Source organism: Miscanthus floridulus, chromosome 5 (assembly GCF_019320115.1).
Source record: "Miscanthus floridulus cultivar M001 chromosome 5, ASM1932011v1, whole genome shotgun sequence".
NCBI classification, from domain to species: domain Eukaryota; kingdom Viridiplantae; phylum Streptophyta; class Magnoliopsida; order Poales; family Poaceae; genus Miscanthus; species Miscanthus floridulus.
This window is the reverse complement of record NC_089584.1, coordinates 16,112,066-16,222,407: the sequence shown is the minus strand read 5'-3', so window position 1 is coordinate 16,222,407 and position 110,342 is coordinate 16,112,066. Positions and strand designations below refer to the sequence as shown.

Here is a 110,342-nt window from a genome sequence, read left to right as displayed (position 1 = left end):
TTGGACAATTATTACCAAATACAAACGTAATGCTACAGTACACTACGTCGCCACAGTGACGGCGCCAACTTTGGCCAACTAAACAAGGGCTCAGTACTCTACTCAGTTCAGTTCGTTGCCCTCTGAACTCCTGTTCACTAATGTACTCCGTATCTGATTAGCATCAAATACGTAATGTGATAAGGCTATCAGAGCATCATATATAATTTGAATCTCGGTCCAGATTTCAATGGGTCCTTTTTAGGGATGAAAACGGATCGGATACGGACGGATATCACCGATATTACATTTGTTTTCATATTTCTGTCCGGATTCGGATTCGAATACGGATAGTGTCAACTATGTCGGATAGGATACGATTGGATATCGACATCATAAATATGCGATTTGAGTATTCGGATATGGATACGGTATCGGATATTGGATATCCGGACTCGGATACGGACAGATCTCAACCCCTCTAAACGGATTCGGTTTCGAATACGGTCGGAAAATATCCGTACCGTTTTCATCCCTAGTCCTTTTAGGGCTTCTTCTCTCTGTAGTCATGGCGTCTAAAGCAAGCTCTGGCTGCTCAATGCATGAAGGATATGTTTGATGAGCTATGACTAATTCAAGAGTTTGTTTAATTCCACTAGTGCTAATAATTAGTAGCTAAAATAAATACTAGTAAATCCAAACAAGGCTGTTAATAGAGCAGCTAACTACTCCATCCATTCTAAATTATAACACGCTTTAGCGTTTCCAGATACATTCCTTTTTACTATATATCCTAGATTAAGTGTACACCTAAGTGCATAGCCAAACTATGTATCCAAAAACCCAAAACATTTTATAATTTGAAATGGAGGAAGATTTAGCTAAAGGGTTATTCACTATTAGTTTCTTAAGTAGGTTTGGGACTACTAATAGGTTTGAGCTTCTCCATCCATCAATTAGGGCCTTGTTTAGATGCTATCTAAATTCCAAGTTTTTTTACTCTCTCTCCATCACATCAATTTTTAGCCGTTTGCATGGAGTATTAAATGTAGGTAAAAAAATAACTAATTACACAGTTTAGTTGGAAATCATGAGATGAATCTTTTGAGCCTAGTTGGTCCACGATTGGACAATATTTACCAAATAAGATGAAAATAGTACTATTCATCGGGTTCACTTTTTTTGCAAAGTGAACGAGGCCTAGCAATCTATTAGCATGTGGACCCAAACAACCCTGACTAATAATTAGCTAGCTAACTATTAGTACTAGTAAAATCCAAACATACCATCTCTAACTAAAAATTAGTCCGCTAAAATTAAGCAAGCTAAAACAGTTATGGAATGTTGATATATAGATCTCTAGTGTCGGTGTTTTGAGTTACCACCGACGAGTAAATTTCTAGTATTGCGCGTTTAGTTTAGATGGTGTGCTTAGAGGACACGAGGTTTATACTGGCTCGGGCAGTAAGTCCCTACGTCCAGTTTGTCGCTGCTGCTCGTGTTACTAGCACTGAAAGTTTGTAGTAGGGGTTACAAACAGGCGAGAGAGAGAGAGACATGTCCTAAGTCTCTAGTGAAATGAGTGAAAGGGTGTTGAGAGCTCGGTTGCTGCTCTTGTGTGTGTCTGGATCTGATCGGTTCGGGGTCGGATCGGATCGGTCCTCGATGGGTCGATCACTTCCATGGGACGCCCTGCTTTCCCTTTTATAGGCCAAGAGAAAGCATGGGTTACAGCGGAGGAAAAGAGAAGAATGAGAGGGGGGGAGAGAGAGAGAGAGAGAAAGTCCTTCAGGATTGTCGGGTCCTTCTTATCCTTCATGCAGGTCCCGCCGACCTTGTAGATGTCAACAGGGACAGCTCCACGTCGTGGCCCTGTCCGTCACTAGCGCCATGCGTAGGCATCGTCTGTCGGTCATGGTGTTCCATTCTATCACAGCGGATGTCGTGGTAAGCTGACGCGCCTGTTAGTGTTCGTACGGGAGTTAGGCATAACAGCACCGGTACGCCCGACACTATTCTTGATGTGAATCCTCAGGCATGGCCCATCATGGCCACGGGTTACATTGGAGCATGTCGGTCTCTTCCTTGGTGTTAGAGCTTTGACCTAGGCCCATATGCCTGGACCTAGAGTGGTTGGCGGTGGTATGGGACCTCGTCGAACGAGCCGGAGCCCACGGCCTCAGGGTCAGGCGAGGCAAAGCACAAACCCAAGGGTCGGACAAGGCGGAGCCTATGGCCTTAGGGTCGGGCGAGGCGAAGCCCATAGCCTTGGGGTCAGGCGAAGCGGAGTCCACGGCCCCGGGGTTGGGCGAGGCGGAGCCCTCCCCTAGAGGTCGGACGAGGCGGAGCATGAGCACCTAGGGGTCAATTGGAGCTGTAATCGCACTCTTGACTGCTCAGATGAATCAATGTTGATGACCATTAGCTCCTCCTCTTCAGGTACCCTAATATTGGTGCTTGACAGTAGCCCCTAAGCCTGTAGAGGAGTAGAATACTTCTTCGAAGGCTTTTTCGAATGGGAGGACTCTGAGGGCCTTGGCCTTCTTTCATCACCAACGGCATGTCCTTCCCTTTCGTTGTGATTGGAACCTTCGGGGGTCTGTTGTTCTGCGATCACGCATTCGGTCTCCTTGTAAGTCCAACTTTCCTCGAGCCCCCGCGCATAGCAGGGGTCTAGTCGAGGGTCGTCTCATCTTTGTGATCGTCACCCCGCCCGTGGTTTTCGCAACCAGAGGGGTTGAGCTAACGTCACTTGCCTCGATGGCTCAAGTGACGCGCTCAGTGAGCTCGCTAACGGGCATGTACGAGTGGAATCTGGGTCCGTCGTTTGTGACGGGTCGACATAGCCCTCATGTGGCATTCCATTGCTCCTTAACTCACCTCTTGGTAGATGCCTAAGTCATTCCGGAGACCGACTCAGGTGGCCCGCTAGCCTCCCCTCGATGGAGATTATGTGGGCTTGGCTCGAGGTTAGGATCAAACGAGAAGGTCAAGATGACCCTATCCACTTCTGAGCGGGTCGGGCAAGGACGCTGGGGCTCATCTACGTTTTCTCCCCTGGCTCTGTTTGATGCAAGGCGGTCTCGAGCCCTTCATGGGCCGGCCTTCGAACCTCGGTCTGTTGGATTCTCGAGTTGGGGTCGGGCGGCTCAAGCCCTCGATCCCCGTTAGGCTCAGTAGGGGCCAACCGAGTTTCATGCATCACTCCATCCATGGTTTCCGCAACCGGAGGGGTTGAGCTAACGACTCTTGCCTCGATGGCTCGAGTGTCGCACTCGGTAAGCTCGCTAACGGGTATGTCCGAGTAGAATCTGGGTCTATCATTCATGATGGGGTCGGCATAGCCCTCATGTGGCATTCCACTATTCCTTAACCCGCCTCTTGGCAGATGCCCGAGTCATTCCAGAGACCAACTCAGGTGGCCCGCTTGCCTCTCCTCGATGGAGATTCTGTGGGCTTGGCTCGAGGTTAGGATCGAATGAGAAGGTCGAGATGACCTTGTCCGCTTCTGAGCGGGTCGAGCAAGGGCCACTGGGGCTCATCTGTATTTTCTCCCCTAGCTCTATTTGACGCGAGACAGCCTCGAGCCCTTCGTGGGCCAGCCTTCAAACCTCGGTCAGTCGCCGCTCATATCGAATAAGACGATTACCGCTTCGTGACGCAGCACGAAGCGTTGTGATGCAATAATTGCATATGCGATGCTTGGATGTATGTGATGAATGTATGGATTAATGTATGAATGCGTACATGAGAATAGATGAATGAATGGTCATACATTAAAAAAGTAGAACGGGGGTTGGTAAAGTTAACTCGATGGCTCAAGTGACGGAATCGGGGAGCTCTTATCGGATATGTTTGAGTGGGATCTAGGTCCATCGTTCATGATGGAGTCGACATAACCCACCTAGAGCATCGTGCTGCTCTTTACCCATCTCTCGGCAGCGGCCCACGCCATCTGATCGACTTGGGCGACCTGCTGGCCTCTCCTCGATGGAGATTCCGCAGGTGGGCCCCTCTAAACCTTTCCAGGGAAGACGGAGGCTAAGCTCAAGGTGCGGGGACAAAACTTTGATCATGCTGGTGAGCAAAAATGTCATAGCCACTGGGGCATAGGTTTCTTGCGGTCCGACTAGTTTACTCAGAGTTTGTTTTCGCACACCTTGCCTCTAGGTTTTAACATCAGAAAGGGTCGGGCATAGAGAATGTCTACCGAATAGACACTCTTGCCAGCCCCCCGAGTGAGGCCTGACCCCTTGCTGTTGCTAGGGTCGAGGGCTTGATAGCAAAATTAATAAGAGAAAACGTGCGTAAATTAAGGGTGACCCATCTCTCGGCAGCGGTCCAAACTGTCCGATCGACTTGGGTGACCCGTTGGCACAGAACTTACCTTGATGGCATGAGTGATGGGTTCATGGGGCTCTTACCGGATATGTCCGAGTGGAATCTGGATCCGTCGTTCATGACGGTGTCAGAATAACCCGCATGGGGCATCCTACTGCTCCTTACCCATCTCTCGGTAGCGGCCAAGCCCCCTAAGAATAACCCACATGGGGCATCCTACTTGTGTGACCCGCTGACATAGGACTTACCTATGGAGATAGAGGATGAGATCATCCTCCCTAAGAAATTAGTTAGGCAGATACGCCAGACGGCGAACTTGTATTAAGTGGACAAGCTCTTAAATTTTGTTATGGCGTAACATATTTTTAGCCCTTCTCCCCTTTTCGTATAAAAAGGTTAGTGTGTTTCGACCCTTTCCGTCATTAAGGCCATAAAGCTCGAGGTGCGGGTGAACAAACTCTAATCCCGCTGGTGAGCAAAAACACCATAGCCACTGGGACGTAGGTTTCTTACAGTCCGACCAGTTTTACTCAGCGTTCGTTTCTGCAACCCTAGCTTGTAGGTCTCAACATGAGAGAGTCGGGAATGGAGAATGTTTGCTAGGTGGACATACTCTTAGACGCGTACTAACTCTTTTTGTAGTTAAGGCCTAAAAAGCTTTGGGTGCAGAAAAAACTCTGATCATGCTGGTGAGCAAAAATGTTGCAACCACTGGGGCGTAGGTTTCTTGTAGTCTGACCAGTTTTACTCAGTGTTCGTTTCCGCGACCCTCTCTTTTGGGTCTTAACGTGAGAAAGGGTCGGGCGTAGAGAATGTCTACCGGATAGATATGCTCTTATTAACCCCCGAGTGAGAAAGGGTCGGGTGTCACTAAAGATCAGGGAGTCAATAGCAAAACTGATAAGAGAAGTGTGCGTATATTAAGGGTAAAAGCGACATAGCTGCTCGATGTTTCAGGCATTGACGAAGACTTCACCGTCAATGGTCTTGAGCATGTTGGTGCCTGGTCGGAGCACCTCCACGATAACGTATGGTCCCTCCCACATTAGAGAGAGCTTTGTGGTGGTTCTTGTTGTTCTAGACGAGGCGAAGCACCAGGTCCCCGACGTTGAAGACCCAACCCCACACTCGACGGCTATGGTACTGGTGTAACGTTTGCTGGTACCTAGCCGAGCGGAGGAGGGAAACGTCGCGCGCTTCATCTAGCTGGTCCATGGCATCCTCGAGGGATGCCTTGGCTCCCTGTTTATCATACGCTCTGACCCTTAGTGCTCTATAGTTGAGGTCAGTCGGGAGGACAGCCTCAGAACCGTAGACCATGAAGAATGGCGTGTAGCTGGTGGCCTGGCTAGGGGTCGTCCATAGGCTCCAAAGCATCGCGGGAAGTTTCATGACCCATCATCCGCCAAACTTATTCAACTAGTTGAAGATCCTAGGCTTGAGGCCTTGTAGGACCATGTCGTTCACGTGCTCGACCTGCCCATTCGTGCGGGGGTGAGCCACGGTGGCCCAATCGATGGAGAATCAGAGGAACTTTTTTCCAGTGAACTATGTGCCGTTGTCCGTGATAATAGAGTTCGGGACTCCAAATCGATGGACGATGTCAAGGAAGAATAGCACAGCTTGCTCGGACTTGATCGTGGAGATCAGTCGAGCCTCTACCTACTTTGTAAACTTGTCTACGGTGACAAGCAAGTGCGTATAGCCCCTAAGCGCCCCTTTGAGAGGTCCAACTAGATCGAGCCCCCAGACCACAAACAGCCACGTGATGGGGATCATCTGGAGTGCTTGGGCCAGCAGGTGGGTTTGTTGAGCATAGTATTGATACCCTTCATAGGTGCGCACAATATGTTCAGCGTCAGCTACCACAGTCGGCCAGTAGAAGCCTTGTCGAAACATGTTTCCGACCAGGGTTCTAGGCACGGCATGGTGACCGCAGACCCCACCGTGGATATCACCCAGCAGCTGCTTCCCTTGTTCGATGGGGATGCAGCGCTGTAGGACCCTAGTGTGGCTTCGCCTATAGAGCTTGCCATCAATAATGGCAAAGGACTTGGCGCGATGTGCGAGCCACCGAGCCTCCATTTTGTCCATCGACAGCACCTCATGGAGGAGGTAGTCGAGGCAAGGCGCCCTCTAGTTAGCCAAAGCGTCGGACTCTATCATTGGATCCTCGTCAAGCTCTATGACTTCAGGATAGGACGGAGCCGATGGCTGGTTAGCCCCTGAGCCTAGGGCAGGCGGCTGTCACCGACTTGTTCTATCTCCTCGTAGCAGACCGAGGGTTTGTACTGATCGCTGGTGAAGACGCCTGTCGGCACTGGCTCTTGGCCAAACGCCACTTTCGCCAGTGCGTTGGCCACCTCATTGAGACGCCTCAGGATGTGATTGAGCTCGAGACCGTTGAACTTGTCCTCCGGCTGGTGGACTTCTCGATAATACATAGCTATCTTGGTGTTGTGGTAGCTTGATTCCTTCATGACTTAGTCGATGACCAGCTGGGAGTCACCCTAGACGTCAAGCCGTCGGATACCTAACTCGATGGCGATGCGCAGGCCGTTGACGAGCGCCTCATATTTGGCCACATTATTGGAGGAGGGGAAATGGATGTGAACCATGTACCTCATGCGTACCTCGAGGGGCAAAACGAAGACTAGTGTAACACCCCGGCCCAGGGCTTAATAGGATTATTAGGATACTCGTACCAATAAGTTGGAACTTTTTTTCCGAAAGCCCATCTCTTAAGAACTCCAAGGTTAAGCGTGCTTGGCCTGGAGCGATGGGTGACCGACCGGGAAGTCCTTTCCAGATGCGTATGAGTGAGGACAAAGTGCACAGAAAAGATTTGTGTGGGTCTGTGAGGGCAGTCTATATCCTAGAAAAGCTGCCAGATGTAAGCGGGCCTGGCCTTGGAGAGGCGGGACGTTACAGAATGATATCAGAGCCGACTCTCACGGTTTCATGGGCGCGTGTGTCGTAGTTGCGCAGGCATGGTGCGCATGGCTGGTGTGGATCCGACGTGGTCACACAGCATGGCACATGCGCTGGCACTGGACACACGGACGTGGCTAAGAGGGGATGTTCCTGGCTTGGGATTGATCGACGAGGACGTCGATCTCTTAAGGGGGTGAGGATGTAACACACTGGCCCAGGGCTTAATAGGATTATTAGGATACTCATACTAATAAGTTGCAACTTCTTTTCTGGAAGCCCATCTCTTAAGAACTCCAAGGTTAAGCGTGCTTGGCCTGAAGCGATGGGTGACGGACCGGGAAGTCATTCTCGGGTGCGCATGAGTGAGGATAAAGTGCACAGAAAAGACTTGTGTGGGTCTGTGAGAGCAGTCTATATCCTAGAAAAGCTGCTAGATATAAGCAGGCCCGACCTTGTAGAGGCGGGACATTACAACTAGCCCCGCGCTGGCGCCTTTCTTCATCAGCGATCCATCGAAGTACATCGTCTAGTACTCCTGGTCGATGACTGCTGGTGGCATTTGGATCTCGGTCCACTCTGTAATGAAATCAGCTAGTACTTGGGACTTGATGGCCGTCCGGGGGGCATATGAAATGCCTTGACCCATTAGCTCGAGTGCCCACTTTGGCGATTCTTCCTATGACATCCCTATTTTGGACTACCTCACCGAGAGGGAAGGACGTCACGACCATCACTGGATGTGACTCGAAGTAGTGACACAACTTACTTTTGGCGATGAGGATGGCGTATAGGAGTTTTTAGATTTGGGGGTAGCAGGTCTTAAAATAGGACAAGACCTCGCTAATGTAGTATACGAGACGCTGCACTTCGATGGTGTGTCGCTCTACAGTCAGGGTGGCACTGACCACTTGCGTGGTGGCCATGATATAGAGCAGAAGTGGTTCCCCGTCGGTCAGGGGGACCAGGACAGGGGCCTTCGTCAGAAGGTGCTTGACCATGTCAAGTGCCTCTTGGGCCTCGGGCGTCCATTCAAAATGGTCGGCCTTCTTTAGGAGCCGATAGAGGAGGAGATCTCGTTTGCCAATGCATGAGATAAAAGTGGCTAAGTGCGGTGAGGCATCCTGTAACTCGATGTACCCCCTTTATGTTCTGAACCAGGCCTATCCTCATGATGGCCGAGATCTTCTTTGGGTTGGCTTCGATGCCACGCTCAGAAACGATAAAACCTAGCAGCATACCCCTTGGGACCCCAAAAACACACTTCTCATGGTTGAGCTTGATGCCGTTTGCTCGGAGTTTCACGAAGGTCTGTTCTAGGTCGGCTATGACCTGGTCAACCCGTTTGGATTTGACCATGATGTCATCCACGTAGGCCTCAAATGTTTGCCCGATAAGGTCCCCGAAACACTTAAGCATGCAACGCTGGTACGTAGCCCCCACGTTTTAGACCAAACGACATTATAACGTAGCAGAACGATCTGAATGGGGTGATAAAAGATGTCGCGAGCTGGTCAGACTCTTTCATCATGATTTGATGGTACACGGAGTACGCGTCAAGGAAGCAAAGGGTTTCGCATCCTGAGGTCGAGTTGACTACTTGGTCTATGCATGGCAAAGGAAATAGATCCTTTGGACACGTTTTGTTGAGACCCATGCAGTCAACACACATTCTCTATTTCCCACTCTTTTTCGCACCAGAATAGGATTGGCTAACCACTTGGGGTGGTATACTTCCTTGATGAACCCGACCGCTAAAAGCTTCGCAATCTCCTCGCTGATGGCCCTATGCTTTTCCTCATCAAAAAAACACAAGCGCTGCTTCACCAGCGTGGAGCCTGGCCTGATCTTCAAGGCATGCTCGGCTACTTCTCTCGGAATGCCCGACATGTCTGAGGGTCTCCACACAAAGATATCTCTGTTGGCATAGAGGAAATCGATGAGCGCGCTTTCCTATTTGGAGGAAAGCGTGGTGCCAATGCGTACTACTTTACCCTTAGAACCATTGGTGTCTGTGAGGACCTCCTTGGCACCCTCTATAGGCTCAAAAGACCGAGCTAACCGCTTGGGGTCGGGTGCTTCTTCGGTGACCTCCTTCCTGATGCCAGCAAGCTCCTTGGAGGCGACGATTGCCGTGGCGTGTTCGCAGCACTCGACCTCGCACTCGTAGGCACGCTGGAAGGAGGTGCCGATGGTGATGACCCCGTACAGTCCCGGCATCTTTAGCTTCAGATAGGTGTAGTTGGGGACGGCCATGAACTTCGCGTAGTATGGACATCCTAGGATGGCATGGTAGGTTCCATGGAACCCGACCACCTCAAAGGTAAGGGTCTCCGTCCTATAATTGGATGGATCCCTGAAGGTGATGGACAGATCAATCTGCCCGAGTGGCACAGCTTGCTTTCCAAGCACGATGCCGTGGAAAGACGCCCTGGTCGATCGGACATGCGCTCGGTCGATGCCCATGGCGTCGAGCATTTCAACGTACATGATGTTGAGGCCACTGCCTCCATCCATCAGTACCTTGGTGAGCCGCTTTGTGCCGATGATCGGGTCAACCATGAGCGAATATAGTCCTAACTACGGGACGCTTTCTGGGTGGTCGGCCCGATCAAAGGTTATGACAGACTCCGACCATCGGAGGAAGGAAGGCGCGGCTGGCTCGGTCGTATAGACCTCACAACATGCAAGCTTCTGGCGGTGCTTGGAGTCATAGGCCGCCGACCCTCCAAAGATCATGAGGTAGCCATCTAGTGTCGAAAAGGTACCGTCTTTCCCCTCGGTGTTGTCGACGACCGGCTTGGGGTCCCCCCTATGCTCTCTCTTATTGGAGCCTCCGGGCAAGAACCGCTTCATGAGGCTACAGTCCTTGTATAGATGCTTGATGGGAAAGGCATGGTTTGGGCATGGCCCTTCGAGCAGTTTCTCGAAGTGGTTCGGGGTACCCTCGGTGGGCTTCCGACACCCCTTACGGTCGGCGGTGGCCACGAGCGAGCCCTCGCGCCACTATTTATTCTTCTTCTTGCTGGGATGGTTGGAGGCACCTTTGCCGGCATCCTCATCCTGCTTCACCTTACCCTTGAGGCGGTCGAAGATTGCTTCGACCGCCTCCTCGCCCGAGGCGTGGCTGGTGGCGATGTCGAGAAGCTCCTTGGTGGTTTGTGGGCCCTTACGTCCCAGCTTATGGACTAAGGACTTGTAGGTGGTCCTAGATAGGAAAGCTCCTATGACGTCGGCATCGGCAACGTTGGGCAGCTCGTTGCACTGTCGGGAGAAGCATTGGATGTACCCACGAAGGGTTTCCCAGCCTTCCATCGATAGTTTTTGAGATCCCATAGGTTCCCAAGACGTGCGTATGTGCCCTAGAAGTTTCCCACAAAGATCTCTTTTAGGTCCGCCCAACTTTGGATTCTGTTGGACAGAAGGTGTTCCAACCATGTTCGTGCTGAATCGGCCTTGAACAATGGAAGGTTGCAAATAGTGAAATCATCATTATCCGCTCCACCGGCTTGGCAAGCAAGTCAATAATCCTCGAGCCATAGTCTGGGGTTCGTTTTCCTAGAGTATTTCAGGATATTGGTCGGCGGTTGATACCATGGTGGGAAGACAACATTGAGGATATGTTGGCTAAAGGCCTAAGGTCCCGACAAGTTGGGGCTTGGGCTTCGATCCTCGCCGCTATCATAGTGTCCGCCATAATGAGGGTAGTAGCCGTGGCTAGCCCCCTCCCTCGTATCACCGTGGGCACACCTACGGGCATCGAGGGTGTCACGCGCATCACGGTGGCGACCGAGATGCTCACGCACGGGGACCACAGTGCACAGCCTGTCGCCTTGTGGCGCCTGGTGGGCTGATGTGTCCTTGTCGGGTTGCTCTGAGGGCGTGCACTGGCTAGAGTCAAGCTCGCATCATCAAGGACAATGAGCTCTCGATCTGCTGCACCGCTGCACGCTCGAGTAGTGTGTGAATCTCGAGATGGGCCCGATGATCCTCGAGCGTCGTGGGCCTCAGAAGCACCTGGACAAGGCCACCACAGCAGTGATGTTCTGGCTCGCCCGGGTGAAGTGCTGGGAGGGCTTCATCGTCCTCGATGATCCTCCGATTCATGTCGCAGGCTATGGCGCGCGCGCCCACCGTCTCCGTGGCGCTCGATCTCTCGCTCGAGCTCCGCACGTTCCTGCTTGAGCTGGAGTCATGCTTCCTCAAGCTCTTAGTGCCTGGACCTTCAGCTGCTCCACCCACAGGCGAGGCAGGGCCCCTGCATCCACTTCGGCCTCATCGTCAAGGTCATTCATTGGGGTAGCCTCTTCCTCATGCATGGTTTTGACGTGTCCCTCGGGGGTACCTGTCATGAAATATTCATGAGAGGGGTGATGGCTCCCCCTGCTGGAGTCAGAGCCGGAGGACGACTCCGACTCTCTTGCAAGGAGGTCATAGAAATATTCCGTGACATATTCGGTCATCCCCATGAACTCGTCGTTCATGGGGGATGGAGGAGTGCGTTGCGCCACAGGTGGCCAATGGTCTCTGCGGCGTTGCAGAGACCGGACGGGAGCGCTGTCGGGGCGCTCCAGATGAGGTATTCCGGAGAGAGCGGCTCTCCTCCGGTAAGCTGTGCCATGACATTGGCGAACGAGAAGGTGAGGTAGCGTAGGTCCTCCCAGGATGGTCGGGGTCTTAGGAAGGCACCGAGCTGGCGCTCTAACCTCATGTAGTCAAAGCCGAGGAGCTGATCGCTCCCGGGGGGCGAGCCTCCGAAGCGTACAGCTGCAACTCCTCAAGCGCCTCAGCAATCGCATCGAGGCTGGCGGAGTGGAGAGGTTGGACGGCGACGGGAGCCTACGTCAACTCTCCCTCCGTTGTGACGATGTCCCCAAAGCGCACGTTCGCGCCCGGGACCTAGCTTGCGCCGTGACTGGCCATCCAAGACCTGAAGTGGACGTCGAGACGCACAAAAGGCCCTTACCTGGTGTGCCAACTATCGGTGTTTCAAGTTACCACCGACGAGTAAATTTCTAGTATTGCACGTCTGGCTCGGATGGTGTGCTTAGAGGACACAATGTTTATACAGGTTCGGGCAAAAAGTCCCTGCATCTAGTTTGTCGCTGCTGCTCATGTTACTAGCACTGAAAGTTTATAGTAGGATTTACAAACAGGCGAGAGAGGGACATGTCCCAAGTCTCTAGTGAAAGGAGTGAAAGAATGCTGAGAGCTCGGTTGCTGCTCTTGTGTGTGTCTGGATCTGATTGGTTCAGGGTCGAATCGGATCGGTCCTCGATGGGTCGATCACTTCCATGGGACGCCTTGCTTTTCTTTTTACAGGTCAAGGAAAAGCACGGGTTACAGCGGAGGAAAAGAGAAGAATGAGAGGGAGAGAGAGAGGAAGTCCTTCAGGATCGCCGGGTCCTTATCCTTCATGCGGGTCTCGCCGACCATGTAGATGTCAACAAGGATAGCTCCACGTCGCGGCCTTGTCCGCCACTGGCGCCATGCGTAGGCGTCGTCTGTCGGTCATGGCGTTCCATTCCGTCGTAGCGAACGTCGTGGTGAGCTGACGCGCCTATCAGTGTTCGTACGGGGGTTAGGCAGAACAGCACCGGTACGTTCGGCGTTGTTCTTGATGTGAATCCTCCGGCATGGCCACAGGTTACATCGGGGCGTGCCGGTCTCTTCCTTGGTGTCAGAGCTTTGACCCAGATCCATACGACTGGACCTAGAGTGGTTGGCGGCGGTACGGGACCCCGTCGGACAACCCGGAGCCCGCGGCCTCGGGGTCGGGCGAGGCGGAGCCCTCTCCCAGAGGTCGGGCAAGACGGAGCGCAAACCCAAGGGTCGGGCGAGGCGGAGCCCCGCGGCCTTGGGGTCGGGCGAAGCGGAGGCCGCGGCCCCGGGGTCGGACGAGGCGGAGCCCGCACACCTGAGGGTCTTTTGGAGCTATAGTTGCGCTCTTAACTACTCAGATGAATCAATGTTGATGACCATTAGCTCATCCTTTTCGGATACCCTAGTATTAGTTTCCGACACTTAGCCAAGGATTAGCGTGCCCTCAATTTTTTGTATCTCTCTCACCTAGATTATCCCCATCTTCAGTTCCTCTCTCCCATATATGAGGTAAAAGTGACTTTTCTCAGCTATTAGCCCTCGATAGCCAACTGATGGCCTAGCAACTAGTTGAGCTCTTAGATAAAAATTGCCCCTTCATTCCAAATTATAAGACGTTTTAACATTTTTAGATATATTCTTTTCATTACATATGTGAACTTAGTGTATATCAAATACATAGTAAAAACTATGTATCTAGAAAAGTCAAAATGTCATATGTAGATTCAAAAAAAAAATGTCATATGTATCTAGCAGCACCAAGCAAGGCTCCTAGGAGCGGCACCAAACGAAAGCTAAGACCTCAAACTGGCCCTGAGTCATCCTTCTATCTTACGGAAGAGAATAAAGAGTCTGTTTGGAATGCATGATTTCTGCACCAAATTCACAGCAAGCAGGGAAGATTTTTTTTTTTGATCAGTTCAAGAATTTAACTGCGCAGCTGATCTTCAGGGTGCCACACCAGTGCGTGCCGGATTGGCACCATGTCCCAGATTTTCAACGTGCATTCGAAATCTAGATCTAGATCTCTTTTAGTTTTTTCCCTCTTCGGATTTGAGTCGCGGTCTTCTCGCATTGCACAGACGAGAGTAAGACTTCCACTAACACCCTTCCCTAGACCCCGCATAGAGCGGAAGCTCTCTGCACTGGATACGCCCTTTTTCGATTCATGACCTCAACTCGGGCGCCTGTTTCATTTCGTCAGTGAAACGCACTTGCATAAACACTCACCAGTTTTCTTGCCACAATAACACTGCTTGGAACAGAACTGACAGATTGTAACTGCGCTTCCGTTCTGCTCACATGTTCTTATTTTCCAGAACAAGCAGGAGTTCTGGTCACATGGTTATTCAGAAAACCAGAATGGGATTGCCAACTCGGTTCAGACACCATCATCGATGTTCAGAAATCACCTGGTCCTGGTGTCATGATCTCTTCTGATGCATGGGCAGCGCTGCAGATACGTCACCGGCCGCAAAGCACAAAACAAACCCGTTTCCGGCTGTCATCCCGCCACCCGGGCATCCACTCATCCATTCGCCTGCTCCCGTCCACAGAGAAGAGAGAACCATCAGCTGCATCGCTGAAAGCATATTCGACGTTGCTTTCGCTGCACAGACGTCTCATGGGAAACTACACTGCGTGGCGGCATGGTGCAGTGCCGGCCACTGAAAAGCCATAAAATATCCTGCTTCTCACAACGAAGTAGAGAGAGATCTTTGTTGGGCACAGGTCGGTTAGGCATCACAATCCGCAGCATTCGGATTGAGCAAAACTGCAGGCTAGGCTGATGAAGGAAACATAAGATTGTTTACTGTTTGCAAAAACACCAGCTTCTCATCAGTAGTTCAGTACCAGGATGCAAGCAGGAATCAGTCGAAATGACGCACATATGAGTGCATCAATCATGAATACAGCAACCACATCATGTTCTGATTCAATCTCTGATGAAAGCGAGACAGGAACATTAAAACGGTTAAGGCAATCATTAAAAGGACAGACCCAGTGCCGGAGGCTCCCATATGAGTGAGGTCTGGTGAAGGGAAAAACCAAGGCAAGCCTTCCCCCGCAAAATCTGCGAAGAGGCTGCTTCGAACCCGCGACCTGGTGACTCAGTGAGACAGCTCTCACCACTGCATCAGCCCTTCCAAACCTCAAATAATTTTCGAAATCGACAACACGATTCCAAACCTCAAAATCATAGGTAGCCATCAACATTATTACGAACCTGGTCATCTGAATATACACAGAATCTTAACTAGCCAGCTTTCAGATAGTCAAGGAAGATCACCAATAGTGATGTACTTGTGTGACAGAGGTACAGAGGGGAATCAACAGAGGTAGGAGGGTAACTTTTGCCTAAATCACCAACTCTTATGGGGAAAAAGGAATTCTCAACTCATAAGCTACATGTTTAGCAGCAAATATGATGGCTCTTACTGATCCATGACACCACCTGTTACATTCCAGTATCTCATGGTATGAGCACAAGATTGTTGTCACCAAAATGTGGGGGCCTCATGCACACCTGAACTTCATGCTCCTCTGGTCCAACGCGGTGCTTTGGGACCATGATTTCCAGTCCAGTTCCTGTCTCATCATAATACGCCTCAATCTTCGCGTCTTCTGGAATCCGTGTGGCCAGAGGTATCTCTCTCACAAACTCACCGGGAGGGCAGTGCTCTGGGAAAGGGTCCGTCAGCTTGAACGTCCTGTCGTGTCTCTTGATGTAGGGCATCCGGGCAGTGCTCACGCATGTTATCTTCACGATGCCATGCGTCAGCGTGTTCCTCCAGGACACCTTGACGCTGTGTGGATCGGAGAAAAGCATGCTCACCACGATTAAGTACCCTTCCTCATCCTCGTATATCGTCTTGGCAGCAGTGACAGGCCCGCTTGCATGCTTGGCCACACCAGTGAACTCGTGCATCCATGATGGCTCGCCGGTGTGAGCTTCTACCTCTTGCTCTCTGTCAGAACAAGAATTGTTTGCCATCACACAGTCCTCCTCTACACCATGGCCAAAGAAATCCTTGCGGCGTTTGGCACATTTTGGTGAAAGGTCCATCCCATCGTCTGATGATGGTGGAGTTGAAAGGTTGAGACCTGAACCGTTCAATCCCTTCTTATGGCTACGAGATCCATGTGTGGCACTCTTTGCTGCCGGTGGATGTGGCCTGTCAAGTTCAAAATCAGTGCTGGGAAGATTCCTCCATGACTCAAAGTCGCTGGCTTCAGATGGTATTGAGAAATTAAGTTCCCTGCCTGTCAGTTCAGCCCACCTCTTCAAGTCTGCCTCAGGAACTGCTGACAAATTTGGTGAGCCCACGATCTCAATCCCATGAAGGCACTGCGGGTTCGACAGCCCACGGTAGTGCTTTCGCTGCATACGGTGTGACCTGGCAAAGCCCTTATCGGCACTGAACGGGAAAGATGGCTCCCCATGCTTGGAATGCCCATTCATAAAGCTCCGGAGCTGCATCTTCCCAAGGGCATTGTCAGGCCGCTCCTTGAAAACCCACATGTACATGTTCTCCATGTCATGCTGCACCAGGAAGACATCAAGGCGGAGATCAGACTTGTCGAAGCCCGAGATGCTACCGGATGGGTCTCGCGTCACCTTCCCCTTTGGCTTCTCCACAAGTGCAGGCTTGAAGTAGTGATTAAAGAAGAACCATGCACCCCAGATGCTGTCTCCTCTCTTAGCACACTTCCTCGCGCCGACACCAATAGTGGCACTGCCATTGCCGTTGCCGTTACCCGTCGACTTTGGAAGTGTAAGTGCAACCTCGGACTCATAGTTGTGTGTTCCAAGAGTGACATCAAGTATGTCGAACGTGTCGAGGCTCCATGACGGAGGCGGTGGTGAAGGATCTGCAGAGAGTGGGAGGTTGATGTCCGGCGGGCCTGGGTGCAGCCGACTCACGCCGCGGAATGATGAAGAGTTCCCGGTCACCACCACTTACCAACCCCAACCCCATTGGTAGCAGTGCCGCCGCCACCCGAGGACTCGGCGGAGGCCGGGTGCGAGCCAGCAGGGTCCATGGAGAGGAGCGTGCAGGGGTGGCTGTTACTGTTCTCCATGGAGAGGGAGGTGAGGAGGGGCTCCCCCATGGAGAGCTCCCTCCTCTCCTTCTCCTTCGTCCTACCTATTTTTGCCTGCTTCTCTGCTATACCGACTGCCTCTCCTCTCCCTCGTCTCCCTGCTCTGTCACCACCTACTGGCTCCTGCCCCTTCTCGCCTGGTGCGCCAATCAGCGTTCAGCACATCCATGGGAGGCACACGGGTTCCCTCACACAGCCTCGCCTCATAAAAGAGGCAACTTTCCACCACCAACAGATAGATCCAGATTGGCGATGAGAAATCCTCCCGTCGGAATAAAACTGAGATCTTTCAGCCCAATCCAACGGCAGCAGCCCTGAAAACGGATGGAATTCAAAGTTATTTAAACGCTCGTCAAATTCACACTGGTAACAACTAGTATTACACAGGATGACAGGAACCAAAATCTAAACCGCGGGGACCAAATGAAAAATCACTCTTTTTTATCAGTAACAACTAGGGATTTCTCCCACAACAATTCTATCTTCTCTTTACCAAATTGCAACTTAGGAAGAAGATTTCCTCAGACCAAAGCAGATAAGACCTCGAGAACTCCATTACCCGCCCAGAAATTGTCACAGGAGTGCTAAGGAAGATGTAATAGATGGGAAAAAGCAAAAACGCGAGGAGGAGGTTGGGGGTAGAGGAAGAGGAACAGAAGGCCATCCTCTGATCTAACCTTGGGGAAGGGAAGAAGAGCCCACCGCAGGTCCCCTTGTTTCCCGGGGAGAAAATCTCTCCTGCGGGTGCTGTGGCAGCCTCCGCCCGAGCTCTCGCCGGCTGACGGGGGAGAAGAGGGAGAGCGGAAGGGAAGGCAAGGGAGGGCCCAGAGAAGAAGGGAGAGCGAGCCAACAGGGGTCTGGCCCGTCAACGGGTTCGGGTCCGCTAGTCCATTGCGGGTCGCAACCTGCAACCGCGTTCGTCGTATTTCCACCCTTTCCCTAGCTTCTCCTCCAGAGTAGATTTTTTAACACTTTTTTAAACTAATTTTAAATTCAACTATTGTTTTTTTTCTTCAAAACTAACACTTTTAGCTACGCCTATGGTCATGGCGTGGCGAAATGCATGTGCCAGCGTCATGCATGGTGACGCGGCAGGAGGATGACGTGGCGATAACCTGGAGTCTGCTGACCGATGACATGGCAGGGTCTACCGCGTCATCGAACTTGGCGCGGCAGTAACGTGCCACGGCTCATGGCACGGCAGGACCTAGACGCAGATAGAAGATCGACTGCTGTCGGTGAGGATCGGCAGCGACGCGACCATGGACCCCGGCTTCCTCGACCCCTCGCCGGTGGGCTCCGACCAGGTGCTCCAGCCCGACATGAGGTCGCACAGCAAGGTCGACTACTACGCGTCTAACCAGGGTGTCTTCTTCGACGATTTCGTGGCGGCGATGACCAAGCTCGGGAGGATCGGGGTCAAGACACTGGTCACCGGCGGCGAGATACGCCGGGACTAACGGTTCCTGAACTAGTTCCTAGTTAATCTCGTCGGCAGTGCTGCTGCGACGCATTGAAACGAATATGAAGCAAATAAATGAAGTCCGTGCGTAAGTTGACAAGCTGCCACATAATATTTTCATTGGTTCGACATAAGTTCGATATAACATAACCAACTAAGCCTGCAAGTTTCAGACGTCAATATTCGTTCGACCTAACAAACTAAGACCTAGGAGTAAGAATCCCTCGCACGCCTCTGTCTCTTCGGATTTGTTGGCAACACATTAGGAGTATAGCCAATGTCGGTGTGGTAGCGTTGCCGGTGCGTACGGCTCGTACCCTGCAAGTATATGATATGCATGATTAATTATAATTTTTATGATTGTTAGTTAATGGAGCCCACGTATTTAAAGAAACTACCTTTGTTAGTACTTATGAGGCTCCTTGGGTACCAAGCGGGGCACCATCTAGCTGAGACATACCGATCTCGTCCTGCGGCCAATCATTCCACTGGTGGTGCTGTCTACGGAAGCCCGGGGGGTCGTCGTCGTCGTCCTCGGTTGCAGGGTCCTTCCCAGCGCTATGATGTGGTGGTGTACGCACTGCAAAAGTGGCACCTGTCACCGACTGGTATCCTCAAAGAGCCAGAAGACGTGTCACCCAACCACGCCGGGACTGCCAGTTCCACCCAAGGATTGTCCATGCAGCTTAGCTTATGAGCTAGCTTCCTACAGCTCTTCTTCACCTTCTGCATAAATAGACGTTAAAGTTAGTGCATTTTCCAAACGCATATACACTAAAGAAATATTTTTGAACAGACAAGTTTATGTTTACCTTCACAAAAGCCTCTAGAACGCTGCCCTCTAGACTCGTGAAGCCGCAACGCTGCTTCGCTGGACATCATTGACAATTATGTCGCCTAGTTACAGAAACGCGGTTGGACAGTTTTAGTAAACATACTTAATACCAAATGGAATAACAAATTATATCATTCAAGTATCTTACCACGTATCTTTGAAGCGGGGCTCTCTGTAGCTATGTGTCGGCCCTAGTGGCAACGTCGTACACATCTTCGATCACATCTTCCTCTGAGTCCTCGTCAATCGCCTCCTCAGTGTACGGGGGCTTGATATGTGTCCTCGTAGACCTGTGAAGCCACCGCATAGGTACTCGTCGAAGGTGTGTTGGTCGTGTGGGGGACCCACATGGATCGGCTGCCGTTCCCTGTTCTGCCACAAGTGAATGTACGCGTTGTGTATCACGCGATAATCATTGATCTTGTACCTCTTCCTATGGTCATACCTGCAATAAAATGATGTTAGTTGTACCACACACACCTCTGAATTGTAGATTTGTTATTAATCGATAACGCACACGTGTAATTCTTAGTTGGTGGAGTAAAGTTGTGGTGGGTAGCATGTCATTCTTTCAAACTGTCTGCAGACCCTAATGGGCAAGTGAATCTCGACCACGTGGAAGAAAATAAGAGGGACATTGCAGCGATACTCGTCTGACTCATCTCTAGTGATAGGACTCAGATAGTACTCGAGCTCCGGAGCATCCCAAGAACACCAATGCACCTGAACATTTCGTAATTGAGTTAGGTTGTAATATAGTGTACATCGAACAAGACACATGTATGATAGTAAAGAGAGCATAACTTGGTGCTGTGTTAGGACGTCGAGACCATGCGTGTACTCCCTGTACTTGTGCCTCGTATTCCCTCTAACTAACTCTGCTTCCGTCTAGATATACAGAGCTGTAGGGAGTGTATCATGCCCGTTCCATTGCTGCATTGAACAAGATAATGAATTAACCATTAATAATTTCATCATATGTAACTTCCTCGAAGAATATAGTGAACCAAAGTACTTACCGGTAAACCAGTATTAAGGGGACCTCCCAACGGGCCATCGTTCCCAACACTAAATCTGGAGTAGGTAGGAGCAACCCCTAAGGTTCGCATACCCTGAGGCGCGACAACAGGCAATGCATAGCTATCGATACGTCCATGCCAGAACTACGCTACCCTAGTTGTACGCTGCTATGTTCTCCTACGGTCGACGTAATATGTCAAGAAAGATCCAGCTGATGGTGTTGCTAGAGGCGTCTAGGAAGAGGAAAGCACCAAGAAAGTGCCAGAGCCACACTCTAGCGAACCTGTCGATCTGAGCCTCCTCAGTCTATGGGTCCAAGTAATCAAAGCGCTTCTGTGACGATGAAACACCAGAACTTTTCTTGAAATTCATCAAAGAAAATGAGACCTGATGGCTACAAGAAAGCAATGCAAGTATTAAATAGGCTTAAATTGCTCACTTATTTTTCTTTGAAACCTCGTCGTCCGGTGGAAGAAAGCTAGTGAACTGAGCCACCAGCTCCCTTCAGTGATCGTTGTCAACTATACCCTATCACTAGAAGTCCTCCCAACCGAAGGCCAAAGGTAGCCTTCATGTCCTATATGATCAAGGTCATCTCGACACAAGGTAGGTGGAACGTGTGGGTCTCAGGCCTCCACCTATTATAAGAATTGAACGACTGCTAGTTGACTCAAATTTGTTATAAGAATGTTTACGTACAAAGAAGGCACTCGCACCCTGTCTACTGCTACAGTAAGTAGTGCTGGGTCAAGGGGCAGGAAGACCATAGTTGACAACATGGACTATGCTCGAGGAAGCTAGCAAACCATATATACAACGCGTAACGCTCGTCCCACTGGTGCACCATGTGTGCGTGCGAGGCCTCAAAGGAGGCAAGGCCACCTCTGCATCGGTGTCACTCAAGATGTGTGCTCGATGTTGGTCGTCATACTCTACCTCAAGAATGGGATACAACAGGTGCTGCGTGGGAGGGGACATCCTGTTACAAATTGATAAACAAAGGGTTAGAGTATTCAAATTAACAATATTCAAATTAACATTATGTAGCATTGTAAAATTTGAACTACTTGTTATGAAATACGAACACAATATGAAAGCACATGTATATATTCAAAGTAACATTAACAAACATATTAAACAACTTCACTAGAAAAATAAGCATTTGACGAAACATCATCAAGTCATCCAAATCGACATATCACGCACTACTAAGTACCGACACTTGAAAACTAGTATCTATACCCAAAATCCCTAACTATAAACTAAATAATAAATACCTAATCAATCCCTAAACCCAAAATTCTAACTAACAGTAACCTAAACCCTAACTACCTAACCAAACCTTAACTATACTACAATACACAACCTCAAACCTAAAAACTATCTACCTAAATAAACAAATTCACTAACCTAACCATCCTAAATCACTAACCCTAACTATCCTAAATCACTAACTATACTAAATCACTAACTATTCTAACTATCCTAGAACCCTAACTATCCTAAATCACTAACCTAACTATCCTAAATCAATAACAATCATAATAACATAAAATCAAGAGAGAGCTACCTTGATATGAACGGGCGGTCGGCGGCCGTGATGCGCCGACATTCGTGGCGTGGTCGGCGCGGGCGCTGCACGACGGGCGCGTGCTGCCGCGGCGGGCGCGGGCGGGCGGCCGTCGGGGCAGCGGGCGCTGCGCGGCGTGCGGGCGGGCGGGCTGGCGTGCGGGCTGGCTTGCGTGTGGGCGGGCGGGCTCGCTCACGATATTTATCTGGTGCTGCCACGCCATGCGTCGTGGCGCATCACTACCGCGCCAAGATCGGTGGTATGGCAAATCTGGCCACATCACCGGTCAGCAATCTCGGTCGTCGCCACGTCATCCTCCTACCACGCCATCCATACATAGCGCGACACAGGTATTTCGTCGCGCCAATGAAAATAGGCCGTGGCCAAAAGTGTTAGTTTTGAAGAAAAAAACAGTGTTAAATTTAAAATTAGTTTACTAAAAAGTGTTAAAAATATATAAAAAATCTCCAAGGAAAGGAAAGGCGCAGGTGTCCTTGGCTGGATCCTCGCTAATTTTTTCTTCACAAGTAAAAAGATGAATGAGTAGATGCAGCTGGGCGTGAACTAAAATCGTGATCTCTTCTTTAGCCACATGACGTAGTAGACGTACCATCGTTAACTTAAAAAGAAGACAGTGCCTGTTTGTTTTAAGGTGGTTTTATCTTTCTTTGTTTTCGTTAGGGCCTCTTTGGATCACCTACAACTATTATATTACAACTAAAGTTTAGCGGAGAGGCTAGCGCCATATGGACACCCGTGTCCAGATGTGCTCGTACTAATAGGCGGGAGACTACGCCGCACTCCTGAAAGGAGACCGTGCTGCCTGTTTTTGCGCCCCATTGCATGGATCCCACACTACTTCCCACCCTGACCATCGCGCTCGCTCTGTTTCACGTGCGCAGTGCGGGAATTGTGCCCCACTGCTCACGCTGGGCGTGTTTGGTTCACTTCCCAGCCCAGCCTAGCTCGCATCAGCCAGCCAGGCCCCCTTTGGCTAGGCTGAGCGCATGCAAGGGGTGGTTGTTTGGTTGGCTAGCTCCCAGCAGCCTGGTCACATGCAGCCGGTGTTTGGTTCCCTGAACCTGCATCAGATTCAAATTAAGAGGATGCAGGAACCATGTTTGGTTGCCTGCATAGAAGCTGGTGGAGTTACCACTTTGATTTAGTGGTAAGGTTACCACCAGCAAGTCCAAAGTTTGCTACAACACTTTGTTTGCAATGAATATTACATCATTTTGGAAAGCTAAATTAAAATTACTAAAGCCCGGACTAATATTATTACACCCTCCACTAAAAATTACATCATTTTGCTACAACACTTTGTTTGCAATGAATATTACATCCTTCTTTGCAATGCATACCGCATGCTCCACTACGAACACGCCATCGACTTCATTTTTTCTTCAGCTTTTAGACCATGGAATGACAAACAAAAAATTAAAGTTCATCAATGACATAAGGCATGTGCTTAGTATAATAAATCAAAACATCATTGGCATAAGGCATGTGCTCAGTATATATAAAAAAACCTCATCATTAGCACAAGGCATGTGCTTAGTTTTAAAAAACGTCATCATTGGCATTAGACAAAAGCTCATATTGAAATGGTCACATCATTGACAAACAAGATCAGATTAGTTCTCAGATCATCAAGTTCACATCAATGTCAACACAGGCAAAAAGAGATGCACCAGCTAGGTAAAGAATGCAGGCTCAGGTATAAGAAAACAAGCATCACAGGCAATGGACATGTGCTCAGATATAAGAAAACAAACATCACAGGCAATAAGACAAGTGCTTAGAATGAAATTGTGCAAATCACAGGCACAGGCTAGTGCCCATATCAAGTTCAGAACCACAAGGTTCACATCATTGGCAATGGACTCATGGTTGATCTAGGTTGTAGGTGCAGGGTTATCTAAGACACTAACTATATGTTAGTGTTAGTAAGTAAGCTATGTAAGATCAGATCAACTGCACAAAAGAGAAGGTCAACCCACTACACATCCACCAGCTGTAGTTAGGTATGCACAAAAGAGGCACTGCACAAAAGGATCAACCCCAAGCTGTAAAGCCTTCACATGTAGTAGTTCTTGGCCAAGTAGGTCCTTAGCCATAGCTCATGGTGGGAGTCAGACATCTTGACAAAAGCTGAACCCAAGGCCTTGTTGTCCAGCAGATGGCCATAAGCACACATCAGTGCTTCTTCAGTGAAGCCTGGCACAAACATAACAGCACCATACAGCTCAGGGTGGGAATCCTCAACCTTGGTCGACCTAATAGCATCAGCAACATCCTTCACTGCCTCTGCCATGCCAGTGAACAGAACAACATCCTCTTCTACCAGCATGGATCTCTTTCTCTTGTTACCAACTCCTCCCTCACTCTTGGTATCCTCAGAGTCACAGTCTTGCCACTGTTCAGGATCTCAGTCTTCAGTGAGCTCTCAGCACAGTCTTATGGTGTGCCAAGTGGCTCATTAGAGCCCATAGCCCACTTGCCTGTTGCTTGACCATTGGCAAAGATGACCATCATCTGCTTGTAGTGTTGTATGGGCTTGTTGAGCAGTGGAGCATCATTGGGGTGGTCCTACATAATGAACTGTCCCTTGTTAGCCATAATGACAAAATGTTTTAAAGAGTCATCTAACAAATCAAGTTGTAGTATCATAGGTTCTTGCTCACCTTGGTATGACCATTGTAGTGTTCCTCCTCAAGAACAATCATGTAGTTGTCCTCATCCCACTGAGCTCCACTAAGGTCTCTCAGCTTGGACAGTTTCACCCACCTCTGCCTCCACTTCCTCAGGTGGTTGTACACCTAGGTACCACTAACTTCATGACCACAGAACTCTTGCAGGGCCTTTGCCACCTTGTTCAGGTGCACTTCTTTGAAGCCCTTATCAGTCCTCACTCCAGTGGTAATGAGCTGGCACATCTGCTTTAGCACAAAGGCAGACATGGGCTCAGTCCACCTTAGAGAGGTCCTCTGCTGAGCAGGTTCCTGTGATGCTGGTATGAAACCAGTCACATCATCCCCAGCAACCACATTGTCACCAGCCAAAAGACCACCATCCAGTCCAGGGAACACAAGCTCATCAGCAGCCATCATCTCCTCAGCCATAGCCTAATTCATCATTGCACATGCCTAGAGCCTCAGCACAGGTGTTTTGTATCACAGAAAAAAACATCATTGCACATGCCCAAAGTCTCAGATCAAGTGTAGTATCACAGAAAAAAACATCATTGCACATGCCCAAAGCCTCAGATCAAGTGTAGTATCACAGAAAAAACATCATTGTACATGCCCAAGGCCTCACATCAAGTGTAGTATCACAGAAAAAAAAACATCATTGCACATGCCCAAAGCCTCAGATCAAGTGTAGTATCACAGAAAAAACATCATTGCACATGCCCAAAGCCTCAGATCAAGTGTAGTATCACAGAAAAAAAAATATCATTGCACATGCCCAAAGCCTCAGATCAAGTGTAGTATCACAGAAAAAAAACATCATTGCTATTGCCCAAAGTCTCAGATCAAGTGTAGTATCATAGAAAAAAAGCATCATTGCTATTGCCCAAAGTCTCAGATCAAGTATAGTATCACAGAAAAAAACATCATTGCTATTGCCCAAAGTCTCAGATCAAGTGTAGTATCATAGAAAAAAAACATCATTGCTATTGCCCAAAGTCTCAGATCAAGTGTAGAATCACAGGAAAAAACCAACATCTGTCCATGAATAAAATGAATTACAGGCAACTTAATGATACATAATAGAACTCTAGATTCTAGAAAGACCCCTATTAGCCCACATGTGATTAACCCATTCATCCCTCTGAAGTGCCCAGGCAGCATTGTCATCCATATGAGCAGGATGGGGCTGACTATTTGTGTCATTTGGTACCCAAGAGAACTCTTCTGGAATAACCTCATCAACCCCAAAACTAAGGATCTAGTTATGCATTATACAACATGCAAGCACAAGCTTGATTTGTGTCCTTAAGTGATGGAATGGTTTGTTGGTGTCAATGATGCGAAAACGATTCTTCAGAGCCCCAAATGCCCTTTCTACAGTTACTCTCAAACTAGAGTGCCTCAAATTGTACAACTCTTTTGGGTTGGTTGGGTAGTTTCTATTCCCATATTCTTTAAGATGGTACCTACAACCTCGATAAGGAGGAAGAAATCTAGGCCGACAAGCATATCCAACATCTACTAAGAAGAATTTGCCTAAAACAAATATGGAGTTCAATTAGATTCATCATTTTGCAGTTACATTTGCTTCTTATTATCACAGTTGATTTAATTACCTGGTGGAACCCTCAACCCATCCTCTCTCTGTAATGCATCAGCAAGAATTGTGGCATCATGAGCTGATCCCTCCCAACCAGCCAACACATAGGTAAATTTCAAGTCAAAGCTAACTGCTGCTAGCACATTTTGTGTGGAGGCATTCTTTCTACCCCTAAATGCAGCTTGCATCTTGGTTGGAACTTTGGCAAATACATGAGTCCCATCAATGGCCCTAATGCAGTCCTACATGGCATCCAAAATTGCATAGTAAATTGATATGAGCTAATGCAACAATATCCTAGCAGCTATATGACAGGTTTTTTTTACCTTAAAGTAAGGATACCATCTATGGCTGTTGCTAATCTTTACTAGTGTCTCATTGCTTGGAGGTCTAATCATCTCTTGTCTAAGCTCACCAATAGCATACAACACATCTTTAAAATGGCGGTGGACTATCTCTATAGACCTTCTCCAGTTTTGCTTTACAACTCTAAATCGTTGGTTATGACCAACAATATGGAGAAACATTGCAACTTGCTCTTCAACACAAGAATTTATGTTGTCAGCAAGTAGCTTCTTCTCCCTAAGCAAGTTGCACAAACTAAAAAAGGGTGCCCTTCTCATTCTAAGCATGTTCACACACTCTATATCATTGTAGTTGTAAATTAAGTTCAAGTTCCTTTGGTGCTCCTTATCCCTAATGCTCATTGGACCATAACTGATCTGAGGCCGCTGACTCTGTAGCATTCTAAGTCTAGCAAACAGCAGGGCATACATAGCAGTGATAAGAGCAGTAGCACGAGCAAAAAGAATGCGTCTCTTCTCTTCCAAGTCCATCTAGAAAAAATGAATGGAATTTAAGGACAAATGCTCAGAATGACAATGTCATCATCATGGACTTGGACAAAAGCTTAGAAAAAGGATTCATCATATACTAGAACATGCTAAAAATAAGACTTTCATCATCACAAACTAGGGTAAAAGGCATCATCATAGACTAAGGCAATAGCTCAGGACAAAAGGAATCATCACAGACTTAAACAATAGCTCAGACAAAATGGCAACTTCATATACTTGCTCATAATCTCACAAAGTAGGACATGCATCCGAATCCAAGAACGCAGGACTCACTATCGCACGGTACAGATTAGGGGAGAGGCGAGAGGGGGAGTAGATATACAAAATACCCACGTCAACAAGCAGTAGCACCAGCAAAAGCCCAACCCAGCAGGTGAGGGAGCTCAGATCTACAAGCACACAAGCAAAGAAAAGAGGATTAGCATACACAAAATAGGATTTTTACTTGAAAAAACAAGAAAACAAAATGAGACCTAAGAACAAGGATCCATATCGCAATAATAGCCAAGAAATCAGATCTGGTGTGCCTGCAGCGAGATCAACAAACAATGGTGACCTAGGGTTTCAAATCACATAGAAAAATGGAGAAAGAGGAGGGGGAAAAGTCACTTGCTTTGAGAGGACACAAATCCACGGCACCTGCAACAAATCGAGATAGAGGGTAGGCATTAGGAGGCCACGAATCCATCAAGAACACCGAGGGGAGGAGGAACAGGAGGTGGAGCTTACCGGCGGTGTAGACGGGGAGCGACAAGAAGAAGAAGAGAGGGAGGCGACAGGAGGGAAGATATATAGGCGGTGAATGGCGGGAACGGGGGAGGTAACCCTAGGATCTTCGCGCCATCTCCCCGCGCATCGAATCGCTAGGCGCGCGAGCTCACGGGAGCACGGAGCGAGCCAGGCTGAAGAAAAACGGCCGATTTGGGCGTTCCTCGTGAGCCAGGCCAGGAGAGGGCTTTTGCACGAGCGAAGCCTGGGTTGGGAGGGTGGCCAGGGAACCAAACATGAGCAGGCTGCATCCGGAGAGCCTGGTTTGCCCTTATGCGGGCAACCAAACACGCCCGCTGCTTCCCACGATGACTGTCGCGCCCGCACACGGAAAACAACGTGGGTCCCAACCACATGCCCCGCCTGTGGATGTGCGTCACGGATGAGTCTGCCGGCCTCAGGCACCCGCACAGTGACCCACGGTGGTGCCCCCAACAACTACAGCAGGCGGTTGCAATAGGTGGGTCCCATTAAAATATGTGCAACACCAGATCTACTTTACAACATCCAGATAAAACACCTGCAGCATACGTCTGAAACACTTGCAAACAACTAAAACACATGTTTAGCCATTGCAAACATATGCAACATCTAGATGAAACACTCGCAACATATGTATTAAACACCTAAAATACTTGAAATATACGCTTGCAATATGTATGTATATGCATATATATAAAACATCTAGATCTATTTTTGCAACATCCAGATGAAACACTTGAAACATATGCTTGCAACATGAAACGACATACACTTGCAACATGCGTATATAGCCATTGCAACATATGCAACATCTAACTGAAACACTTAAAATGAACGTCTGAAACACCTAAAACACGGCATCACCAGCGGCCACAACCCATTGTGACAGGAAGCTCGAGTCGGTGGTGGCGTGGCTCCCTGTTGTGGTAGAACCGCCTAATCTAATGCCTCCCAGGAGTACTTGTCTTCCATTAGACACTAAGTACTCAAGGAAAGACACTAAATTACGCAGTTCCGTCGAGCACACCCCAAGGCAGAACCCGAAAATCCACAATTTTCCATCAGGATCACAAATGAGAGAATAAAGCTTACAACGTTTAGCCATTTCTTACATCACTTTTTATGCAACATCAGAGGATAATATTTATTATTTATAATAGCGGAATATGATCATGTTATCAGAGTTATGAATAGTTTAATTTAACAGCGGAATATAAGCATGTGATCAGAATTACAGCGGCAATAAATATCTAGTCATGACATGATGAAGCACTGATATATAAGCTATGACAACAGATTATGCAACTTATATTTCTAAAAACATTTAGTAAGAGTTATAAATAAAAACTATGATCGCAGCGTAAATGAATCCCCTCTGAGCCCACCAGGAGAAATCCACACACAAAAGTCATCTCTAGCATCCGCCTGTCACCTGCAACAGGGTAGAACAAACCCTGAGTACTCAATTGTACTCCACAAGACTTATCCGTTAGGAGAAAAGAAAATACTCCAAGGATATACAAGGTTATCTGGCTTGTGGGGTTATTGCATCTACAAGAGCATTACTAAACGTATATCCTTATATTCAATTTTATTAGCAGTCATCATTAGTTCATTAACTAACTATACCTATGCTACTTTCAAGCAAGTGGTAAGCAATCAGAATTATTTTATCATCTTTCAACTTCCAGTTCTTACTACGGTGCTAGATTGTAGATAAGTCGTATCGGATCACCCGATGATTCATGAACCAATGTATCCCAGCTGGGTACCCTGAAACATACACCCCGCTTGTACCCTAGGTACAAGCAAGGCCAACCCACTACCCTCCTATCATGGGGTCCCCATCCCCGTCCAAACTTAGACTCTAAGCCCTCGCTCCTAAGTCCCAAACTCAGTGCGGTGCTTAGACCTCCACCATCCTCGTCTCCAATCAGTCGGTCCGGAAAGAACCAGAACCCATGACAAGAGAGCAATGAGTCTTCGCACGCCCATACACAAGTATGTGTTCAGGATAATAAGTCTGTGACCTACATAGAACCCAATGCAATGGCCGATCCTTAACCGACACATGCGGAACAAATGCAATCCGAGCCTCGCTCGAATGCCAAACCAAGTCTAGATCCAAAGTATTATTTCGTCTAGTCTCCAATTATCATTCATATATATTCCAGGTGCTAATAATATAGTAACAACAATAATATATTTCCTATCTCTCGCAAGTGACAGGCAATCACTCGACTTTCTACTGGAGTCATGTAGTATAGCAATCTATACGATCCTGTCATACTACTAGGACTCATAGGATATATATATATATATAGAAAAGTAAGGGTTATGCACCGGGGCTTGCCTGGGTAATATATTTCATTTATTTGATTTACTATATATTCAAACTAGGGATCATTTGCTATCTTAGCAATTTAATTACTCTTTAGCTACAAAAACACCTGATAACACTTCTAATCTACTGCGAAATTTTTAGAGCTAACACTATCACCGATTTATCGCGGAAATACCTACAAGTTTTTGTCTTAACAATATTAAGCATGTTAAAATAATTAGAGCAACCATAAAAATATCCAGAACCTATGCGAACAAAATACCCTATTAGATAGATCATGATTTTAGAAACTTAACAAAATTGGTTTGGTATTTTTGTGATTTTTTCTACACTTTTTGGCGGATTTATGAAGTTTCTGCAAATAAGAAAAAGAAAAATGAAATTTCCTCCAGGCACTGGGCTACGCGGCCAGCCCGCAGCCGTGGTAGCCCATGCAGACGCATGGCCCAAGTGGGGGCAAGGCACGTGCGTGGCCATAGGCCGTGGCCCATGGCGTGGCGAGCGTGGCCCAACGCGGCACAGGCGTGAGCGGCCTAGACGGGGCAGACGGCGGCCCAGCAAGCCGGCCCATGCGGCCAAGGCAAGGCGGCCATGGCACTTTTGCACGAAGGCCCTTGAACTTTTACTTAATCAACCCGCAAGACATTACACACTATGTAACACTATTTACATGAGTCACGGATTTGCATTGGGAACCCTAGAAAAGCCTCTATTTCATTTTCTCACCTTCTCTCTTCTTTAGCTCATACACAAAGGAGCAGAGGACGCCACGCTCTGGCCGATTCTTGCTGGAGGGGTGGCTGCCTAGCGGCGCAGGAGCAGCAGTAGACCCGGCCGTGCTCGCGGGCGCTGGTGGCATGGCCAGTGGTGGCCCGAGACATCCTGCCATGCACGCATGCGGGCAGCCGCTCGGCGACGGCGGCGCAGCCATGACGGGGGCGCTGCGGCCCACGACAGCAGAGGTGGAGCAGCTTGTGGCAATGCAGGGGCCACAATCGAGCTCGAGCCTGGCCACGGCGCGGACCGAGGCACGACACGGCACGGTGGCCACACGTGACCATGACAGGGGAGGCAGCAATCGATCTCTGACCGAGGAAGGTCGTGGTGGTGGAGAGAGACACACCGATGAGCCTCGCGGTGGCCGGCCGCATCGCCTGCTGCTCGCGGAGTGGCCGTAGGTGCTTGCAGCTAGCCGGCCACGCACATGGTGGCGTGTAGAGGCCGCTGCCGCGACACCAGCAAGGCAGGCCGAGCGGCGGCGAGGGAGGCGCTCGGGAGGGCAGCGCGGTGGGGCTACAGGATCCACATGGGGCCGTGGGGGCTCACGTGTGCCGGGTGCGCTCGTGAGGGGATCGGGCGACGGGCAGTGTGGCCATTGTGGGTGTTGTGGGGCGCGGGAGAGAAAGCGGCATATGCAAGTAGGGAGGGAGGGATAGCAAGCAGCGTCTCCGCAACCATCGAGCTCGGTCCCTTCCTCAATAACGCGTGAGTCATACCGGTGAGGTAGGTGAGATGAGTGGCTGAGAGCGAGCGCTGTAGTGACCGAACAGCAACGGACAAGAGCACCTCCTGGCGCGTGCGCGCGGATGGCATTACGGTCGACAACATCTACGCACGAGTTTTAAAGCGAACGAAAAACTACTAACGATCACGATTGAGGTTCAACTAATTCCATGTCTCTAAAGTTGATCTTATTAGCTATCTAATGGAGCAATCCACACAACAAAAGGACCACCCGAGAGGAAGATAGGAGGATGCCAAGATGGGTTCGTCAAGCTAGGCGTTGGTTCATGAACCGAGCAGTAATTCACGGTCCGCAACGCGTTCTAACGAAGTTAGGCAATTTCTACGAGAGTGCCCCATCGCCACCTCGACCTACACCGCTCTCAAGTGCTCATTTCGACACAACTGACGGTGCAAAAACATGGAGTTGATGTTTAGAAAATTTTTGTGGAAATTTAAATGTCGAAGTAGCATTGTCTATCATCTTCTAAACTTGCGCTCCAAATTTTATTCAAGTACTAAATACAAGTTATATTTTATTTTGTTTATAAAAATTGCTTCCGTGCCACTGCTTAGAACTACTTATTCTACTCTTCGCGTTAGGATTTTTCATCAACACATATAGGCATTTACGTAACTAACTCACTATATTAATAGATCTATCTCGCATGCCATAATCTCAGTGCTAAGTGAGCTCATAGCACCAGAGGTGTTACACCTGTCATGGTGTCTCCGGCCACCGGCGGCCTTCTCCGGGTGGTGTCAGGGTGGTGGTGGCGTGGTGAACACCGCGGCCGCGACGGGCAAGGCGGAGTGGGGGTGCGCGCGGCGGGGGAGGCATGACAATGAGGTGGAGTGGGGTGGCGTTGCGCAGGATGGCCGTGGCGGCGAGGTGGAGTGGGGCAGGCGGGTGGCCGCACGGCGTGGTGAAGCCGCGACGGGCAAGGTGGAGTGGGGAGATATTTTTTTTGAGAAAGAGAGACGAGAAAGACGTAGAGGTGAGCAGGCAAGCCTGTTGGGCCGGTAGCGCGGCGCAGGCCCGGGAAGGCACATGTCTAAACGGATGGACGCCCGCGTCTAAGCATTATCGAAAGTTTAGGTGATTAATGTTTGGTCTAGTGTTATTTGAATACAGGACTAAAAGTGGAGAGTACAGTGGATAAAGACATCTTTTAGTCCATATTAGTCCACATTTATCAACTAATAAACTAAAAATTAGTTTATTTTTAGTCTATCTGTTTGGATACCTAGGTCTAAAGTTTAGGTAACTAAAGCTTAGTCTATGGTATCCAAACAAGCCCTTACATAGGTCCAGTATTTTAGTCGCCGAAATGGTTTTGGACTTCCAATCGATGGTAAAAAAAATCACATCAACAATATAGAGGTTTGGGAAGAGAATTGGCTAAATATATTTTATTGCCACATATTGCAGGGAGGGTTAGGGCATAGTGCGGCTTTCCAGTGTTGGACGCTTGAGTAGGGTGGCATCGATGGCATGTGGAAGGGTAGGAGATGCATAATAGTAAGAGTAGTATGGACAAGTCTAAGTTAGGATGGTGAGAGCTAGCGAGAATGCCACTCGGGATAGAAGCATAATCACACCGTGTAGGAGTTGAGATGATGATACTAACAAAGAAGTCGATAGATGTGAATAAATGTAGAATAAATATCAATAGTAATGGACTGATTTGGACGTTCGAATTGTGATCTCACTAACCATGGGTGACAACGATTCGAGGCACTTGCAAACTTAGCACCTTCCATTATCTAAGGTTGCATCATTCTATTATTCATATTTTGTAAAATAAAATTTGACCTTAGCTTTGTTGAGATATTTATTACAGAAAAAATTATCAAAAAAGTTTCTTTATCTGCTTTACTAGGAAAAAGTGAACGAAAAAAGAGCCAAGATGTATACTGCCGTTCTTGGTAGGAAGGAGAGAAAATGGAGCAGAACGAGTACGCGTACGTAGAGTATGACCTAAATTGCGGAAATAATACGCTCTGCACGCTTCACCCACGTCGCCCGCGTCATTGGGTCCGTGCACCCCACGCCTCACCCGCCCGCGCGCGTTGCTTGCTCTTGTCCGCGCCCTCATCCACCTCGCCCATCTCGCAAGGGGGAGGCAGGGGAGGGATGCGCCTGCACCTATGGCCATTCCACCTCGCACCGCCGGCAGGAAGGGAAGGCATGCACCACCGCAGTTCCCCACCAGGTAGGCCGTGACATCTAGAGACGTTGTGTTTCAAGTATTTCAGTCGTTTTCAGACATGTTGCAAGCCTATGTTTTCAAGTGTTTCAGTTGTTTGATACATATGTTTTTCAAGTGTTTCATCTGGATGTTGCATATGTTGCTATAGCTATACACATATCTTTCAAGCGTATGTTTCAAATGTTTCATTTCCAAACTTATATTGCAAGTGTTTTCATCTGGATGTTGCAAAAGTAGATCTGGATATTGCATATGTTTCTATGGCTATACACACAAGTTTCAAGAGCATGTTTGAAGTGTTTCATCTGTTTTCAGACGTATCTTACAAGTGTTTTATCTAGATGTTGCATAGGTTGCAAATGACTATGTTGCAAATATATGTTCTGAATGTTTCGTATGTTTCAAGCATATGTTGCAATAATTGTTTCATCTGAGTATTACAAAAGTAGATCTAGATGTAGGTGTGGACGAAGCCTACGCTCTTGGTGGTCCAACTGCTGCGGCTCCCTGGTGTGGCGACGATGGAGCCCGCGGATACGAGAGCGGCCGGGATGGGATGCCATGATGGATTGGCTGGGATGTGGAGCGGGATGGGCACAGGCGCGGCACATCGGGCGGTATGGGACGCAGGTCTCCATGATGCGTGCGTCGCGGCAAGCGCGGGAAGCTCTGTCTAGATGGACGCTGCCTCTGGAGTGGGGATGGACATGGGGCGTGCATTGGCGCGTGGTTCTGGCGTGGCGCAAGCGCAGGAGCAGTCGTCCTGTTCTGTAGCACTACTTCAACAGTACTTTTCAACGAACGAACAATATTTTTCTCTCACAACAAATCAACATAGGCATCAGTATAAGCCAAATTTCAGCGAAACGGACACCACGTCTGGACGTCCGAGCGCTAGTCGCTCCGTTTAAATTGTAAAAGACAAGAAAGAGAAAAAATACATTACGTATGACTAAAATAAATAAATCACATTGGTTCGTTTCTTGTAACCCTCTAAAGCATTGCTCTCGGGGGTTAAAATGGTAGGACACAACTTCTTTTTAGACTAAAACCATAGCGGTTAAATTAGCATGGCACCTGGTTTTAGTCGATGCAAAACAGTGGGACAATCAACCAGATCGACAAAACATATTATAAAAAAGTTAGAAGTCTAGAATCCACGTCGACAAAGCCCCACCGCCGTATCAGCCAAATGTTGAAGGCTACTTTATAAGCAACTTTTCAGTCGTCGATTAGTAACAAAAGATTGAACTGAAGGAAGACTTCAAAAGGAAAAAAAAACTAAACACTTTGCTAGCTCGCTAATCTCTACTATAATGAATCAATCAAAATTATACTAGATCTTCCCAAGAAAACGTATCCCGCTGAAAACCTCCAACCATTTTACACCCAAAAAAATACACACAGTAATTCATCTTATTTAAAATCAAGAGCTAATAAAACACCCAAACTTATCCGACGGCTGACGTCGAATGTGTGATGCTAGGCCCTTCATCCCACGCACGCAGGCTTCAAACGCAGACACCGCGCAACGCATCCAGGGTTCGATTCCCTGCCTGTCCCGCGCCCCCGCGTCCATTTTTTACTTTCTTCCGAAAAGATAACGCTCGGGCCGCCTCCCTAGCTGTCGTCGGCTCGATCGCGTGCCCCTCCTTCCCCAGCGCCGCAACTCCTCCCTCCTCCGCCTTCCCAGAATCGTGACTCCTCGGATTCCCAGATCACAAACCCACACGAGACCTCTCCTCACCCACAGCTCCGGTCGCGCCTGCCCTGGCGCGCCGCGGATGACGAGGCCTCTGTGCCGGCGGTTGCCGACGTGAGGCAGGCGGCGCCTAGCAAGGGCGCGTTCATCAGGGTGCGGAAGTGGCAGTGGGGGAGGAGAGCGGCGGAACTTCGACAACGCCGAGGCCGCCGCGATGGCCTATGACTAGGCGGCCGTGTCTGCCTAGGGCTCCGTCGCCGCGCTCAACTTCCCCGTGGAGTGCGCGCAGGAGTCACTCCGAGTGCTCGCGCTGGGCGGTGGCGGGGCTGGTGCCTCCGCGGGAGGCTCGCCCGCGCTGGCGCTCAAGTCCTGACACTCCAAGAGGAAGCGGCGCAAGAAATCCGAGCTTCTGGTGGCGGCGGCGTCAGCGAACGACGCGGTGTCGAGCACGAGCAAGGTCAAGAACGCCGCCGCCGCCGCGGCAGCTGAGCAGCAGCGCTTCGTCGTGGAGCTGGAGGACCTCGGTGCTGAGTACCTGGAGGAGCTCCTCAGAATCTCCGAGAGCTAGCTATGTGATCACCGCGCGTCAGCAGAATTCAAAGGTAGCTTGGGCCATGGGGAATGAATCTTGAATGCAATGTCCAAATCCCCTTTAGTTGTTGTTATCAATGAGGGGCATCATATTTCATTTAGAAGTGTTGTGATTTAGTAGTGCTAGCTAGCATAACCAAATACCAAAACTTCCCTACAAAATACCCTTGCTTGCTTTCCACCGGCTGGGAAAAGAGAAAAGGTACACAAGTTCAATTTGATTGCCTATCTGAAATCCAATGTGCACTCAGAGTAAGCAGATCGAAGTTCCACACCTGCCATTTGCTATCGTATGCACAGATTGCTGAACAGTATCCGCTTACATACAAGTGACAAGTGATGAGCAATTTGATGTCTATCCTAATCCAATTTGATGTCAGGTTGCCCAATCAAGGATGGGATCTCTCGCCGATCCGTACGTGATACGCTATGTCTCCGACCTGCCCCTGCCATTCTGCTCCGTGTTCATGTTCAGGTGCGACCCGTGCGCTAATTTATTGATTATTATCAAGCTACCCGTTCGATTTTTGCTGTTTATACACTGTGTTTCTGCACTATTGTCTTTGTTCAGTTGTGCGATTGGACATGGTTCCAATTGTGTAGTAGTCTCGCGTATTGCATCATTGCATGAGATTGTAATGGTTGGTTAATGGAATTTGGAATTGTTGGGGGAATATAAAGTAATATTGAGAGACTGGTGTAGGGGTGGGATTTAGTGATCGAAGTAATGTTTTGGTTTCTCTGCAGATACTTCACTTCCTTGCAAAGTGAGTGCTTCCATGTATGTGTGCTTCTTCTCAGATGTGAACATGGTTATCTCGGTACCTATGGGGAGTGGGAAGACAGTACTGTTTCAAACTCTGCGTTCTGAGGCTCCTCTCAAGGTTCCTTTCGCCAGATTGGTGGTTCAATTTAAATAAAGGAACTTTGAAAACAGTATGCTGATTCTGAATGCCATTTTACAACAATAAATTAAAAGGTGAATAACACAATTTACTTTGAGGATTTTGTGGAGTACTCCCAATAAATTAACTATAAGCAGGCTAAATACTAAGGTGGTGGAGAGAGGAGAGAGGGCTCTAAGCTTACTATGTCTTATTAAAATGGTTTCTATCACAAAGATTAGGTATTTTTATCTTTTACCTTTGGTTTCAATGCAGTGTCCTATTAATTCCTCCCGTCTTTAATTGATGCGCAGGTATTTTTATCTTTTACCTTTGGTTTCATTAGTTTTGTTTGTGATTTATTTTAGTTTTGTGATTCATCAGTTGATTTATTTTCTTGCAAGACATAGTACAGTGCCCATGCTAACGCTACGGTGGTGTCTAGAAAATAAATCACAAAACTAAAATAAATCAACTGATGAAAGAAACGTTTTCCTGGGGAGATCTAGTATAATTTTGATTGGTCAATTATAGTAGAGATACTACAGCCATCAGATCCAAGATACGATGATTCAGAATGTTTATTATTTTACCTTGCCCTTTTCAGTTCCACTCCTTTCATCACTGAATCTGATCTCTGCCTACCCTTCTCACCTCCTTTTCTTTCCAGCTGACAGAGAGTAGTCGCTGCATACATATTTGCCTGAAGCAAATGGTGACTGTATCCTTCTTGCTTCTTGCTATTCATGTCAAGTGACTCCATTAACAGAAACTTTATCTCTGTTTTTTTTTGCGGTAAAAATTGGAGGGAACAAGACCTGATCTGAAAGCCGAGCATCAACACCGAAAACCGAAAAGCTTTGTACGCACAAAAAAGTATCCACTTATATATGATTTTATTTTCTTTCACCCATGGAAGAGCTATATATTCAGTATTCCCTGGTATTACAGTACAACCACACTGTTATTGCCACCTGATAAGAGCCATGGCACAGTACAAGTGTACAACCACACTGGTTACTCTGTGACAGTGAGGTTCGTCTGGAGCATTACGCGGTTTTCGCCTTGGACAGGACCTTCTTCCTCTGGGCGAGCATGTAACGGTACAAGTATGGGAATCCTGAGAGCCAAAAGAAGCAGAAGCAGCAGTGTGTCATGTCAGATCCTACTTTGCTTGGATGAAGACATAGAGATAGAGACGGAGGGGCACCTGGAATATAGAGACTGGTTAATCCAGCACAGATGTAGAAGGATCTCCCCTGCAAATTAAAGTTGTTGCCAAGATAGGTCAAACTCGTTACCCAGTTGAGCAGTTGAGCTTGAGCAACATGGGCTTCTGGTTTCTTCAGTTCACTTACCTTCATGTGAGGCATGGCAGTGAAGATTAAGCCGACCTCACTGATAAGCCCAATAGGATACAGTACAGTGAACGTGGAGTACCTTCAAAAGGTTGGGAAAATAACAGGTAGTGATTCAATTTAAACAGAAATTGCAAAAGGGTGTATCACGATTTCTTTCAAGTCTCTGTGGAACAGTGGGATGGATGTATTCAGAACTTGTACCAACCTGAGCCATAGGAGCCAGAAAGGTGTAATTCCAAATGCCTCCTTCAAACCAAAGAAAGAATATCTGATGACCTGCAATCCACAGCAGTAAAGTATACTCTGAAATGGAGGCGGCACTATGTTTTGACATTAATATCATCATGAGAAACTTCACAACATGCAACTTTTTTTCTTCTATTTTTTACTTTAGGAACTCAGGGGTACTGAAGGTGATATATATACTCAACATCTGTTGCAGTTAGTATGTACGTACCTCAGTGATGGACCAGCTTAGGACCAAGGAAGTAACGAGGACATGAGACTGTGTCTGCAACGCAAACAACGTGCACATTGATCATACAGTATTCTTGAGAACCCAGCCAAGTAACTGTTTACTTAGGACTTGTTTGGATGTATGTGTATCCACCTCAATCCACATGTGTTGGAGTGGAATGGAATGGAATTTAGTTTAATTACACTCCAATCCACTTCAACACATGTGGATTGAGATGAATACATGCACATCCAAACAAGACCTTAGTTGGGATATATATACAACAAAAGTAAACTGAAGAAAACAGAGCAGCCGTGCCTAAGATGCACTCGTGCTGTCTTATCTGTGGCTGTCCCATGGTCAGAAGCAAAACATAACTAACATTCTAGTTTAGGAGTTGAACAAATCACTATGTTTTCTTTATTCAGCATGCCCTTTTAAAACCAGAACTTGTGTAATATGAAAGATCAAGAGCTGATGCTACCTCAGGAAAACTCCACACGATGTACCAGGTAACTAAGATCCTTCCGCAAACTTGTGGAAGAGTTGCACTGATTGGAGATCTCACAAGACCTTTGAGCAGTTCAACATATAATTCAATTTTTTCAAAAAAGTAATACAAGAGTTAATTTCTGAAAATTACTACTTTCATGTTGAAATCTTTGAGGGATTATTTTCATGCAAAAAGTCAGTTCTGATAAAGACTGCATTCAATAACTAGAATATCATGACTAACATGGATAGTGAAAATATAAACATAAATGGGAGAGAAAGAAGAACCTCTTACCTATAATAGAATGAGGAATCTGCGCTACCAGCGACGCCATCACCAGTGAAATTCAAATTACTTAGTAAATTAGCACGGTTAGGTTGATACAAGGAATTCCACAAAGTTTCTTGTAGGACCACAGAGGTATAAGTGTGTAACAACTAAATTGAAAGATTGTATATAAACTCTCTTCCTATTGTTAATAAAGAAATGGATAAAATGCTTCAGGCAGACTTGTTCTCCAAATGCTGGATAACATTTATCTTCATGAGGCAACATGTGCAATTCAACTTGCAAATGCAATGTACTTTTTTCTCTGAGAATCATTTTTTCTCACTGGGTTTTCGGATGAAGTTTTAATGAGACATGTGCATATAGTGGTAATGAGGAATTATAATCCTAGTCCATTGTACGTGGGCTCTTACCAAACTCTTAGACCTTGGTAGGACTATATATGTTGTAATCATCAATATTCAGAGAAATAAAGAATAGTCTCTCTATCCTATGTCTATGTGTTCTCTACTTTCATTTAATATGTTGATCATGAGTGACTGAGGGAAAGATCCTAACCGCTGGCATGAAAATTTGTGTATCTATTTTACCAATACATGCTTGGTCATGTTCATCACGTATTATATGCAACATTTGCTTTTTCCAAAAATGTTTATCACATGTATTAATGATTGAAACAGATAGATTTCCATTGACTAATTTAAACATCTAAGTGTGCCCGTTGGACAATCTTGGTAGCAAAATATGTAGCTGATACAATAAAAGTTGCATAGTGCTTTTTCTTGGCTCTGGTCTTTGTGTTTAATTTTAATGTTTAGATCCATTTGCAGTGTTCGGCTGAGCAACAAGCCGGCTTGTTCGGCTTCTTTTTTCAGCCGGAGCAGTGTTTTTCTCTCACAACATTCCGTTATGAACAGTGCTTTCCAGCATAAACAATAAAACTTTCATACCAGCCGAACACTGCCAATGTACAGATACAAGAAGCACACATCTGGTTATTGTTGTGTAGTGATAAGAGTATGCATATAAAGAAGTTCATTGTTTAGATCCATTGTTTTTTTTTGTTTTTAAATTAGTGAATTTAATTGTACGATGCTCTTCTCTATTAATACATGCCCGACAAATTTCTTGCTCGTGACTTTTCAGAAAAATATAAATAAGTTTATCTTGAATTGTATCTGTCCAAGTGACAAGTGTTACCCAGCAATAGCACATATTCCAGACATAACGCGTTACATGAACCGTGGGCTAAAGATGGCCATGAATAAATTGGTAGGATTGATACAATTCGAAATAAGACTAGAAATCAATGAATCTATTTATGGAATGATAATTTTCACCATTGCTCCTCGAACTTGTTTCATATTCTTATCTAGGTCCGGGTACTCTCAATCAGTGGTTCTTAAACTTGTCTTATGTTTTCATTGAGGTGCTGATACACTTAAACGAATTTTTAGCAGCCTAAAACTTGCTAATTGTACAATATGAAGTCTAAACATTCACTTGTGTTAAACTATCCACATGGTGACATGATATGCTGACTATGTGATAATGCGGCCTTGACATGTGGGGGCAAAGGCTGTTGAAAACATTGAATCCATTTCGAAATGACTATCGAGAAGAGAGAGTTTGAAATTATAGACTTGTGATCTTCTGTATAATTACATTAAGATGTTCGATAAAACATGCGACTAGGCTAACATTAGTTTACCTCTGCTATGGCAGCAGTCTGTGAAAACAGAAGTGGCAGCTTGACAGCAGCATAGACGGCCTCATGGCCACCGCCTAACAGCGCCAAGATTGCGTGGTATAGCACCTGCAACCTGCAGAATTCAAATCCAAGAACCCAAATCAAACCAACAGGAGGCCCATGTCCAATCCAAGAGAGACCTGATCAGGAACTGAAAATAGGCAGATCTACTACTAACCATCCGAAGAAGGTAACCCAGTTGTACAGGGAGAGGTAGAGCCACCGAACCACCGACCCGTCGTCACCTGCCATTGAAGAATTGCAGGGAGGAAGACACTGAGGTCGTGGCTTTAAGGTAGTGGCTTTGACCTAAAACATATGAATCAGACGCATCAAAAACTGATATTAGTTGGTCAGTGCAAAGTGGCAGTAACTGTCGTTGCTGCTACTGCTTACCAGCCACCACCTAGGCACCCACGCAAAAAATCCAAGCATATTATGACCTGCAAATTTCCTCTGAACAGCTGGTAGCATATAGTACAATACAACTTATTTATCTAAAAAAGTTCTTTTCTTTTCTTTATTTATCTGTTTTGTATTTCTTCAGATACCAATATGTATAGTCAACTAGTCATATGTGAACTTGTGAAAAGGGTTAACACCACGCTTTTCTTAGCTGAGTCACTGATGACTGATCAGGAAAGTAACATCGATATTCAAGACGACTCAAGTTTGATTCAAAACTCAGGTTGGTTATAAGAAAAGAAAATGCGCAGTCCATGAAGAATAAGCTGAAAAACATGTAGTGGCAGCTTGTTTTTCAGCTTGTTTTTTCAGCTTCTCTTATAATCAGCGGTCCTGTTCGCTTCTCTTATAATTCGTCTTTTTCAGCTTGTTTTTTCATCCGGAACAGTGTTTTCTCTCTCACAACAAATCAGCCGGTCACCAGCCATGTAGCTAAGGCGCGTTAGGAAGAGGGCACTCGTCAACAGCTCTAGAAGCAATAAAAGCATTACTCAACTGCCAAGTGCCAGCAAGTAGTTCACAGGAAATAAACCAGCTCTCAGCTAGAAGCTTACTGTTCTTCTTTAAAATCACAAGATGATCCAGGATAATCCTGCAGTATATGAACACTCAAATGAACACACTTAAACCAGTTCCATGCACACTCCAACATTGGTTTTTTTGGCACAAAACATCATGACTGATTTTTACATGCTGATATAACCCTCCCAAGTCCCAAATCGATGCGTTATAGTTCGAGCATTTCCTCTTTGACATTAACCAAATTTTGCAGTGTCATAAGTCGTTGAGCATGTGGCCTATTTGTGCCACGTGGCTAGACAACCATCATGAGTCCATGAAAACCCAGATAGACAACATTAGCCTGTTCACTTGCTCGTATACGATCATGGATTATAAGCTGGAACAACATTTTTTCTCTCACACCAAACCAACCAGCAGTAAATAATCCACGATCATTTACGGCCTGCCGAACAGGCTGATTGTAAGAAATATTTAGGTACTGATATCAAACAAGCCGGACTTGACCCTCATGAAGTCCAGTAATTGAAGTCGAGACTAGTGATCAAGGTTGTTATGATTTTGATCCAATCATTAAACCTTACGACATTACAATCCTATCAAGCAAAACGATATCGATCCTATGATGTATTGTAGATTTTGTAATATCTTGATCTTATATGAAACTTCCATATAATCCCATAAGAATGATAGGATCTTGATCCTATCATACTACATAACAATTGACATAAAAAAAACCTTTTTAAATGATTTGGATGACAAAATGCTATTTAAAGCTAAGGTGTATTGAAAATAATAATGTAAATAATTTGAGTTAAACTTTAAAATGTTAGTTAGATCAATAAATATCAATATTATAGACTTCAATCTTTATGACATATTAGAAATCTTATAAAAATATATTTTGTAGAATCTGATAGGATTTGAATATTACGATATTATTCTATGATCTATTGGGCAAAAAAAAAAGATTGTACCTAGGATCCCAATTTTAATATAAACTTTTGCTATGGTTAGACTAATTGTGAGTAAAAAATAACAAAGTTTGAATTTTGAAATGCATGCCTTATATATTTAGGATGGAGGAATATTTATTATAAAGAAGAGAAAGGGGTGTGAGTTGTGACTATGATTATGTGATTCAGTCTAAAACGATCAAATTTCAGCGAGATTTATCCATTTCGGTGAGGCCGAAACAAGATCACATCGGTAAACAATTTAGACCAAATTTGATTTTTTTTTTTTTTACTTTAGTCTAGAGTTCATACAAGCCCATAAGTCCGTGCTGCAATAGATGGGTTCGCAATTTCGATGAATCTGCGAGGTAGCCGGCAGCAATGAAGTAAATATGTGAGGTAACCGGCAGCAATGAAGTAAAGCCACCAGAGACCGCTCGCACCAGAGAGGGACACAACGGTATAGATGGTGTCCGGTGGCACCAGAGAGGGACACAGCGGCATAGTTGGGATCCGGTGGCCTTCGGAGGGCGCGACAGGAGGGGAAAAAAAAATTCTATGCGACACCATCGCATAGAATCCTCTGTGCGACACCGCTACACCGTCGCATAGATTTTTTTTTTTTTTCCGATGGGAATCAGCGGATTGGGAAAATCTATTGCAATCAGTGATTGTGTTTCAACTATATAAGGTGGCAGACGTTAACATGTGGGCCAGGCTGAGGCCTGAGGGCTTTTGCAATCTAAATCCCCGGTGCCGAATGATATTAATTTCCTCCCAAAAAGAGATATTAAAATGACACTTATCTCAGCTTCTCAATAGAAAATAAGTTCACTACAAAAAGTGATACATCAACTACTATAGCTAGAGCATGATAATGTTCCTGGCACTGGATAATAATCAATCATATATTGTTTGCTAGAAACAAGAGAACACTACCAGTTGAGAGAAGGATGCGAAACCAAAGTTCGGCTAGGCGGCGCCTACTCGGCGACTACGCGCGCCTAGTCGCTGGGCGAAGCCCGTCGCCGCGACTAGGGGCATAGTCGCGCATCGCGGCGCTAGGCGGAGCTAGGCGGCGCGTGGGCGCGCTAGGCGGGCGCGGACGTGGCGCGTAGGCGCGCGAGATGAGCGCGAGCTCGAGGGCGGCCAGTTTTGGCGCGCCAAATCGGAGCGCGGGAGGAATTCCCGCGCGGCCACGAGACCCAGCCGCGGGAGGATTAGAAGGGAGCGCGGCGCCATTCGCTCGTCCCCACCTTTGCTCCTCCCGCCGGTCCTCCTCTGCTCCTCCCACCGCTCCTCCTCCTCTACTCCTCCCGTCGGTCCTGCTCCTCCCGCCGGTCCTGCTCCTCCTCTGCTCCTCCCCTGCTCGTCCAAGGTCGTCCCCTGCTTGTCCCCGACTCGCGCGTCGCCGGTCCTGCTCGTCGTCGACTCGCCGCCGCCGTCCTGTTCGTCCTCGACTGGAACCCCTCCCCGCCGGCCACCCAAAGTCCCCAAGGTGAGCTCCCTTCCCTCCCATGCTCCTCTCCCCTCCCATGCCGGCAGCTCCTCCCCTGCTCATCTCCCTTGTATTTGAATTCATTGGTGAACTCTTGAATTTAAATGTAGGATGTCGACAAAACAAGGTGTTTCTGCACCAGATGCAACAGGAACTGAGGCAACTAATCTCTTGAAAAGGAACTCAGATGATGTTGGATGGGAATATGGTGTTCTTGTTAATGCTAGCAACAAGGACAAGGTGAAGTGCAAGCTCTGTGACAAGGAGATGAGAGGAGGGATTCATAGGTTGAAGGAGCATTTGGCTCATGAAGGAAAGAATGTAAAGAAATGCACAGCAAGAACACCACAGGCTATGGAGGCTAAAGAGAAGTGCAAGAAGGCACTAGCTGATGCAAAAAGGAAGAGGGAGGAGAAGACTGTTCGTGAGCTAGAAATTAGAGAGGAAGTTCATATATCTAGGGTTGGAACAGATTCAGATGAAGTCACCTGTGTTGGAAGTTCAGAGCCCCACAAATTAGGACCCATTGACAAATGGACACGTGCTATTGATCCTAAAGCTACCAAGTCTGATTCTTTGAAGCAACAACAACTGAACAAGGAACTTTGGAAAGAAAGAACCAATGAGGTGCATAAGTACATTGCAAGATGGGCCTATACACATGGTAAATTGCTAGTATACTATGCTGTTTTTATATTTCAAAGTTCATTATATGTTGTTTTCCTGTACTGAACACTAATTATGCTTCTTTCAATGTTGTGTTGGCAGGAATTGCTTTCAATGCATGCGATAATGATGAGTTCAAGCAAATGTGCGAAGCAATTGGACAGTTTGGTCCAGGACTTGTACCTCCAACTCAGGATGCACTGCGAGGGAAGTTGCTGGAAGAAGAATATAAAAGAACCAAGAGTTTGCTGCAGGAGCGTGAAGCCGAGAAGATGAAAAATGGGTGTTCTATTATGACTGATGCTTGGTCAGATAGGAAGAGGAGAAGCATAATGAATCTGTGCACCAATTGTGCTGATGGAACCTCCTTCATCAGCTCTAAGGAGATGTCACATGTCTCACATACCAGTGAGGTCATCTTTGATCTTGTGGACAAAGCAATTGAAGAGATTGGTCCAGACAATGTGGTGCAAGTAGTGACTGACAATGCCTCTAACAACATGGGAGCAAAGAGGCTATTGGAAGAGAAGAGACCACACATATTTTGGACCTCTTGTGCAGCTCACACAATCAACCTTATGCTCCAAGGAATTGGCAACATGACTCGGTTCAAGAAAGTGGTTGACCAAGCAAAGGCATTTACCATATTTGTCTATGGCCACACAAGGACATTGGAGTGCTTGAGATACTTCACAGAGGGGAAAGAGGTAGTGATGCCAGGAGTGACTAGGTTTGCTTCAAACTTTCTCACTTTGAGTAGCATGCAAGAGAAGAAGGACCAGTTAAGGAAGATGGTGGTTCATAGTAGGTGGGACTCATTGAAGGATGTGAAATCAAAGAATGGAAAAGAGGCAACAACAACTATATTGAGTCCAAGCTTTTGGAAGGATGTGAAGCTAACATTGACTGTTTTTGAGCCATTGGTCAAAGTCCTTCGTTTGGTTGATGGGGATGTGAGGACATCCATGGGTTTCCTTTATGGAGAACTACTAAAGGCAAAGAGACAGATCAAAGAGGCCTTTGGAAATGTTGAGGCTCGGTTCAAGGATGTAATAGCTGTTATTGACAAGAAGATGAATGGAAGACTTGATTCTCCATTGCATTTGACAGCCTATTTGCTGAATCCTCACTATAGCTATAGTGACCCATCAATCTTTGATCAGCCCAAAATATCAGAAGGGTTTATAGCTTGTGTTGAGAAATTTTATTATCATGATGAGGACATGCAGCATCAGGCTGCCAACATTGAACTAAAGAAGTTTCAGAATAGAGAAGGACCCTTTAGCAAGAAGCTTGCTAGGACTTTTGAAAACTTTGATTACAACCCAGGTAGAGGTACTTCCTATAAGCTTACATGGCTCATGGATGTTTGTTGTTTGCTGTTTTCTAAACTAATAGATGTGTTTTTTTTTATTTTAGCATCATGGTGGAGACTGTATGGATATGAAACAGCAGCTTTACAGAAGATGGTTACAAGGATCCTATCTTTGACATCAAGCCCTTCTGGTTGTGAAAGAAATTGAAGTGGGTTTGAAGGAGTTAGTACCTATCTATTATGAACATTTCAGTTTTAGCAGCATTACAATTAAATTGTAGAACTGAGAATGCTCTTTTTAAATTATAGATACACACTAAGAAGAGGAATATGCTTACTACAACCCGCCTCAACAAGCTGGTGTATATCCAATTCAACTCCAAGCTACTTAGTAAGAGACAAAAGATCAAGTCAAACAAAATCACTGATGTTCTCTTGTCTAGTGATACAACTGAAGCTCAAGGTTTTCTCTAAGAGGGTGGGGATGATTGTGCATTAGTTGACTTTAGAGATGGGGAGGAAGATGAGATGGAAGGTACAGGGATACCTTAGTCTATCATTGGAGAGGCAGTGGGAGCAGATGAACAGCTTCAGCTGCGTAGAAGTGCAAGAGTGAGGGAGCTCTATGAAGGAGAAGAATTTGAGTTTGAAGAAGAAGAGTATGACGATGAGGATGTGTACTACAATGAAGAAGAAATATGATCTGGACCATCTCCATTTAGTAGTGAAGCCTTTTGTGATGTCCTGGTCTTATGAACTGTAGCTATGTCACTTTGTGTCTGTGTGTCTTTTTTTGTGATTTGTGAGACCTGAACTAAGAACTATGTGCTTGTGTTGTCCTTAATTTATAAATTATGTTGTGTACTTGTATTACTGTCCTATCCACTTGTATTGTAATTACCAGCTGCTGATATAGTGTGCTCATGGATGGGAGGCTGCTGAAATCATCCAGATAAGTCACAACTTAGTGTTTTCTATTTTTTTATGAACAACTAGCTGTCTATTGACTAATTTACTAACTACTAGCTGTCAAAATATGTTGCAGGAGCTAGAAACATGTAAGAGTAAGCCAGCTAGGAATCAGATATGTCTACTTGTCCTCTTTTTATATTTACTATGACTCATATATAACAGTTATATACTTATATACATATATAGTGTTATATATATATATATATAAATATAAATATAAAATTTATGGCTATATTGCCAAAACGCCTAGGACCGAGCCGACTAGGCGCTAGGCAATGGGTCAACGCCTAGATTTCACCTAGCGCCTAGTTGAACTTTGTGCGAAACACATTGCCATATAATCAACATGGAAATTCACCCAATTGGGGGTGATTTGGAGCAAATTACAATTTAACCATGCAACAGCTGATAGCTGAAATGATTCCGGTACAACACATTACACGTATGGGGCAGTTCATATGAAGAGCTCCATTCTAATAATATCCCCAATCACTAGATTCTACCGGAAATGTCGAAAACTTGAGCCGTGAGGCACATTCTAACATCACACAAACCATTCTACAGAGCCCTTGAGCAGCATTACGCCGCTTTGGCCTTTGATAGTGCCTTCTTCCTCTGTGAGAGCATGTAACGGTACATGTGCGGACTTCCTGCGGTGGTCCAAAGTGAAACAAAGCACCTTCTTATAAGACACTAATGCAAATAGCAAAATGGAGGTCGGTTGAGGGGGAAGGCTTACCTGGAACATAAATCAGGAGGGCAAGAATAGATGTATAGAAGTAATCGTATGAGAAGTTCCATTTGTTGGGCATCCTAAGACAGTATTTCTCCGATGCCTGAAATTGGTCCACAAAAAAAATAGTTAAAAACGATAGTTATAAGCTGAACAACATGTGGACCTTTTCAGTTTTCTAGTAAGATCAGTGTACCTTCATATAAGTCAAGGCAATGTAGATCAGACCAACTTCACTAGAGATACCAGTAGGATACAACAACATAAAGGTGCTGTACCTGCAGACAATCAGTATGCAAAAACACTTTTAGGGGAAACTTCAATGACAAAGGTGGTAAGATTATTCTCCAGATTTGGAGCAAATCCAAATTTACCTAAGCCACAATAACCAGGAAGGTGCAAAGCCAAATGCCTCCTTCATTCCAAAGAAAGAGTATCTGATGATCTGCAAGAAACCAGAAATTCCTATTAAGATTACTTTGAAATTCAGACCATAACAAAATTTACTCTAGGTTTTATAGCAACATATAATAAAGTACTGAATTCAATGGTAATTAACGTGAGTAATTTAGAGCATTACATCAAGTAATTTGTACCTCAGTGATAGACCAGCTTATGACCAGGGTAGTAACAAGAAGATGTGACTGGGTCTGCAAAACAAGGTTCACACTGTCAAGAAATAATACAATTGTTTACTCACAATAGAAAAAAATTGAAATAGGATGCAATATCCTTTTCTAATGTGCCTGGTGTAGAAACTTGTACAATGCGTACTCATAGTTGCTTATTCCATTATCGGACTTGAAAATTAAATAATTGGCTAACCTAAACTTAGTCCAAAAAGTCACAAAATTTAGCAAATGCTTTTAAACCTAGAACCGTGTCATAAGTCAAGGCCCCAGCAACACGCCAACACATTGATATGTATCTAATCTAAAATACGAAATTACAAAATGGAAACTCTAAAGTTCATGAACAAATTAAGACGTATTCCTAAAATAAATGGATGTCATATATGAAAACATAAAGACTTGCTAGTGATGATACCTCAGGAAAACTCCACAAGACACCCCATGTAAGGAACAACCTGGATCCAATCTGTGGAAGAGTTGCAGAGACCGGAGACCTCACCAACCCTATAAAGAAGACAAACTTACCAGAATAGTGACAAAAAAGCAATACCGCAATAGTGAAGAAAGCATATTTTTCTTATATCTAACCCTCCTCGGAAACTTTCTGATAAATAAAATGTCTGATGTGTTCAAGATCTAGACTGATGTTTGTGTATCATACTGTTTTGAGTAGACGGACTTATAACAAGAAAAAGGGATACATGTCCACCAACATCACCGTACCTACAAGCCCATGAAGAATCTGAAGCACCAACATCGCCACCACCAGAAAAACACAGAAAGGTCAGTTAGTACCTCACAATCTTCATGTGGGTAAAACATGGACTTGAACTACGGCACTAGAAATTTCAGAGTTTATCTAGCACAGCAAAAACATACTAGGGCCCGTTTGTATCCTTAGAATTCAATTCATTCTAATAATTACAATTTAGACATAGATTAATTAAGCTAATATAGTTGTATATGGAATATATTTGTATATTTATTGTTAGGCATACAAGGGACATACCTATATGTTGCATTTCTATTGTAGGGAAGTGAGTTGAAGAGTGTGCTATAAGTTAGAGAATAGAATTACAGCATAGTGATCTATAGAATCCATTTCCATCTCTCTCCTTATGAATTTGAGATAGGCTTATTTGTGAGCTTGGGAAAGTTATGGAATGTCAAATTCCAAGCCAAATAGCCTAATCCATTACGTAGATTTCAATTTCTCCAAAATGAAGGGATCCAAACGACCCCTTACTGAATTTGAACCAGTGCAAGATTTTGCTGCAACCATAAGTTGCTGCAACCATAAGTAGAATTTATGTAATTGCACACATCCAGCCTGTTCGCTTGGTCATATTTGGCTTATAAGCCATGGTTTATCAGCCGACGAACAATATTTTTCTCTCACACCAAACCCGCCAACAGTACTTTTAGCCATGGCTTATAAGCCAAACCAGCCCAAACGAACAGGACGCCTAGTTAATTAGCAGTTCTTCCTACCAAGAACCACAAGACAATTTTGCTTGTAGTATCCTTACTCAAACTTTAAAGCAGTAATCATTCCTGTTAGGATAGATCCATGCTTCATGAGCTGAGCAAAAATATGAAATTGGGCCAACTTTACAGCTTTACTGTGACCAAGCAAACTGAAGTGCACTACCAAAGCACTGCTAAATAAAAATGGGTGCGGAAAAAGAACCAGCTGACCTCCATGACGGCGGCTGTCTGCGCGAACTGCAGCGGCCTCTCGACGGCGGCGTAGACGGCCTTGTGCCCGCTCTCCCGCAGCGTCAGGACCGCGTAGTACAGGACCTGCGCCCTGCGACACCCCCAGATCAAAGAAACACCGAATCAAAACCCAGACACGGCCAACGGAGCAAGAGGAGGAAGATCCATCCGGAACCCAAGAAGAACAGATGAGCACGCAGCGGGGGCAAAGGCAACGGACCATCCGAACAAGACGACCCAGTTGTAGACGGAGAGGTAGAGCCGCCGCACCGCCGAGCCGACGCCCGCCATCGCCGGAGCCGCGGTGAGGACTGAGGAGGGAGAAGACGCCGGGACGGGACTGGGGTGGGCTTGGCTACTCTGACCAGGCTCCTGAGCTGTGCTACTGCTGATCTAGTACAAGCAGAGACGCCACACGCATCAGATCAGATGGCATGAAATATAGCTTCGGCGTCTCCGCGGTGGTCTGCACACGACACGGATTGAGAGTCCGATTCGATCTGGCAGCGGCGGGCCAACCACTGCCCGGACTGAATTTGGTATTGAATTGGAATCGGATCGGGACGGATGGACGACAGGTTAGCTGGTGGGCAGCGGGAGTTATTGCCGCTGCAGCTGCGTAACTGCCAGCCCGCCGCCGGCGCCAATTCCATCCGTGTGACCAGCGAATCTCTTCAGCTGTGGTGTCGGTTTACTTTGAGAGAAAAATACTATTAATTGGTTTGGGTCTGTTTGGTTCTAAATAAGTCATCTATTTATAAGTTAAAAAGTAAAATAAGTGATTTATTTTGTCAAACACCACCAACTTATAAGTCATTCCTGCTTATAAGTTTTAAGTTGGTTTATCCCTACTTAAAACTTATAAGTCACCCTTTTCTGCGTGGGGGCCATACTTTTAATGAGTTTATAAGTCATCTACAACCAAACAAACATGGGCCTTGTTTAGATGCCATCCAAATTCTAAGTTTTTTCACTCTCTCTCCATCACATCAATTTTTAGCCACTTGCATGGAGTATTAAATGTAGGTAAAAAAAAATAACTAATTGCACAGTTTAGTTCGAAATCACGAGATGAATCTTTTGAGACTAGTTGGTCCACGATTGGACAATATTTGTCAAATAAGACGAAAGTGCTACTATTCATCGGATTGAAATTTTTTCACAATCTAAACGAGGCCATGACTTATAAATCACTGGTTTTCAGTCACCTAACTTAATAAGTCACCTGACTTATGGAAACCAAACGGGCCTTTAATACCACCAAACGAACATGTTTCTATTTTCTTTCCTTTTCAGTTCTCCAAGAAAAGGTACATTTTTTATCCATCGGCAGTCGTCAATCTTTAATATATCAGTCACGGTAACCCTGTGACCAAAACAGTAGCTGCTGTTTGATCCAGAGCTCCAGCTGATTTTTCACCTCAATTCTGGGAGAAAAGCGGAGTGTGCAGATGCCTAAAGAGTATTAACTGAAACAAAAATGTTGTGATGAAGCATGGTATATAAAACTGTTCACGTCTGCAGCCGCGAGTCATTTAGTTATGCCGAACAGACGCAAGGGAAACATCAAACATTCGAGTAGCTTTCCAAGTGACGATAAAACCGTTCAGCTAACTCAACTGTCAACAATTAGCTCAACTAACTGGGAAGAAGACAGTTCGGTTAGCATGCCCATCGCACTTCTTTTGCAACAAATTATCACACATCTTTAGAACTCACAAAGTAATGTTACATGATCTGCCTAGCCAAATAAGCACACCGACAACACAGACCAACGTACTCTATGTCTCTATCTGTAAATTACTTCCTTGGCTTTCAGCTGTATAGCCTGTATGAGGTACTGGATTACCCCAAACATTGTAGACTAATTGGGATTCGGTAGAAATGCGAGTTTCTATAATGCAGCGGAGAGGATCCCCAGTTCGACGCAGAGGGGTTCGAGCCCTTCCTCTTCCAACAAGGAAAGGGCTGCCAGGCCATAGTAAGAATGGTAGATGTCTGGTGTCCGATCATCTGGGAATTTTGTGACCTCCATACTGTTGCAACAGTGAACGAGTTATCTGAGAATGTGATCAAGGCATTAAGCTGACAGAAGAGATTTGAGATCAATTACAGGTGACTGGCAGGTGAGCAAAAATCCCCGCAGAGCACAGCTATCGATCAAGCGATAAGCACCAAAGATCTTCAAGACACCTCCAACCCTGTACAGTGAAATTAAAAGCAAGAAAATTACTCAGGTCTTGTTCACTTGTCACATAACTAGTACATAGATTGCAAATTGAGGTATCACTGGGCTTATTTATTCTCCCTTGGAATCCTCCATTAGTCGCTTGTCTCTACACAAGTGGTAGAGGAATCAGTTTGTAAGGTTTTTTACCATTGGGTGAAGGCGATCCAGTTATACTTTTTTTTATTCTGCCAATGTTGATTTCAGATAAATGGTAACATGAATGAAAATGCATGGCATCAAAATACTGCATTTATCCAGCATGGGTAAAGAAAAAATTGACATGTTAATGTAGTAGAATAGTATAGATAAGAAAAGATAAGAAATAATGGTCCCTCGGCTGTCCTGCACAGGTAAACATTAAGCTTACCAGCATACTCACTCACTATGGCTAGATGTAGAAGAAGATATTGAGAACAACTCGCGCACACACACAGTACGAGCCCAGCGCTGGCTGAAAGCTCTGCTTCAAGATATGGCAAACTGAACTGCCTTCACTGAGTTGCAGTGAAAAATTATATGTACAACTCTACCCATCTAATCCTAGTACAAAGAAATGTCAGGCTGCAGTGACTAGATGTGACAACAGGGCTGACTTTGACGTCTGCCCCTGCTGTGGCTACAGTGCGACAGAGGAGCCTTTCGGCGTCTGTCCCTGCCGCGGCTACAGTGCAGCAGCAGGGGAGCCTTTTCGGCGCCTGCTGTAACACCCTCGGTGTTACCGCTTAAACAACTTGCTAAACTATGTCATGAGCATCATGTTTATGTGTCAATGCATATGGTAAAGTGTGTAGATCAATTTCCGTACTCAAAACGATCGACAAAAGTACTAAATGAAAGTTGATTCAATAGTCATGTTATATCACTTAGGGTTTAAAACCATTTTTTATTAAACAAAAATACTATAGAACATATATGTGACACTTAAATAAAGTTGGAAGTACAAACTTGGTAAATAACAATGTAACTTTAACTTTTGGAAAATAAATGTTGTTAACTAGTGTTTTGGGAGCTCTAAAATCAAACTTGACGTTAAGATAAGCTCTTTTCGTTAAGTCGGCAAACACTTTGAACTATTGTTAAAATACCATTTTGGCAAATTATATTGAGCAAAATAGTTAAATAGTGCTTAAATATTTTGCTCCCACGGATTAGTATAAGGTATGGACTCTGGCATGAAGTATTTGTTGGTTGAGGTTAGCAAGATTTAGATCTATTAAAAATTGCGACAAAAGAGTTAATGGTTACTTGGTCCTACCTGAAAACCTTAACATTTCTAAGTATGAAGGGTGGTAGACAATGCTATTTTGGCATTTAATTTATAACAAAAATATTTAAACACTAGTTACATGTTTTGGTATTGTTGATTGCATCAAAGTGAGTGCTTGAGCATGGTATAGGTCTATATTTGTGTTGGATGTCACGTTGTCCGCTCTAAAATTGCCCTAACTTCACTAGAACGCGCTGTCGGGGTTGTGTCGGGTTTTGTTTGTGAACCGACATTTTGCGCAACGAGCTCATGTTGGCATCCTTCTATTCCCCTCTCTTGTTGCTCTCGAGCCATGTCGATGGCTTTGCTAGGTCGCTAGTCATCTTGATTTTAGGATAGGGGAATTAGTTGTGCCTCAATTGTGATCGTTGGTAGTTTTTGCTTCGCTTTAAAATGCGTGCACGTCACCTATAGCAGTCGTTCGGACTGGGTTCGCGGTCACCGCAGGCACAGCGTGGTGGCGCCGAGGTCACGTTGCGACCATGCTATGAACGTCGACCGCGCGTGCGCCAGGCCCGTGCCTGTGCACCCAGGTCTGGCGTGGCCCGACCTGGTTGGTAGTGGTCTGGTCACCCCGCCGCGGTGTGCGCGCGCCAACGCCAGCCACCGAGCCGTGCGCGGGGCGGTGGCTGTCACCGTCTTGCCGACATGGCGCTCGTCTCGCCCTTCATCCTACCTACCGCGTCGAATCTTTGGACATGTGTCGCTGCCGCCGCGCCTCGGTCGTCGACCTCGGTCGCTGTGATGAGGAGATGCTTCCCTGCCTCGCCGCAAGCCGACGCTAGTGAGCTCATTGGGGGTGTTGCCGCTCCACTCAAACGCGTCGTGCCAAGCCCATAAAATGTCGCCCTGCTCATGTGTTCGTGCTACCATCATCAAATGGAGCCGCCCCATCTTAATCCGCTCGCCCATGCTCAGGTCCACTCTCCACAGCAGGGTCATGGCTAGAGCTCTGCTGTTTCGCCCTCCAATTGCCTAGCGCCAGTGACTTTGTTGTTCAATTCCTCGCTCTCGCAGGAAGCTTAGGAAGTAGGCTAGCCGTATACTTCCCCTCAAGCTCAGTTATGCCCTATCGACCAACAATTTGGTGTTTCGCTCGCCACCGGCCGTGGGCGCCGCCGAATCGGTTGGTTGGGAGGTAAGGCATGTAGTAGTGGTAGCAGTTCGATTGCTTGTAACCCTGAGCTCACCTTGACTTCCCCTATCTGGTGCTCGCACTGTTTTGGCCAGGGTGCTCGTCATCGGTGGGGTGACGCTCCAGTGTCCTTCGCAAAGCGCCGCCACCTTGCTCGGTCGCTCGTGGCCAGACCGCCGTAGCGCTCTCTAGCTTCAACCATCAGTAGGGTGTGGACCACGGTGAGCTATGGATGCTCCTCCGCCATCTCTACCTTTCCGTGAGGGCGTAGGCTCGCCGGAACAGTCGTGTCACCGCCACGGATCACCGCTCGCCGCTGCAGCCCATGATAGGGCGTCTCTGAGTCCCTAACCGTCGTCCATCCTTGCGTGTTTAGCTATAGATGGTGGTCGGCCACTCACTTCCGTTGTATCGAGCCTAGTTTGCCTAGTGTTACCGCCTTGTGTCGTTGGCCGCCGTGCCAGCGCGCGTGGGGATCCCAGGGACCTCCCCATGGTAAAGGCGAAGACATCCGAGGGTATAATTGCTAGATTACTGATAGTAGGAATAGTGCTCATAGTAGTCATGTTATTATGTAGAAGTAGGGGGGTTTTCTGCAAAGCCGCCGTCGCGTGCAGACGCCTCGGCCTTGGGCCATTGCTGGGCCACACGACGCGCAAGCAGCCGCGCCACGCTGGACTGTCACGCCTGAAGGGTCGCTGCTGGCCCTATCCTTTTTCTAATGTATTTTCTAATTTAGTTTCTAAGGTAAACTTGTAAATTCAATATAAAATTGTGTAGTTAACCAAAAATTGTGAAACCAATTTTGTTAGGTTTCTAAAGTCATGACCTATCTGCTAATGTATTTTGTTCACTTAGTTTCATAGAATTTTCAAAAGTAGACTAATTAATTTGAAGCACTTAAAATGGGTAAAACATGAATTTGTAGGAATTATTGTGATGAATTGGTAGTAGTATTGGCCCTGAAATTTTTACAGTAGATTCCTAACATTATTAGGTGCTCACTATAATTTTTGTAGCTCCATAGGAATTAGTTTGTTAAGGTAACTAAATGAGCTCTAGTACAAAAATATATATTTAATCAATCAAATGTCAAAAATAATTGAGGGTTTGTAGAACGAAAACATTTTCCAAAAACAAGCCCTACTTGGCGATGTGGATACGTAGACTAGTACGTTAGTTATTAAGCTAGCTTGTTAGCTCGCGGAGCGTAATCATATTATAGAGTTGCAGCTACCATTGATTAATTGCATCTCTACGTTGCATCCACGTATATCATAATAGGAACAACGATGGATCGTAGAGATGACCAAAGTAGCGAAAAAGATGATGCCTTGATGATCGTGTCACCATGATGGAATGCAACCCCTATTATTCTGAACTTTTGGTTATATCTTACCTAGGCAAGCCCCGGTGCATAACCCCTATTATTCTAAACTTTATTTTATATTTGTGCATTAAGTTTTAAGAAGTTGAATGAAAACCCACTTGCATATATATATATCCTTATCCTAGGAGTCTTACTAGTAGGACAGGATCATGTAGATTGCTATGTTATAAGACTCTGATAGAAGTCGAGTGATTGATGCCACTCATGAGAGATAGGAAATATATTAGTATTGTTATTATATTACTATCACATGGAATATATATATATGAATGATAAATGGGAGACCGGGCGGAATGGTACTTTGGATCTGGACTTGGTTTGGCATTCGAGTGAGGCTCAGATTGCATTTGTTCTGCCTGTGTTGATTGAGGACCGTCCGTTGCATTGGATTCTAGTCAGGTCACAGACTTATTATCCTGAGCACATACTTTCTTATGGGAGCGGGAAGGCTCATTACTCTCTTGTCATGGGTTCGACTCTTTCTGGACTGACTGATTCGAGGCAGGGATGGTGGAGGTCTAAGCACCACGCTGAGTCTGGGACTCAGGTGTGGGGGCTTGGAGTCCAAGTTTGGACGGGAACCTAGACCCATTGACAGGAGAGTGGTGGGTTGATCCTACTTGTGTCTGGGGTACAAGTGGGGCATGTGTTTTGGGGTACCAACTAGGATACATTGGTTCACGAATTGCCATGTGATACGGTATGACTTGGCTACGATCTAGCACCGTAGTAAGGACTGGAATATGAAAGATGGTAAAATGGTTCTGATTGCTTACCACATGCTTGAAAGTAGCATAGGTGCTTACATAGAATGGTTAGTTAATGAACTAAAGATGACTGCTAATAAAATTGAATATAAGGATGCATGCTTAGTAATGCTTCCTGTAGATGCAATAACCCATAAGCCAGATAGCCTTGCATATCCTTGGAGTCTTTTTTTCTCTTGATGGGTAAGCCTTGTGGAGTACAATTGAGTACTCAAGGTTTGTTCTACCCTGTTGTAGGTGATAGGAACATGTGGAGCTGACACTTGTGAAGTGAAAACCTCCTGGTGGGCTCAGTGAGGATTTCCTTAACGTTGTGGACATAGAGTTTATTTGAAACTTTTACCCAAAATGTTTTACAATGGAAAAACTTATAACCTGTTATGATGTATATAATGGATCATAATGTTAATGTTTAACTTGTCATTAAATGATTTATTTTCCGCTGAAACTCTAATAACATAGTTATATTCCGCTGTTATAAACAATAAATATTATACTCTAGTGTTGCATGAAAAGTGATGTAAGAAATAGCTAAAATATTGTAAGCTTTATTCTTCCATTTAGGATCCTATTGAAAAATATGGATTTTTGGGTTCTCCCATGTGGTGTGCTTGACAAAAATGTCTGATGTAGCTCACCTTCGGGGTGCTTAGTGTCTAGTGGAAGACAAGCGCCTCCGTAAGTGAGTTATTTCGGGCGGTTCTGCCATAGGTGGTATCAGAGCTGTAAATAGGGAAATAAAGCTTCAAGATCCTTTTCTAAACAAAAATTTGACAACCTATTTTTGCAAAAAGTTAGGGCATTAAACCATGAAGTATATAAGTAGCCCTATTGCTATAGTTAAGCATTCGGAATAGGCTTAACCAGGCTTTCTCTGGTGGACTGACTCTCACGTAGTATATGATATTTATGTTGGTCGCGCTAGTACTGTTTTAAGTCGTTGTAACCGTATTGCTGGTAGATGCGCCCTTCATAGATGTCACGTGAGTCATATGGTGCACGACTGACTTATCCCTGTTCAGGAGTTATTGTGGCACTTTGGCTTTGTGCTCTGCGTTTGCCTGTGGTTCACGCCTGTCGTGACCCGTGTCTCCCTGTACTCTTTTCTGCGCTCTTGTCTGACCCTTGTCCTATAGCCGTGTTAGTCATTAATGGCCTCGAACATCGCTCACCTCGAACACGCAAAAAATTTGGTTAATTCATTCGTAGTGATCCCATGTAGGAACCTTGGTGGACTGCGCCAGGACCACTGACCGCTCTGCCATTATAAGCAGGGTTTGGCCTAGCCATTGGTACCACCACCCGATGCACTCCAGCTCGTGCTTGACAATGGCACCACGCTCATCCCGCTTGACCTTGTACACCCACTTTAGGCCAATCGGATGACATCCTAGTGGTGGATCGATGAGCTCCCAAGTCTTGTTTTCCTCGATCGCCTTCATCTCCTCCAGCATCAACCATCGCTAATTTGCATCATGCTCGGCCAGCACGAATGTGGGTGGTTCCTCTGCACTGACGAGAAGCAACTCTAGGTCATTGAGCATTCGACCTGTCAAGCCTGAGGACCCTGTGTCGCCAATGATGTCATCTAGCCTGCAGAACTGCACCTCCTCACCATTGTGGAAGACATCCACGAACTCAGTGATGTCGCTTGAAGGTGAGGCGAACTCGATTGGCATCGATGAAGTCACCTATTCAACTATTCTACTGGAGTGGTCGGCACAGCACCTAGAGTGCTTGACACCCTAGCTGCAGTGCTTGGCACTACTCCTAGACCGCTCATCACCACTCCTGGAGTGGTTGGCACCACTGTAGGAGTGCTCGGCACAAGTTTTGGAGTGATCAGCACCACTACAAGACTTCTTGGCTCAACTACGCTGCAAGACCTCTTGGCTCAACTATGGGAGCATTTGGCACCACTGTAGGACCACTCGACACCACTCCTGGAGTGCTCAGCACCCCTCCCAAAGTGCTCGACACCACCCCAAGAGTGCTTGGCTCTATTACTAGAGTGGTCGGCACCTTCTCTCCAGCGTCTCCACCACCGTGGATGACCAAGTGCTCAACGACGAAGGTGCTGGTGAAGCCACCAGCTTCCCCCGTGCCCAGACTGTCCCAGTCCTAGGCCACCTTCTCATCGAACACGACGTCGCGCGAGACAACCACCTTGACTCCACGTGGGTCGTAGATCTGGTACGCCTTGGTGCCCTCCTCATAGTCCAGGAGCACCATCGACGTGCTTCTATCTTCTAGCTTGCCGAGGTGAGGCTTGGTGTTCCTCACATGGCCGACGCAGCCAAATGTCTTGAGGAAGGACACATTCGGCTTGTGTCCATGCCAAGCCTCGAATGACGTCTTGCCCTTCAGGGCCTTGGTGGGTGCATGGTTGAGGATGAACACCGCCATGGTCACCACCTTGAAAGTGCATCTAGCCCCCTTAGTGGTGAAAGGATCAAGATGCCCAAGAGGGGGGGTGAATTGGGCTAATTCTAAATTTTCTTGCAATAATTAAAGCCTACGGTTATCTCAATTAACCCCTTGTGCCTAGAAAAGTGTTTCTATTAATCTAACGCACAAAAGACTTGCAACCTATGTTCCAAACTTACTCTAGCAAGGCAATTCTATGAATGTAACAAGTATTGAATTGCTCAAGGTAAATACTCAAAGTAAATAGGGAGAGAGAGAGAGGAACGCGGCGATGTTTTGCCAAGGTATCGGAGAGTCACCACTCCCCACTAGTCCTCGTTGGAGCACCCGCGCAAGGGTGTAGCTCCCCCTTGATCCGCGCAAGGATCAAGTGCTCTCTACGGGTTGATTCTTCGACACTCCATCGCGGTGAATCACCTAAAACCGCTCACAACTTGAGTTGGGTCACCCACAAGCTCCGTCGGGTGATCACTAAGCTTCTAATCACCACCAAGCCATCTAGGTGATGGCAATCACCAAGAGTAACAAGCACGAACTCTCACTTGACCACGCGAAGCCTTATGAGAACGGTGGATGCACACTTTGCTACTCTTGATTCACTAATGAGGCTACTCTCTTGGATTCTCAAATCTCAATCACCTCACTAGGACCTTGCTCTTCTTGGCACTCACAAACGTGTTTCTCAACTGTTGGAATGAGCAAAAGTGACTCCACACATGAGTGGAGCTTGTATTTATAAGGCAGCCTGAAAAACGAACCGTTATGTGCCTCTGCGGGGTGACCGGACGCTCTAGTCATGTTGACCGGACGCTCCGGTCAATTCAACCCACACACCAGTGTTTAAGTGTTGATCGGATGCTAGCAGGGTCCGATCACCACTGACCAGACGCGTTCGGTCGCATTAAACCCTCACTGGAACCTTATTGTACTCGACCGGACGCTGAACCCCTAGGGTTCGGTCAATACTGATCGGTCGCGTCTGGTTGTAGAATTCCTTCTCTGGAACCTTACTGGAGTCGACCGGACACTAGTCCTTAGTGTCTGGTCACTCGACCACTCAGCGTCTGGTCGCACCGAATGCAATCTCCTTGATCAAATGAACTGACCGGACCCTGCGACCAGCGTTCGGTCGCACTAGAGCCAGCGTTCGGTCAGCATTTGACCCTCCATTCACTTCCAACTCTCGATCATATGTGAATGAAGTTTGCTCCAAAGGATCATAGGGCTGTTGTGGAGCTACCTAGTGCTAGTTTTAACAAGTGTGCACCACACCTAACTCACTAGACTTATCAAGATCAAGCTACCCATCCATACCACCCTTAATAGTACGGCCAAAGGAAAAATAAGGTCCTAAACTATTCTAAGTGTCTCTCCAATACCAATCGACACTTAGAACTAGTCATCCTTAACCTTGTCGTCTATCCTTTGAAAACTAAAACGATTTCCATCGTAGGGGCATGACCACCTCGATTGCCCAATTGATCTCCATTATCATGACCTAACTTAATTGCCTCTGCAAAACACATGTTAGTCATAGTAATCTTGTATTGTCATTAACCACCGAAACCCAACAAGGGGCCTAGATGCTTTCAATCTCCCTCTTTTTGATGATTGATGATAATACCACCTCGAGTATGTGAAAGAGTGAGGTTTTTGACATGCTTGGTTCATATAAGCTTTTGTCAATAAGAACAAAGTAGTTAAGCAAGCTTATATGACCCAAGCCAACATAATGTACTCAAAGGATATGAAATAAGCATAAGTACAAGTAATAAAGCTCATTTGTATTGGAGTAAAGCATGGAAGCAAAAGCAAATGAGCATAATACATGTGATATGACATAAATAATTCAAAGTAGAGAGCACACATGTCATATATCACAATCACGTAGATATCACTATCACATAGATATAATAGTATGCATGAAGGTAAACACACGAATGCATAAAAGTAATAGTATATCACACAAATAAAACTCCAAATGTATATAATAGACTAATAGCTAAGCAAGCTCCCCCTGAGTCTGCATACTCGAACCCTCTCCCCCTTTGGTGTCAAACACCAAAACCTAAGGGTCGGCCGGTGAGGCTACAGCGGACGAGCCGGGCGCTGAGGTACGAGGGGCAAGCTAGAACTAGGCGCCATCATCATCTGACCCTGAGCTCTATACTGACTGACCCTCTATGGCTGGAAGCGTCGCTGAAGCGGTCTAGGTCTGAGCTAGGGCAGTTGCTACCTGGGATGCTGCTGGTATGTCTGTCGTAGGATCTGAAGATGCGACAGAAGAAGGGAGCCTCTGAGTAGTCACGACGATAGGAGCTGCTGTAGAAGGACCGGGGTCATACATATGTGGCGGTGTAGGCATCCCTGTCAACTCGCTAAAAGATGCTCCAAGACTCCTGGAGACTGACGTGTCAGGCACAAATAGCGAGGGTGACTGATCCGGTGTGAAACTTGTCTGAAGTGGTGTGAAACGCGGGGCTAACACTAGCGAGGATAACCACTAGGACACCTATACTATGGGAGAAGCAAACAGAGCTAGAGGCTATCCCTGACTCTAAAGCCCACTAGGTTGTACTGCTGGAGTCATCATAGTGGTAGTAGGCTATCCAATCTAGGGCAAAAGCTATGGCTATGGGGCCCCAATGGCTGTCACTACATGCTACATGAATCCCAAAAGTTGCTGCTGCATGAGTAACTGCTACTGCTGCTACTGGAGGACCTGCTGTTGTCGCTAGAACTCATTCTGACAAGCCTAAAACTGTGCAAAGTTGGCAGCGGTCTCCTGAGCCTATCTAGCCTGATCCTACTGCATCCGCTCAAGGATAGCAATCAAAGCGGGGTCCATCTACGGGGTAGGTGGAGCTGAGCTAGAACTATCGGCCTCTGCATCATGTCTGCGTGGAGGCATCTGAGGAATAGGCAGCCATCATCCGAACTGTCACTAGACTCGCTCCTCTCCTCTTGAGCCTTAAGCTGCTCCTCCTCAGTAGCGGCTATGCCTCTGATAATCTCGTCCCGCTGAGCTACAGACTCTGGTACATCTGGACGACGGCGAGGCTAAGTGGGTGCCTGTGGTGTGCTATGCCTGATCTTTTGTGCCATGTTATAAGCTGGAAACTCTGTGGTGGCACCTCTGTACTCTGCAACCATCTCTGGTGTCCTAACTTGCATAGCCTTGAGAATAAGAAATGTGATCCAATGTGCATATGGAAGCTACCTGCGACCCTTGAAGCCCTCAGCTATAGTATCCTCCATCTCTGATAGAAGGAGGTCCCAAATATCGAACACTATCTGCTACATCAGGGCATTGAGGAGCCAAAGCTGGAGGCGAGTCAAACCCTCTCTGTATCCCATCCTGGGAAGTAGTGTCCTCCTAATGATAGCCTCTAGCACTCTAGCTGTGGGAGTAAGGTCACTGGGGTTCCTCCTCGACCCCTCACCAAAGGGCTCCTTGAAGCAATGGTGCACAAGATCAGTAGGGGGAACCAAACCACCATGAGGACGCCTGGGAGGCTCTTGCTATCCATAACATACCACATGTAACCTGACAGGCTGCTCCTATAGCCTCAGTATCTCCCTAGCCCTCTGACTCATCATCCTATAGTCTTTACCTCTGAATGCAAAGTGTATAAAGTTATGCTGTGGGTCAATGTAGAGCGAAGCATAGAACTGCCAAACCCAAGATGGTACATACAATCTTATCTAGCCAATCAGATCTGTTAGCCCCGACAGATATGCAAGGTAGGGGCGAATGTGCTCTCTAGCTGCTGTGACTATAGCCTCTATGCTGCAGACTCTCTAAGATCTGAAGACTGCTCCACTGTTCAGATAGGCATTATATAAATCCTCCTGTAGTGGCATGTAGAAACCCTCTGCTGCTCTCTCATCCCTTCTGGGTGGAAACCACACATCAAACTCCATGAAGCGAAGCTGCTGAACCTACTTGGCCGTGGCGGCCCTCAAGTCAAGGTGGGTCACTAGAGACGGACCCTGTGGTCTAGGCAGTGGACGAGATCCCCTCCGCTGTGTCGATGGCCTTGGTGAGACTAGAACATGGGAACAACTAGAGCGGCGTAGCTATGGCTAGGGTGCCTACTTGATCTCCTCGGCCTCCTTGGCCTACTGGCCCTCCTCACCCTCCTGAGGCTGCTATGACTGCTGTCCCTCCTATGTCTCCTGAGTTGGCTAAGGCTCTGCTAGTGGGGGCTGCTACTGTGACTCTTGCTGTGACTCCCCCTGAGGCTGAGGATCCACAATGGGAAGACGTCGTCCTACCATCATGATAGTCCTAGATGGACTACCATGAAGATGCTCAATCTGCTTAAGTCTGCCCTATGCCTCTGGTGACAGATGATCTGCAATGACAACTCCACTGCGGACACCTCTCTCGGCATGCTCTGCGGCCTCAGCAACTGCTGCTGCTCTCGCTGTCTCTGCATCAGGGTACTTGTGCTTCTTTGATGTAGTCTTCTTCGTCACCTTGCCATTAGGACTTATAGGCAGGCGAGGCAGAGGCCTCCGATCATCATCTCCTAGACCACCACCAATATTCTTGGTGCGAGCCATTTGATCTGACTAGAACCACTACCGCTGACAAGATCAACTATCCACTGACACTTTTGAGGCTTGGCCTCGATCCATACTCACGAGCTTGGCTTTGAGTTGACTAACAACTACCACTGACACCTCAACGACACCGACTCGTTGCACGACGGAATAGAAGGATATACAAGTAAATACGATATATCTAATAGATGCAAAATCCTATAAGAGCAAGCAATGTAGGTACAAAATTGAATCGACTGGCTTGCTACCTGACGAAACAACGATCTGAAGAAAAGGAGAGAAGCTTCACATGGGGGAACCACCGAATCTAGGGTTAGGGTTGGCGGTGAGCAGTTAATCGATAGACCTGGATGCAATGGAGAACAAAGCTTTGAAATTGATTTAGGTTACGAGCGAGGCAATGTGGGTTAGGAGCTAGGTCAAGGGCAATGGCATTAGGTCAGACCCTTACCGATGCTGGATGTGGACGGTAGAGAGGCGGCTCTAGACCATGGCAGTGCAGGCCACGGCGCGGGACCTCAACAACGCTAGAACGAAGACACGATGGTGTGCTGGGTGGCGCAGAGCAGGGCGCGGTGATGCTGCGAGCACCGGCGGCGATTGTGGCATGGGGAGCTACGGTGGTGGCGCAGAAGGCGGCGATGGCACGGTGGCTCAGGAGCGCGGCTTGGTCGAGAGGCGCGCGTGAGAGGCGGTGGTGGAGCTAGGCAGCGCAACGGCTAGGGCTTGCGGCAGCTCGGGACAAGGGAGGCACGGCGATTAGGGTAAATGCGCGACAGGATTAGGTAAATAAGGGTCCCTTGACATGACAGAGAAGGAAATAGGAAAGAAACCTGATGCCGCATGATATCTACTGACCGGACGCTCTAGTGGTAGCGACTGAATGCTACCACCCAGCGTCCGGTCGATTCTAGAGAGGTCCAATTCCTCTGGAATCACGACCGGATGCATCCGGTGGACACCGACCGGACGCAGCCAGAGTCCGGTCAACTTAGCCTTCATCTTCTTCACACGACCAGACATAGAGACGTCATCTGACCAGACGCTGAAAGACAGAGTCTGATCACTCCTTCGTAGCGAGTTCACCTCCTGTGAACTGACCGAACGTTGGACAACAGAGTCCGGTGCAGCGTCCGGTCACTCTTTTCTAGCAAAACTTCAATGTTCCTTCGCGCTGCCTGTTCCCAATCAAGTCCCAACTTGAATAAGATCCAAATAAATACCAATTAAGACTGATGTGAGTGACCTCTCTCAAACCCTCAAGTTTTTCAAAATATTTTGCCTTAGGCTATAATTCTTTTTATGAAAATAATAAAAGGGCAACTGGAACAAAATGACAAAACAACATTCATGCATATGCAATACTTGTAAGTAAATCTAGTTGCTTGTCAAGTTTGATCCAAGGTTAAGCTTCTTCACACGCTTTTCGGCGGTTATCTTAACCATGTTAGACAAGCCCTATATGCATTACCAAAAATTAAACAAGTTGTATATTACAATGAATGCAAGGGACAATACAAGCTCATCTTTTAGTGAAGTTATTAAAATCAAGTACATTAAGCTCATTCCGCAATCTATAAAATGTAGCCTCATCTAGCGGTTTAGTGAAGATATCCGCTAATTGATCTTTGGTTCTTACACCTTCTAGTGATATATCATTTTTAGCAACATGATCTCTTAGAAAGTGATGGCGGATATCTATGTGTTTGGTGCGAGAGTGTTGAATCGGATTATTTGCCAGTTTTACCGTACTTTCATTGTCGCACAAAAGAGGTACCTTTTCTAGAACTATACCATAGTCTAGTAAAGTTTGTTTCATATATAATATTTGTGCACAACAAGCACCCGCGGTAATATATTCCGCTTCGGTGGTGGATAAAGCCACACTATTTTGCTTCTTGGAGGACCATGACACAAGTGATCTACCAAGCAAATGGCACCCTCCGGATGTGCTTTTTCTATCAACTTTGCAACCGGCATAATCCGAATCGGAATAGCCAACTAATTCAAATATAGCTCCTTTGGGATACCAAAGACCAATGCTTGGTGTGTGCTTAAGATACCTAAGGATTCTTTTTACAATAATTAAATGTGTTTTCTTAGGATTAGCTTGAAATCTAGCACACATACACACACTAAACATGATGTTGGGCCTAGATGCTTTCAATATAACAAGCTACCAATCATGGAACAGTAGAGAGTTTGATCAACCGGGTTACCTCTTTTTGCTATCTCTCTTGTATGGCTTGTTCTTGAACTTATCATTCTTGGGCTTTCTTCGATACTCCATCGCGGTGAATCACCCAAAACCGCTCACAACTTGAGTTGGGTCACCCACAAGCTCCACCGGGTGATCACCAAGCTTCCAATCACCACCAAGCCATCTAGGTGATAGCGATCACCAAGAGTAACAAGCACAAACTCTCACTTGACCACGTGAAGCCTAATGAGAACGGTGGATGCGCACTTTGCTACTCTTGATTCACTAATGAGGCTACTCTCTTGGATTCTCAAATCTCAATCACCTCACTAGGATCTTGCTCTTCTTGGCACTCACAAACGTGTTTCTCAGCTGTTGGAATGAGCAAAAGTGACTCCACACACGAGTGGAGCTTCTATTTATAAGGCAGCCTGAAAAACGAACCGTTATGTGCCTCTGCGGGGTGACCGGACGCTCCGGTCATGTTGACCGGACGCTTCGGTCAGTTCAACCCACACACCAGTGTTTAAGTGTTGACCGGACGTTGGCAGGGTCCGATCACCACTGACCGGACGCGTCCGATCGCATTAAACCTTCACTAGAACCTTATTGTACTCGACCGGACGCTGAACCCCTAAGGTCCGATCAATACTGACCGGTCGCGTCCGGTCGCTAAATTCCTTCTCTGGAACCTTACTAGAGTCGATCGGACACTGGTCCTCAGCGTCGCACCGAACGCAATCTCCTTGATCAAATGAACTGACCGGACCCTACGGCCTGCGTCCGGTCGCACCGGAGCCAGCGTCCGATCAGCATTTGACCCTCCATTCACTTCCAACTCTTGATCATATGTGAATGAAGTTTGCTCTAAAGGATCATAGGGCTGTTGTGGAGCTACCTAGTGCTAGTTTTAATAAGTGTGCACCACACCTAACTCACTAGACTCATCTAGGTCAAGCTATCCATCCATACCCCCCTTAATAGTACGGCCAAAGGAAAAACAAGGTCCTAAACTACTCTAAGTGTCTCTCCAACTCCAATCGACACTTAGAACTAGTCATCCTTAACCTTGTCGTCTATCCTTTGAAAACCAAAACGATTTCCATTATAGGGGCATGACCACCTCGATTGCCCAATTGATCTCCATTACCATGACCTAACTTAATTGCCTCTGCAAAACACACGTTAGTCATAGTAATCTTGTATTGTCATTAACCACCGAAACCCAACAAGGGGCCTAGATGCTTTCAAGTGGGTTTTGGATGATTGAATAACAACGTGATTAAAGGTCTAACCCATTTGCTAAGTGTGGACAGGTAATAGGTTATCTCACAGGTACTTAATAAAAGCCAAAATGATGTGTTGTTATCTCACAGGTAATAGCAAGGAAAGGCTTCGAGGTACTAAGCAAGGGTGAAGGGCAAGCGATGGCTTGGCGGCCGAAGAACCTAGCTAGGGTGAAGAAGAAAGTACTTGCATTTAGTTGAGGTACTAATCAAGCTAAGATGGTCATATTGATGTGGAGGATCAAATCTATATTGGACAAAGTATTGGAAGTGACTTGATGCATTTGGAGTTATTCATATTTGATGAATGGAATCAAGTCACGTGCTAAGATGGCTATGCTCAAGTAAAAAGATCAATATCAACATGTTGGCACCCTTGATGAAGATTGAAAGAGACGGCACCAATTCGAAAGAGATCAACTCAAGCGATATAAATTCGTTTTTCATTTGAATTTGAGTTAATAGGAATGTCGTATTATTAAGAGGGATGTATCATATTGATAGATGATTATTCATAAGTGCTCATGCCAATCCATATGAGTTTTGAGTGTTTAAGAGATAAAAGAGCTAACTTGTTTTTTGTTGGTTTGGCATGATACCGGACGTGTCCGGTATTTGCCCAACCATGGTAAAATACTTGGTGTTCTCGGGTTGGTTCGTTGGGAGTTTCGACGTGAGTTGGGAGTTCCGATGATCGGGAGTTCTGGCAATCGTCGGGAGTTTCGACATCTTGTGCTTAACTGACTTAGAGAGTTGACTACCTGGTCACACCGGACGTGTCTGGTATTCTACCGGACGTGTCTAGTATAGTAGGGCAGAGCTCAACGGCTAGTTTTCAAATGAGCTGAGGGTCAGGAGTTCCGGCATTCGTTGGGAGTTCTAACACCTTGCATACTATAACTCAGTTACCGTTGGTGCAGTTCAAGTCATACCGGACGCATACCGGACATGTCCGGTATTGCCCAACGGCTACATAATGGCTATAAATACCCCCAAGCCTCCACCTTTGGAGGCTGTTGATTTTGCTGATCCTCTAGCATGTTTTTGAGCTTTGCCAACTCTCCTAAACCCTCTCTTAGTGAGTATGTGATCCAAATTGCCAAATCCATTAGTGGATTGAGAGAAATTCAAAAAGAGAGCAATCCAACCACTTGAGCACTTGTGCATATTGTCAATCTTGTGATTTGCATTTGTTACTCTTGGACTCTTTGGTCCTAGATGGTTAGGCATCGCCAGAGAGCACCCAAGAGATTGTGGTGTATCTCGAAAAGTTCGTAACGATCGATTCCGTTATCTTGGAATCAACTAGTGGAAGGAGAAAAATGAGTTGGAAAAGACTCTGGCTAGAGTGACCTTCGTGGTACTTGGGTGCGTGGTTCATCAAGGTTGACAGCCTTCAGAGCCTTAACCATGGTCGGCTCTACTGCTGGAGGGGTCCGCACCGTTGTTGGAGTGCTTAGCACCCCATCTAGAGTGGTCGGCTCTGATGTTGAAGTGCTTGGCACCCCCTCTGTAGCCCTCAGAGCCTTCCCGTGCTCTTCCACCGCCATCACATCTCCCTTCTCCTTGTCCTCAATGTCGTGCAGAGCACAGAACATCGCCATTAAGAGAGTGGCTTCATCATCATCATCATCTGCCTGCGCTAGATGAGCCTTAGCCTTCTTCTCCTGCTTGCGATTTGGGCACTCATTTGCCTAATGGCCTGTCTTCCCGCAGCACTGATAGGCGTTGGGTCGACCTTCTTCTTTTTCTTCTTCTCTAAAGAAGCCTTGCTGCAGCGCTTGCCATCGCCACTGCAGCTGGAGGAAGCTTCCCCGGACTTCTTCACCTTCATTCGAGCAGCCCACTCCTTCTCTGTCAGCAGCAGCTTGCCGCTATCCGTCGTTTCTGTCGCCTGCTCCAGACGCTCGTCCATCGCCCACAGACGGCCTGTCACATCCTCAATGGTGAGGGTGGACAAGTCCAGCATCTCTCTATAGAGAGAGCGGTCAGTATATACTTCACCGGCACGGAGTGGAGGTACTTGGAGACCGCTTCTTCTTCGTCGATGGTGACACCGTGGCTCCTCAGCTTGCTGATGAGCGATTACAGGCGAAGGGAGAAGTCCTCCACTGACTCACCATCCTTGAACTTGAGGTTGGTGTACTCCTGCTTCAGCAGCTGGGCCGTCGCCTTCTTTGCGCGGTCGGAGCTGACGCGCATCGCTGTAATGGCCTCCCACGCCTCCTTAGCAGAGTTCTTCACCCCTAATGGCTCTCTGTACTCCGTCAGCACAGCAGCGAGGATGGCCTCCAACGCTAACATGTCGTCTTCTTCATTGTCGGTGCCCTTGTCAATGGCATTCTAGAGCCGTCGGGCTCTGAGCTTGACCTTCATGGTCACTGCCCACTCGCTATAGTTGGTGCGAGTCAGCGTCGGCCATCTAGTGTCGCTGACGTTCCGCACCGTGCGCACGACGACCTCCTGTCATGGTTGGGCAGCCACTAGCGCCGCTGTTGTCGCCCATCTCTGAACCGTCCGTCATCGTCAGCGGTTAGTCCGATGACGATGCTTGTACGGTTCTGATACTACTTGTTGGTCCCTCTGCTGCTCTGCACAGGTAAGCAGTAAGCTTACCAGCACACTCACTCACTATGACTAGAGGTAGAAGAAGATATTGAGAACATTTCACACACACAGCACAAGCCCAGCGCTGGTGAAAGCTATGCTTCTGGATGTGGCAAACTGAACTGCCTTCACTGAGTTGCAGTGGAAAGCTATATATACAACTCTACCTATCTAATCCTAGTACACAAACATGTCAGACGGTCATGCTGCTATAGTGACTAGATGTGACAGTAGGGCTGACTTTGACGCCTACCCCTGCTGTGGCTACGTGCGGCAGAGGAGCCTTTCGGCGTCTGCCCCTGCCGTGGCTACAGTGCAGCGGCAGGGGAGCCCTTTTGGCAGTAGATTACTTTACAACAAATTTCTTATTGCTACAGAATCACATGAGATGGCACGAGAGAGGGGGCGCGTTTGGATCGCGTCCGCAGTTTGCCACAATGTGCCACAGTTTCCGTGCCAAAGTTTCGCGGGCGTTTGGTGCATGGCCGGACTTGCGGCATGCCACACCTCTTGCCACAAGCACTCAGTTGATTTTTTATGCCGTAATCTGCCTAACATGCGGCGGACAAATCAGCCGCCGAACTTTTGGCGTGGCCGCATGTGTGGTGTGGCAAACTGCGGACGCAATCCAAACGCGCCCTAATTGCGGAGACATGGTTCAGCACAAGTTCAACTTGAAGACACCATTCGAGGAGCATGCATATGTTGATTGACGTTGAATCTCTTAAGTTAGATGCCAAATCAGCTTGAATGAAGCCCATTAGATGGAGGGCTGCAACAGCACAAAAAGTTCCTCCACCTGACTCGCTAACACAAAGACATACAATGAGAACCTAAAAGACCCATTGGCCAGTGGCAAGCAAAAAATAAGTTCTCCAAATGAAGATGATAAATATGTACAGTAACACATAAAAAGGTCAAATGAAATTGCTTACCATGAGATTCAGAACCAGGAACCATACCAAAGCCTCCATCATATGACTGCATATGATAACAACAAGAATTAGGCAATAGGCATTGCAGCTGTATGTATCTCAATGCAAAATGTGGCGTATTCTAAATTTTCGGAAATCAACCTGGCAGTTAAGATTGTATTCCTTTGCCTTTAACTTGTCCATTCCTGTCCAGTCATCTAGCATTGAGCAGATTGCAGCTGCAACGACACATCATATGCTAGTTAGATCAATAAAAAATCAAATTATAGTATTATACTGATGTAAATAAAGGACAGTGCTCCTCACCTGCACAGTATACAAAGCGAAGGTCTGTTTCTGCACCAATATGAGTAGGCATGAAGCTACAAAAAGATGCTTGTCAAAAAAAGCCAATGCATTAATTAAACAAGAGACAGTATTCATAAAAAGGAAGTCTCCTAGGCTGACTACCAACCAACCAAAATCTCACTGATAAGCAAGATCACATGCAACAACAGCATCTATAGCATTTGCGTTTACTCATAGCATAGCATCTTTAACATTCTGCCCAAACAGGATCACTAAGGCCGAAAGTGTAAAGATATGTAAAAGTGGCATTTAGTAATGTATAAAGTATGTCTCAACAAGAGAACATGACTTAGGAGTAGCAACAATTGAGCCCAGCAATGAACAAAGTAGTAATCATATAAGGTTCGGAAACCCTAATATAATTAGGGATGTGAACAATTACACGATGATACAAAAATCACAATGGAGCAAGTAAGGCGCGTGAAACTTTTATCTTCAACTGTAAGCAGATCTACAGATGCAGAAGCAGAGATACTTCGAGGACCAATTTGCAAGTATAATGGCCATGATATGGGAATAAATGCGTACCTTCCATCTGGCTGCTGGAGCTTTTTCAAAGACAATTGCCCTATTTGCTTGGCTAATAAGCTATGGCTGAAAGTACTGTTGACTGATTTGTTGTGAGATAAAAATATTGTTCGTTGACTAAAAAAAGGTACGGCTTATAAGCCAAGCGAACAGGACAAATAGAAGTGCCTTGCAGTCAATACTTGCTAGATCGTAGCCTATAATCTTGAGGATAGCAAGGGCAGAATAAGTGCTTGCAAGATGACTAACATCGCGGCAAGGATCCTGAAACAGAGCGTGCTTTAATATTTGAAACTATCATAAAAACACACACACACACAAACATGAAAACGTGTATAAAAGGTAGAATCAGCATTTGCCACCCATACCTTCACATTAGGCAAGGGAAATTGAAGTTGATCTAGAACCACAGAATCCATAGAACAAACCTAGAAACAATGTTACATAGCGAGAATATTACAGTTGAAAATACGAACTTTAGCTACCATGGTAGTTATTTTTAACAATGTACAAAGAAACTTACCAACACCTATATCATCATTTGCCTCAGGATGAACTTGAAAAGACAAAACCCATTTGGCTATTTCATCCTTGTTAATCTAAAGAGAAAAAAAGAGACGCACAACTTCTCAGATCACTACATTACTTCTTACTGAAGAGTCAAGGTATCAAAGAGTACTACAAGCTGCATTTCACTCCTTTAGCAGACTATGCCAAACCTGAGGGTACCATGGTAAGCAATAAAAAGACTAGCATAAACTTAACCGGTAACCATATAAGCAGCAGCCAACTGTACGAAAGCATTTAGACAACTGCCCAAACTGCCTAGATAGAGACGAGCACAATTTAGACTATGAGCTCCGCATTAAGGGCACCAGCGCCACTTGGCTACTGCACCGTCAACATCACATAGGTTTTGGGCTCCAACTCTCCTAAAGACAGAAATATAGTACTTACATTTTATATGGAACAAAACAACGGTGAATATAACTGTGACATGTACATGACAAGAAGAGTTATACCCCCTACTAGTCTGTCGCCTCTAACTCCCTTGAGTAGATTAATAGATTAATTAATTATAGGTCAGATGTTAACATCACTCATAAAAACATTGAGAAGTCCGCTATCCCTCCATAAGTGAATTCTGCTATCCCTGTATTTGCATCCTCCTGCATTTATCATTATGAATACTACTTGTGCTTACCAGCATGAATTCTTCAACTACTTTATTAATACTATACTTACACCCGTTGCCCCAACTGAACGAAATTTAATAGCGTTAGACAGAGGGCTGCGATTCTATCAGCTTTACTTGTCACGGGCTTGGTATGTTACTCTTCTTCCTCATTGTCCCAGGTACTCCCTTGCTAACCAGCCTACCATCTAAAAGCTACTCTCCTAAATAAGTACAAATTCCCTACTTTTCCAAAGGAAATACGTGTTTAGGACGAGAATGTTACAATTCTAACTAATTTTAAGTGCACAGATCTACTCTTGCCTAGATCCACGTTTTTTTTTGCATACAATTCGGATTACACTAACTGCAATGAGAACAAGCGCACAGAGCCCCTAACAAGTAATCAAGATCCAATTTTTGCCCTCCGGCGAATACAGAACATGACAACTAGCCGGCAAAATTCAAGCGGATCGATAAAAGACGCGTCGCGGCGGAGCGGCCGCGGGTGGGATCTTACCCTGGTCGAGCTCCCGGAGAAGGGAGAGGTCGCCGACGGCGAAGTAGGCGAGGGTGAGGTGGTTGACCTCCTACGACGCGTATTCGTCGGCGAGCTCTGTGGCCATGGCAGTCGAAGAACGCCACTGTGGTAGGCGCTCAAAGTCCCGCTTCCCCATCTCTGGCGGGCAGTCGGGTCGCCGAGTGCCGGAGGTACCCCCAAGATCATCGTTTGCTGCCTGGGTCCGTCCGCCACGAACCGAAGGCCACGTGGACGCGGCCACCCGCCCAGCTGTGCGCGAAACTGTTTGGGAGGGAACTATCTCCCGACCCGACATCGAACTCGAAGACTGTTGAATTCGGGGTAATTTTGAAAATCGCATACAAAATCTAAGCGTAATTCAGGCTAATATACTTTATTTCGAAGCGCACTGCACGCATAAAGGAGTGTCTCCCGACTCCCGTAACATAAATTTAGTAGAGAGAAGTCATTAGCTTAATTTCAATTTCAGTTTGGAAATCTTCTTTTGGCAAATCCGTGGTACCAATTCAATAGAACATCTTGCACGTATTTATTTATTATTTTGGTCTTATTGAAATTGGGCCTAAAGAACTTCCAGGGTCAGTGATGGAATTGAATTTCTAGAGTTTTCATTGTCATTCTTATATAAGTTTATTAACACATATAAATTTTAGCCTTATACACGAGTTACAAAGTACAAAACCAGATGAAGCTGTAAAGTAGTGACTAGTGAGCATACATGCTTCGTAAACTCTATAGCAGATATTTGGTGTACATCGTATTCTTTTTGAACTCAAAAGGTGACATCGGATACCGATTTTCATTTCCACGCCTTATTTTTAATCTTTTTTACTCAGTAATATTATAATAATAACTGTTCCTATTTTTTTATGGATTTGACCTTTTTTTGGTTGCGTCAGTCCGACTGGTGTTACAAAATCACGCTACCGCGTCACTTGGCGCGACAAGATCTGCCACGTTGGAAGGCGTTTCCGACGTGAAAAAACTTTTGCGCCACTTTTATTGGCGTGATAAGACTCAACCTTATAGAAATCATAATTCTCGGATATGACGTCGAAGAAGATGTTTTTATATAAAAATTATAGGTTTCGATGAGATTTATAACTTTGTAGATTTGAGTTTTTTATTTTAAAATGTTAAGATGCTAAAAAATTTAATATAAAATTTTCAGCAGCATAATAATCATGTACTAGCGATTTTCATATTAGAAAAAAATATGTTTTATATGGTGTCAAATGAAGGTACTTTTTATATCAAAGTTAGCTCTCAATGAGGTCTATAATTTTATAGTTCTGAGTTTTTATATTTAAGTCGTTAAGACGCTTGAGAAAATAATATAAAGTTTCAACATTATATTAATTGTGAATCAGCGCTTGTCGCCTCAAAAAATTATAATTTTCTTGTATGGTGTCAAATGAAGATACTTTTTATATTAAAATTATAGCATTTCATTTGAGATGGTTAAGATGCTAAAAAATATAAAATTTAAGGGGCATTATTAATCAGCGTACCAAAGCTTATCTTTTTAAGAAAATCATATGTTTCCATATGGTGTTGAATAAATGTATTTTTTACATGAAAGGTGTAGCTTTAATATCTACATCTTTCATTTAAAAACATCTTTGTGCTAATCAAATAAGGAATATAGGATTTTTCTAAGATCAGTCGTATTCTTTTTTAACTCAAAAGATCACATCGGATATCCGCTTTCATTTCCACGCCAAACTCTGTGCAAGTGCTGGGTAGTAGCAAGTCGAGGCCCACAGCGAAAGGTCGGTCGAGGGTTCATGTGCACGGAATTCGGTGCCGGCGGAACGACACTACCGTCCGATGTCCGATGCTGGTGCTGGAGTGCGGAGGTGGCCGAGGCCCGAGGGGCGAGCACGGGGCCGACGAATCGGCACGGCAAGAGCGTGCGTGCGTGCCGCGGGGCCCGGGACGGTCGTCGGGGTCCAGCCGGACCGAGCGGGGGGTCGCTCGCCGTTGGGGGGCCGTTGGGCCGCCCGCGCTACTCCCCAACCAACTGCGGCCTGCCTGTGCTCTTTACTCCGCCCAAGGCTGGAACTGGACGGTCGGGCCATGCTGTGAACTTGCCATGGACCCGGTCCATGCACCGGCCTCTAATCGCCGGCGTTTCCATGGCCAGGCTGGGCAGATGAGAGAGACCCCCATCCATGGCGTTTCCAGGCTTTGGTTTCTCCGAAACGAGATCTTTCGCTTCAAGACGTCGTCGTTCAGTATCCGTTGTTTTAAAAAAGGCAAATGCTAGTATTTGACTCGCTTCACAAGCTTTGCACCGAGATCGTACACCGAGTTCTGCTGCTGCTGGGACGCCATGCACCCGGTCCACATCAAGATGCTGAGCCACAGTTACTCCGGTGGGTCCAACGCCCCCCCACCTGCACGCGGGCCCACCGTCCCGCCCCGTCCCCGCCGCGGGATCAAATACGCCACCTCCGCCCGTCCACTCCCTCGCCGCCCCGTCCGTCTCCTCTGCTCACCCCTCCACTCCACGGCCACGCGCGCAGGCAGCTGCCAGTCGTCTGTCTATCTAGTCGTCCCCCCCCCCGCCCCCCCCCCCCCCCCCCCCCGGGTCTGCCTCGCTGCCGCGGCTTCCCGCCGGCGGGAGGATGAAGGTCACCGTCGTGTCCCGGAGCGGCCGGGAGGTCGTCAAGGGCGGCATCGACCTCAAGGACTCGGTACGTTGTGCTCCCGCCCGCCCGCTCCGCCGCCCGCCGCGTATTGATTTGCTCCGGGGGCTGGGGTTTAGTGCCGTCCGGGAGGTTTCGATTCTCCGTTCGGGGTTCGAGATCTCTTGCCCAGGTTTGAGCTTGGACTGATTCGTTCGTGGGTTCCTTTCCCAGGCCAAGGTCGCGGATCTGCAGGAGGCCATCCATGCCAGGAGTAAGTGGATTCCCTGCTTAAATTTCGCCACTTGCCTAAGCTCTCTGCAGTTTCTGTATTCCATTCATGTCTTCCAATCCAATAAAGAAATATGTGTGTGTTCTGGAGTTAAGAACTGAACACGAGGTGTTTGCACTGTGCGGTGTGCTAGTGTCATTCAGCAAGCGGGAATATGTGGGCACTTTATCTTCCAGTTGCGCTAGTGTCATGTGAGAGTAATACCTTTATTCTCGTCCAGTTGTAAGTAGCTATTGCTGCGTGTTGATTGCTGAAAAGGTTGGAAATTGACTCAGAATTGCTTTGCTAACAGTTTTGTTCTGCATCCTTATAGAGCTCATGTTTGTCTTAGAAACTGTTCTGTACGTCCTGTCCGGAGGATTAAAAACTTTGCTAGCAAATTTCCAAAGTTTAACGCTTGCATGGCAACTATGAAACTGCAGTGCAGCCCATGCTTATGTGAAGCCGCAGGTTTACTGCGCCCTCCTGAATTCCATGTGTGTGCTAAAGGGCCACGATTAGTACCAGTGGGTGTGGTATGCAGTTTTTGTATTTTTCGCCTTCCGGTTCTCATTCTAGTCTCAACGTGAAAGAAGGAAAAGTAAGGGAAGCCGCAGCAGATACACGATGCTTTAGGCTAGCATTCATAGGGTTGAAGAGGCTAACTTAGCAAACAACTGGTTCACTACTATGCTGCAGCAGTATCTACTATTTGCAATTCAGTTCATATGACCGTATGTCAATGACTAGTCAACCTGGGATCGTTTTGATTGGTTGCTCTCCTTGTTTGCCCTGTTTGGTAGGGATTCTTTTTGGGGTTTCGGTGCTGCAGGTCGTTAGGATCTGTTTAGGTAGGAGGGATTTGGCCATCAGTATCAACTCACACCCTTTGTGTTTTCTTTTCTTTTTTTATGAAAATACATACACTTTTGTCAGCCATGACCTATGGAAAAATAAATCTTGAGAAATTAGATGGGAACAGGAAGTATAGTTGAACAGTATTTGGAAGTTGGCTCTGGGACATGTTATTTGCTTTTCAACTTTATTTGCAAATAGCATCCATACTGCATTCAGTCAATGTTTATTAGTACATTTATTACAGTTTATTTTAAAGTATGTAAGCATGGTTGTTTTTGTCAAAAACATATTTAATAGGAATAGTATGTACTTTACAGTTTGCACAAATGCTCTCCTCTTTATGTTTGTGTCTCAGGGGTAAATATAGTTAGAACTTTCTTGTTATTATTGGCCTATTGCTTGATGGAACCAGGAACTGTTTCTAGAATCTGCATTCCTTCGATATATGTTGTTTTCTGTTTTTCAAGCTCCAAGTGCCATTGGGATTCTAATTCTGTATGTTAACCTTCTTGAAATATCACATTTTAGCCGCATCTGTGATGAAAATTGAAGAGGCGTCGTGTGCCCTTATGGCATTTATTGTCATACTCATAGGCACCGCCTTCTCAATTGTACATTCTGCAGATTAGTAGATCAGCATGCTAGTCTATTTACTTTCCATAGTGAGGTGGTGTGCACAAGCAGTTATTGTTCATGTTGGACCACTAAAGAAGGTTTGCTGGCATGTTCATGCTTCCATGTGGTTGGGCGAGACTTGAGAGTATCTCATCATGTATGGTTGGTTATGCAGTGCAGTTTCAATGCATCAAATGCTACTAACATGGATTTCTAAGCTGCTATATAGCAACCTGGTGGTGTGGTGCTCTCAACTCAACTTTTAGACCTGTAGCATAGGGCTAATTTACTTCCAGATATTGGCCAAATGTGTTGGAATATCAAACACTTCCTAAACTGGCATGCTGATTTTGCAGCTTGTTTACATATCCTCAAGTAGCTGCATGATGCCCTACCAAAAGTATACAAACCAATCTAGGTGGACAGAAAAGTGAGAATTGACAGTCTTTCAAAGTGGGTCTAGTAAACATTACAAGATTGCTAAATTCGTTTTACTGCAAAGCTAAGGCCCTGTTTGGATCCAAGGGGCTAAAGATTAGCCCTCCCCTTTTAGCCCTTAGGGATCCAAACAGGAGGGCTAAAGTTTTAGCCCTCCATTAGCCCATTAGCCCTTGCAAGGTAGGCTAAAGGGGGCTAAAAGTGCTAACAGGTGAATTTACTCTCTTTCTCTCTCCTCTCTCTTTCACATTTTAGTCACCTTTTAGTCATGTATCCAAACACCCCAAGGGGCTAAACTTTAGCCCCTTCATTTCTAGGGCTAATCTTTAGCCTTTAGCCAAGGGAATCCAAACAGGGCCTAAGTGTAGTATGTTCTATTGGATGCACACTAATTGTATTCCAAACAGGGCCTAAGTGTAGTATGTTCTATTGGATGCACACTAATTGTATTCTAACTTTGTGATTGTGCCATTAGTTGGTAATACTGGGAATATTGCTAGAATGTTCTGTGTTGATCTGGATGGATGACACTATCTCTGGGTTGGATGGAAATATTTGATCGTGGATTCATTCAGTTTTGTTGTTTTGCTTTCTACTGTCATGTTTTCCTCCCTGTGGATGTACAGCTTTTCTCCTTATGTGTGTTATTTGCTAACCGATTCTCTCTCTGTACAATGCAGCTAAGAAGTATTATCCTTCTAGGCAGCGGCTCACCCTCCCTATTCAACCTGGAAAAGGTGGGAAGCCAGTTGCCCTCAATCCAAAGGCCAGCCTATCAGATTACTGCGAGAAGGGTTCTGGATCACTGACAGTGGTCTTCAAAGATTTAGGACCACAGGTCTACTACAGCACGCTGTTCTTCTTTGAGTACTTGGGTCCTCTTATCATCTACCCCATGTTCTATTATTTGCCCGTCTACAAATACTTCGGGTACGAGGGGGAACGGGTCATCCACCCTGTCCAGACCTACGCCATGTACTACTGGTGCTTCCACTACTTCAAGAGGATCATGGAGACATTCTTCGTGCACCGTTTCAGCCACGCAACATCGCCCCTGTCAAATGTCTTCAGAAACTGTGCCTACTACTGGACCTTCGGCGCTTACATTGCTTACTACTGCAACCACCCGCTGTACACCCCAGTGAGTGATCTGCAGATGAAGATTGGGTTCGGTTTCGGGATCGTCTGCCAGATCGCAAACTTCTACTGCCACATCCTGCTGAGGAACCTCAGAAGCCCAAGCGGCAGCGGCGGTTACCAGATCCCCCGTGGCTTCTTGTTCAACATCGTGACGTGCGCCAATTACACCACCGAGATCTACCAGTGGGTCGGTTTCAACATTGCTACGCAGACTGTGGCAGGTTACATCTTCCTTGTCGTGGCAGCAGCTATCATGACCAACTGGGCACTTGGCAAGCACAGCCGTCTGAAGAAGGCAAGTGTCATTCTTACCTGCGTACTGACCATTACCTTTTGGAAAATTTCATAGCTTTACTGAAACATCTTCTTCTGCAGCTGTTTGATGGCAAGGATGGAAGGCCCAAGTACCCTCGCCGCTGGGTGATTCTCCCTCCATTCCTGTGAAGAGGTGGTGGCTGTTGGTCAGCCCATTGGGATTTAGGTGCTGTTTGGTTGTAGCATTGGTAACGTAAATGGAAAGGAATTAAAGTTGTGGGCATTACGGCAAGACATACCATTGGAGTAATTTCTTTTTCATTTGCGTTACAATTGTGGGAACCAAACAGCACGTTAATGTCTACAGTGTCCCCAGCACACAGAAGTTCGAATTCTTGAATGTCATGCAAACAATTGTACTAATCACGTCTTTTTACTGGTTGAATTTCGATTCTGTTGTCCAAAAATTCTAATCTGAAAGATGGATTTTATTTTATTTTCTTGTTATTGTTTCACAATCTTACGTGAACCTGTCTTAATACGATCGAAGGTTCATCTGATGTTATCTTTTTTCCCGCCCCCATTTGTCCAAGCAGAAGTGAATGCATCGTTTTGACACTTGGCGTTGCTGTCCTGTCCTATGACCCTGCATATTTAATCTGAAGCTTGTGATGCTTGACATTGTTGCCGTCAATTTTGTTGCACGGCATACAGCTTCAAGGTGAATGATGACTTGCAGACTTTGGTGGCCCCGATTATGAGATAAAGGGGAATTTTTAGCACCCGATTGATGTAATTATTTTCTAAACAAAGATAGCTCCACTGCAATGTGGCTGCAGGCAATATACATAACCAATAGCATGTACCATCACTAACTACAAAGAACATCTCAAATATCCAAGCAATAATCTTGACCGCAGCTACAGTTAAAGGGGAATTTTTAGCACCCGATTGATGTAATTATTTTCTAAACAAAGATAGCTCCACTGCAATGTGGCTGCAGGCAATATACATAACCAACAGCATGTACCATCACTAACTACAAAGAACATCTCAAATATCCCAGCAATAATCTTGACCGAAGCTGCAGTAGATGGACACTAAATTGCAAGAGGTAGATGGCAACTCACATCAGTGATGAGCACATAAATAATTCTGAAGCAAATGATGAGGTAGATGGCACTACAGCCGTCTCAGCAGGGCGTTTATCGATTTACCACCATATCAAGCGCCAATGCAACTGGCAAAAAATAAATAAAATACATACCGATGAAATCGGTACATAGGTATACCAAATCGAGAAACCAAGTATCAGATCTTAGATCTTACCAATAAGATGGTCGTAGGGACCGTCGGGCAGCGGCGTGAGCGAGGACGGCCAGCCCTAGGGCATGTGACGACATCGTAGGCGAGGTCAGCCAGCTCTACGGCTCGTCGCGGCGTGGGGAGTGATGTCGGCCATCCCTAGGGCTTGGCGAGGAGGCGGCAGGGATCAGGCCTGCCAACCCTAGGGCACGGCATGGTGGCAGCGCAGGTGAGGATGGCCGTTGCAGGCGGAGAGATGGCAGAGCCGATGAGGAACCGTGGAAAGAAGGGGGCGCGGGATGGACGAGCGGGAGTGCTCGAGCTCGGAGGAAACCGGAGGCTGGCGACGGGCGAGCGGAGGACCGAGGAGGCGAGAGGAGAGGCCGGCGTTTTTTTTTGGTCGGAGGAGTCGAGAAGGAGGTGGAGAGATATTTGTTCCCAAGCCAATGAACTGATGACACGCGGGGCCGGATACAGTAACAAACGGTGGGGTGAACCCAGTACGTAGAAAGAAGATCAGACGGTTAAAATTTTTTGTGCTATCGTGGCCAGGCTGAGCGGCGGCCAAAGCTCGCCGGCTTAATGATAGTAAATTCCTGGATGGCACAGCTGTCAGTTATCATGTGGAGTACCAACAGCATTTTACTTTTGAGGTTGCCATCCTTGTCCAAAAAAAAATCATGACTACTATGATTTGACCATATTTTGTTTTAGTTCAAGTCTCAGAGCCTCCATGGGTGATGGGGCCATTACTACTATGATTTGATGTGAAGAAAAACTGAGATCTCCTTTGCAGTGCAGGGCTTTTTCCTGAATCCTGTCTTTTTCTTGTGAAAATGAATTGACCCCCTGATATTTTTGTATGATTACTGCAAAAATTTTGTGTTCCAAAGGGATCCGAATGTTCATCATGCAATGGCAAGTTCGTGTATGTTGAAATGAATGGATTGGCAGAAATTTGTTGAAATGAATGAATCCCCTGAAATTAAGATCAGAGTTGGGCTCGGCTGAAATCCTTTAAAGACACCTAATCCTCTGATGTTTAATATATGTTCTCTGAAGGAATATCCATATCCAAGTCATACACATGAACTGGACATTCAAGACCTAAGATGGTTGGTAGCATTTCACCAAATTAGACCGGAAACTTTCTTGTTGACCGCCGCTTCCGTGGCGTGCTCTCTTGTCGCCGGTCTCTTGCGACCATCGACCTGTGCTGCTCTTATCGTCAGCTACGACTACAAGCGACAAGCTAGAGGAGCAGTGACCAGTCAATTGCCGTGTCTCCAGTGCCAGCCTTTTTCAGCTCCAACATCTGTACTGCAAGTTTTCCATGCACCATTTGACACTTCAGGTCATCACGAATCCACAGCCACACGATCTTGGGATTTTTTTTCCCCTTGATTTTTTTACGTTTTTCTTTGTTGATGAGTTATATATGATCGTCGGAGTTTGACCGTATTGACCGGTTGAGGTGATTATTTGCGTCTGTCTGATACTGCCTTGCGGCTGGTACACGTCAACAATTGGCACTGAAAAGGTCAGCTTGAGCCAAACATCATTTTTTTTAAACAACCTTGAGCGAAACATCATGAGCCTAGAATTTCTACAGAAATTCCAAGGTTGACTTTTTCATTATTTTTTCCGTTATATCCCATCACTGGTGTGGTAGCAGCAGTCGGCGCCCAAATGATGGTGCAGCATGCAAATCACAAGGTAGTCATGGATCAGTGAGAATTGTTTAATCATGACATCAGCGTGGCAGCAATCTCGAAGCTGAGTAGCTGACTTCACATGATTGCTGGACCTGGGACGCCAATCTTCTTCCAAGGAAGATACGGATGCAGTTGCCGTTCAAAACGCCAAACTTAATAGTAGTATTTGCTAGTATCATGTTTCAGAAGTAGGGCCTTGTTTATATTGAGGTTAGGAATCAGTATTTGGTACTGTAGCATTTTCGTTTCTATTTGACAATTATTGTTCAATCATGGCCTAACTAGGCTCAAAAGATTCGTCTCGTAATTTACAATCAAACTGTGTAATTAGTTATTTTTTATCTACATTTAATACTCCATGCATATGTCCAAAGATTTGATGTAACGGAGAGAGAGTGAAAAAACTTGCAATCTAAACAAGGCCTAGAAATATTAGTGACCCCTCTCAGCTCTGATGACGAAGACTCTCCACATGCAATTTTTTGCAGGATATATGGGGTCTAATAGTGAATTTTTGACACATTCTAGTCTCTAGATCAGCCTGGAATATATGCAATTTATATGGAGAAATACGTAGAAGTGGTCAGCACAATGACACCCAAGTTTATCCTTTCCCACCACTTTATTTTCTTTTCTTCACCCTGTTCGCTGATGCTGAAATTTGGCTTATGCTGATGCTTATGCTGAAATATTGTGAGAGAAAAATAATGTTCCATGGTTGAAAAGTAGTTCTGAATAAGCTCAACGAGATACTCCCCAGCATTGACCATGTCAACGCAGCCGAATCCAAATCTTTTCTTACATGTCAATTTCTTTCTTTCTTTTCCCCTTTTGAAATCATTGCTCACTGAATTTTTTTAGATGTAAAAATATCTTGGGAGGGGTCAATCAATGCAAATATTCACATAAGCTTTCTCCATGGCCCACCACGATGCCAATGGGTAGTCACACAGTGAAGTTCACGGAACCGGAGTCCGAAATCAAGGAGAAACATGAGGCTTTATTTGGAGCACACACAAGACAAAAGCACACTTTTTTTTTTACTTGTCGCTGCAAAAAAAAAAAAAAGCCATTGGCTGGACGACAACGCGGTCCTATGTACTTTCACCACACCTTAATTTTGCTCGCTAGGTTGGTTGACAATGACCACTCCCGTTATTTTTTGGATTTATTAATTCTCAGTAGTACTCCTAGCGTAAATTTAATCGCCTAAGATGCTAGCCGGTAAACAGATACTTCCAGTGTCCACAGGTAGAGATAAATTTCAATCATAGACATTCAGGGGTACATATATAGAATGGAGAGGCATTCATGAGTTCCATATTACATTTCTATCGCCTATTGAGTCCATGAAGTAGGACCTCGCTTGCTACCCCACACTCAAAAGGTAGATATAACCGATGCTTGAGACAGTCCCAACCCAAAACTGATGTTTTCTATGTTTATCCTGTTAGGATAAAAAGGCAAAAACAATGCATAATTAATTCCTTATCTTGTGATGAATCATGAGAAGAACAATCAGCAGCGGAAATAAACAATCACGTGCACAATAGACACAACGATTTACGTGAAAACCCTCCTCAAGGTGAGGAGTAAAAACCACGGGACCTACTGGTCCACTCCAAGCTTCAAACTTCCACTATAATAAGTAATTGGTACAAGAAGTCTTCTCTAAAGCATCTAGATGATTATACCAGCAGCAACACATTCATCAAGTTACAAACTTAGCATCAACAAACAACCACAACCTTCTAACAAGAGGAATAACAACAGCGAAACAGAGAAGTCACAGATTCTATCCCCCTCGGTAATCAGTTCATATCTTACAAACTACAGCTCCACTATACATGAATTTTGGTACGCAAGTAGATCCACGAGTCCCCTAACCAATTTTAGCTCAATCGGACACCATTGACCACCCAAACATATCATCTACCAAAATTGCTCTGTTCTGAAACTGCAGTTTCGAAGTGAGGAACGAGCTCACCAAGTTTGGTGCCAATCTATCGACACAGAATTTTCGTCTCCGTGCCGAGGACACACGCAGCAAGTCGGAAGGGTCCGCTCGATGGAGCAGATCCGCCTAGCTTCAGCGCAAGGGTGGTCGATCCTGCGCAATCCTCCCAAGACGTGCCGGTCAATTTGACCCTGCAATTAACAAGGAGAGAAAGCTCATCAGTAATTAAGGGCGGAACGTGCCGGTGTTGCCAGACAGTTCTGAGTGTGCGGCCCTGAGAGCCGATATGAGAGGAGATTGACTAAATAGTCGATTCCAGCATATTCATAAGAATAAATCGATTAAAGCTCATGGGGTCGTATAAGAAGAATCGGTTATCATTCAGGATAAATATTATTTAAGTAAATATTAATCAATGACAATAAGACATCAATGATGATCGGTTTATACTGAGCCAATGATTATAAGTAACCGAACTTCTTTTTATATAAAGAGACAATTCAACACCACTTAACCATTTAATAAAGATAAATCTAATAAACATGTTAGATCTCATTCATCGCCATGACCAGTGGGGCATGATGCAGAATCATGCAGGCCGTAGTAACAATAATAGACTCGACGACCCTAACTCATTACTAATATCAGTGGGGCATGAGGCAGAATCATGCAGGTCGTAATACAATAATAAGATCATGGGGCTAACATATCTTTCAACTTATCTCTACTTTAATGGTCTCGTAATGTGAACTGTTCGTAAAAGCACTCGATATCGGCTAAACAACTGATTCAGGCATAGCGCACAGTTAAGGTCATGCCTCCTCAGGAACGGGTCTACCAACTAACGATCCCCACTCCATGGTGCCAACAGTGGGGTGAGAGGCAGAATCCCACAGGCCGTGATGACAGGCCATGGAACGGTTTTCATTAACCAATAGATCTACTCGAGATCGGACATGCCTTAACCGCACGCTATGCACGATTAAGATTGATGTAAAACAGCCAATAAAAACATAATTCATCGTTTAAGGTATAGATTAGATCAACTTTAAATTAGCAAACGATGAGTTAAATAAGATATAAGGCCGATCCAGACCAATTTCAATCGAGCAGAGTGATATTGCTGTAATTAGATAAACGATGAAGGCAATAAGCAATATCGGTAACTTAATAAATCTATCAAAGACTGCCATACTAATGTAGAGCCGATAACTTGACCTTGATCTAATTCAAGCAGTGGGGTGTGAGGTAGAATCATACAGGCCATACTTAAATTAGACAAGAGTCGATAACTAGCCTATACCAGAGTCGCAGTGGGGGTCGACCGGATCGATGCAGCCATACGAACAGAGGTATAAACCATGACGGTACTTACAGACAAGCAGTGGAGGTCGACCGGATCGATGCAGCCTACTCGCTGAAGAACTCGCCGAGATCTACTCTACTCCTACTCCTAAGGGGTGGCCGGAGCCGAAAAAAGTAATTGACTTGTATTTGATCGATTGTTGTTTTTACAATAGCCGAGGCTTTGATATTTATACCCGGGACCTAAACATGAATCCTACTCGAGCACGATTCGTTATAATCTTTGGCATAAACGAAAATATTCCTAATTTAAGATAACTTGGACTCTAATCTTTCCCCTTTTGTAGAGTCCAGCATGTCTCGTCCTGGCGCCGATCATGACCTTCGTCATTATCCGCTGGCGCTATCTGAAGAAAACCGATTCCAGTTTTGCGCTCGAATCAGCTGGTTCCGATCTGCACGCAATTGATTCCCTAACGACACGACCCCGGGAGCTTTCGAGTCCCTGTGACTCTTCTTCCAAATTTTGGTGTAAACACAATCCAACCACGTTTGAGCCTCCAATCACCGACTTGAAGATGATCGGTTCAAAGCCATGAGATTTGGACAGATTTCCCTTCTCCTTCTTCCTCTCTTCTCTCACGTTGTGGTGTGTGTGTTTTGCTCTCTCTCTCTTCACTCAGTAGCAGCAGCTCACTCTACTGAGAATGGAGGCAAGGGTTTTCACTTTTATCCTTCATAAGATCAATCTCAACCATTGGTTCCAACCGAAATCAATGGTGCACAAGCACCGGGCTTGTGGGCTGTTTTTGCTACGCTCAATTTCATCCTCCATGGAGGGATTGCCAACATATCTATAGATTGTTAACTAAGCAAAATAGTAACGTGGTATTAGAATTAAAGAACAGAGAGGAGGAAATGGTTTCTTAGAAAAAAAATTATGTCTACACGGGACTAATAAAAGATATATAATAAGTAGATGGTAGTAGGAGAGAGAAACACGTGATTAGACAAAAAGTTGTTTTCAAAAAACTATCTGATGAAAATATAATTTCTATGTATGGTCTTTATAATACTTAGCAAGTATAGAAGCTGCCTCATATTTTCTGTTTTAGAACTGTTTTGGGAGTTGGGCTGATTCGCTTTTCTTCGTTTCCTTTCCCTTCCTATTCTGACACCAGCGTTGGCAAGCAACCAATTAGACCCTTATTACAACTGTCATTTATTATAGACCCTGATAAATACAAATAAAGATAGCAAGTTTTCAGATGACAGCACAATTCTTGCAAAAAAAAAAACACTTAACTGTCGAAGCGGCGGAAGTTTTCAACTACCAACAGGAAACACTCGCCGCCACCCAGACACCCAGGCAAAGGTGAGAAAATTGCCATTTCGCCATTATCAAACGTGGGTTTCGTTCTTTTGCCATCCCGCAAATGGAATTCGCCCGTCTGCCATTTTCAAACACGACGCACCGCCAGAATGCCCTGACCAGTATATGTACCGTATTTTGATTTTAAATTTTTTTCGTTGTTTCCTTTCCCTTTTTACCCCTCACCCATCCCATCAGAGGCCGACGCTGCGAGGACCGTGCTCGCCCAACCGCCACCGGCGGCAAACCGCAGCCGCCACCACCTCCTCGGCCGTCTCCACCACCTCCTCGGCCGTCTCCACCACCTCCTCGGCCGTCTCCAACTACGCGCTCGCCGGCCTGCCGCTGCGGCTCGGCTGGCGCGCCATGTTCGCGCTGGGCGTCCCGTCGCCGCTGCTCCTCGCGGCGGGGGTGCTCGCCATGCCGGAGTCGCCCCGGTGGCTCGCCATACGCGGGCGTGACGATGAGGCGCGCACCGTGCTGGAGCGCACCTCCGACGCGCCGGCCGAGGCCCGCGACCGGCTTGAGGAGATCAGGCGTGCCGTCGCGGCGCAGGTGGGCGACGCCGGGGTGTGGAGGGAGCTGTTCGTGCGTCCGTCGCCGATGGTGCGGCGGATCCTCGCCAACGTCCTCGTGCTCTACTCCGGCATCGACGCCATCGTCCTCTACACCCCGCTGGTGTTCAAGAAGGCGGGGATCTCGTCGACCAGTGCCGTCCTCGCCGCCACCGTCGCCGTCGGACTGGTCAGGATGCTCTCCACCTTCGTGGCCACATTCCTGTCCGACCGCCTCGGCTGCTGCCCGCTGCTCCTCGCCAGCGCCGCCGGCATTGCCGTCACGCTCACGTCGCTGGGGATCGCGCTGCTGTGCGCCGGCGCCCGTGCCGGCGAGACGACACCAACACCCGCGGTGGCGGCGGCGTGCGTCGCGTCGGTGCTCGCGTTCGTCACCGCGTTCTCCGCCCGCTGGCGCCGACCTACAGCGCGGAGATCCTGCCGCTGCAGCTGCGCGCGCAGGGCATGAGCCTCGGCATCACGGCAAACCGGGTCACGTGCAACATCATCAGCATGACGTTCATCTCGCTTGCCAACAGCATCACCATGGCCGCGCGCCGGTGAGGTCACGGCGTGGGCGAGTGGGGGCGGCCGTGGTGGGTAGGAAGGGGGCCATGGTGAGTGGGGGCGGTTCTGATGGGCATGGGTGAGGGGTAAAAGGGGAAAGAAAATAACAAAAAAAATTCAAAATCAAAATACGGTACATATACTGGTCTAGGGCATTCTGGCGGTGCGTCGCGTTCGAAAATGGCAGACGGACGAATTCCATTTATGGGATGGCAAAATAGCGAAGCCCACGTTTGATAATGGCGAAATAGCAATTTTCTCGGCAAAGGCCGCCACGGACCGGAATTTAACGGAAACCCCCTCGCATTTGCTCTGCCTCGCTTCCCGGATCCACCGTTTCTTTCCATTCTCATTCATTCATCCATTCCCGTTTCGTTCCTCACCAACTCCTCCTTCCAGAACTCCAAAGTCTCCGATCCTCGATTCCCAAACCTGCCGGATTTGCGGCTGCAGGCGTCGCCGTCGTCGTATGAAACCATAACCAACCAGGTCAGTTCCAGAGGAGAAAGAGGAAATCTTTTAGGCCGTTTCGCTTCGTGTTTCGCGACTACTTCTTGGTGCCATGGCGGCGGCGCTGCTTCGCGCGCGCGTTTAATCTGTTCGTGGAAAAGCGTCCATAGGTTCCTGTTGGTTTCATGAACCAATAGGAGCCGCGGAGAACTGCGAGCGCTGTTAGCCTTTGGAGTCTGCAGGTGATTTGTTTGTTTCCATCCGTGTTCGTTCTTCAGAACGCGTTTTCGTCCGTGCTTAATTTGGTTTCGTTTTTGTTCGGCGCTGATTTTGTTGGGAAGGAAAAAGATTTCTTTTTTTCTTTTCATCGTTTTTGTTTGGATTGGTAAGAGAAGATGTCTAGCGATGCCGCAGTTTGGGTTTTGGCGGCTGAAATTACTGCTTGTTCATTTCTGTTTGTATTGTATGCGCATCAGGATTAGCGTTTCCTTCTGTTTATGATCGTTTTCGAGTTCCGTGCCTGACGGGGACATTAAGTAGTTAAGCACTAACCGATAAATCTGTCACGTTTTACGGAACCTGTTGGAGACGTGGGGCTAAACAGTGATTTGTTTTTTTGTTTAACTTTTTCATGGTTCGAGTGACATGTGGAGTCATGTAATTGCTCCATCAGTGTGTTCTCCCACTTGTGAAACTTTGAGCAATAATACTGGTGTGTCTCTCACTCTCTTTATTCTTGGATTTGTTTTCTGAAGACAGGTTTTTAGCGGATCATGATCTTATTGATTGAAGAAATGAAAAGCTTATTATGTTAGTCAATAGAGTAATAAGAAGTCGGCAATTTCTCTTTGAAGTTGAAACAGATTTCGTAGCTTCCAGCAGAGTTTCAGTGGCCCTTATAATTCAGAAGGCGTGCGATTAGGAGACTTTCCTTCAATTGAACTGTCACAGTTCTCGCTAGTTGTTCTGGTTAACGGAATTGGACCAGCGGTGTGGTGACATATTAGTACTTTAATTCATTTTCTGGCTTTTGAAATCTTGTACGGGGTTACTCACATTTCGGCTTTGCCCCTTTTTTCCTGGCACTCTTAATTTTTTAGTGCTTTGTAGATGGACCTTTTTTTGGTTAGATCATAAGAAATGTATGCTCTTCTGTTTGCTGTCTCTTGCTCATGTTCATTTCCTATTTATGCCGGCAATAAAATACTGGACACAAGGTTTGCAGTACATGTTGCTTAACACGTGTCCAGTATTTCCCAAAGTTTGCTTTTCCCCATTAGAAGCTTCCTCGTTCTCATGTTTGCACCGATGTTTTTTATTTCTTTCATTTCTTTAGAAATGAGGCAAGAGAATTGCCGACTGAAATGCACTGAGGACAGCGGCGGACCCCGAAAATATTTCAGGGGGCTGAATAAGACTGTTGTTCGATCTTAAGTCTCAGCCCCCCTACACTATAGAACTTTGCACAGGGGTTCCACTGCTGCGATATGGGCCTACACTATAGAACTTTGCACAGGGGTTCCACTGCTGCGATATGGGTAGGGGGGCTTGCCCCCCGCCCCACCGCTGTGTCCGCCCCTGACTGAGGATGTTTGGCCAGCCTGTTCGCTTGTTTTATGAGCCGAACTATTTCAGCGAACGAACAATGTTTTTCTCTCACACCAAATCAGCAACTTTCAGCTATGCCTTTTCAGCAAAGCGAACAGGGCCTAGTCCAAGTACTTAAGTAAAAGAAGGCCTGAAAATTGCAAAGTTTTTCTTCATCTGGGTGGCGTACTGGCGTATAGCTCATTCCTCCATAACTTTATCATTGATTAGCATTAGAGACACTAATCTGATTATTGATTAGCAATGGATACACGAACTAACACGGATAGGGAAATATACCTTATAATATAATTAGCCTGCCTTAATAAATGCCTCCATTGCAGTTGGGGATTGCTGTCTTCATGTTTCCGGAAAGCAGAGTGTTATGTCGGCATCTTTATTTCATTAGTCTAGAAAAGATGGAAAAAAAAGCTTTGTTAAGTGGCTTTTATTCGCATTCATCGATTGTGGTGCAAATTATATTCTATCTTACTTTATGCGTTTTCTCAGGATTAGCTTCCTCCTTTAGCTTACTGAATATGTGGACACTTGGTTTGGTTGGAGACCATCTTTTCCTGTATTAAGTTTGTTCGGCACATACACTTTTCGTATATGGTCTGGAGACAATGGTTTATATGGAGTTGGATAGGCATTAGGTTTGTTAATCAGTGGACAGTCTGTTCATGACAGGTGTGAAAGTTGAGCAAAGCTGAAAGCGTGTCCCTTATTTTGCAAGGGTGGGGCTCATAAGGATCCACCCCCTCCCCTCTTCTTTGCTGGCGGGAGAACACCAAATGGCCCAGCTGTTGCACCATCAGGATTCTGCATATCAGGATTCTGCATTCTATGGCAAGGAATTGCATGGGTGCCGATGGGGTATTCTTCAATTCTTTGGATTTCGCCGTCGCCTGCAGTCCCCAAAGATGCTATCTGACAAGAAACGTGGTCAGGAGAAAAACAGTCGTGGTAAGTTAGTGAGTCCTTAATTCTCTGTTTTTTTGTGAAACGGATTTGAATACTAGCATAAGGTAGTGGAGTGCAATTGAAAATTCATGTGTCTAAAACTATTTTTGTTTGATCATCAACATAACTGGCAAATCTAATGATTCGAAGTAGCTAAACTGTTTACAATTTGGCTTTTACAGTGTACTGATCTTGGTTTGTCCTTAAGTGTAACTTAGTTAAAACTGCGCTTAGTTCGTATGCATGAATAGAATAAGACAAATTATGCTCAGAATTCATACTACTTATGATACAGGAAGTAGACGCCGAAGCCACTGCTATGCTCCATTGACAAACGAAGACAGTGGAATTCTGGATGATGGCAAAAATACTGAGGTACATCAGATAACCCATCCTTGAATTTCAAATTGACTTTTTTTTCCTTGAATAGTACTCTCTTTTTTACTGTATTGATCTCCTGGTCTGTCTCTAATAAACCATCTTCACTTCCTATATGTTGCTTGATGGTTAAGCACTTGAATTTAATTCATTACCATGCTCTGGCTATTTGTTTCCTTTTAGTTCAAACCAGTACTAATTTGTCTGAACTGTGTCTGCCTTCTGCGAATTAGAAGTAGTTACTACTTGTAAGCATTTATTGTGTTTTTTTTTAACTGTAGAGTTGGTATACCTGATGCTTATTCGGATATAGTGTTCAATACAAGCAGTTTATAGAAGTTCCTTCTTCCAAACCTACATATAGTTCTACACGGACAACTAATTCATTTGAAGATGATTCCCCTTATTCCTTTAATTTCTTCTAATTTAGGTTACAAAAAAACAGAAGGCCTCAAAAAAGAATTCTGGTAAGGCTAGTTTGAGGTCCTTGATTCTAAGGAAATTATATGGAAAGGAAGGTCAGAAAGAAAAGATGCTTCCAGTTGCACCAAAGCTACTCCGCACTATTTCGATACACTATCTAGAAAGTAATGAATATGTTCTTGATGGTGAATCCACTTCAAGTGGTGATGGTTCTTCACATAGTACTAAATTGTCGATGCAAAATGCTACCGATGTGAATTTGCACCCTGCTACATCTAGCATCCCAGATGGTTGTGATAGTGATTTAAGTTCTTCACTTCTCCTAAAGAGAGATGACATCCGTATGAAGCGAAAGAGCCACCGTAGCATTTCAATGGATGGGATTCTTCATAAGGTCCCTTATGGAAAGAAGGTGTCTGGAGATGTAATCAGTGAAGGTCTCCCCCGATCAGCCTCTGCCTCATATGATAGGGATGGTGTGAAACCTTACTTTGGTACTGCTACAAAGAGGCATGTAAATCAAGGCTTTCGGCGTTCACGTTCCCTCAGTGAATCTTGGGAAAATTACTCACGCTTACTTGATTCCATTTCAAGTAATGAATCCAAAAGAATACTGACCAACTCTAAGTCTACTAGGGATCATTCCCTGGATGGCCCTAGAGTGATTACTTCATTGCAAAGAACTTCTGAAGCTTTCAGGTCTCAAGGTTTTGATAAACTTGATGAAGATCTTGTAACTGCAGAAGATGCATTGGAACCACATGTTCAAGAGGATGAGAGTTCCTCAGATATGGTTGCTGGTGTCTCTGAAAATCCTGCTTTACCTGACGAGTACGTTGACGACAAAACAGAAGAAGGCACATGCACTGCTCCTTCACCTTCAGAAGCTGTTGATATCTCAGAAGAACATACAGTAAGTTGTGACGATAACAGTCAGATTCCCTCATCTGACGTCGAGCTGTATGATGCCTGTTCTACATCATCAGAAGTTGACATACCAGAAGAACATGCAGAAAGTTATGATGATGATGATCAGATCCACTCATCAACACAGGCTGATGCATATACTGCTCTATCTTCAAAGGAGACCACCATTTCAGAAGAACACACTCCAATTTCTCATGACAACAAAATGCACTCATTCCAGATTTCAGAACCAATAGAAGGTACCTTTTGTGTTCCTTACCCCAGTCACGAATTTGAAGCAGACATAAGTCTAAGCTGTGAACAAGAAACTGAAAGCCCAATGTCTGTTCTTGACGTGGTCTTCTCAGATGATCCTCATCTTCTGGTGAAACGCACCCCGCTGGATGGTGAGAATTTCATTTTAGATCCGGAAAACCCTATGTGCATTGTTCCTGATCATTTGTAGACCCAAAATCATCAATTGCACTAACACTTCAACTTCTTGAATTTACTCTTGCATTGTCTTCTCTTGCTTCAAGCACTACTTGCAATCTTTGGTTACATTTTCTTTGTTTTTGCCTCTCGCAGATATGTTGATGAACCCAAGAATTCTCCATTTAAACGATACTGATGCTTCAACTGGCACTGCTATCGTACAAGAAAGCGACTTTGATGGTCTCCAAGTAGATCCAAGGCACCAAATTGAGTTCAACTATGTGAAGGATACATTCAAAAAGTCGAGTTTCGGCAACGAAATACTGTTTGATGAATGGCATTCACAGAACATTACAGCTCTTCAAGAAGTGGATTGCCAACACTACGAGGCTGCTGCAGCACCATTTGACTTCACAGATATGTCCGCTGATCAGCTACTTTTGTTCGACTTGACAAATGAAGCCCTGCTGGACATTTACAAGAAACATTCTGTTTCCAAGTCTAGATTCTCCTGGTTCTCATCTTTCGATAGACCAAAACCTGTGGGAAACCGTGCCCTCAAGGAGTTGTGGTCTAGAGTGAGCTGCCATCTGGATCAACGGCCATGGTCCAGCATCGAAGTCGACACGATTTTGTCGAATGACCTAGCCAAGAGCGATCCCTGGATGAATTTTCCGAGAGATGCTGATCATCTGGGGAACAAGCTGGCAGACTTTGTATTCGACAAGCTTCTGACTGAGCTCGTTCTTCAGCTTGCAGAGTTTTGAGTGTAGTCATTTAGTTTTGTCCCATTTTTTGCGTTTAGGAGTTCTATATTGTGCAAAGGCATGGGATCATTCTGTTGTACATAGTACAAATTCTTTTTGTTTTTAATCTTGGGATTATTGTTGTTGTTAGGTCTTAGGAATTCAATTCATTTGCTGGAAAGTTTTGCCTGATGAGTACTAGTATAACTGTATAAGTGAATGGAAGAGCAACATTTTGCTCCACTATTTGTACACCTTCACAAAACTATTTGTATGTATAATCTCGAAAATGAAGATTTTGAAATAGGAATTTGTCATGCAGGCAAAGGTGAAATATGGCACCTCACGTATCGATTCTAATCTAAAAGCTAAAAAATTGTTGGTGATTTGTGGAAAATAAGTCAATAACCATGGAAATCTGAATCGTTTTGGGTTGTTTACAGGCGTGGCTGCAAATTTACCGAGCTACTTATTTCTAAGAGCCAGATACTGTGCAAGTTCAAAAAGAGAGAGAGAGAGAGAGTCAGATACTGTGGTCTTTTTTTTTAAGGAGATCCAGTACGGCACGGGCGTCCGTTTTGTGACCCGCGCCCAGACGCCTACATCGTGCGGCACCATCGACGCGCTTCGTACCTGCGGCCGCCGCGGCCTCCCGCGCGGTCGACGCCGCTACCTCCGCAACGTCCGCGTCTCCGCCCAGCCTCCCCTTCCTCTCTTTCCTAACGTGGCCCAAAGCACGGCCACCTCCGTGCGCTGCACACGGCTGCCCCGGCGGTGCGCCAGCCGTGTAGTGCAGCCCCTCGGCCGGTGGCCGCTCGCTCGCATCGCGTGCTGCGCGCCTTGGGCTCACTCTGTCTGTCTTGCTGCTCCTTCCATCAGATCCACTGCGTGGCAATAGATTCGATGGTGGTGGGAATTGTAGTAGGCGGAGTCCATTAAGTCAATGTTGGCGTTGGTCGATGGTTGCGACGGAGCTGCCGTCTCCGGTGAACTCCACACGTCGGTGAGCCTTTATTTCGCAAGCAACGAGGAGATGTTGCGATGTGCCAAAAATGCATGTTGCAAGTTTATATTTCAATTGTTTCAGATGTTTTAGAGGTATATTGCAATTGTTTCACGCGGATGTTGTAAAAGTAGATCGTAATGCTACAAATGTTGCAATGGCCATATACGTATGTTGCAAGCGTCTGTCCCTAATGTTTTATCTGTGTGTTTTGGACGTATTGTTACAAGTGTGTTCATCTAAATGTTGCAAACGTTTCACACGTATGCTGTAAGCGTTTTATTTGATATTGCGTATGTTTTTAATGTTTTTCAAGTGTTTTAGAAATATGTTTCAAGTGTTTCATTTGTCTTCAGATGTTGTTACACGTGTTGTATCCGGATGTTTTAAAAAGGAGATCAGGTGTTGCACATGTTACATTACGCGTGAGAAGCAAAGGGTACACGAGCGGTCCCCACACGCAGTTTGGCAGCGCGGGCCCATCATGGGCACGTGAAACCTAGGCGCGGGCGCAGGCGGGGGCGTACTTTTTTTTTTTACGAGCACTGGCATGGATCGCTGGTGCGAACGAGGGGCATCTGCAGCGCGGGTGTCCAGACGTGGGCCTCGCGCCGGACGTCCTGTCGCTTTGGTTCCCATCCAGATGCTGTGGGCGACCAGAGCCATTCAGTGACTGAGACGTGTGGGCTTTACTGGGCTGATATACCGAGCTGGTCTGTGTTGGGATTGAATCAACTGCTCGCAGCAGGTCCATAATGGGTGCTAAGCCTGATGGACCCTAAGCATGAGGCTTCGACTGAGCCTGCTCAGATGCTCTTGGATTCGGCCCAGCTAATAAGCTGCTAGGGTGCAGACATGGTCCAAGTCATCTGCCAAACTGAACATGATTGATCCCAGAAAGAAACGCCTTCTGGTCCAAATTGACAGGTTCCACTAACGACGAAGACAACCAATTAAGCTCCTACTCTGAGTTCCTCGTACGTGTGTATTTTCTCTATTCCAAATTATAAAATATTTTTATTTTTTAAATACATTATTTTACTATATATTTAGATATAGTATATATCTAACTACATCGTAACTTAAGTTACGAATCTTAGAGAACTGAGCGTAGCTCGGGTGGCAAGGTCCGGTGGGTGGGACCTTGCTGGCCGGAGTTCGAGCCCTCGTGGCTGTGAATTTTCGGTCTCTTATCGGGGTTTGCCCCCAATAATAATTTCAGGTGCTTCTGGCGCAGACATGCCATAATGGTCGAGTGACGTGTCCGCCACGCTTGGAGTCTAGTGTTCTTCGAGTATTTCTTAGTTGCGTTCGTTGTCTAGGTATAGTTGTAGGTTTGTTCGTATACCGTGTGTGAGGTGTGCATGTGTGGTGGTGTGTATCTGTATCCGAACAGATTCTACAACTGTATTTAAGATGAGAGGCAAAAATAAAAGTTAAGTATCTAAAAAATTTAAAAGGTCTTATAATTTAAAATGAAGGAAGTATTCTGGTAATAGTACATGATAACTTGAAGTGAAGAGAAGCATCCAGAGAGACGATGATCCACATGTCCGAACACTTGGTTATCTAGTCTGAAGTGATGCGGTGTTGCGTGGTTAGTGCAAAGAGCGTCCTTCCATGGAGCTGGAGCTCGAACTTTCTATGTGCACGGTTCCAATCTCTCCAAATCTGTGAATTTTCAGTAGTAGTAGTAGTATAAATTCAAAGCCCATTCACTATCTTATCCTATTCCACGCATGGCACGGACAGCAGATATTTGTCGATCATCATCATGATATGGATGACTCCAGAGGCTTCTTCACTCCTGGTGGACACGAAAGGTGACGCAATTCACGTGCACACACACTGCAGATGGAGCAGTCTTCATTGTCTAGACTCTAGAACCTCAAGCATAGATCGACGACTTCTCTTCGCCACTGACTTCTTTCTTTTCGGTGGGGAGAATCCAAAGAGATTTTAAGAATTCGGATTAAAAAAAAAAAATCTCAAAATCTTCAATCTCATCCAAACACTCTAGGATTATAGAGGATTATAATACACACAGAATCTAAAAAAATAAAGATTATTTCAATCTAGAGCCTGAATTTTAGAATCATATCCTAACATAGCCTAAGGCCTTATTTAGTTGGGTGAAATTTGAAAATTTGGCTACTGTAGTACTTTTGTTTTTATTTAGCAATTAGTGTTCAATCATGGACTAATTAGGTTCAAAACGTTCATCTCACGATTTTCAACCAAACTATATAATTAGTTTTTTTTCATCTATATTTAATGCTCCATGCACGTATTACAAGATTCGATATGGTGGCAATTATAACATTTTTTAGAAAAACTTTTTAAAACTAAATAAGGCCTAAGTCTGGCATGCATGGCAAATGGCATGGTTCTCCCACAAATCAGATAAGCAGAACGGATAAGCCCATGCCCCATGACTAGGCCCCTACCCATGACGGGTAGGCACGCACGACGCAACGCATGTGCCTACCCAGACGACGATGCTACGTGTACGTGAAGTCTGCATAATTGATGAAAAAGGTGGCGTACGTCCCTTTTTTTTCTTAAAAAAACAAAAAAGTGACATTATTTCCATTAGTAGCTAGTGCACTTTAGTGTTCGGGATCGGCGGTGCTGCATAGCTGTATAGCTTCTCCAGGAATAGCTATGGTTTCAGCTATTATCTAGTTTGCTACTAAAACACGCTAACTTCGTAACATCTGCACTACCGAAAACAGTGAGTTTATCGTGTGCCACAGACACTCGATAAAGATAAAAAAACGCTCGGCAAAAGATTTGCCGAGTGTAACACTCAGACAAATTGCACACGACATCTACAGTGTCGGTAAACGCCTCTTTGCCGAGTGCTTTCTATCGGACACTCGACAAAACACTTTGCCGAGAGCGGAAACCGACGCTTGACGAAAAAAAATAACGCGACGGCACGAAGACGGTCACGGCGCTCTCCTAGACACTCGGCAAACCTGCATCATTTGCCAAGTGTCAACCCCCAGACACTCGGCAAAGATTCCTAATTTTGCCATGTGTTAAATTACAGGCACTCGACAAACCTGCCTCATTTGCCGAGTGTCAACTCCTAGACACTCGGCAAAGATTCCTAAGTTTGCCCCGTGTCAAATTACAGGCACTCGACAAACCTACCTTCTTTGTCGAGTGTTAAATACTGGACACTCGACAAAGACTGGCCCAGAACGTACAAATGTTGGCTTCTTTATCGAGTGTCACAACGCAGACACTCGACAAAGAAGCCATTTTAGTCCCAAAAAGCATAGATTTTTGCCACGTGTCTCTCTTTACCGAGTGTATTTTCATGGCACTCGACAAATAGGGCTTTTTGTCGAGTGTAACACTTGGCAAAGCTACCACATATAATCAGTTTATATGGATCGATCACAACCACGTACCACATTCAAATAAACATCACATCCATCACAGATAGTTCACAATAGGCATCACAGGCATTTCATATAGATATATCGACAACACATAAATGCAAATAAACTTCAGAATCACAAGTAGATTCATTCACAATCACAAATAGTTACAAGTAGTCACAGGTAGTCCACAAATGCAAATACAAATAAAATCACAAGTAGTCACTTAGGCCACGAGTTCCACTGCGACCACGCTGGGTCATGAGGCTCATTCGATGCCACCGATTGATGCTGCATAAAGGAGAAGAGATTGCATGTATCAAACATATAGCATTAGTCACTAAGTTTCTAGTGTCTGGGCATCTTTATATGATTGATTCTGCATAACTAGAAACAATGATTATAAGGTTATAAAGCGACTCACAGTGGCTGAAACAGTGTTTGGAGCAGGTTAAGGAGGAGGAACTAGCATCGGTGGCAGAGATTAACCGATTGCAGCATAAACACCCCTCATATATTCAAACATCTGTAGCTCCTTCCTCTACCGCTCTGCCTCTATCCTCTGTCGCTCTGCCTCTATCTTCGCCTCTAGCTCCTTTCGGCGCCTCGTTTCTTGTTCTAGTTGAGTCTATAATATTTTATCCCAATGTTATAATGCAATGTAAAAGTATATAAAAATCAATGAACGATGAATAAAACAGAAATAACCTAGAGTGTGTTCATCTAGAACCATGTAGAGTCCGACCGTGGGTGTATCGCTGGACTAAAACCCATGTTCCGTGCTTGAATCTAAGAGAGAGTGGGAGTACTGGCCGTGTCGATTGTGCCATCGCCAATCCATAACTGGCCATGCTTCTTGCGTCCTTCCGCCCTTATGACCACTTCTCCATCAAGGTCATGGGCGCTTGGATCGTACTCTAGGCCATGAACCACCCTTGCCATCGATGTGTATCCATCGAAGCGATTGTGGACGGACTTGTTGTTGTACGTCGAGGACGGGTCCTCCGGGTTGTAGGCGACGTCGTACGTCGTCTTCCCCTTGTGGTCCAAAGCATATGCCATGAACTGGGAGCAAGGCTCGCCACCATGTGCCACCGATTGAAAAAAGCAATATGATTAGAAATTATACAGAGTTGAGCGTTAGAATAAAGAAATGAATTTGTATACCCATCTAGCCACGTATTCTGAGAGGTTAAGGTTGCCATGATGGTGTGGTGCACCCGGCATCAGCAAATGCCGCTCCCGACAAGCGTTGTGACTCTCCTCCCACACGAGGTCGCACCACCTGTCCACCATCCAGGCCCAGCACTGCAGATCGTAGGCGCACCACCACGGAGGCACCTACGTCATCAAGTATATGACATATAAGAAGATGAAATTAAGCGTAATTAATCTAAAAAAATAAAGTATTAATGTTCTATATTTACCTTTAGGTATTGTTCCGGGGTCAGGCTCATGGTTCTTGCCGCCCTTTTAGGGATCCTCTATCTAAGAATTTTCGCTTGTTATTGGATCACGGCCTGGATGCGCGTCTCGTAGTGCATGTCCTTGACGAGTTTCTTGGCGGCTTTGTTAGCCACAATATCCGCCTTGGTCTCGTATCCCTCCTCGTATCTAAAGAAATCCTGCATATAGACGCGATGTATCCAGTTATTATTTCAAGAATATCCAATTAATGCGATGTATTGAGCAATATAGTGCGAGAAAGACTTACCCAAAGCTCGTCCTTGACACGCTACGCCTTGTCGACGAATACCCTACCATCCCGATCAGGGGTGTCGGGGACTTCGGTTTGTAAACATCGTACATGACAAATTAACCAAAACCTTCTTAATTTTTTTACCACGGCCTCCACGTATGATATCACGAGATCTTAACAAATCTCATGATTTTCATACTTCGTTTGCTTTTTTAGAATTTAAAAATCATTCGGCCACACGTTCATGGTCAGGTTTCGTGAACGAGATGTTCAAAATTTCCTTTCATTTCTCGGATAAGGCCTCACACGGGACTCAATAACATGAATATTATTTTTCTACTCATTTTATTAAATTATTTGAATCACTTGTAGTTCAAATTTGACTTATACCAAAAAATCCTTGAAATGCAATAAATTAATTTAATATAGCAAACAGATTCAGAAATATACCAAATCTTAACACGGAGTACCACATGTTGTATGTGGAGAGTACAAAAACTTTCAAGGTCAGAACAGAAAGAACTTATTATTTCATGCAATTATTGCTCAAATTCAATTTATATCAATTAAAATTCTATAATTGCACTTAATAAATTAAAATTATCAAACGGATCCAAAAATTTACCAAAATTACACATGAATCAATCTATGTTCTCTATTGCCTATACAAAAAGTTTTGAATTCAAACCCCAATTCTACTGACACTTTGACTCTAAATCTTACCTAATCTTCCTCAACGCTACGATTCTTCTTCTGAGATACTTCGGTTTGTAAACATCGTACGTGACAGATTTGTGCGAAACCTTTTTCAAATTTTTACCACGGCCTCCATGTATGATATCATGAGATCTTGACAAGTCTCATGATTTTCAGACTTCGTTTGTTTTTTTAGAATTTAAAAACCATTCGACCACACGTTCGTGATCGGGTTTTGTGAACAAGATGTTCAAAATTTTCTTTCATTTCTCGGATAAGGCCTCACACGGGACTTAATAACATGAATATTATTTTTGTACTTATTTTATTATATTATTTGAATCACTTGCAGTTCAAATTTGACTTATACCAAAAAAATTACTTTAAAGACAATAAATTAATTAAATATAGCAAACAGATCTAGAAATATACCAAATTATAACTTGGAGTACCACATGTTGTATGTGGAGTGTAGAAAAAGTTTCAAGGTCAGAGGAGGAAAAAAACTTTTTGATTTGCCGAGTGTCAAAATAAAACACTCGACAAAGTTCTAACGGGCGGCACCCTCATTGACGGCCGTCATACGTGGCGGTCTTTTGTGAGTGTCTATTATTTTACCGAGTGTCTTGTTGTTGTTTGCCGAGTGTTTTATTTTCTGCACTCGGTAAATAAGTTTTTTGCCAAGTGCATTTATTTTGCTGAGTTTTTTTTTCCGAGAGTGTTGCTTGCCAAATATATAGCAACTTTTTTATTCAACTTTTGCTTATCATTTGGCAAGGCAAATTTTGGTCGCAAACCAAGCATGCCCTACACATAAAAGCGAACATTATTGAGCATTACAACCGGTTATCGCCGCACTGATATTTCTTTCTCCCTTTATTTTCTATACTGTATAACTGCATTATTTACTGCATCCGTTTTAAATTATACTGTATTTGACTGCAGTGTCCAAGTCCAATTGTCTACGGCATGTTTAGTCTGATCGGCATATTAAAAGCTACAGTGTCGCACGTGAAAGGTCGAGTCAAGTCGGTTCCTGATGCTGTTTACTCACAGCACAGCACATTCACTGTGACACACGGATGTGTCCCTATCCAAAACGACCCAGGGCCACGTCGTGCACTAATCTCACATGTCTATCTTATATGATAATCAGCCTATCAGGTCACGCTCAAACGCAAAAAGTTACTTTTGAGACAGGCATATGGCTACTCCTAAACTCCAAATGCAATTCTCACGCATCGAGAAAAAAATACACATACATAAAAAAGATATATACACTAACTTTTTTATTTTTCACATTTAAGAATCTCAATAGAAAAAAAATCTCAAAATCCTAGAATTCCACTCAAACACCGTAGGATTATAGAGGATTCTAACACAGGTTCATAATCTAAAGAATATCAAAAAATATTTTGATCCAGAATCCGAATTACAGAAACCCATCCAAACATGTCCTATATACTCTCTACATCCTAAAAATATACATATCTCGTTTTCTGAAGAGCCAAAGAATCTAAAATTTAACTAAGTTTATAGAAAAAATATAAATATTTATATTTTCAAGTATATTTATTATAACAGTATATTCCATTCTTAGTCTATTGATACTTATTACATATCATAAATGTTAGTATATTTTATATATATTTGGTCAAACTTAATATTGTTCGACTCTTTGAAAGCGAGAGTCACGTTCTTTTTTGAAAGGACGTGTATGTACTTTATTGAATCATATATCTATATAGCACCTTTTAAGATACCATGCTTACTCATAAGATATGGTTGTTTTTTAGACAACATATGAATGCTAAAATTGTATTTTGTTTTTTTTTTGGGCCAAGGGAGTATATTTGGTCGGCTTTGTACTGATTCGTTATTCATGTCATCTTATCCTTACCAACATCGCTGATATGTATACTACGTGCTACCTTCGTCTCAAAATAAATTAACTTCTAGAGTTGTTCCACGTCAAACTTAAATTGATCAAATTTATTTAAAATGCACTAATACTTACGACATCCAAAATAATATCACTAGATACATTATGAAATATATTTTCATAATATACTTTGTCATAGACGATATTAGTCGGTCAGTCAAACTTGAGTTAGTTTATTTGACTTTAGATGATTCTAGGAATTGATTTATTTTGTGTATTACAACCTACAAGCAATCCAGGATTCCAGGCAGTTCCGCACAAGTTCAAATGATACTCCTGGAGTATAAGAAAAGTAATTGGACACGCCAGTTTCTGAAATAAATGAATAACATTAAAAGCAAAGTTAGGTGACCCTATTCATTTAAACTTATCAGCCGGATACAGTATCAGCTGACTTTACACGATGTCGGTTCGATCGGATATTGTTCCTGTTAGAGAGGGACAAAAAAAAAAGCACGAATCAACTTTTTTTAAAAGCCAAAAAGGGCGCGAATTTCAGAAACATGCCACAGTATATATACTACAGTGCTAGCTTGTCTCTCTGCAGGCGCGGATGGGCAACGCAAACAGCAGTAGCATGCTGTATCCACCACCATCGGTGCATGTACCCTACCTCACTGTGTGCTGCCATTTTAATTTTAATTTTGACCGCTGGAGGTGGATAGGACCATCATAGGAATAGGGATAGGAAAGATCGGTCCGAAACACTATATATAATATAATGTCCGTAGGCAGGCATCATGATGATATATTCTGATTCCTCGCTTTACGAAAAGTTAAAGTCGTCGATGCACGAGGCACCACCACCAATCTTTTCTTTTGCCAAGAAGCAATACAATACTGGTACATGCATGCACCGTACATAATCCATACAATGTTTTGTTGTAGTTTTCACCGAAATTCATTTGTTGCTATGGCAATGTTTCTTAATTTTTTCGCGCTGTCTAAAAATTGGTAGGAGCAGACCATATATATCCATGAGAGGGAGAAGCAATCCAGTTTTACATCACTTGATTACATCACACCGGAATTAATTTATGGTGCCATGACAATCACATGCTGTTCATGCATTGAGACGTCGCCCTGCCCTGAGCATAATGCTACTATAGTTGCTAAGGACACCCTCGGTATGGAGTTTGTTTTTCAAAGAGATGCAAGAGTATTGTCTAATCGCTTAAATTCTTGCTTAGGACAGATTCTAGATCGATTCTGGTAAAAAAAAGGTGATTGAACCCTCCAAAACTGCGCACTTTGCGCCCCACCCTTCTCCCCCCCCCACGTTCTCTCCACGGCTCCATTTACACTAACACGAAATCGGTTGGGAGAGGGCATGTATGAAAAATCACGCTTCAGCTTTCTTCGCTTCCCTCTGCCCACGTGCCTCTTCCTCCATCCTCATCGGCCGTGTTCGCCTCGTGCTACCCTCCTGGTGGCCATTCCCATAGAGCTACTCCTCTAGCGCCCTCCTCCTTCATCCTCGTTGTGTCCGAGATCAGGCGAGCAGCACCTTCTCCGTGCCGTCGAATTCTCCTCCGTGTGCTCATCCCCTAGTGCCGGTGGCCATCCTCCTCAAGAGCCAGCATCCAACCCCTTGCGCACCTCCTTGAGCCCGACAGCCGAGCTCCTCCTTCGTGCCACCGCTTTCCTCTACACCGTCCAATTCCTCTCCGCACGCCTTCTCGAGCTCCAGACAGGACCAAGCTCACCGGCACTGGTTTCTTCTCCGCGCTTTGTGCTTATTGAGACAACTATCTCTCTCTCCTTTATTTGTGCGGGTCAACTTGGTAGTTAGAGCATCTCTAGTAGATATCGTATCCAATCTTCTATACCTAAGAGTAGTATTTTAGAAGACGGAGGTACCGCAATAGATCTATCTTCTTTATTACTATAACCTTTAAGAGTTATCCTAAAAGAACCATCTTTTCTCACCCATATTGAAGACAAGTTTTAGTTATAATATACTACAATAGTGCTCTCTTATATCCTAACTGATTTTAAGGTACTCTCGTAAATAACTTGTCGGGTTCATAAACCCGGGGTCCTCAATGGGCCCGCTTCCCAGCAAAAACTCGGCCCAGGAGATGGCGTAGCGACAACTACGCGCCTCCTAGGCCAGCCCAGATACCTAATGATAGGCCGGGAGAACTGATCCGGTCCCTCGACCAGAAGGCTTGGCCAAGGTGGGGACATAGTCTGACTCTGACCTCTTTTTTTCCAACCTGGTGATACGCCGAACCTTTGCTTGCAGCTCTTCCCCGACCAACACGGTCGGGGTCCGACTGAGAACGACCGACCGGGGATGCCCGCTCGGTGAGGGCTCGGGGATCAGGTGGAGCAGATAAGGTAAGACATTCAAGTCAAACCAGTAATACCAAGGACCGTACCCTACCATACCCTACGCACCTGTAGGACGGTGCCACCAGGCCATGCCAGATAGGCACTATGCAACCTTCCAGGCGTGTCAGAACCCCAACAGTATTGTAGGCGTCTGACATTTTCCATGTTAGACGAACACGGTAGAGCCTGCCACATGCATCTGGACATAAACAGTATTGTGGGCGCCGACATTCATCTTGTACCCGATAGCGTGGGCAACAAGACTAGGTAGCACACGTATATATTCTCTCTCTTTCTTTAACTTGTAAGAGCCCATCCCCTTCGACTATAAAAGGGGATGAGCTCTCTCCTAAAAAGAGGCTGGCTATTCTGACTCTGGCTTGCTCTGGCTCTCCCCCAAAAAGAGAAGCTAGACGATTCAAGGACTCGATGACCTAAGGACTCAAACAACTCAATAGCTCTAGAATTCTAAAGCTACACAGCGCATACGCTCTAATAGTTAGTACATGTTAGAGCACCCATCATTCTCCGCCCTTTGGTTCAGAGTCCGACCGGGCCTTTAACACCCCCATTTTATTCCTACTCGTTTGTAACCCCACAACAAACTTTAAGCACCTAGGCTCAGGAATAAAGTCATCGACGGACTGAAACTAGATATAGGGCACGTTGCCTGAACCAGTATAAATCCTATGTCATTGAGTGCTAGGCCACATTTGATCGCACCGATAGTTGGCGCCGTCCGTGGGGAGGACATCAGTGCGTTCATGCTTTTGATCATCGGATGGCCTACCTTTCACCATCTTCGGCATGGCAGGCTCGAGCGATATGATTCGCTTGGGCTCACTAGAGTTTCCTGCGCTCCCACCTGTTGGGATGTGGGTTCCTCCCATCTTCTAGCCGCTCTAGACTTTCCTCTTTGAGAGTCTAGACTTCGTCGTCCAACCGACACAGCGTACCATGCCTCTATGAAGAGGTGCTTGTCTCGGCATCCACTGGAGGAGGAGCGCTCTCCACCATCCCTAGGCCACTCGACGTCCCCAACGTTGAGACACTCATGCTTCGCCTTGAGACCACACTAGGCTCAAACTCCACGGTGAGTAACGTACATGTTGTTCTTTACTCGATGTTTAATACCTTCCGCTGACTCTTCGGAGGGACCCTGTTGTCCCTACTACGACTGCCGTGCGATCCGGTTCCCCTACGGCTTCATGTCCCCCATGGATGCGTACGCACGGGGGCTCCTGAAGGATGCTGATGCCAACCCCTCTCACATCTGAATTCGTGGGAATGGTGGACTATGCTCCTATCTCTTTTCATGACCTCATGGATGATGAGGCCAAAAGCGACTGGCTCCAGCATCGGCAATGTCGTGGCACCTGGCCACCCTCTGTCCCGAGAGTGCGCTATGGCAGACGCTCTAGGACAGCCACCGGTGGTAGCGGAGTCTCTATATACTCATACCCCTTTGGACCCTCATGCGGAGGCCCTCATGCGTGCGTAGAAGCACAGTGAGGAGTTACGACAAAGGCGGCAGAGCCAGCCGCCACCTGTGCTGGCGCTGCTTGGCGCAACACGCTATGCCACACACGCGTAACCTAGGTGAGCGGCCCCTGGGATTGCGCCCATCAAGTCCAGCACAACATCCTAGATGGAGGGAACAACCCCCTCAGTTCGCTTGAGCTGGCCAGAACATCGCTGTTGCAGCGATGCTTCTACGTGGCCTTCCCGAGCCAGCTGACCCCTAGGAACAAGCAATCCATCGAAACCTTCGAGCGGCTGGTGGAGACCGCCGCCGTTCAATAGGCGGAGAGTTCTGCATCACGACACTGGCTCATGGCCTCTTACCCAATCGGAGGACTAGGGCCACACCAGTCGAATCGCTCCGTCCACTCACCACTATTGTTATCGGGGGTGGGGTAGGAGGCCAGCGACTACACCATAGCCTGACCCAGCACTCGCTCCACACCGACCACCTATGTGTGAACTGCCTTATGCTAAACTATGACAGCTCATAGTGTCATCAACAATTCGACGTCATGACCGGCACAATGATGACGCCTATCGAGTGGCGATGAGAGCAAGCGATATAGGCCCTGGCCTGACCATCGAGGAGCATGGGGACACTGCACCCCAGGCATGGTGGCCTGACCAAATAGATAGAGTCCTAGCCTAGACGGCCCTATACCACGGGCCTTTGGTCGTCACATCCAGAAAGTGCCGTTACCACTGCGCTTCCGACCACCCAACAACATCGCCAGATACACCGGGGAAACGAACCCCGGTATATGGCTCGAAAACTTTTGGCTCGCCTACCGAACAGGAGGAGTGGATGATGACCACTTCATCATTTAGTATCTCCCCATCTACGTGGGGGATCATGTTCGAGCATGGCTCGAATTCGTCCCTCCCAACAACATCCACAACTGGGCGGATCTCAAGAGGGTCTTTGTCAAAAATTTCTAGGGGACATATGTCCGTCCTGGGAATTCTTGGGACCTCAAGAGCTACCAGCAGGAGCCCAACAAGTCCCTATGAGATTACATCCGTAGGTTCTCAAAGCGGTGCAACTCCCTTCCTGATGTTGTTGACACAGACATCATCAGTGTGTTCCTCTCTAGGACAATCTATGTGTCCTTAATCCACAAGCTCGGCTGTCTGAAGCCCCGTACCACCCACGACCTGCTCAACATTGCCACGAACCACGCCTCTAGAGAGGAGGCAGTCAGAGCTGGTCTTTAGCGATGGCCAGGATAGGGGCAAGGCTAAGCTCGAGGACCAAGGCAAAGGCCCCTCCACACAAAGGGGCAAGAAGAACAAGATAGATCGGCACCAACCGGCCAACCCTAGCTTTGGTCGCTGTAGCCGATCGTGTGGGCAAGCAGCCCCAGTAGGGCCAGCCCGACCACTTTGACAAGCTCATGGAGAGTCCATGCACCAACCACTGCCTACCCGTCAAGCACCTCTATAAGGACTGTGAGCTCCTCAAGTGCTTTCTGTGGCACGCTGGCAAGCTAAAGGAAGGGAAAGGCAAGGAGGAGGTAGCCAAGAAAGGAGGCATGGCGGGCAAGGATGATGACTAGCTTTGAAAGCTCTAGTTTGGTTTTGGTGAATTGATGAAACCCTAAGTGCTAACCTAGTTTATCAAGTGATCATAGCACACTCTAAGTGGTGAAGCAAATGAAGATCATAGCATGATGATGATGATACCATGGTGATGATCAAGTGCTTAGGACTTAGAAAGAAGAAAGAGAAAAACAAAAGGCTCAAGGCAAAGGTATAAATTATAGGAGCCATTTTGTTTTAGTGATCAAGACACTTAGAGAGTGTGATCACATTTAGGTTTGATAGCCGTACTATTAAGAGGGGTGAAACTCGTATCGGAATGTGGTTATCAAAGTGCCACTAGATGCTCTAACTCATTGCATATGCATTTAGGATCTAGTGGAGTGCTAACACCCTTGAAAATGTTTGTGAAAATATGCTAACACATGTGCACAAGGTGATACACTTAGTGGTTGGCACATTTGATCAAGGGTGGTAAAGTTTGGGAGCAAGGGATAAGAAACTCCACCGGCAGAGTGTCCGCTCGTAGAGTGTAGACAGTCCGATGGTGCCACCAGCTGCCCTAGATAGAAAAGACAGGAGGTCACTAGGAGTGACTGGACACTAGCCATGGTTGGACCGACATGTCCAGGTCTAATGTATCAACAAAGACGCTGGCGTCGGTCAAACAATCGGACACTAGGGTCAGCAAGCAAGTGAACCTCAGGTAAAAATTATTGTGTTCATCATTGATTCCGAGGTAATTGGTCTTCATTGTTATTCATCCTTATGATTGATTGATTCTTTTATCTACATGATGAAATTTTATTAGGCTATTCACCCCACTCTAGCCATTAGGACCTTTCAAGTGGCATCAGAGCCAAGGTCACCGTGATTTGAGGCTTAACAACCTTCGGTGTAAAAATAGCTCAAATCAACAACACCAAGAAGCCACCTCAATTTGATGGCATAAATTATCCATATTGGAAGTTAAAGATGACCACACATATCAAGTCAATCAATAGAAGAAGTGTGGAAGGTGGTAGAAACTAAAATTGAGATTGAAGATCTAGAGAATCCCACCACGGCTGAAGAAGTGCTTCTCCAAAACTATGATATTGCTCTAAGTGCCATTCATGATGCAATCGATGAA

The 110,342-nt window shown here is 45.8% G+C and overlaps 6 protein-coding genes, 1 long non-coding RNA gene and 3 pseudogenes across 15 annotated transcripts; 5 read left to right on the top strand and 5 right to left on the bottom strand.

Moving 5' to 3' along the window:
* Positions 1–13,688: 13,688 nt before the first annotated feature.
* Positions 13,689–17,867, bottom strand: LOC136449586 (uncharacterized; annotated as a pseudogene).
* Positions 17,868–23,920: 6,053 nt separating this feature from the next.
* LOC136454319 (uncharacterized) lies at positions 23,921–24,987 on the bottom strand (annotated as a pseudogene).
* A 10,436-nt stretch (positions 24,988–35,423) lies between these two features.
* Positions 35,424–37,466, top strand: LOC136451626 (uncharacterized). The gene is made up of 3 exons (XR_010758618.1): positions 35,424–36,107; positions 36,477–36,571; positions 36,844–37,466. It is a non-coding gene; the product is annotated as an uncharacterized lncRNA (long non-coding RNA).
* Positions 37,467–37,653: 187 nt separating this feature from the next.
* On the bottom strand, positions 37,654–41,812 carry LOC136451624 (very-long-chain (3R)-3-hydroxyacyl-CoA dehydratase PASTICCINO 2A-like). 4 transcript variants are annotated; one of them, XM_066452318.1, is made up of 10 exons: positions 41,726–41,812; positions 41,508–41,638; positions 41,291–41,402; positions 39,586–39,604; positions 39,283–39,371; positions 38,799–38,852; positions 38,547–38,617; positions 38,339–38,420; positions 38,191–38,239; positions 37,728–38,100 (listed from the first exon to the last, which is right to left on the bottom strand). In XM_066452318.1, exons 1-10 carry the CDS (start codon positions 41,801–41,803, stop codon positions 38,030–38,032), a joined length of 756 nt encoding a protein of 251 aa, XP_066308415.1. In that variant the 5' UTR covers positions 41,804–41,812; the 3' UTR covers positions 37,728–38,029. The 4 variants fall into 4 exon arrangements, with proteins under 4 accessions (XP_066308412.1, XP_066308413.1, XP_066308414.1 ...); XM_066452316.1 differs by having other exon boundaries at positions 37,655–38,100; positions 38,191–38,420; XM_066452317.1 differs by having other exon boundaries at positions 37,659–38,239.
* Positions 41,813–44,687: 2,875 nt separating this feature from the next.
* LOC136454317 (uncharacterized) lies at positions 44,688–46,956 on the top strand. The gene is made up of 3 exons (XM_066454774.1): positions 44,688–45,431; positions 45,536–46,762; positions 46,853–46,956. Exons 1-3 carry the CDS (start codon positions 44,879–44,881, stop codon positions 46,954–46,956), a joined length of 1,884 nt encoding a protein of 627 aa, XP_066310871.1. The 5' UTR covers positions 44,688–44,878.
* Positions 46,957–48,035: 1,079 nt separating this feature from the next.
* Positions 48,036–51,458, bottom strand: LOC136451623 (very-long-chain (3R)-3-hydroxyacyl-CoA dehydratase PASTICCINO 2A). The gene is made up of 9 exons (XM_066452314.1): positions 51,025–51,458; positions 50,784–50,895; positions 49,809–49,827; positions 49,501–49,589; positions 49,050–49,103; positions 48,828–48,898; positions 48,650–48,731; positions 48,460–48,556; positions 48,036–48,370 (listed from the first exon to the last, which is right to left on the bottom strand). Exons 1-9 carry the CDS (start codon positions 51,093–51,095, stop codon positions 48,300–48,302), a joined length of 666 nt encoding a protein of 221 aa, XP_066308411.1. The 5' UTR covers positions 51,096–51,458; the 3' UTR covers positions 48,036–48,299.
* A 1,240-nt stretch (positions 51,459–52,698) lies between these two features.
* On the bottom strand, positions 52,699–74,344 carry LOC136451622 (geranylgeranyl transferase type-1 subunit beta-like; annotated as a pseudogene).
* Positions 74,345–76,752: 2,408 nt separating this feature from the next.
* On the top strand, positions 76,753–80,975 carry LOC136449585 (very-long-chain enoyl-CoA reductase-like). Its single transcript, XM_066449643.1, has 4 exons — positions 76,753–76,907; positions 77,073–77,112; positions 79,701–80,455; positions 80,536–80,975. The coding sequence occupies exons 1-4, from the start codon at positions 76,839–76,841 to the stop codon at positions 80,602–80,604; spliced, it is 933 nt and encodes a 310-aa protein (XP_066305740.1). The 5' UTR covers positions 76,753–76,838; the 3' UTR covers positions 80,605–80,975.
* A 7,158-nt stretch (positions 80,976–88,133) lies between these two features.
* Positions 88,134–89,092, top strand: LOC136454316 (polyol transporter 5-like). The gene is made up of 2 exons (XM_066454773.1): positions 88,134–88,202; positions 88,268–89,092. The coding sequence occupies exons 1-2, from the start codon at positions 88,134–88,136 to the stop codon at positions 89,090–89,092; spliced, it is 894 nt and encodes a 297-aa protein (XP_066310870.1).
* Positions 89,093–89,486: 394 nt separating this feature from the next.
* LOC136451620 (uncharacterized) lies at positions 89,487–95,358 on the top strand. 6 transcript variants are annotated; one of them, XM_066452312.1, is made up of 6 exons: positions 89,487–89,679; positions 91,918–92,193; positions 92,486–92,565; positions 92,999–94,157; positions 94,266–94,304; positions 94,486–95,358. In XM_066452312.1, the coding sequence occupies exons 2-6, from the start codon at positions 92,022–92,024 to the stop codon at positions 95,097–95,099; spliced, it is 2,064 nt and encodes a 687-aa protein (XP_066308409.1). In that variant the 5' UTR covers positions 89,487–89,679; positions 91,918–92,021; the 3' UTR covers positions 95,100–95,358. The 6 variants fall into 6 exon arrangements, with proteins under 6 accessions (XP_066308409.1, XP_066308408.1, XP_066308410.1 ...); XM_066452311.1 differs by having other exon boundaries at positions 91,964–92,193; positions 92,999–94,304; XM_066452313.1 differs by lacking the exon at positions 94,266–94,304.
* The last annotated feature ends 14,984 nt before the right edge of the window (positions 95,359–110,342 follow it).

Bases quoted from the DNA above. Each gene is read 5' to 3' on its own strand.
- LOC136451624 (XM_066452315.1), bottom strand. From the start codon at position 41,803: ATGCTACCAGCTGTTCAGAGGAAATTTGCAGGTCATAATATGCTTGGA. The intron at 38,618-38,798 runs GTACGTACATAC...TGTGGATTGCAG, and splicing joins TAAGCTGGTCCATCACTGAG to GTCATCAGATATTCTTTCTT. The intron at 38,421-38,546 runs GTTGGTACAAGT...AACCTTTTGAAG, and splicing joins TTCTGGCTCCTATGGCTCAG to GTACTCCACGTTCACTGTAC.
- LOC136454317 (XM_066454774.1), top strand. From the start codon at position 44,879: ATGTCGACAAAACAAGGTGTTTCTGCACCAGATGCAACAGGAACTGAG. The intron at 45,432-45,535 runs GTAAATTGCTAG...TTGTGTTGGCAG, and splicing joins AAGATGGGCCTATACACATG to GAATTGCTTTCAATGCATGC. The intron at 46,763-46,852 runs GTAGAGGTACTT...TTTTTATTTTAG, and splicing joins AAACTTTGATTACAACCCAG to CATCATGGTGGAGACTGTAT.
- LOC136451623 (XM_066452314.1), bottom strand. From the start codon at position 51,095: ATGGCGGGCGTCGGCTCGGCGGTGCGGCGGCTCTACCTCTCCGTCTAC. The intron at 48,899-49,049 runs GTACAAATTACT...GGTTTCTTGCAG, and splicing joins TAAGCTGGTCTATCACTGAG to ATCATCAGATACTCTTTCTT. The intron at 48,732-48,827 runs GTAAATTTGGAT...GATTGTCTGCAG, and splicing joins TCCTGGTTATTGTGGCTTAG to GTACAGCACCTTTATGTTGT.
- LOC136449585 (XM_066449643.1), top strand. From the start codon at position 76,839: ATGAAGGTCACCGTCGTGTCCCGGAGCGGCCGGGAGGTCGTCAAGGGC. The intron at 76,908-77,072 runs GTACGTTGTGCT...TTCCTTTCCCAG, and splicing joins GCATCGACCTCAAGGACTCG to GCCAAGGTCGCGGATCTGCA. The intron at 77,113-79,700 runs GTAAGTGGATTC...TGTACAATGCAG, and splicing joins GGAGGCCATCCATGCCAGGA to CTAAGAAGTATTATCCTTCT.
- LOC136454316 (XM_066454773.1), top strand. From the start codon at position 88,134: ATGGAATTCGCCCGTCTGCCATTTTCAAACACGACGCACCGCCAGAAT. The intron at 88,203-88,267 runs GTATTTTGATTT...CCATCCCATCAG, and splicing joins CCCTGACCAGTATATGTACC to AGGCCGACGCTGCGAGGACC.
- LOC136451620 (XM_066452311.1), top strand. From the start codon at position 92,022: ATGGCCCAGCTGTTGCACCATCAGGATTCTGCATATCAGGATTCTGCA. The intron at 92,194-92,485 runs GTAAGTTAGTGA...CTTATGATACAG, and splicing joins TCAGGAGAAAAACAGTCGTG to GAAGTAGACGCCGAAGCCAC. The intron at 94,305-94,485 runs GTGAGAATTTCA...TGCCTCTCGCAG, and splicing joins GAAACGCACCCCGCTGGATG to ATATGTTGATGAACCCAAGA.